General features: G+C 40.9%; 6 protein-coding genes and 2 long non-coding RNA genes across 17 annotated transcripts in view; 3 read left to right on the top strand and 5 right to left on the bottom strand.

The window, feature by feature from the left end:
• LOC146507176 (histone-lysine N-methyltransferase EHMT1-like) overlaps window positions 1–19,365 on the bottom strand; it is a 46,776-nt gene extending 27,411 nt beyond the window's left edge. For 2 of the 4 annotated variants that reach the window (XM_085180271.1, XM_085180272.1), the window contains exons 1-11: window positions 17,753–19,247; window positions 17,194–17,329; window positions 6,402–6,488; window positions 6,049–6,273; window positions 5,762–5,907; window positions 4,632–4,775; window positions 2,919–3,223; window positions 2,706–2,789; window positions 2,527–2,615; window positions 2,321–2,427; window positions 539–661 (exon numbers count right to left, since the gene is read on the bottom strand). In XM_085180271.1, the coding sequence (XP_085036397.1) occupies window positions 539–661; window positions 2,321–2,427; window positions 2,527–2,615; window positions 2,706–2,789; window positions 2,919–3,223; window positions 4,632–4,775; window positions 5,762–5,907; window positions 6,049–6,273; window positions 6,402–6,488; window positions 17,194–17,329; window positions 17,753–18,154 (1,848 nt within the window). In that variant the 5' untranslated portion in view covers window positions 18,155–19,247. The other 2 variants (XM_085180269.1, XM_085180270.1) reach the window with 2 other exon arrangements.
• Window positions 19,366–50,650: 31,285 nt separating this feature from the next.
• LOC146507175 (uncharacterized) lies at window positions 50,651–53,196 on the top strand. Its single transcript, XR_014877243.1, has 2 exons — window positions 50,651–50,940; window positions 51,096–53,196. It is a non-coding gene; the product is annotated as an uncharacterized LOC146507175 (long non-coding RNA).
• On the bottom strand, window positions 50,911–56,114 carry LOC146507174 (uncharacterized). 2 transcript variants are annotated; one of them, XR_014877239.1, is made up of 3 exons: window positions 55,827–56,114; window positions 52,258–55,463; window positions 50,911–51,383 (listed from the first exon to the last, which is right to left on the bottom strand). It is a non-coding gene; the product is annotated as an uncharacterized LOC146507174 (long non-coding RNA). The 2 variants fall into 2 exon arrangements; XR_014877238.1 differs by having other exon boundaries at window positions 50,911–52,401; window positions 52,814–55,463.
• Window positions 56,115–62,656: 6,542 nt separating this feature from the next.
• Window positions 62,657–109,458, top strand: LOC146507171 (glutathione hydrolase 5 proenzyme-like). Of its 3 annotated transcripts, XR_014877236.1 has the most exons (13): window positions 62,816–63,017; window positions 63,400–63,527; window positions 63,617–63,712; window positions 64,456–64,642; window positions 64,725–64,885; window positions 65,114–65,260; window positions 65,495–65,625; window positions 67,165–67,349; window positions 67,549–67,640; window positions 69,304–69,410; window positions 69,557–69,667; window positions 69,760–70,290; window positions 71,027–73,121. XR_014877236.1 is itself a non-coding variant. In XM_085180596.1 (12 exons), exons 1-12 carry the CDS (start codon window positions 62,851–62,853, stop codon window positions 69,904–69,906), a joined length of 1,659 nt encoding a protein of 552 aa, XP_085036722.1. In that variant the 5' UTR covers window positions 62,816–62,850; the 3' UTR covers window positions 69,907–73,121. The 3 variants fall into 3 exon arrangements, 2 of the variants coding, with proteins under 2 accessions (XP_085036723.1, XP_085036722.1); XM_085180596.1 differs by having other exon boundaries at window positions 69,760–73,121; XM_085180597.1 differs by lacking the exons at window positions 69,557–69,667; window positions 69,760–70,290; window positions 71,027–73,121 and adding an exon at window positions 109,234–109,458 and having other exon boundaries at window positions 62,657–63,017.
• lrrc75ba (leucine rich repeat containing 75Ba) lies at window positions 73,680–88,210 on the bottom strand. Its single transcript, XM_085180607.1, has 4 exons — window positions 87,516–88,210; window positions 84,638–84,766; window positions 83,673–83,785; window positions 73,680–75,127 (listed from the first exon to the last, which is right to left on the bottom strand). The coding sequence occupies exons 1-4, from the start codon at window positions 87,795–87,797 to the stop codon at window positions 74,524–74,526; spliced, it is 1,128 nt and encodes a 375-aa protein (XP_085036733.1). The 5' UTR covers window positions 87,798–88,210; the 3' UTR covers window positions 73,680–74,523.
• On the top strand, window positions 92,692–103,767 carry ggt1a (gamma-glutamyltransferase 1a). 2 transcript variants are annotated; one of them, XM_085180595.1, is made up of 12 exons: window positions 92,692–93,223; window positions 93,298–93,428; window positions 93,514–93,603; window positions 93,941–94,133; window positions 94,910–95,070; window positions 95,166–95,315; window positions 95,727–95,863; window positions 96,026–96,213; window positions 96,345–96,472; window positions 96,829–96,941; window positions 97,035–97,148; window positions 100,239–100,434. In XM_085180595.1, exons 1-12 carry the CDS (start codon window positions 92,922–92,924, stop codon window positions 100,266–100,268), a joined length of 1,737 nt encoding a protein of 578 aa, XP_085036721.1. In that variant the 5' UTR covers window positions 92,692–92,921; the 3' UTR covers window positions 100,269–100,434. The 2 variants fall into 2 exon arrangements, with proteins under 2 accessions (XP_085036721.1, XP_085036720.1); XM_085180594.1 differs by lacking the exon at window positions 100,239–100,434 and adding an exon at window positions 101,306–103,767 and having other exon boundaries at window positions 92,693–93,223.
• A 1,389-nt stretch (window positions 109,459–110,847) lies between the features above and the next one.
• Window positions 110,848–119,694, bottom strand: anapc5 (anaphase promoting complex subunit 5). 2 transcript variants are annotated; one of them, XM_085180591.1, is made up of 17 exons: window positions 118,441–119,694; window positions 118,265–118,344; window positions 117,575–117,684; window positions 117,225–117,462; window positions 117,065–117,131; window positions 116,153–116,254; window positions 115,862–116,052; window positions 115,679–115,760; window positions 115,492–115,584; window positions 115,085–115,266; window positions 114,693–114,828; window positions 114,472–114,546; window positions 112,266–112,387; window positions 112,064–112,171; window positions 111,680–111,827; window positions 111,403–111,565; window positions 110,848–111,295 (listed from the first exon to the last, which is right to left on the bottom strand). In XM_085180591.1, the coding sequence occupies exons 1-17, from the start codon at window positions 118,636–118,638 to the stop codon at window positions 111,072–111,074; spliced, it is 2,319 nt and encodes a 772-aa protein (XP_085036717.1). In that variant the 5' UTR covers window positions 118,639–119,694; the 3' UTR covers window positions 110,848–111,071. The 2 variants fall into 2 exon arrangements, with proteins under 2 accessions (XP_085036717.1, XP_085036718.1); XM_085180592.1 differs by having other exon boundaries at window positions 110,848–111,292; window positions 118,441–119,692.
• Window positions 119,695–125,298: 5,604 nt separating this feature from the next.
• LOC146507169 (uncharacterized) lies at window positions 125,299–134,190 on the bottom strand. Of its 2 annotated transcripts, XM_085180618.1 has the most exons (3): window positions 127,129–134,190; window positions 126,845–126,895; window positions 125,299–126,648 (listed from the first exon to the last, which is right to left on the bottom strand). In XM_085180618.1, exons 2-3 carry the CDS (start codon window positions 126,879–126,881, stop codon window positions 126,098–126,100), a joined length of 588 nt encoding a protein of 195 aa, XP_085036744.1. In that variant the 5' UTR covers window positions 126,882–126,895; window positions 127,129–134,190; the 3' UTR covers window positions 125,299–126,097. The 2 variants fall into 2 exon arrangements, with proteins under 2 accessions (XP_085036744.1, XP_085036743.1); XM_085180617.1 differs by lacking the exon at window positions 127,129–134,190 and having other exon boundaries at window positions 126,845–127,069.
• Window positions 134,191–143,857: the final 9,667 nt, after the last annotated feature.

Raw genomic sequence — 143,857 nt, 5'->3', positions numbered from 1 at the left:
TAGGCAGATTTTCTGCAAAATTGTACCTGGGTTAGCTGCTGCCTGAACCTCTCAATGCTAGTTGTGACCAGTTTCCCGTGCAAGACAAAACTCACGTTCAAACCTCCCCATCAATAAACTGATCTTCTGAATTGTGTAAAGCTAGAAACTGTACAGCTACCAGGTTGCCCATGTGGTGAAAATAAAATATATTTTTTGCTTTACTGTATTGGTTGTTTTCAGGTCCCTGAATCTCTTAAACTGTACAATAATCTTAGATTCTTGTAATCTAATGCCTTTGTCATGTTTTAGGGGTTGTTTTCTTTTGTTCGCCTGGACCCCCCCCCCCCCCCTTTAACCTGACTTGTTAATAAGCAGGTGAAAAAAATGAATGTGACTCTAAAAACAGAACCTCAGGTTCTGAAGGTCCTAAGAAGTGGCAGCAGATGACAGAGAGTGGAATCAGACTGAGTGATGGATGACACAGAATCTGACTAAAGTATACACCAGGCTGATAGAAGACGCTAACGGTGCCTGAGATGGGGACCGACCCACCCACCTTGTGGCTGATGGACGCTCCGGCTCGAAGAAGATACTTCACCGTGTCCAGGTGGTTGTTTTCACAGGCTGCCATCAGTGGTGTTCTCTGGTCCTCATCAAACATGTCCAGGTTAGCTCCAGCCTGTGTGTGCACACAAACGCAACGTCACAAGTTTACACACTGACTTCAGCCAGTGCCTAGACTGTAAAATGATTGTTATTGAAAATGTGTTGGTATTTTTTTTAAATTTAATTTGTAAAGAATAATTTCCACCAGAGACTAAACTGAGAATCCTTGACTCACACATACTGTACTGTACAAAATTTAAGATCATACCTTATTTCTCAATTACTTTATATTTTGATAGGAAAATGGGACCTAGGTGAAGCAATGTGCACAAACATACATAAATAGAGTACATACTGAAAAAATAGAGTTTGCACAATTATAGTAAGCTTTAAAGTCAGTATTCAGTATGACTACACCTTCCACCTGTGAGCCAAGACGGGCATGTTAACTCATACAGAGAAACCATGAACAACAAACAGAGCAGACAAAAACAAATGACAATGCTTTCATATGATCATATGGGGAGGAAAAAAATGCAGCGATGTAGAAGTACTAGTGCATTATCGGAAATCTCCCAAAAGTGAACGCCAAACTAATGGATGGTTCAAGGTCACCTCAATCAGTCCCAACTAAAAGCAGAGAGGGAGTCTCACTTCTGAATCTAAACTGGGAGTTGGTCCAGCCTTGAAGTAATAAATGCATGAACCAGTTTTTTCAGTACAACTCTGAGAAAGGATGTTGGAATTTTAATAATACTGGACAGATAAACAAATGCACTTTGGCATATTAGTTCATGGTGCAAGCTGAATTAATTTATAGGATTACTTTAAAAAAAATTGTTTCTACTTATTGCAATGAGTAATTAACCATTCATTTTTAAACTACAGGCAGCACGGTGGCACGGTGGTTAGCACTGTTGCCGCACAGCAAGAAGGTCCTGAGTTCAATTCCACCATCAGGCCGGGGTCTTTCTGTGTGGAGTTTGCATGTTCTCCCCGTGTTTGCGTGGGTTCCCTCCGGGTACTCCGGCTTCCTCCCACTGTCCAAAGACATGCAGCTTGTGGGGATAGGTTAATTGGATAATCCAAATTGCCACTAGGTGTGACGGTGTGAGTGAATGTGAGTGCGAATGGTTGTCTGTCCTTGTGTGTTGGCCCTGCGACAGACTGGCGACATGTCCAGGGTGTACCCTGCCTCTCGCCCTATGACAGCTGGGATAGGCTCCAGCACCCCCCGCGACCCTGAAAAGGATAAGCGGATGCGAATGGATGGATGGATGGATTTTTAAACTATCTGATCAGGATTTATTTATCTATACTCACAAATTCTTTTCTTTTCAAAACTCTGTCATTTTTCAAGATTAGGGATCATTGATCTTAAAAATGTCTTCCCAGGATTTATTTGACACAATTCCAGCTTTCCTCCCACAGAATAGAAAAATACTGGTGACCGCCAGTGCTGCTCTTCACTCTGCTAATAGATTCACATACAGTATAAATGTGAAAATCCAACACTTCCTTCACTGACTTCCTTCTTGAGTTATAGTTGCAAGAAAACTTGACCTCTGACCTCAAGTTCAAGGTCACTTAGATTTAAACTCAAAGATTTCTAGTAGATGCACCTGTGGTATCACCTTGTCTTGAGTAATCGCATTTACAACTTGGGTGTCCAAAAAGCATGTCTCCAATACGTCTTATCAAACAGTCTGCAGTGAAGCTAGTATCGTCTCACCTGGACCAGCATGTGACAGATCTCCTGGTGACCCTCAGCAGCTGCTGCATAAAGGGGGGTGCATTTGTTTTGGCCCTCCATCAAAAAGTTGGGGTCCTTCCCATCAACTGTAACACACAAATTTTGGTCTTAAACAGCCGCCAAGAAGTAGATCCAGAGTTGATGTTGCTAAAGCCAATTTTCTTCTGAGAACATATGTGAGCTACCTAGAAGCTGGATGACCTTCTGGAGGTCTCCCTGCTTTGCAGAAATGTACAGCTGCCTTGTGGGGTACTTGACCTTCTTTGGTTTGAGGCTGAAAAGAATACAGGTTATTCATTTATCTCAAAGTGTAAACTTTGATACCCACACTGATGTCACTCTTATATTTCAAGGGTAACCTTACTTCTCATCATCCAGTGCCAACAGAATGCTCTCCAGTGACTCTTTGGGAAGTCTTTCTGCAGTGTTCACAGCCTCATCCTTTAACCTGCAGAGGAAAAAAAACAAGTAGTAAGCTTGATTTATCCTTTAATAGTTCCTTTCATCCAGGAAGTTGGTCTTTACTTTTCATCTGTGAGGAAAAGAGATGTCATGGCCACAAGCAGCACTATGTTACCTGCTTGGGCTCTCATCTCTGCCTCTCTGCGGCTCACTGCTCTTTTTAGCTCTGAGCCCCTGTATTCGTAACATGTTTGGGACTGAAGCCAGCATAGCCACCGCAGATACAGCTGGAAGCGATGACTCAGGATTCAATCTAGGGACAGAGGGTGACAGATCAGCCTTGGGGACTGTGACCTCCTTTGCCCCACAGGCATCCTCTCCACAGTGGGGGCAAAACTTTCGGTCCTTCAGGATGGAGGCGCAGTCACGGTGAAAGCGGTGGGAGATGCTGCCATAGGGCCTGCACTCCATGAAGGTGCCCTATGGGATAAAAGTTAAGAAGAACAGCAGTGAAACATTCAACATGTTTCAGATTGAAACATTTCTAAATGGCCTGTATTTGTATGAAGCGTTTTACACACTCAGTCATCCACCCATTCACACACACATTCATACACTGGTGATGGCAAGCTACATGTAGCACTGACAGAGGTGAGGCTGCCGAACACTGGCGCCACCGGGCCCTCTGACCATCACCAGTAGGCAACGGGTGAAGTGTCTTGCCCAAGGACACAACGACCGAGACTGTCCAAGCCGGGGCTCGAACCAGCAACCTTCCAATTACAAGGCAAACTCCCAACTCTTGAGCCACGATCGCCACATCTTTTACTTGTCAAGCCACATATACACTCAAAGCGATTACTAATATTTTGTGTTAATTTGTGTTGATTTGAAGACAGGAACCTTCCTGGAAGAGAGGTCAGACACCTGTAAATGAGTCTCCTGGAGGAATGCGACATCCCCTTTAAATGTGTAAAGTAAATACACAGTATATCCGGAAAGTATTCCGAGAGCATCACTGTTCCACATGCTGTCATGTTAGAGTCTTATTCCAAAATGGATTAAAGTCAATTTTTCTACATACAATAATGACAAAATGAAAAACGGTGATACTGTGCAAATGTCCTTTGCACAGTATCACCTTAAAGCACTTGTTGCAGGCTGCTGAGTTTGCATCTTTTGCTGTGAAGTACAGCCAGACTTTTGACCGCTTCGCCTTGGGCATTTTTAATCTGTAGCTCTGCTCTAAAAGAATGTACGTGCCTGGGCCCGCCTACTATCCTTGTGAAGGTTAAATGATTGGCTAGAATCCAAAGTATATGACATCTCAGGGGGAAAAAAAGCACTGAAATAAAGCACCGAAATGTGCGCTGCTTTTCGGTCTGGTTACTACCGTTTATGTCAGAACCGGTGCCACAATGGCACCGGATACCGGTACCCATCCCTACTTGGCACATGTACAGGTGAAGGCAAAGGGAAGATATGCTTCACCATATTTTCTAGTCTTTGGCTTAGAATGAAGTTGGTTTGGAAACATATTCAGCTATGCTTCATCTCCTGCTGTGCGTTTGTGTGGGGGCGCCCTGTGCTAGCAGTGTCCAAGCATTTTTTGTTTTTTTCCCCCCTTTTCATACCGTGCCCCCTTGAAATGGCTCTACGCCCCCCCTGGGGGGCAGGCCCCACACTTTGGGAAGCTCTGGTATATAGTATGTATAGTAAATATACTATATACTAACAGAGTATGTGAAAATGAAAAATGTTTTTAAAAGTGAAATATAGAGGTAAAATCAAAAGTAGTCAAAAACAGCCAAAAATGTGCTGAAGTATATTTGAACATGTACTGCAGTAAATTAATAATCTCAGGACTTTGTGTGCTTTGTCTGCTCACCGTCCTACAGAAGAGTCCACATCCAGGGCAGCACTGGTGCTTGACCATACCGGCTCGGTGATCCTCGCACAACACCAGCAGATGGACAGTGTTGGAGGGGCGCATCATTTCCTGTTTCATCACTCGCCTGTGACAGCGATTTAGCTGAGCGGAGACACACAGACACAAAAAATGAATACCACACTGGTGCAGCATTAATGCAAACAAGGTTATTGTCACGCTGAATGACAGGACAAGTTCAGCCAAGCTTTAGCTCTCACGCTGATGGTCTTGCTTTTAATTTTAGAATACTTTGGTATACAAAAGTGGCTTCAGAACAAGCTCAAATCATCACCTCTCCATTACTGTGCTAGGTTTTTGACGAATGTGGCACTGTGTATTAAGGCTAAACATCTGCACTTTGATCTCAACACTCCAAAAGACATTGATTCAGAAATTGTGTATTTTGTTCAGATGCATCTTAGCAAAGCCAAGCTGGGATGTCATGACCTTTTAAGAGAAAATAGCATTTAGAAACCTTTCCTATCAAGCCATTTTTAAAATTTTACTGTGATGAACTTTAACATTTAACATGCTGAGGCCTATAGAGTCTGAGATGTAACTTGTGGACTTTCTGTTTTAGCTGTCAGACAGATTTCTCTGACCGGGGCAGTCTTCCATTGTGGTGAATTTACTGGGAGATTCACTCATGGAAAGACATTCTCTCGGTTGAATGATACGAGTTTATATTATTTGGAAATGGCCTTAAAACTCGTTGCAGACTGATGGGCAGCAGCAATTGCTTCTTTAAGACCATTACTAATTTTTCTGATAACACAGCTGAATGCTCCAGCCCTACCAAAACCCCTGCTTTTATAGAGGTGCCCACACTTACTAATGGTCATGTAATCAAGTATATTTGATTAGCAGCACTACTTAATCTCTTAATTCCTATTGAAGCAGAAAGGCTGTACTTAGTTTTGCCATACACTACTTGGCTAACCCTAAATTTTAGCTAAATAAAAAGTCATGTATTGTTTATCTGAAGATGTGTTTACAAATAAAATTAATTTCATATAGTTTACTGTGAAGCTTTTTTCTCCAGGGGCAGTGAGACCATGAATGTCTTTGTTATTCTAGTTTATCTTTACCGTTCCATCTGCACTCTCCATGGCCATGCAGGTCTGATCCAACGCAGAGAGGCCTCCTCTGCTATTAGGTGTCTCCATGCGACAGCAGCATAGCGGCAATTCCTCAGCCAAGTCTGTTTCTGCCACTTCAGAATATGCTGCCAGACCTACACACAAAATCCTGTTATTCTAATACAGATCACAGCAAGCCTGTGAACTCTAAAACTGAGCATTGTAGAAAGAAAAGAGGAGCTGTGATGACTTCAGGTTAGAGGTAATCCAGTTATCATTCAGTAAGTTCATCTCACCTGCTGATACGGATGGTGAGAGAAGCTCCTGCTGAGCTTTCAGGTCCAGGCAGTCCAAAGCCAGCTCTGTGTATTCTACATGGCTCCCTTGTCCTGACTCCATCTCCTCCACGTGCGATTCCCTCCTGACAGCTGTCGTTGCTCCAGCCTGTACAGTTACAGGAGGACTCACTGGTTTCTCAACAACTGCAGTTTGGTTCTTCTCCATTCTGACTTTAGGCTCCTCTTTCTAAAATACAGAAAAATAATAAAAAGTTGATAAATTAACAACTGCGTAATATCTTAGTAGAGTGCCTCTTTTCAACCAAACCCCCAGTCAACGTTTGTGTCAGTGAGCAAATATATTAATAGACCTGCCTTCTCTGGCTGTTTAACTGCCTTGGCCTTCTTTTTAGGGACCAGGTTGTACATTCCCATCTTCCGCTTCTTCCTCTTCAGACCTAGGAAAGGGACAAAAAGACCAAAAACATTTGACCATAAACATTTTTATTCTGCGAATGTCAAAACTGTGAAATTTTATACTGCCAACTGTATTCGCTTGTCTGCCTTGACACGCACATGAACTTCAGCGACATCTCATTGTTAACAGAGATGGGCAGTTACTGTAATCTGATAACTTTTTTTAAAGTAATGAGTAAAGTAAGGGATTACTATCGCAAAAACGGTAATTAGATTACCGTTACTTTCCTGTAGGAACGCTGCGTTACTAAAACCGTGATTTTTTTGCGAGAATGTCTTATGACAATGACGTAAGCGAGTGCGACGTTCATGACAACAGCTGTGTGCAGATCAACAATGGATAATATATCGAGTACGGGAGAGAGTATGAGCGTGCAGCGTTTAAAGCATGGAAGTACTGACCTTACTTTGAGTTTGATTCCATAAAAAGTGACAAAAACATTAGTGTCCGTTGTGCGTGGGAAGAAAACTTATTTTTACAGCGAAAAAAAACCCTAAACAAGCACCGAGTGCGCAACGACGTAATGGGAAATTCACAGAGAAACTCTCGAATTCTTCAACTGACCGCTGCGGCACACCTCCGCCTACCCCACTCCTGCTTTACAGGTGAAAATAGAGCAACAGGACCGCTAGTCTTTGATTTTATTTATTTTCTGCTGTGTTTTACTTGCATCTATTTGAAAGACTGGGTGTAAACACAAAAGATATTTTTATTTTATGTGCTGGAATGTGCCGAAAATAGGTTTGATTACATTTTGTATGATGGATTATGCAGAAAAAGTAGAATTGGGCTGAAAGGTCTATCGCTTTATCACCTATTCACGTTGTAAATCGTGTTTTTAAAAAGTAACTAAGTAACTAAGCAATTAATCACTTTTGAAACTAAGTAATCAGTAAAGTAACGGGATTACTTTTTTGGGGAAGTAATCAGTAATTAGTTACTGATTACTTTTTTCAAGTAATTTGACCAACACTGTTGTTAAATATGATGGTCAATTCAGTCCATTCAAGTTAGAACTACAAAAAACTTTGGAGAAAATATTTGTATACAAATTGCTGATGTGAAACTCAAAAATATAGTGGATTAAACTCTCACCGTGAGAACGGTTTTGATTAATGGTGTAAAACCATGCAAATTCCAAACATTTTTAACTTAATATCAGATTATAAATAAAACGTAAGCTCTAAAAATTTGATGTCTTCTGTAAACAGTGACCTACGTTAGCAGGTCAGGAAAAGAATGTTAACTTGTTATTTTCTGTTATATCGCGAGAGTACTGTTTCCCGCGAAGTGTTGTTGTATGTATGTAAAATAGGGCTACCACAAACGATTATTTTGATAGTCGACTAGTCAGATTATTTTTGTGATTAGTCGACTAATCAGATCATGCATCCATTGGACGTAAAACGTACAGCTTATTGCACCAGCATGCATTTGCTCTTATATAACTATCATTAGTTTACAGGTTTAAGTGTTTAAGATATGTGCTAACTAAAAATAAAGACAAGATGATAGTTTATTACATTTTAATGAAATTTGCAGATTGTTTCGGTGAAGTTTAATAAACTCCTTGCTATCTAAAATATAACAGGACACTGGAGTATATTCTCGAGCATCTCACACTTTTGATAATCAGTTGTCTGCTTGACGTTATTCAGCTGTGTAAAAACTATAACTTTAATCTCAGCCAAACCGATTTACTCAGGAACAAATAAAATACTAAAAAAAAAAAAAAACAATAAGATTTTTAACTTATCTAAGTGACTTATATATCATGTTTAACCTGAGTAGCGAAAGACAGCGGTCGGTTTGAAAACGATTTGCCCACCGGCTCTAGTGAGCCTTGCCCGCGGCTAGCTATCGAGCTAGTGGGTAACAGATGTCTCTGAAAACGTCAGAGCGCTTTTGAAAATATGTGGTGTCTTGATAAACTGAGCAGATATTTGAGGTTTACACAGCTACATTTTCGTCTGAAAATATGTTAAACGTTTATTTTGTGACCCAGAAAGAATAATAAGAGTAATATTAAAACTAACTAGCTGCCGCCATTGTTGGAAACTGAGCAGGGCCGTGCTATGAATTCTGGGATAGGTTGGGCCACAAAGTATACACCCGACCCATCCTTCAAATCTGGGGAAACGAAGGGCACATTGTCGGAGTCTTCAAATTTGGACAATGTTCGTTCTGTAACGTAATTAGCCTACTAATGCGGGCACAGGAGGATGCGGTTCCTGAATTTGGACACCGCTTCTTCTTCTTCGGGGTTTAACGGCAGCTGGCATCCTTGTACATGCAGTGCTGCCATCTTCTGTTTTAGTCCGTTATTACACTCTTAAAACCTACTACTTATTCCTGCGTCTTTTGGGATCTTGCAAAGCTTCAAATGACGCATCGACTATTAAATTAGTCATCGACGATTTTGATAGTCGACGTAATCGTGACTAGTCGACTAATAGTGGCAGCCCTAATGGAAAATGGCGTAACGAATAAAGCGCTGGGAATGAGAGTACAACGTCGTGTCTTTTGAGTTAACATTGGTAGCAGAGGATGGTTTCCAGTTACAAAGTACCACCAAAGCTTGATGAAGCCAGGCCATACGAGTGCTGGAAGAATAAAGTCAATATTTAGAGACGAGTTACGGAGCTGGATAAAAAGAAACAGGCACTCGCGGTGGCGCTGGGGCTCGAGGGAAGAGCCAGAGAAACGGCCATGGAGATACCCGCGGAAGATTTGAACAAAGATGACGGTATGGAAATACTACTGGGGTGGCTGTAGCTCAGGTGGCAGAGCAGGTCAGCCACTAATCAGAAGGTTGGTGGTTCGATCCCAGGCTGCCTCCTGGCTGCATGCCAAATATCCTTGGGCAAGATACTAACCCCATGTTTGCCTACTGGTGGTGGTCAGAGGGCCCGGTGGCGCCTGTGTCCGGTCAGTGCGCCCCAGGGCAGCTGTGGCTACAATGTAGCTTGCCATCGCCAGTGTGTGAATGTGTGTGTGAATGGGTGAATGACTGAATGTAGTGTAAAGCGCTTTGGGGTCCTTAAGGACTAGAAAAGCGCTATACAAATGCAGGCCATTTACCATTTACCATATGGAAATACTACTTGCAAAACTTGACGCGGTGTTTCAGAAAGAAGAGAAAGGCCGTGCTTATGAAGCCTACTCGTGTTTTGACTCCATTGCAAAGAACCACAGCGTGTCCATGGCAGAATACATTATAGACTTTGAACAGCGTTATAACCGGATGAAAAAGTACAACATGACGCTGCCTGATGCTGTGCTAGCATTTAAGCTTCTAGATACAGCTTGTCTTGATGAGAAAAGTCGACGGACTTAACGTTTGCGTCTATGAAGTCTGCACTGAAACGGATTTTCGGAGGGAAAGTAACCGGAGTTTTCAGCGGAATTCAACTGAACCAAGATGCAGTTTTCCTTACGGAACAAAAAGGTCCCAAATACAAACGAAACAACGGTACTTCGTCGTGGAGTGAACAGCGACAACCACTACAAGGTACCAATCCACTTGACAAGTTTGGCAAGCGAACAAGATGTGCTATTTGTCAGAGCACTTACCACTGGGCGAAAGACTGTCCTCATCGTAATGGTGACCAAGTAAAGCTAACTGAAGATGGGAAAGTGGAGGAGTGTAACATTACTTTGTACACTAAAGCCTCAATGGCAGACTCTGAAATCTTCCTGACTGAGGCACTGGGGTCAGCCATTATTGATACTGCATGTACACGTACAGTTTGTGGTCAGAAGTGGCTAGATAGTTACATGCGTGACCTCAGCCAAGGCCAAGTAAACAAGTTGTTGCAATCAGAAACCCCCAGCTCCAGACCATTTTGCTTTGGGGATGGTATTGTAGTGTATTCCAGCAGAAAAGTGAAACTTCCAGCCAAAATTGGACAAACAAAATGTGACATTGAAAGTGAAGTAGTTCCTGTTGACATTCCACTACTACTGAGCAAAACGTCTCTCAAGAAAGCAGGGACTGTTCTAGACATGGAGAATGACAGTGTTTTCATGTTCAAGCAGCCTGTTCCCCTAGAGCTCACTAGTTCGGGACACTATTGTGTGGACATTAGTGATGAAAATACTACAGAAAGCTGCAATGAAAATGAAGCTCTCATGGTAACTGCTGAAATGTCTACAAAAGAGAAACAAAGTCCTTGTGAAGCTTCATAAGCAGCTTGGTCATGCATCTGCAGAGAGGTTATTGAGGCTCATCCAAAGCTCTGGCAATACAGATAAACAATGTGCAGTTATTCTACAAGAGATAGTTTGTGACTGTGACATTTGTCAGAAATATTGCAAAACCAAGCCGAGACCTGCTGTTGGTCTACCCCTGGCTTGTGAGTATAATGAGACAGTAGCGATGGATCCACATGACCTGGAGCCCAATGTGTGGTACCTTCACATCATCGACCACTTCACACGCTTCAGTGCCGGCAGCATCGTAAAGACAAAGAAAGCTGCAGAGATCGTCAACTCCTTCATTCACACCTGGATAAGCATTCACGGTGCCCCCAGACGGCTCTACACAGACAACGGCGGAGAGTTCAACAACACAGAGATTCGGGACATGGCTGAAAACTTCAACATTGAGGTAAAAACAAAAGCGGGGTATAGTCCCAGGAGCAACGGACTACTGGAGAGACATAACATGACACTTACAGAAATCCTCCTGAAGGTAAAAAAGGAACGAGGATGTGACTGGCACACTGCGCTAGACTGGGCCCTTATGGCCAAAAACAGTATGCTTAATGTACATGGTTATAGTCCACATCAACTTGTGTTTGGCCAAAACCCCAACATTCCTTCTGTGTTGATGGATAAGCCACCTGCCTTAGAGGGCACAACTGTAAGTGCAAGAGTAGCTGAACATATATCAGCATTACATGCTTCCAGGAAAGCATTTACTGAGGCAGAGTGTTCAGAAAGGATCAGGAGAGCACTACACAAGCAACTTAGGCCTACAGATGACAAATATGAGGCAGGAGATAAAGTATACTACAAACGAAGCGACTGTACAGAGTGGAAGGGTCCAGGTGTAGTTATTGGGCAGGATGGAACTGTTGTATTTGTAAGACATGGGGGGACTCTTGTAAGAGTACACCAGTCAAGGTTGAGTAAAGTGGATGCACAGAGTGGAGATAAACAAATACCACACAGTACTACTGATGATGACAACAAAGACGCAGTTGAAAAAGATGACACTGACACACCCGATGGTTAACAGAGTATTAGTAAGGAAGAAGACATCACTTTTGACAGAGAAACTAACACTACAGAAAACATGTCTGTCACACAAACTGCAAATGAGCCCTCTACACCCACTGATCATGTCTCTGCAAATGTAAAGTTAAGGGCAGGACAGCTGATCACTTTTACCAACAGAGACAACAGTGTTCAACACACCGTTGTCTCTGTTGGTAAAAGTGCCTAGCCAGAGTGCTAGGCAGAGCAGGAAAAGCAAAAGGGCAATACAAAAACTGGTACAATGTGCAATATCTTGAGCATGAGCATGAGCATGATGGTAGTGAAGGTGAAAAGAAAGCTGTAGACATGTCACTTGTTGATGGTCTTTGCACTGAAGCTGAAAACAGAGATGCAGATGTACTCATAACAAAAGATATTTCCTTTGATTCTGCTAAGCAGCAGGAGATTGAGAGCTGGCGAAGTAACGGTGTGTTTGATGAAGTGAAAGACCTGGGTCAAAAATGTGTCTCTACTAGATGGGTCTGTACACTCAAAGAAACTACTAAAGGTGTTGTCCCAAAGGCTCGACTTGTGGCACGGGGGTTTGAAGAGGTAAATACTAAAGAACTACAGAAAGACTCTCCAACATGTGCGTCTGAGTCCCTCAGACTGGTGCTAGCTGTGATATGTCAAAACAAGTGGAGAGTAAATTCAATGGACATTAAATCTGCCTTCTTGCAGGGAATGGAACTGTCAAGAGACATATCTTCATTCCCCACCTGAAGCCGGCAAGGACAATGTTCTATGGAAACTGAAAAAGTGTGTTTATGGACTTGCAGATGCTTCACTTTATTGGTACAATAAGGTCAAAGACATTATGCCCAAAACTGGTGGTAAAATATCACAGGTTGATCCTGCAGTGTTCTATTGGCAGAATGAACAATCTGAGATTACAGGAGTGCTTGCATGTCACGTTGATGATTTCCTTTGGGCTGGTTCAAGTCACTTTGCAACTCATATCATTCCTGTACTGAAATCTACCTGCCTTGTGGGCCGTGAAGAACGTGACAACTTTTCTTATGTTGGTATGGACATTTGTACAGTTAATGATGTAATAGAGGTGCATCAACAACTTTACATTGACAACCTACAACTGGTACAGTTACAAGCAGCACGGGCTGTACAGAGGGGTGCTTCCTTAATTGAAACAGAATGTGAGCAACTCGGGTCAAAAATAGGATAGATTTTGTGGGTTGCCAAACAAACGAGGCCTGATGTTATGTTTGACACATGTAGCCTCGGATCTAATATCAAAGATGCAACTGTACAGTCTATTCATGAAGTGACAGGGCTCGCAAAATTTCAAAATCCCTGGTCGCCCTTCGGGCAGGGACTTCAGTTTTTGGTAGCCCAAAATAAATTTAAGTAGCCCGAATAAAAAAAGAGAGAAATTTTTCGATTGATGTTTTGTTTCCTTTACAATATTATACATTAAAGTATAATATTGTATTGTATTGTAATATTATACATTAAAGTATAATATTGTAACGGAAACAAAACATTAATCAAAAAATTGTTGAAACACAAATTACAACATTGTATAAAAATTGCAATCATCAACTCAAATACTTGGTTCTAATTGAACAGAAATTTCTATGAACTTGTAAGAACTGTGTAGAACATGAATCCGTCTGTGTCAGATCCTGAATTTGAAATTTCCACTGAAGTCACAGGTAAGAGGCAAGTGGAACCAAGATCTAGGCCATTTGCTTTTTGAAGTTTGCAAAGACTGCTAAATTTTGCCAGTGGTAGTTCACTCTTTGCAACATAGTACGCTGTTCTAAACAGAATTTTCAGGTTTATTTTTAGTATGTTATTTGCAATTGGTGTTTGTTCTGGGAAAGATATTGCAGACTGCGCAATAATGCATTTCTTGCATTTCTCATGGGTTCTAATGGGGGCCTTTCTTAAAATTACTGGTCCCAGTAACAAAGGCGCTTGTTGACTCAGAAATCGAGGGAAAACCAACAACACACCCGGCAGAACATTATGTTGTTTACACGGGTGCACATAAGTGGTCCGCATTGCGCATTCGCTGTCAAAATAAAAGACGCGCACCAGATAAGAAGTTGCAACGCGCGTTTGCGTTCATATAAAAAGGCACTGTTTTTGTCCGCTAGAGTGGCATTTTCACGGCAGATTCTGCACCACATCTCTGTGCATTCATCATTTGTTTGAAGCCAGCTCACCTCCTGCAACCACATTTCCGAGAATACGCGCTTCTTTTGTGGTTCGGACTCCTTCTGACATTTCTTTTGTGGTGGAGGAACACCAAAGTAATTGCTTAAAGGAGCTTGCTTCTTCAACATCTTTAAGAGTTCTAAACAAATGTCTGTCCTCCTCCAGAAAATTCTATGTACGCAAAAACACGCGTTGCAACTTCTTATCTTGTGCGCATTTTTTATTTTGACAGCGAATGCGCACCTGCGGACCACTTATGTGCACCCCTGGTTATTATTTAGCTCGTCATAATGCAGCCACAGAAATTCTTTTGTCCATGAAACCATAAAGCTGCACTTTCTTTTTGCCTTATAGTCTGATTTGTCATAACTTTTCCGTTTTGTGGTAAGCTTTTCTTTGGCTGTCACTTCTTCACCCTGACCTGTCTTATTTGGCTCAGCAGAACTAAAATATATATCCTGCTGCTTTTACACACGCACTCACATAACGCTCAGCAATTCTCTGCGCAATCAAGCTCTCACATGTTTAAGCTTGCTGCGGGAGATTTCACTTGTTATGTTTGCATAGTAAGCTAACGATTGATAAGACGATGTCAGAGGAATTGCTGTGCAAATTATCGTGACTCACCAATCAGTACTGTCGCTCTCTATACACAGTTCGCGCGATTGCAAAGTGAAAGCAAAAAACATGCGCAAATTCAAACGCAATTTCAATATGTCACATATTTACAGTGGCTCACCGATGCCAATGACATAATTACCCAGCTACATTTCCGAAAGAATGCAAAAGCATTGACATATATTTTTCCTTCCTATGATAGCCCGACGGGCAGGGCAGAGATAGATTTTGGTAGCCCGACTGGAAAAATCGCTAGGACTTCGGGCTAGCGATTTTGCGAGCCCTGAGTGAACAAAGTTATCCGTAAACTTAAGGCAGAGAAAGTGACTCTTAAGTTTCAGCACTTGGGTAACAGTGAGGATCTGGCATTGGTTGTTTTCAGTGATGCTTCATTTGGCAACCTTCCTGATGGCGGTACTCAAGGAGGGGCATTAATCGTCCTTATGGGTAAAGGAGGAAAGTTTTGTCCTCTCTTCTGGCAGTTTAAAAAAATCAGGCGTGTGGTTAGAAGTACACTGGCAGGACAAACTCTTGCCATGTCAGATGGAATAGACAGTGCTGTCTTCCTGGCAACACTTTTTTCTGAGCTTACAACTGGTAACACTGGTCTGAATGCTCTTCCTTTGGTCTGTGTGACTGACAATCATTCCATGTTTGATGCACTCAAGTCTACTAAGCAGGTTACAGAGAAGAGACTGAGGCTAGAAATGAGCAGCATTAAAGAGCTCATACAAGCCAAGAAAATCAGACAGGTTTGTTGGCCAGATTCAAAATCCCAACTTGCTGATTGTCTGACAAAAAAGGGAGTTTCACCTTTAACCCTTCTAAAGGCGCTAGATGAAGGACTCTGGATACTGTAATCCTTTGTTTACAAAGTTGTCTTTGCATTAAAATGCACCATTGTTTATTGTGTGCAATGATAGTATGCTTTAAGTAAAGCAAAGCACTTTTGAAATGTTTTTTTTGTTTATATAAATATATACATATATGTATACAAATGTTTACAGCGGTGTGTTTATACTTTTATTTTTTTAAAAGAAAGAGGGAGATTGTTAACTTGTTATTTTCTGTTATATCGCGAGAGTACTGTTGCCCGCGAAGTGTTGTTGCTGTATGTATGTAAAATGGTGTAACGAATAAAGCGCTGGGAATGAGAGTACAACGTCGTGTCTTTTGAGTTAACAAAGAAATTCTATCAATACGGGTAGGGCTGCTCAATTAACCGAATTGTAATCACAATCACGATCTGGGCTTTCAACGATCATTAAAAATGACTGAGCCGATTATTAGCCCTTCCCTCGTGCTTTACTCTCGCGCTGCTCCGTGTGGCAAATCGAGCGCACCTCTCTGCATTTCGAACATGTGTCACAACAATTAAGAGCAGCGGTCCCCAACCTTTTTTGCGCCACGACCGGTTTATGCCCGACAATATTTTCATGGACCGGCCTTTAAGGTGTCGTGGATAAATACAACAAAATAAAACTAGTACCGGTACCAAAAAAAAGAAAATTTATTCATAACACATGTGAAAAGACCAAGGAAAACCGAGTAAACGATAAAAACGATAACAAAATAACGCTGAAAACTGATAAAAACCCTGAAAACTATACATTTCACACCTGAGCCTCAACTCTCGCGGCCCGGTACCAAACGACTCATGGACCGGTACCAGTCCGAGGCCCGGGGGTTGGGGACCGCTGATTAAGAGGGCCCGAGGGAAGCTCGGAAAGCTAAGCAGAAGTTATTTGGAGAGGAGAGTGACTGCTGTTGGTTGAAAAGAGAGGTAAAAAAAACTTCAGTGGTGTGGAAACATTATGGGTTCGTGGAGTCAGACGTGGATCAAGTAGACATAGTGTGTAAACTTTGCTACAGTGTCGTAGCTGCACCACAGAGCAACACTGCAAAGTTCACTAAACACAGATGTTTACATTTTTCATTTATTTTTTATATTGCAAACATTTGCACTGTTATCAGCATTTGCACACTATTTTATATTATTTTTTGACAATCTTTAAAGTCATTATTCAATACATTGTTATTGTTAAATAAATATCGTCAAATAATTGAGATTTCAATTTTTCAGTGAAAATAATCGTGATTATCATTTTTGCCATAATCGAGCAGCCCTAAATACGGGTATATAGGGTTAAATGATTTGCCTTTTTAAAAATATTTGGAGCATGATTACTGACTGCACAGTATCAATTTACACCTGTTTACTAAATGCCTCACACAGGCAACTGCAAAACAAGAACAGAAAACAATTTTTAGTTAAAATTTAAGAACTACCTATCTTAAAGCCTTTATCATTATTTGTCTTTTCCACTTGTTCCCAGCAAAAAATCTGTTAAGTAGTTCAGATGAAGTAAAGGTAAGGAACGGACACAGATATAGAGAATTCCTCTATTCTTACTCATATGCAAACTGCTGTTTGGACACATTTCTAAACATAGCTCCTTTGATATATATGCACAGATTTCTTCTTCACCTACTCCTTTAAACAGTAAACGTGGCATGCACTTTGGTGCATACTTGTTACTTATGATGCCATCTGTCTGCAGCAAACTGGAATCAATAAAAGATTTCATAAAAATTTCAATTTCCAAAGGAATGGATGGACTAACCAGCCTGAGGTTTGACTGAAGTGGAGACGGTCTTCTTTCCTTTGCCTTTGGGGCTGTGATGAAGCTCCATGTTGAACAGCGGTCCAGACTTCACTGAGTCTCTCACAGCCAACTTTGACATCTTCAAGCTGGCACCCTTTGAAGACAATGAGAATGTTTATATGTTCAGTGATGTTTATATGTGCATTATATAAACACAGCATATTCTAAATACTGCCTGATAAATGGTAAATGCCCTGCATTTGTATAGCGCTTTACTTAGTCCCCAAGGACCCCAAAGCGCTTCACACTACAGTCATTCACCCATTCACACACCCATTCACACAAGGCAAGCTACATTTTAACCACAGCTGCCCTGGGGCGCACTGACAAAGGCGAGGATGCCGGACACTGGCGCCACCGGGCCCTCTGACCACCACCAGTAGGCAAACATGGGAGCCCAAGGATATTTGGCATGCAAATATGGGATCGAACCACCGACCTTCTGGTTAGTGGCTGACCTGCTCTGCCACCTGAGCTACAGCCACCCCATTGAACATTTCAAAGTAAATCTGTTTACCTTGTCAGTAGACGGACTTGCTTGCACTTTTTTTCCTGGTGTCACCTGTGATGAGCCTGAACTGTGAGCCTGTCTTTCTGAGTTCCCAACAGCAGTATGTCTTTCTCTGAAGAGTGGAGTGGTCACACATCCAGCAGTGCCCAGAAAAAAGCTGACAGGAGATCCCAGAGGGTTCCCAGTTGCTGTCCGTTTGCTGTGAAAAGCTGCATTGGCTATGGGTGAGCTGTGAAAGGGAGTTATCAATACTTTGGGCCTTTGTCTGCTCAGTGACACTTGTCCTTTGACACCCACAGGTGTTCTAGAAGCAGGACTTGAAGGTTGTCTGCTGGGAGAAGGACTCTCATCGGCTGCGCTGTGATCCATTGCTGTGCTGTGCAAAATAATCACATGTAGTACTATCATCTGGTTAGACTTTATTCATCAACAGACTACATGAAAGGTTCCTTATGCATGTAGTGACCTTACCAAAAGGCCTTCTGAGCTTGTTGTAAACTCGCTACATAAATAAAGCTAAAGAGAATTAAATTTTACTGTTGTTTTTAGCGCTCCTTTTCGAGGTTACATTGCTATGCAGTTTGAGACATCTGATCTTAAGACGAACTAAAAGCAGTGCAAATACCCTTCAACAGAGAGGGTAATGGAGAGTGCAGCAAAAACACAATTATCACATGTTTGCATGTCAATGAACTTTGACCCAAAGGGGTCTGGGCATTCATTTTTGTCATGTCACGTGACACACCATGCAGTATACATATTTCACGTCGCCTATTTGTGTGTTTCGCTTAGGACTGAATTTTAACAACTTTTATATACATAGAAGTTCGAAAGCAGCAGTAAAGAAAGAATACGAATATTTGTTGTCACTTTGTGCCCCTTTTTTAGTTTCCAATAGCAGCTCAGCGGTAACCGAGCTAACCACCGTTTATCCTAAAAGTAAAATTAGCGGGTACTTTCGAAAACTACTGAATGTTATTCAAAGCCACTTTCTATCGTACCGGGGTTGTTTGGAGACTCCCGAAAGACCTTTCCAAACAATCCTATCCATGCAAAATACGTTTTTGAAATGCCATTTCCCATGTTATTCTTGCAGCAGATGGGCTGCCATCTTTATTTTCATTCGGAAGCAAAAGCCTAAGTTAGGAAACGAAATCAAATATTTGTAATCCTTTCGTGGACGAATTCTTTTTAGTCGTGATCGCTACAGGAGTCTTTGAGGAATCTCCAGATACCACAAAACAACTCGGAGTGTCTGAAAAATCACCTTTCACGCTTTTCAACTATTACATGTTCTTTAGCGCCTTTAGAGAAGTCAACCGTTAGCTCTGTGACCAGAAAGTATGCTAATACATTAGAAACACAAACTGGGTTAAAGATGCAAGAAAGGCCGTGCAAAGCTCGCTTCCGTAGAGAAGCATTGCAAGCCACGAGTGATAACGGCCAACCGGAGGTTGTAGCGCTAAAAGCCAAAACAAAAAGTTACACCAGCAGAGTTTCATCCTACCTACACTCATCAGCATAGCCGTCCAAACTAAGGTGGGACCAATGGAACAGGAAGACTACGGTCCTCACTTCCGCCCCACCCGCATGCTCACGTGACGCATTGGGAGCGCTTGCAACTTGCATTCTTGGTGAAATCTTTTTCAAGTGTTGTAGAGTCTCTGCTTTCATTAGCCGAAGACCTCAACTCATTCAGCAGCACTAACCAGACGTATGTATATATTTCAGCTAAGACGAGCCAGTCTTTAAACTGGCAATACTGCCACTACCCCTGTTAAGTCGGTGTTTTCCTGGATAATTACAAAACAATCCCATACTTTATTTCAAATAAAGATTCTGTGTTTTAAACACTGCCTGAAGTTACTTTTTTGTTAGGAAGGATTTGTTCCTTGTTGAGTGCAATCTTAAATTAAGTTCTTTAAAAAGCAAAATAAAAGAAAAGAAAAGCTTATTATAAGATGTCCAACCGTCCTCCTTTTTTGCACTAGTTGACTTGTAAAAGCCTATATGACATTTTTTTTATTTCACCATTCATTAACCGCAGAGAGAAGGCATCGTTTGAATATGTTAAAATTTTCTTTAAACAAACAGTATCATTAAATTTCTTCCTGATTGGGTCAAGTGTCCTCTTTTTTTGGACTATGGCCACCCTAGTTTATTATGAAGGCAATATGAGCAGAGATTACAAACATGTTGAGGGATTAGCTGTGTTAGTTCAATGAGAGAATCAAACACTAATGTCTGTATTTTTATTTTGTTAAATACAAAATGCACTACTAGGGATGGGTACCAGTATCCGGTGCCATGATGGCACCGGTTCTGACATAAACGGTAGTAACCAGAACGAAAAGCAGCGCACATGTCGGTGCTTTATTTCGGTGCTTTTTTTTCCTGAGATGTGATACACTTTGAATTCTAGCCAATCATTTTACATAGTAGGATAGTAGGCGGGTCCAGGTACGTACGTTCTTTTAGAGCAGAGCTACAGATTAAAAATGCCCAAGGCGAAGCGGTCAAAAGTCTTGCTGTACTTCACAGCAAAAGATGCAAACTCAGCAGCCTGCAACAAGTGCTTTAAGGTGATACTGTGGAAAGGAGGTAACACCTGAAATCCGATGAAACACCTGGCGACGCATAGCGTTTTTTTTAAAAGCCGAAAAATGTGCCGTATTTGATAGCTTGCTGCGAGACCTCACACCGAGCGCATCTAATGCAGGTGTGGTGCCTGTTATGGACGAAGAGTTAGCAACATCCCCCAAAAACCCAAAGAGTAGAGTCCTGGCCCCTATCCTGCCAGTGTAGCAGAAATGATGAGGATGATGATGGCAGCAGCAGCCGTTCTTCTCTGCGTGAGTAGCTTAATGTTGTTCGTGTATAATTTACGTTGAGTAGGCTAACCGCTTATTACATTAATGCATGTAAGGTGAACTAGCAAACATCATCATAGTTACATGCGGCTGTCTTCTTGTTTGATGGCAAATACTCCCTTCACCCTGGCCAAAAAGGCTAAAATGACCAAAGAAAAAGTGGAAAACAGTTAAACATGAGAGGTTTTTGGACAAAGTTTTTGTTTTTTCCATTGTTTAAGCACTGCTTCCAGCCAAGAGTGATACCATATATGCCCTATAGCTGCAGAAAAGGCTAACATTGTTATCTTTTTACAAAAAAAACAGCTGAACATGAGAGGTTTTTGGACCAATTTTGTGTTCTCCATTCTTTAAGCACCGGTTCGAGCACCGTTTAAGCACCGGCACCGTTTCAAAAGTACCGGTTTGGCACCAGTATCAGATAAAACCTAAACGATACCCATCCCTATGCACTACTGTACTACTTGAACATAAAGTGGCCCTCCAATGAGATGACAGTGCCAGCATTGGCCCAGAGCTCATTTAAGTTTGAGACCCCTGCTTTAGAGTAATTATTCTCAGCTTTTCTGATACATTGTCATCACATGCTGAGTCAAGACACATAGGCATGATTTACATTTCTTTCCTCTTTTGTGCTACCCTGTAACACTTATATCTGATATCAGGCTGCTTTTATGCCTTGTATAATCAGCCTCAGTTGAGCAACTAACCAAAGTGACACACATTGCTCTAAATAAGACTCCCCAATCCAAGTAGTCACCAAAACCTGGACGTGGATATAGAGGCCTGAAGGCCATCTCACACATTTATTCAGAATATTCAGGACTAGTTAGATACCTTTGAGTTACTTATAAGTGTGAAAGATAATTAAGCATGCATAAAGTGGACTAGTTAGATACCTATGAGCCACTGATAAGTGTGACAGATAAGGAAACATGAATAAAGTGGACTAGCAAGATACCTATGAGTTACTGATAAGTGTGACAGATTAGGAAACATGCTTAAAGTGGACTAGTTAGGCAGCTATGAGCCACTGATAAGTGTGAAAATTGGTTGAGGCCATCTACATCACAAGAGGGCCTGTGCTGCTCACTGAGGCCAACTACAACACACCAGGGTTTGTTCTTCCAGGGCCTTTGCTTCTATCCTAGGCCATCTACATCACAACAGGGCCTTTGCTGCTGGCTGAGGCCATCTAGACCACAAGAGGGCCTGTGTTGCTGACTGAGGCCATGTACACCACACCAGGCCCGGTGCTGCTGACTGAGACCATCTAGACCACACCAGGATTTGTGCCGTAGGTCTAAGCTATTTACACCTCACCAGGGCTGAGGCCATCTACAACACATCAGGGCGTTTGCATCTATCTGAGGCCATCTACACCAGCGGTCCCCAACCTTTTTTGCGCCACGGACCGGTTTATGCCCAACATTATTTTCACGGACCGGCCTTTAAGGTGTCGCGGATAAATACAACAAAATAAAACTAGTACCGGTACTGAAAAAAAGAAGATTTATTCATAACACACATGAAAAGACCCAGGAAAACCGAGTTAACGATAAAAACGATAACAAAATAACGCTGAAAACCGATAAAACCCCTGAAAACCACACATTCCACACCTGAGCCTCAACTCTCGCGGCCCGGTACCAAACGACTCACGGACCGGTACCGGTCCGAGGCCCGGGGGTTGGGGACCGCTGATCTACATCACAACAGGGCCTTTGCTGCTGGCTGAGGCCATCTAGACCACAAGAGGGCCTGTGCTGCTGACTGAGGCAAAGGACATCACACAAGGGACTGTGATGCTGGCTGAGGCCATCCAGGCCACAATAGGGCCTGTGCTGCTGGCTGAGGCCAACTACACCACAAGAGGGCCTGTGCTGCTGGCTGAGGCCATTTCCACCACTTTCCACTATGGGCTTGTTCCATAGGTCTAAGCTATTTAAAACCTCACCAGGGCCATCCGCACCACACTGGGTTCTCCATCCATCCATCCATCTTCATCCGCTTTATCCGGGGCCGGGTCGCGGGGGCAGCAGCCTAAGCAAAGAGGCCCAGACCTCCCTCTCCCCAGCCACCTCCTCCAGCTTATCCGGGGGAACACCAAGGCGTTCCCAGGCCAGCCGAGAGATATAATCTCTCCAGCGTGTCCTGGGTCTGCCCCGGGGCCTCCTCCCGGTGGGACATGCCTGGAACACCTCACCCAGGAGGCGCCCAGGGGGCATCCTTGTCAGATGCCCAAACCACCTCAGCTGGCACCTTTCGATGTGGAGCAGCAGCGGCTCTACTCTGAGCCCCTCCCGGATGGCCGAACTTCTCACCCTATCTCTAAGGGAGAGGCCAGCCACCATTCGGAGGAAGCTCATTTCCGCCGCTTGTATCCGCGATCTCGTTCTTTCGGTCACTACCCACAGCTCGTGGCCATAGGTGAGGGTAGGGACGTAGATCGACCGATAAATTGAGAGCTTCGCTTTTACACTCAGCTCCCTCTTCACCACGATGGACCGGTGCAGCGTCCGCATTACTGCAGCTGCAGCCCCAATCCGTCTGTCGATCTCCGGCTCCCTTCTCCCATCACTCGCGAACAAGACCCCGAGATACTTGAACTCCTCCACTTGGGGCAGGAACTCATCCCGACCCAGAGTGGGCACTCCACCCTTTTCCGGCTGAGAACCATGGCCACAGATTTGGAGGTGCTGATCCTCATTCCCGCTGCTTCACACTCGGCTGCGAACCGCTCCAGTGCGAGCTGGAGGCCCTCACCCGATGAAGCCAACAGAACCACATCATCCGCAAAAATCAGAAATGAGATTCTGAGGCCACCAAAGCGAAAGCCCTCCGCCACTTGGCAGCGCCTAGAAATCCTGTCCATAAAAATTATGAACAGAACCGGTGACAAAGGGCAGCCCTGGCGGAGCCCATCACCCACCGGGAACGAGTCTGACTTATTGCCGGCAATGCGAACCAAGCTCTTGCAACGGTTGTATAGGGATCGAATGGCCCGTAGCAATGGGCCAGACACCCCACACTCCCGCAACACCTCCCACAGGACACCCCGAGGGACACGGTCGGATGCCTTCTCCAAGTCCACAAAACACATGTAGACTGGTTGGGCAAACTCCCATGCACCCTCAAGTATCCTCGAGAGGATGAAGAGCTGGTCCAGTGTTCCGCGACCAGGACGAAAACCGCATTGTTCCTCCTGTATCTGAGGTTCGACTAGCGGACAAACTCTCCTTTCCAGCACCCTGGCATAGACTTTCCCGGGGAGGCTGAGGAGTGTGATCCCCCTGTAGTTGGAACACACCCTCCGGTCCCCCTTCTTAAAGATGGGGACCACCACCCCGGTCTGCCAGTCCATGGGTACTGCCCCTGATCTCCACGCAACATTGCAGAGGCGTGTCAACCAGGACAGCCCTACAACGTCCAGAGCCTTCAGGAACTCGGGGCGGACCTCATCAACACCAGGGGCTCTGCCACCAAGGAGTTGTTTAACTGCCTCAGTGACCTCGCCCCCGGAAATTGGCGGGTCATTCCCCTCATCCCCAGACTCTGCTTCCTCCTCGGAAGACGCGTCAGTGGGATTAAGGAGGTCCTCGAAGTATTCCTTCCACCGCCTGACAATTTTCTCAGTCGACGTCAGCAGCGCTCCGCCAGCACTATACACAGTGCAGGTAGAGCACCGCTTTCCCCTCCTGAGACGCCTGACGGTTTGCCAGAATCTCTTCGAGGCAGTCCGAAAGTCTTTTTCCATGGCCTCTCCAAACTCCTCCCACACCCGAGTTTTTGCTTCAGCCACTGCCCGAGCCGCATTCCGCTTGGCTTGTCGATACCTGTCGGCTGCCTCCGGAGTCCCGCAGGCTAACCAAGCCCGATAGGACTCCTTCTTCAGCCTGGTGGCTCCCTTCACCTCTGGTGTCCACCATTTGGTTCGGGGATTACCACCACGGCAGGCACCAACCACCTTGTGGCCGCAGCTCAATGCAGCAGCTTCGGCAATGGAGACGCTGAACATGGTCCATTCGGACTCAATGTCCCCCGCCTCCCTCGGAATGCTGTTGAAGCTCTGCCGGAGGTGTGCGTTGAAGATCTCGTGGACTGGGGCCTCTGCTAGTCGTTCCCAGCACACCCTCACTACGCGTTTAGGTGCACCAGGTCTGTCCAGCGTCCTCCCCCGCCACCTGATCCAACTCACCACCAGGTGGTGATCAGTTGACAGCTCAGCCCCTCTCTTTACCCGAGTGTCCAGAACATATGGTCGCAGGTCTGGTGATACGATTACAAAATCGATCATCGATCTATGGCCTAGAGCGTCCTGGTGCCACGTGCACTTATGGACACTCTTATGTTCGAACAAGGTGTTCGTTATGGCCAAACTGTGATTAGCACAGAAGTCCAATAACAAAGCACCGCTCGGGTTCAGATCAGGGAGGCCGTTCCTCCCAATCACGCCCCTCCAGGTCTCGCTGTCGTTACCCACGTGAGCATTGAAGTCTCCCAGCAGGACAACAGAGTCTCCAGGTGGAGCACCTTCCAGCACCCCCCCCCCCCCCCCCCCCCCCAGGGACTCTAAGAAGGCTGGGTACTCCGAACTGCCACTCGGCGCATAAGCGCAGATGACAGTCAGGACCCGTTCCCCGACCCTAAGGCGCAGGGAACAAACCCTCTCGTCCACCGGGAAAAACCCCAACGTACCAGCAGCAAGCCGAGGGGATATTAGAATACCCACCCCAGCCCGCCGCCTCTCACCAAGGGCAACTCCAGACTGAGACAGAGTCCAGCCCCTCTCCAGGAGACTGGTTCCAGAGCCCAAGCCATGCGTAGAGGTGAGCCCGACTATATCTAGCCGGTACCTCTCAGCCTCACGCACTAACTCAGGCTCCTTCCCCACCAGAGAGGTGACATTCCATGTCCCTATTGCCAGTCTTGGCAGCCGGGGGTCAGTCCGCCAGGGCCTCCGCTCCTGGCCGCCACCCGGCACACAATGCACCCGACCCCTATGGCGCCTCCTGCGGGTGGTGGGCCTGCGGGAGGATGGGCCCATGTCTCCTCTTCGGGCTGTGCCCAGCCGGGCCCCATGGACTAAGGCCCGGCCACCAGACGCTCGCCCTCGGGCACCCTCCCCGGGCCTGGCTCCAGGGCGGGGCCCCGGTAACCCTATCCCGGGCAGGGTAAACTGTTCCCTCTGTGTTCTTTTCATAAGGATCTTCTGAATCGCTCTTAGTCTGGTCCCTCACCCAGGACCAATTTGCCATGGGAGACCCTACCAGGGGGCAAAAGCCCCCAGACAACATAGCCCCTGGGATCCCTGGGACACACAAACCCCTCCACCACGATAAGGTTGCAATTCACGGAGGAGCACACTGGATTCTGTGCTGCTGAAATAGGTCATCTAAATTACACCAGGGCCTTTGCCACTGGCTGAGAACATCCAAACCACAAGAGGGCCTGTGCTGCTGGCTAAAGGCCATCTACAACACACCAGGGCTTGTCCTGCTGGCTGAGAACATCCAAACCACAAGAGGGCCTGTGCTGCTGGCTGAGGCCATCTACACCACATAAGGGCAAGTGCCTCTGGGTAAGGCCATGTATACGACACCAGGGTCTGTGCTGCTGACTGATTCCATGGACATCACACAAGGGCCTGTGCTGCTGGCTGAGGTCATCCACACCACAAGAGGGCCTGTGCTGCTGGCTGAGGTCATCCACACCACAAGAGGGCCTGTGCTGCTGGCTGACATTGTGTAAAAACACAAGTCAATGTAGTGTAAGCAGCTTGAATTGAAAGTGATTGGAAATGTTTACGTTTGATCAGCCACCCATCCATTCTCTGCTGTGTTTATTTTTCCAGTGTCACAGGGTAGCTCGAGCCTATCCCAGCTATCTTAGGGCGAGAGGCAGGGTACACCCTCGACAGGTCACGAGTCTGTTTCAGGGCTAACACATAGACCTAGAAAACCATTCGCACCTATGGGCAATTTAGACTCTTCAATTGACCTATTGCCACTAACTGCAGCTCGTTGGACTGTGACAGGAAGCCGGAGTACAAGGAAAGAACCCAGGCAAAAACAGGAAGAACATACAAACTCCACACAGAGTGATGGTAGAGCTGAACTCAAGACCTTCTTCCTGTGTGGTAACGGTGCTAACCACTGTGTTGTCCCCGTGTGAGCAACCGTCTCCCAGAAATTTGAGCAAGTTCAATTACTTTCTTTTCAAGCTGCTTACACTACATTGACTTATGTTTTTACACAATCTCAGAAGAAGAGAGCCACTGAGGGAACGCCTTCCACCCTGGAACGCCTTCCACCCTCCAACGCCTGCACCGTGACCTCCACTTCTGAGAGGAATTGCCTACAGATCAAGCATGGAGTGTGCCTGAATTGACATACAGAACTCCAAAGTTCGGCCCTGTGTTGAGGGTTTTCCCAAAGGGGAGGGCCTGGCGGGCGGTGCCTCACAGCCCTCCGCCTCTGGGAGTGGCCCCTTTCTACTAAGGAGGCAAGAGGTGGCCAGGGGTCTGTCAGCGAGTTCCGCATGTCCTGGTGACCCTCCACCTGTTTCACAGGTGGGTGCAGCCTGATCTATCTAGTGAAAGTCTAGACCAAGGGCGTAGATTTGGTTTTGGCATTGGTGGAGACGGATGATTCAACCACTGAACCCTGTCCTGTTTCTTTTTTTTCCTTTTTGTCTTTGCTTCTTGATAAAAAAGGAGAAATATACTTGCCTACATATGCTATTCTACATGCTTTTAAACCATTTAAAATTACAATTCATAGTTTTACATTTGAATTATATAATGTTAAATTACTATTAAACAAATGACTGACTAAGTATTTTAGAGTGGAGTTTACTTCAGCCATATTTCAAATACAGCTTCAAATACAGTAATGAACCAACAAGTCATCATCCATTTTCACCTGTGATCTTGTGTCACCATTGTTGGTTGGAATATTTGCAAAATCATGACTACCTCATGATATTTTGTCTCAAAAATTAACCCTATGAATATGTCAGTGCCATTAGGATGAAATTATTGTGTCACCAACATTTTAACGTTAGACATATAATTTTAACAGCCTCTGTAAACTATTATCCTGGCTCGCTCGAGGCTGACGTTTTCTGACAGTTTCAATCAAAATTAGAAATGCTGCTCTGAGACTGAGAGAACTAATAGTGCTGCCTGCTGTGCAGTTAGTTTCCAAAACATGTTATTCATGGTTACATACAGTTTTAGACTGATGTGGGCCAAAGCCTAGCATAGCCTGTAACATTATTATGACGGACACATTTTATGAGTGAACTTGGCTTTAAGCAGTGTTGGGACTAACGCGTTACTTAATAACGCGTTACAGTAACTACGTTAGTTCATGTGGTGACTATCGTGGAGCTTCCACAGATTCTGTAACATTAGCAAGTGGTGAAGGCCAGCAGGTGGATGAGGGAAAGGGGACGTAGAAGGAAAAGAGACCCGAGGCGGCCGCCGGTCCAAGTGTGAACTGAACTTCAGGTAAGAAGTTATGACCTGCAGTCTATCTGGGTCAGATATAAACCAAGTTTAGGTAGAGTTTATTTTCATTGTGCTGACTTTTTCCGTACTGCGTACTAGCTAGCATGACGGAGTTTCTATACAGCTGGGTGGGTGCTATGAAGTTAATGATGTTGAACTTTATTTTGTTCATAAGTTATTAGAGTTGCCAATCGTCCCGTCTGGTATTCAGAGAAAATATTACGCGTTTCTTATTGAGGTGAAAAGGAACAGTTTGTCCCGTAATTCAGCTACAATGAAAAGGGCACAAAGCTGGAGTTATTCTGTGTTTGCTGCACAGCTGCCTCTTCTTCTTTCATTCTCCCCCTCCCTCTCCCGTTTCTATTTCAATCATGAAAACTGATCAATGATCAGCTGATCGGCTCTCTTGTTTGTTTATTGCCCACTTTGCGCCAGAAAGAGGAAACCAGCGGATGTCACGCTAAACAACAGCAGCACGTTTAAGCTTGATCAGCTGTTGTTAGAATTTATTTAATATTAATTTCTAGTATCAGCTGATGTTTGCTGGAGCCACAGCTGCAAAAAAGCTGCTGGTCATGATATCGGTTTGGTTATCTGGTGAGAGGGAAACATGAAGATAAAACCAGGAGATGTCCTTACTGAGTCATCAGAGCTGAACAGGTGATGGAGAAACAGGTTTACCTTTTAGGTGACATGAATGAGTTGAAGGGAAGTTATGAACTGTTTCTGAGAGACAGATAACCCCAGGATCCTTTTTTAGGTAGCTGACAGGTGGTAATTGTGCAGGTGCAGATCTAGCAAAGTTTTGCCAGGGGTCCAGGTAGGGCATTAACAGGGAAAGGTGGGCACAAAGAAATACTTTTCTTTCTTATTCTAATTTAAAATGTCTAACTTTTAAAAAATAATTATCTGAATCTTGCGAACAAACGATTCATAGATTGATGCAAATATACCATCAAAACAGTGTACATCACTGTCACAACAGTGTTTGTTTTCATTCAAAGGCTTTATGATTTTTCCTATAATGGTGGGCCAGTCTCTAGTCAAAATGCCCGAGCCGATTTTTTGTCCCAGTCCAGCCCTGTATGCAGCTCATCTGCAGTCTGGTGTTACCTACATCTTCCTATTCAGAAGGCAGAATTTCCGAGTTCTGAGTACAATCAAAAGTACCACGACTGCAGTTTTTGTGTTGGATGTAAAAGGCGCACATGATGCTGTGACGTAGGCTAGAATCATGGCAGCAGTCAATGATGGTCCGGGTGTGGGATTTCTCTCGTGGAAATATGCACATTATCTTTTCCTTTCTATTGGTAGGTGGCACAGTGCACTTGTGGCAAGTAAGCAAGCTAGAAGACTGGCAAAGTTATGGAAGCAACACATTAACAAGAGAATTCTGAGTAAAACCAAAGTTACTTTCCCTAGTAACTAGTTACTTTGAAAGTAACGAGTAACTTGAAGTAACTGGGTTACTTTTGATAGAAGTAACTAGTAATGTAACTAAGTTACTATTTTAAAGTAACTTACCCAACACTGGCTTTAAGTGACTGACAGGTTTCTTAGAAAAATACTTTCTTATATCCAGGTTCTTCCTCTTTGCTGCCGTCCTCCTCTCCTCCTGGCAGCGCAGGCTTGCCGCTAGTGATGGGTCGTTCGCGAATGAAATGGCTCTTAGAGCCGGCTCTTTGACGTGAACGACGCGAGCCGGCTCCTTATCGCGAGCCGTCACGTGGGTTTTTTTTTTTCTTTCTCTCAGCCTCTCTCTCGCACTTTTTTTTTCGCTTCACTCCGCACGCGAGCCGTGTGCTTTACGCTTGGAAGAGGGGGGAGGGGCGGTAGTTACACTCAGTAGCACAAGAACAGAGCCAGAGGGAGAGAAAGAGAGCCAGGGACAAACAACGTCACATTAGAAAGGTATAGTAATCATCCACAACTAATTTCAGTTGCAGATGATAAAGGATTCAGAAAGTTTATTCATGCAGGTCCATATGGCAGAGAATATGCATGTTCTTTTTGTTTTCATATTTTAATTTATATTTAATTGTGTTGTTTCACTTTAAATTTGTAAAAGGAAAAAGCTGAAAATTTAAATAGTTAAAAGTTGAAATGTGAATAGTTGATTTTTGTATTATATGATTTATTTATTACATTTTATGTGGAGTGAATAAATAAAAGTATATTTACGGTGGCCCCTAGAGACAAAGCACGTACAAACTTCAAATCACATACAAACTCTGAAGCACGTACAAACTCCGAAGCACGTAAAAACTCAGAAGCACATAAAAACTCAAAACACGTACAAAAGACAACAGAAGTGCTCCAGGATGCTAGGTGCAGTGTTGAGCTTTTCTTACCTAGTGGCTACACAAGCCAGCAAGTACCAACGACCGGATTTGGTGTGTGGTAGTAACAGGTAATTGAACGTTGTTTTTAAATTATTTGAATATATATGAGTGCCTGTGTATAAATACACAAACAATACACACATGCTTTCATGCTTTCAATTGTGTAATTTAAGTGATCTATGTAGCTCTGCTTTGGAAGTTCAGTTCATGCTAGAAATGTGTTTTGGAGTTTGTACGTGTTTTGTCTCTAGGGGCCACCGCATATATTTATATATAAACATATATAAATAAAACTACTTTTTTTTACGTTAGTAATTCCTTTTGTGCATAATTTTATATTATTGTTAATAATAAATTAATTAAAGCAACAAAACAACCTGAATAGCCAGTTCGGAGCCGAAAGAGCCGGTTCTTTTTAGTGAGCCGAACCGAAAGAGCCGGATCTCTAAAAAGAGCCGGAAATCCCATCACTACTTGCCGCTGCTAAAACTGAACAGAGCTCCCTGAAAGGCACAGCCAATCACATTGGCCATATTTGTCACATGACGTAGGACTCCAGTAGAGAACGTAATTTAACTCTTTCTGCACCACTGGGTGAATGAGACGTTGACCGATCGTTTTTTTCTTTCTATCGGGTTTTTTTTCTTTACTCGAAGAGATCAAATTATTGGTGGGGACAATTCAATAATCACTGGATATTGGTGGGGACATGTCCCTTCCGTCCATGCCAAATCTACGCCCTTGGTCTAGACCAGGGGTCGGCAACCTGCGGCTCTTTTGTCCTTATACTGCGGCTCTGGGTGGTTTGGGAAAATAAATGAGAAGTATTTAGCTGAAGTGTATTTTATTTGTGTTTAGTTCTTTTTTAACTTGTAGTTCTAAATTGGAAGATTATTGTGATTTTGAAATATAAAAATAAAATTATATCTTTCACCGCTCAAAATAAGCGCCACACTCGCGGAAGCCGGTATACCCGCCGAAACGCCGTGCATTTATCGAGACTTTCGACCCCAGGTAGGCCAGTTATGGATCTTTGGATCCACATTATGTCAGCAGCTCCACCATGAACTATGTTAAAACAAACACCGCTCACGCCTCACAGATGACAGCTTACAGTCCTGCATAAAGATGAAAGCCCCGAATTGCAGATGCTGTGCGCAGAGGTTCAGGACGATAGGTCTTATTGTAAACATATAACGGCAGACCCGACGATGTTTGCATGAACATGCTTTTCAGCATCTCTTTACTGACCACTTTTCACACACGGTTGCTGTACGCATACAGCCGGCTGTAGCTTTTCAGCTCACAGCCCGACAACACAACAGCAGAGAGAGCACATACTTTAAGGTGGCGAGGCGTGATTGCGGGTGCCGCTCAGGTGCGTCCGACTCCCATGCAGCGGCGCTGCAGACCACGCCTCGCCACACACATTAACCAGGTAAAATACATATTTAGGCAGAATTTTGCAAATATCTATTTTTTAGCAGCATAGTGCTTTTTTTCCAATGACTTTTTAAAAGTCAGGTCAAGGCTCCAAAAGCCCAAAGGCGATATAAGGGTGGCGGCTCACAGCAGTTTTTGTTTGCTACATGGATCATTTTAGTTCAGCTGGGTGTCTTTCCTTTTGTTATATTTCTTTAAGAGTTCAAAATGTATTAATTATACATTTTGAAAATAAATAAAATGTAATTTTCTCCGTAGCACTTAATGGAGTTCATAAGCAACACACCTTAGTTGCTCTGTGGATTCTTTTAAAAAGCAGTTAAAACTTTTGTGTTCAAACAAGCCTTTTGTTGATCTATGTATTTTATATTCTTTACATTATTTACATTTGATCTTTTACATTGTGTATAATGTCTATTGATTGTATTGTTTATTTTAATATTTGTGTACAGCGCTTTGTGACTGCCTGTCTGTGAAAAGCGCTTAATAAATAAACTTTACTTACTTACTTTAGTTGTTCACACAAAGCATAAAGGTAAAAAACAATATATACAGTGTTATTTTCATTTTAGATTTCAAAGAGTATTTGCGGCTCCCAGTGTTTTCTTTTGCGTAGAAACCGGGTCCAAGTGGCTCTTTGAGTGTTAAAGGTTGCAGACCCCTGCACTACAAGCACTAATAATAATAATGATAATGACAAAAACAACAACAAAAACAACAACAATAATAATAATAACTAATTGCACCAAACCTTATCACTGGATTAAATCAACATTGCAATGCTTAACATCGTGCTACGTCTCTGCTAAAACCTCGCTGTTTAAATAAGGGCTTCACTGTCCTCATCTAAACGCATCTTATAGCAAAAAAAAAAAAAAAGTATTTCACTCCATTCATTAAAACTATGTGATGGATGTCAGTAAAACTCGGCAGCTGTGAGATCCCTCTATATTTTTACCTGTGACCTGTTTTGCATACGGCACCGGTTTTGCCAATACAAAGAAAGAAAGAAAAATAAATTGAGCATGCCCTTTTGCTGTTTCTGTGCTGTGATGAGCTCTGAAACCTGACTGAAACTCTTCCAATAAGCCATTCCTCTGCAGATGACCTGTTAGCTGTTTGACAACTACTCTTTCAAGGATTTTTGATATAAAAGGAAGGTTGTAGATTGGCCTATAATTAGCTAAGACTGCTGGGTCTAGAGATGGCTTTTTGAGTAAAGGTTTAACTACAGCCAGCTTGAAGGCCTGTGGTACATAGCCGATTATTAGAGATAGGTTGATCATATTTAAGATCGAAGAATTAATTAATGGCAGGACTTCTTTGAGCATTTTTGTAGGAATGGGGTCTAAAAGACACTTTTCAAAGGTGAAGTCAAAATGATCAACTCCAGAGAGACTGTCTCCACAACCACGAGCCCTGGCCTGCTTCAGACATGTTACTGATGCCACAAAAATACCATAGTAACACTGCCTCCTTATTCCTTATTGTGTTGTTATTAGCACAGCAGTGCTTGTGTGCACTCAAGCAAGCATTTTCATATTACAGCAGCAGTCTCTAAACAGGCTCTTTGTCATTTTTATGTCACGATGATCCAGATGTTTCCAGTTTGTCAAAGCACCCAGCCTCACCCAGCACCCAATTATGACCCCTTCTTGCATGACAGAGCTTTAACCTGTAGTTATAGATGGCATGTGCAAAAATTAATTACACCCTCACTGCTTATGTAGTGTTTGAGCCATAGAGAAATTCAAGTCAGACTTTAACGTGAACATACTGAAACACAAATATACTGAAGTATTTTGTTATTTTTACTAATATAACATTTCCTTTAATATAACATTTCCTTTATTTTGTAGCATTTTGTAATATTTAATCTTGATTTTTATTTGTTTATTTTGTGCTTAATTAATGATTTATTATTCCTTCTGCTGTCACAAATCAATTCTGCTGTCATAAATTTCAGGTAATTTCAGTTCATTCTGCTGATGTGTGCTCACAACAACAACAACAACAACAACAATAATAATACTAATAATAATATTTATTATGTGTTTTGGGACTACGTGTAATAACATGTCTTGTCAGATGGGATTCATCCTGCTCTCTTTTCTGACAGTTTTCTATGTCTGCCAGGCACAATGATCTAATTACAAATAAACACATCAGTTGGCTCTTTAAAGCCCTGCCATGATCCTACATTGTCCACTGTCTGAATCAATTTAAAGTCTAGATTATGAAATATGTTGCTCTGCAGAACTATGTTTCGATCTATTTCAGATAGAACACGCACACCTGAGGATTTGGCATCTATAAAGTTACAGTGGCTGATGTGTGGGATGTTCCTTTGGGTGAGTACAAGATGTACTTCCCTCCACCCCTCCATTCAACATCATGAAAGGTTCCTGTTAGACATGGACTGCAGTGCGTCTACTCTTTGAAATCACAAAATGATGCTTGTTAGATAATTTTGTTTTGAGCTGAGCTGTTCACATTAATGCAGCTATTGATTGTTGAATACAATGAATACAATGTCTATTACTTGGAAAAAATGATCCTTCCCAAAAGGGATTGCATTTTTGCAGAAAATGTATTTTCAAAAAACATTGTGGAAAAATTTAAAATGACATCAAGTGATGATCAGCTCGTCCTGATGTTTTTAAACAGGAAAAGGAATAAATAGTTTACCTAGTCCTCACAAGAAGGCAACAGAAGGGAGAATTTTATGATGTGACCCAGGATGCTGGATGTATTACGATCACTTTTGTACATGTTTCAGGATTTAAGTAGGAGCACATCTGAGGAGGCAGACAAATAATATTAATCAGAATCAGAATACTTTATTAATCCCGAAGGAAATTAGGGTTCGAGCATCGAAGGCGTTTGGAAAGGGAAGGGGGATCAGTGTGTGCATATCAGTGTATGTGTGTGTGTGTGTGTCCAGAGTTCAGCTGATACAGTGTCCAGGCTAAGTAAACAGTCTTCCAGCCAACCCAGGTGGCCTTGCATGGAATGGGGGGAACAGTCTAAACACAGTCGTTATCAGGGTGTTTTGTTCAACTCCAGCCTTGAGGCCGCAGCTGGCGCCGAAGGGGTCTCCGCATGAAGTGATGATGGTTTTTACTTTAGTGCGAACAACTCATATGAATTTCAAAGCTGTTCTAACAGTCCAACACTGGTCTCTCAATCTCCCGTTGGAGAGCCGTGAGCTTTCTATGATGTTATCCAAACTTACGTTCTGTGATGTTGTCATTCTTTTTGCTCAAAGAGCAGGTTCTGAGAACTCACGACCGCAGTGCACTTCCCCAAGATGTGATCGAATTTGCGCTCAAAGGTCTTGTTCTGAGTGTTCACGGCAGCCGTGCGTTCTCCAAGATCTTCTCCGTGCTGCACTCAATGAGCCCATTTTGAGAAACTCACGCCTCGTCCCATCATTTCAATCCCAGCGGGCAGCCTTGTGGGGGTTTGAACAGCCGGTTCCGCTTCCTTAATTCTTCGATAAGCCAGGGCCAAGCCAGCTCCGATCAGCAAGAACCCTGTTATCATGGTTCCGAATAGGTAGATATCTTCAGCAGTCAGGCTCACCCGAGCCCAGACTTCTTGTTGAGCAGGGGTGTCAATTGCATTCAGAGACCAGTTGATCAAATCCATAATTCCTCTTTTAGGTTTTAGAGAACAGACTGTGAGAGAGTGTTCCAGGGAAAAGTAAGTAAAATCACAAGACAAGACAAGGACATAAGAAGCTAAGCAGGGAAGATAAGGGCAGGAGAGGAGAAAAGTGCAACCGCCTTCGCTGAGAGCCAAAAGAGAAAAAAAAAATTAGACAAGCGACTTAGCCAGAGAAGCATCCAGCTGTGTGCCTGAGATAAAACTGTTTTATTTTACTCTTTCCATATTGTTGTATTTTCAGTACCAGTGTCTGTTTTGAGTCAAGAGCTCAACTGTTGCCAAATGCAGTGTTCTGACTGGTCGGATCAGTTTATTTAGATGAAGAAAATCAAGCTTGGTTCAAAAAATAAATGATGCCAGAGAAATTATGCGGTCGGTGTAAACATGTGAACAATTGCAAAAGTTAAAAAATAGCTCAGTCCGAAAAATATTTTGAATGCACAAAATATTGTTATGAATTTTGCATGTGTGATGTGTAAAGTACGGTGGCCCCTAGAGACAAAGCACGTACAAACTCCAAAACACTTGCAAACTCCAAAACACTTGCAAACTCTAAAACACATGCAATCTCCAAAACGCTTGCAAACTCCAAAACATTTGCAAACTCCAAAACACATGCAAACTCCAAAACACTTGCAAACTCCAAAACACTTGCAAACTCCAAAACACACGCAAACCCCAAAGCACATGCAAATTCCAAAACACAATGGAAGTGCTCCAGGACGCTAGGGGCAGTGTTGAGCTTTTGTTACCTAGTAACTACACAAGCCAGGAAGTACCAATGACCGGATTTGGGGTCTGCAGCCTTAAAGGCCGTATAGGGCTTTGGAGCGTGATGTCACGGGGGTGGGCGTGGAAAGGATTTTGGCCTGATCCGCCATGTTCGGGGTCTAAGCGCAAGCGACGAAGGAGCAAAAGCACAGCCATGGTTTGTACTTGCTGTGTGGTCGGCTGCAATGTTCGATCTTACGATCGGCACGGGAATAAGCTTGGGTTGTCTTTTTATGCTTTCCCAAGCTGGAAGCAACATCAAGGAGCTCGGGTATCGGATGTTACCAAACGAAGGCGTCGAGCCTGGATAGCAGCCGTGAGACGAGCTGATATCAAGTTCGTACAGAACGACCATCTAATTTAAAGGCTCTTGCTCAAACGTACTCGCACTGCAAGGGTACACACACCATGAAATACCTGATCGGGATTACTCCACAAGGTGCAATTTCGTTCATTTCTAAGGGGTGGGGGGCCGTGCATCAGCTAAACACATCACAGAGCAATGTGGCATACTTAACAAGCTGTTACCAGGGGATGTAGTTTTGGCTGACAGAGGCTTTGACATCAGAAATGCGGTGGGAATGATGTGTGCGGAGGTTAAGATCCCAGCATGTTGTGTTTTGGTTAACATGTGCCCCAGTGTGGTAGTGAAACCAGACACACATGAGACTTGTTCTTGTTAATTAATGATTGTGAAAACTTTGAGTATGTCTCTGAAGAAATAGTACTAGGAAAACCTTTTTTGTTATGTGTAATTGTATGAACACACTGACATTACATTGTGTAACCATTTCTGTATCTGTATACTATAATTGACAGTTTATCATCGCTTTGAACTCTGTTTCACTAAAATGACATTATAATAAAAGCCAGGTAATGACAAAGATCTGCATTTGACGCTTTATTTTACACTTTGACAATTGTTACAAAATAGCCAAATCTTGCACCCACCCGTTTGTAAATTGTATGTGCGCCTCCAGTGACTTGTAATTACGAAACTGGTTCGCTGTGTAGGCGCTTACTCCACGAACAAGATACGTGAAGATATTGGGTTAGGACAGTGGCGGTAAGTCGTCTGGGTCTTTACTCCACTGCCGTATTTCATATGGGTCCAGATTTGCGATGCACTCTATTTTTTTCAAGTACCGCTGCTTCGCCTCTGGACGCAATCGGTCTCTATATCGTCCGTTTTCTTTGGAGCTGCTTTTAAGCATGATTCTTGTCGTCGTCGTTCCAACACAGTGTCTGTTTTGATTCGTAGACCCCGAACATGGCGCCGCGCTCCCACAATGCATTGCGGCGTGACGTCAACTCCAAAGCCCTATTTTAAGGCCGATTACGTCACAGCGACACGACGAAGGCTGTCCCAATTCAAAGGCTGCTCGAAATGCGGCCCTCAAATGCGTCCTTAATTTCCCTGAATTTTAAGGATGGGTCGGTGTAGCCTTCATGGCCCAACATATCCCAGATTTCATAGCGCGGCTGTGGTGTGGATAATTTTGCCGAAAAAAACGGCGGAAGCGGAGCCTCTGAAGAGTAAACTTTCAGAAGTAAGTACTGAATATTATGTCACTTATTTATGCGCAAATGTTTTTATAATGAAGAACATTAAAACATTACTGTTGGCCACATGTCGGGAAAGTTATGTGACATTAGCGATGTTTGTACTAACTTGGTTTTAAAGCCTTTACTTCAAAATATACGCCGTTCAATAGTTGACTTTAATCTTACAGAGAATGTGATGATTTTATGGATAATTAAAGTAAGTCATATATCCACAAACACAACAAGCTGAAAGTCAGTGATGCTGCTCGGTTTGCAGTCCTGAATATCACGGCACAAGCAGGATTCACTGCACTGTTAATGTTAGCTATGTTATATTGCTGCCTCTAAATGGACTTTAACGTGTGTTTGAACGAGCTGACGGTTCACTCGTTAAGCTGAAAGAAAGATGCTTTAATCACAGGAGTCACACATGTGTCCACTGTACCATCTGGGAACTCTTCTCGTTTCGTAATAACACAATCCTCCTTCTTTTGTGCTGTTTTGTAGCAGTGTATACACCTGAGACTGTCACCTGTCTGTCTGTCCTGCACTCTCTCTCTTTTTCTTTCTCTCTGATTGTGTAATAAAAGTATGAACATGTATTTATAAGTTACACTTGTGTTTGAATCCTGCAGCTTATCACACATTTGATTTCCATGTGTGACAACTGCAAGTGTCCAGAGTGAGGACAGACTGAGGGACCCACTGCTGCACATCATCTGTGAGGCTTTACACCCCTGATGATTCACCAGGACAAACTCAGCAGTGTGTGAGGAAGAGGAGGAGGAAGAGCCAGCAGCAGCTGACAGATGGAGAGAATAGACAGACTGATCCCTGTTTGTGAAGGACTGCTAGGAAAGTTTAACATAACTAATTGTCTGTCCTGAATCAGTCTTATTAGGTAATGTTCAAATAATTTTATCATTCCAGTGTTTGCAGTGTGGGAGAAAGTACTCAGGGCCTTCAAGTTACACACTATGAAAGGCAGCAACAAGTTTAATATTCAGAAACCTAAAGTATGTATCAGCAGCTGAATGGACCTAAAAATAAATGTTTGTTTCAGTTCTATGAAGCTTTGAGTATTTTGGATTAGTAGCAGTGCTGTGTTTGTTGCATCATATTGCTGTAATTTTTTATATGCTTTCTATATTCTGAGGTAAGTTGATCTATAGTGTTACATCATATTCTATAAGGATGTTATGTGTTTGTATACTTTCTGCCCAGTTTGACCCATTTAGCAGAAGTCAGCCTGTTTAAGGCTCTGATATCTATTCTGTATGACTTAAAGCAGTTATGACATGGTCTGATTTTCTCACCCAATAAAGGAATATTTAATATATCAGTCTACTCTTCATTCTATCAGACACAGTTATCACAGCTCATACAATTTCTTTTTACACATATATGTAAGCAATGAGCCAAATTTAGTAATGCCAACATACTGAAGGAACAACATTTCTCTCTTATATATGATACACCTATATATGCACTGTCAAAGTGCATATATAGGTGTTGTATAGGTATTGTCTTTGAGTGAAGATTTAAGGTGATAAGACATATAAATAACTGCAACTTGAATCTGTACTGAGGCTCAGTATTTGACACAGAGTTGTTCACTGCTGTAATAGCTAATAATGATTAATATAATAACTATAATATTGGCCATATTATATTTACATTACCAAAGTGATATGACTTTAGTCTCATGAACAACATTAGCTAATTGTTATTTACTAACTAATCTTAAATGACTGTTCAGTACAAAAATGAAGCCCAAAAATCATGTTTTGCTGTCCTGTGGTCTCAGCCTCAGATACTTATCAAATCACACAAAGCTCTTGCAGAACAAACAAACAAATGAACAAAATATGTTTTATGCAACCTGGGAAGCATGTGGTCCATGTGGGGCTGAAGGGAGCTCAGGAAGAGCTTTGGAAAAATAGTCAGCCATAGTGAGTATGGTGTATTACCTGCTAATGGAGGTAGGCAGGTAGACAAAATCCATTATGATGTGGAACCATGAATGCCCTGGGACGGGCTACAAAAGACCCACAGGTGGTGAATTAGAACACTTGTTCCAGAAACAACACCGTGGAAGAAGAAACGTAGGGAAGGTCTGAGAAACACTGGTATACATGGTATACAAGGACACTATGAAACAAATTCAGGTGTTATAATGCTGAATCACTGAGTTGTGTGAATGTTTCACAGAGTTTCATTTTGTTCTTTTTTTTTCTAATAGTGACAAGTCTCAATTTTAGCTTGGTCCAGTCATTCAAGGGTTTTATTGTATTTCTCAGGGGAGCGGTCTCCCTCCAATATGGCCCCAGCTGTGCAGAAGACCCAGTCAAGGATACTGGTGATTGGATTGTTTGGTGGGAGTTGGTTTACAACTGGAATGGCCTCAGTACGCTCCATGGTCATCACATAAAGTGTCATTAAGATAAATTGATGCAGACTAGTGCCCTTCTCTGTCCTCATAGCAATAATCATAGTCTTAAGTGTCTTCACCCTAATTCATCCTGCGAGCATTCCCTTGCCATTTGGAAGATTAATATGTATTCTTGCTTTTCTCTGCAAGGCACTCGTGAATCACCTTTGGTTTGGAAAGAGCCTTAAGGATGCAATTGATACTCGAGTTGTTTTTGTCAACTCTCAAAGTGACGTAAAGCTTGAACCCAAGGCTGAAAAGGTAACATTCAGTGTATTTATATGATAAAATAAGAAATACTGCTGCTTTTGTCTGAGTCTCTCTCCTCTTTGCCCTGCAGGGTGTAGTGGATGGTCTTGAAGCTCTGGGACATAAAATATCAAAATTCTACAGTTAATGCTGTGGGGAAGGGGGATTGTGGCTGCACCTCTGCATGGTCTGATGAAAGGAAAAAGGGCAAAGCAGCTGGTTACTGAGTGCAAGAGTAATGTTAGTTAAAAAGCATGCCCTTTTGTTATAGAGTTCAAGGTGGGATTGAGAGTCCCCTTGTCCCAGTTCTTGGACATATGAGAGAGGGTAAAGACATCCAGCCTTTTATATTTAAAATGATGCAGAGCACTATAACAGATCTTATCTATATTTGGTTATAGTTAATCATCTTTAGTCTTAAAAATATAATTAAAATCTAAGTTTGATCAGTATGTTGAATGAGAAATGCAGTTTGAGAAAATTATTTTAATGTCCAGATTTTGTATGCATAGACATGATCCAGCTTTGACCTTTGACACATTAGTGTCTGTGTGTGGCAACTCAACATTAGACATGATTCTGATTAAAAGAAAGAGGTATTAACTGTTGAACACAGAACCATAATTCATATGTGATTTTAATGATAGTTAATTATACTTAATTGCTTAATGCAGATCAGGGTATAATCAGGTGTAAGTTTAACCAATATAATCAATAAGAAACTGCCTTTGAATATGTGAGTGTGTGTATGTTTGAGGAAGTAAAGAAGAGGGCAGTGACTGAGCGACACCAAGAAGCCACTAATCTGAAAGAATGTCTCACTTTTAAAAAACGAAATTGTATTGGGTTTACTGTGATCAACAAGTAGAGTTTTAAAGAGAAAACATATTTATATGTATTTGAATCAAAAGAGCATGAAAGAGGCTGCCTAAGAACATTTGGGGTGTTTTTTCTTAGTCCTTGCAATGAGTAGAAGACATGAGCTGTATCCACATGAAAGAGATAAGTGCTTCTTCAGGCCTGGATGTGCCTGTTCTTCTGTCCAATCTCTCTCCAGCCAAAGATGAAAATCACAAAATCAGCATTAGCTCAACGTAAGTTAATTAGGTGCACCACTTACAAACACAGCACAAGAAATAACAATTTAGAAACTTTAATATACATCATAATAAACATAGACTGTTATGTTGCACTAACCCAGCAAACTCCACAATGCAAGCTGCTGCTCAGAACATTAAATTAATTTAAACTAACAGTTTAGATCTCTGTATCCTCTTCCAGAAGGGAACAGTGCATATTGTGAATACATGATATGAGTTGCGTCACACAATATGCCCCCAGCTTGTTGTATCACTCACTTTTCACAAATAGCCTATGATGAACTTTCTAGACTGGGTTCATGACTATCTTCATCACTTTAAGAAACCTCAGTTTCATTAACAATGAGATTTCCATTCCACTTTACTTGTAATCATGCAGTTGAAGGTCTGTTGTTTAGGGAGCGAAAAAAAGTTGAGTTGTACGTGTTCCTAGATCCAGGAAGCACTGGAACCTTCTGTACAAATGCACCGATGAGATATTTCAAGGTTACAGGGCAAAAGGCCTGGTGTTCTGCTCTGCACCATGGGAAATGAAGGAACAGTCAGCGTGAGAGCTTTGGATTAAGGAAGGAAGTGCCCTCAGAAACTGTCTATGTATAATGCCAAGAAATCCATGCTACACCCCTTCTTGGCCTGCCTAAATAGAAATGAAGTTAATTATCTGATATCCTGAAAACACTGTTGGTCCTGAAAAAGAGTAAACATAATTTAACATAATATAAAGTGCAAAGGTAGGTAAAACATGCAAACTGTTAACTCTAACATAATTAGTTATAAATAGACCCCCACCCCACCCCCACTATTGTCCTCTGAAATGTAGTTAATTAGAATTTAGTTGTTGTTAGTTGGTGCTATATCATTAAAATTCAATGTCATCTCAGGGAATATCGATCTCTTACAGCATCCCTGAAACATGAGCAAAGGTTATTATTGTAAAGCTCAGCACAGATCATTGTCCATGTACAGTGGTGTGAAAAAGTGTTCCTTCCTGATTTCCTATTTTTTGTGTTTGTCACACTTACATGTTTTAGTTTATCAAACAAATGTAAATATTACACAAATATAACACAAGTTCAATTCAACTTGCTCGTCAGGGTCTCCACCAGAGTTTCGCTCTGCTCAGGCATAGTTCACCATCTTTCAGGTCCTACCGTCCTATATAGAAACTGTATTTCTGTATGTCCTGTTTACTTTTCAGAAAATCCAGTTTCTAAATGAAGGCGTTTATTATCAAGGGGAAAACATCCAAACCTACATGGCCCTGTGTGAAAAAGTGATTGCCCCATTAACCACACTCAACTTCTAATATACAGTATATCTGTAACACACAATCACAGCTAATTTCCCTGAGTCCAAAAACGCTGGTGCAGTTATTGTCACGGGCATGTCAGTTTTAGCAAAGCTACATCTTATAAACACTAGAGATTTATTTATAATATCATATTAAATATCAATCATATGATCATCAAGTTGTAGGACATCATCCGTGAATTAAGCAAATTTAAAATTTATATTTTGCATATATTAAAAAAAATAATAAAACAAGTTTCAGCATCTGATATGTTGCCCTCGTGCTTTCAAAGGGGATTTTAATGTCCTTATACTTTTTTTATAAATTAACCTTTTGTTAAAGTTTATTGTATATACATATATTCAATTAAATATGAATATTCATACAAAAAATGTCCCTTTTGTTCAGATGCTTTATATAATGAAAACATCCTCAAAGGAGCTTTTAAGCAGTGAAATTCTCTGCAGTCAAATTTTTCAGGTTTCTTTCTTTATACTTCGATATTTTACATGATTCCTGCACAGTTTTGAATTCATGACTAGTTGTTCATAACATTCATGATCGTGGCCAGTGTAGGAGGGACCGTTCCGCATGATTGCACTGCAATTACCAGGCCTCTGGATAACTTCAAGACATGTTGAGGAGATAATTTAGCCATTAAAACCAGCTGCGTTAGATCAAGGACACATCCAACACCTGCAGGACACCAGCCCTTGAGGCCTGGCGTACCCCCACCTGTGCTAGATTATGTCGCTTCCGTGACTATTCCTTCATTTGCTGCTATATTTGCTGTAAATAAAATAAACAACAACAAAAAATTAATCAATAAATTTAAATATATATATATATATATATATATATATATATATATATATATATACTATTTTGACACAACACAGAAGACGTCCAGATATCCCAGTTTTCCAGTAGCACTTGAACGCAGCTTACCTTTGTGGATCTGTGGGGAGCTGACGGCGTGAAGAATCTAGAAAATCCAAAAAGCCAAAATGTAACGTGATCAGTTCCTGTCAGGGGAAATCGTGCCTTTTAGGGACATAACGATCTGTAAGTGACCGGAAAGGAAACCACAGATATTTTAAATATGTGTATGCACAGGGAACATTTTGAATGCGATGCTAGATTTGTGAAGCTGAAATTTAAAAATTATCTTAATCTACAGGGTGACACAGACCTTTTTACGTGGATGTAAGGCACACCCTGCACGATTACAGCCAAAATACCAATCACGGTCATTTCTAGTCAATACTGAGATCATGATTAGAAAATATTTGTCACGTTATTCACTGATTTATTTATTTTTTAGTAGCAAAACAGTTTTTTTTTTTCACTTGGATGAAAATACAAACTGCTTTTACGTCCATGCTGTGCTATTTCTGGTAATGTACAAAACTTTGCATCAAATTGATGTTGTTTGCCTCGTTTACCTACCTGCATCTCTTGGAAGAAAAATATACATACTACTACCTAGGGCTGCACAATTTTGCATAACATGAGAATCACGATTTTTTTGCTTAGAATTGAGATCACGATTCTCTCACGATTTTCTTTTCCAATATAAATATTTCTTGCACTTATTAACTGCACATCAACTTCGTAACAGTTGAGACTGAACATAAAAACAATAAATAAACTTAAAAACAATAAATGTCTCACATTTTGTCGTTGCCGCAAAATGTTGTACTGCTTGTAATTCCGTCTCCACGGTTGCTCGACACTGTGTGTATAGAGCAGGTAGTGCAACATTTTTTAAATAGTTGCGGGACGGCACTGTGTAGCGTTTGTCTAGGATGTTAATCATTCTCCTAAATCCCTCGTTTTGCACAGTGTTGATGGGAGCCATATCTTTGGTCAGGTGATAAGTGATGGCCTCCGTAATTTCTTTGTGCCTGCGGGAGGTCGACGGGTATAGGGAAGCGCTGTATAAGGTTCCCGTTATTAATGTTTGGGTGGTTGATGGGGACGGATTTTCTCCTGTCACTTTCTTGGCCTTTACAGCTTCGTCATATTGCACTTTATGGTAACGTTTGAGGTGGTTATACAGATTTGTAGTGTTACCTTGCGGTGCTGCTACTATGGCAAAACACAGCTTGCAAATGAAATTGTTTTGACTCTCATCGTCTTCTTTGAAGGCAAAAAAACTTCCACACGGAGGAATGAGAACCTTTTCTTGGAAGTAATTTTACAGTGGGCTTGTCATTCTCACCGCCATCAGGAAACGTTTTCTCCCCTCGGGCAGTTTCACGTGCTCTCCGTTGTTTTTTCCCTGCCAGATGGCTTCTGTATCACGTGGTATAAGGCTCCGCCCTTGTCATTTTTTGAGCAGGAAGCGTGAGCGCTTGTTTTCATGCAGATTATGTCCCGGATCAAAATGCGGTACAATTGTCATCTTTTTTTTTTTTTTTTTTTCAAATCGTTGTCATTTGGAAATGATATCGCACATAAGTATGAATCGAGATCGCGATTTTCTAACGATTAATTGTGCAGCCCTACTACTACCACTAATAATGATAACAAACTGCACAAAACACAGGGTTAAGTCAACGTGGCAGTGCTTTCACTTTTACATCGTGCTACATCTCTGCTAATTAAAACCTGACTGTTAAAGCGCATATTACAGGAAAATACGTCTTCCGCTCCATTCATTAAAACTGCATGATGGATGTCAGTAAAACTCGATAACTTTGAGATCGGTCTATATTTTTACCTGTTACGTTTTGCATAGAGTTCAGGTTTTGCCAATAAAAAAGAGAGAAAAATAACTTAAGATTTGTTTATTTGTTTTTTGAGCCTCAGTTGATGTGAGAGGGCTTTCTGGGGGTTAAAGATGTTGCTTTGGTCCACAGACACACCTCTTTAACTTTTATTTCTTCTTCTGCTTTCAGAACAAGCACTTCGCCTTCTGCTTTGCCAGACAGGTGGATTTAGTTGTAAATGTCTTTAAAATAGTGTTACTCATACAGGAACTTTCAAGCAGCACGGTCCAAGGAACAGCTGTGACTGGCTAATGGGGCACGTGGTCAGGCGCTGATTATGGATTATTTGCTCTGCTTTTCCTTTTGCAGGGCATGCTTCCTACCGGCTCTGCAGTAGATGGCGCCTTTGCTGCGCTGCTGTGCAGCCACATCATTAACCAACAGAGTGCGGGCATCGGAGGCAGCGTCATATTCACTGTGATGGACAGCTATGGTAACAAGATAGCCTTTTTCTGATGCAGCACTTCAGCCGTGCCGCGGGATAAAGTAACAATAACCCCCTTTTTTTTTCAAAGGTAAAGTGAAAATTATCAACTCCAGAGAGACTGTCCCCACAACCACGAGCCCTGACCTGCAGACATGTCCCAAAGACTATCTGGTCGTTAAGTGATGACGTGACGAATCCTACTTCCGGGCCTAAAGTAGTCTGCGTTTAATATGGCTTTTGTGTTGTTAACATGTTTAATATTATGTATTTTCTTCTATTTAATCTCAAAAAACTCCTAAAACAGTCAGTGATCATTGTTGACCTCCCCCGGCTTTTATTACCGGTTATCATTTATTTAAGCTCAGTTTTAAAACCTTAGGATGTAACTACAGCCCAGCCCATGCAGCAGTATATGAATGACTAACCTCGTATTGTGGATGGATTATCTCAGTTGTTCTCCTGGCTGAAGTTTGGTCCTTTTACAGCATCCTGCCATGCGATTACATTTGTTCCTGACCACCGAGAACACTCACGTTAACTTTTATCGAGTGGGAAAAAAGTTAGCTTGTTTATAATATGCTAACATAGCTGTGTCGCCTGCGGTCACGTAGCACATCATTATATACCAGCTAGCCAAACTTCAGTAACCCTACAAACGTCACTGCTGTTTAGTTTTCTGTCTTCATTTATGTTGGAAGTGATAACAACGTTTTAATTTGTTTCCAAAACCCCGCATGCAGGACATGCTATATTGTATTTAGATAGAAGCTAGCGAGCTAACTTCCTGCTAACTTCTAACTCCGTTAAATGTCATAAATTCCGTTTTCATGGATGGCTGGATGTTAAACTCAGTTGTTACACCTGGTAGAGCAGAACACTGATCATTTTATTAAAGATGAAAGACTTTAGACAGTTTTTCAACTCTCAGTAATGCCATAGTGATTGTTTGATATATGGACCTGCAGCGGAGTTTAGGCCCAGACACGGCTAGTGACGTCAGACTTAACGACCGGATAGCTGGAAAGAAGGTGGGCTGCTTATCTGCCATAAGACCTGCAATCTGTTTATATGTTTATAAACAATCTGTTTATTGTATGTAGGTCTAGTGAATTTGTGAGGTAAGAGAGGCATTTTGAGGATGCCACTGTGTTTCAGGCTCATGAAATGGGATCTTACCATAGTAACACTGCCTCCTTATTCCTTATTGTGTTGTCATTAGCACAGCAACATACCTGTGTGCACTCAAGCAAACATTTTCATATTTCAGCAGCAGTCTCTAAACAGTCCTGGCTCTTCGTCATTTTCATGTCATGATGCTCCAAATGTTTCCAGTTTGTCAAAGCACCCAGACTCACCCAGCACCCAACTACATATGACTCCTTTTTGCATGACAGAGCTTTAACCTGCTTTAACTTTGTGCTTTATTAGTTCCTCCTGCTGTTACAAATCTATTCTGCTGTCATAAATTTCAGGTAATCCTGCTCCTGTGTGCTCACATTAGAATTTATGCTTAATTTGTGTTACTGCAGTTTTGTCTGTTTGTAAAAGTATTTAGCCACTGAAAGCTCTCCCTTTTTTGCACTTGATCTGGCTCTGGTCTCATCATACATTCCACCCAGTCAGCTATCTCCCTGTGAAGAGAAAAAACTCCTCCCTACTTACACCAGAATCTATGCCCTATCCATCGTGTCCAGTAATTTTCCGCTACAGGCTTGTGATATATGGGTGTGGCATTTTCTTTTAACACTCTTCTTTATATGATCCTACAGAACATGAATGTGTAATAAAAGATAAAACATAAATGAACTATTCAAAAATAAAACATAAATGAGGTATTCCTAACAGTTCACACACGTCTCTGTGGCTGGCTGATGGACCAACAACAGATTAGCCCACAGACTGGTTGTATCACATATTTTTCCACATTGCTTCCTTCAGAGAACATTTGATAACAGATGGTCTCTGAAAGGGTTAGGGTTGTTGTCATAAGCAAATGCTTCAGCCAATACCTTTTGACTAGCCTTGTCTCATGCTTTCTTGCTTTGTGGTAATCTTTATTCTGTCTTCACTGAGATATTTGAATGCTAATCAATCAAATCAAATCAAGAAAGAAGATGGACAATTTAGAGTTAGAAGTAAAGCAATGGCAATTGCTATCACCACAGGTCTGTACCTTTTATAAAGCACAGCTTGTACCAGAAGATATGCAGTTACTTTTGTAGCATGGCGCCATTTGCCAGAGTGAGAGCAGAGATCATAAATAAGATTTTAGTCAGGTAAGCAGGATAAGGAACAACAGTTGAAGGAATACTGACAAGGATTGTTGAGGGTACGTGGGAGTTTGCCTAACCAGTCTGTTGAAGGATAAAAATAATCTCTTAATTTTGTATTGAATGGAATTTTTTGTGATTGAATTGGATATTTGAAGATCTCTCGTGGATGCTGTTGCTACTCAATAATATTCTAAACATATAAACACATTAGAATACCAGTATTATGAGCTTCCTCTCTTTTGGTAATTAAGCAAACTTGAACTCATCTGCATTAGAAATGTTGCTTCACTGCAAGAAGTCCTGAGTTCAATTCCACCATCAGGCCGAGGTCTTTCTGTGTGGAGTTTGCATGTTCTCCCTGTGTTTGCGTGGGTTCTCTCCGGGTACTCCAGCTTCCTCCCACAGTCCATAGTCATGCAATTAGTGGGAATGGGTTAATTGGAAACTCTAAATTGCCCATAGGTGTGATTGTGAGTGCGTGTGTGAATGGTTGTTTGTGTCTATGTGTTAGCTGTGCGACAGATTTGTCGAGGTTGTATGCTGTGTCTCGCCCTAAGACAGCTGGGATAGGCTCCATCTCCCCTGGCATTGCAGCTCACAGCTTTGAGCTTTAACCATCCACTTGTTCCAATTACACACTCGTTCTGGTAACTTCACCCCTTCATATTATAATGAATAATAAATAAACACTCAAAGAAGCAACACAACCACAACAAACATGACATGCTTTTTTATTTTATATACCGTATTTCCCGGACTACAAAGCGCACCTGAATATTAGCCGCACAAGCTAAAATCAGGGGAAAATCCTGTTTTGTACATACATTAGCCGCACCTGACTAAAAGCCGCAGGTGTTTCAATGTTGACTTATCATATGTAAGAGAATATGCACAAAGGGAATTGTCAGGAAAGAGATGGCTGTTTGGAGACATCACTTTTTGAAAAACAAGTTATGGGTACATATTTGCATAACTTTTTAGGTATATGTACAAGTAGCGGTAATTACAAGTACTAAACATGTACTGTGCTTCATAAATGAGTAACAAATGTAGTACATAACAATAACCTACAGCACACCAGAAAAATAGATTCGGCCTACCTTTTAGGCTCAGGTGCAGTGACACGGCTTTAACAAGAAGAAAGGTCAGTCATTCACCACCATCTTCCTGCGCACTACAACCACCAAAGTCCTCTTCTCCAGTGTAGGATGCGAACAGGCTCAGGATGGCTTCGTCATCCACTCTCAGCTTCTTTCCTTCGTTGTCACTTTCAAAACCAAACAAACCATCAGTGTCAGAGTCGAACACCCTCAGAAGGGCCGTGGCGGTGTCCTCCTCTCCATCATGCAGCAGTCCAGCCCTTCGAAATCCGTTGGTGATCATGGATGCTTTCACACTTTTCCACGCTGTCAGATTCCACCGGTGGAGTTGAGCATAACTTGTTTTTCGCAAGTTTATCGCCGCTCGTCATCCACGCCTCCCGCTGAACGCGTAGCGCTACTTTGAAGTTTGTTTTTCGCGCTACTTGTACGGCACTATGTTGCCTGGCGGATGGACATGTGACCAACATACCACTCTTGAACCCCGATACTGTGTGTCTGATCACATGCCCTTCCACCAGGCAACGTAGTGCCGTACAACAGCGGAACAAACAAAACAAATCGTCTTACGATATCACAAAAATCATGGACAATCCATAGAAAAGCCGCACCTGACTAAAAGCCGCAGGGTTCAAAGCTTGTTCAAAAAGTAGCGGCTTATAGCCCGACAATTACGGTAATATGCTCCTTCTCTTTTAAAATTCCAGCCTTTGTATTAACAGGTAAAGAACACCTTGTAGTCAAGTAAGGTTCTGGTTTTGTAGTCCATCCTCTGCACATTGTAGTTTTGTTTTTTTTCACAGCAGACATGGTGTCTGCTGTGAAAACACGGTGTCATATTGTCAAAGACACTAATGTCAGCATCAGTGTGGTCGGATTCTTGGTGCACCACTGTGCTCTAAGTCCTTGTGAATTCTCCTACACACCTTTCTTTGACCTCTTTAATAGAAGTCAAGTTTATTCAGTTTTAAGACATCTTAAAATTTTTGAAGACAGCCAGACCTTCATCATTTGTATAAACAAATGATGAAGGTCTGGCTGTCTTTTGCATTGGGAGAAGCACTTCTAAATTTGTTTATGGAGTATGAAAAATGCAGGTATGGAAACAATGATGGATCACTGATCTGCGTGTGAAACATTTGTATGGATGATTCAAGCACAACTTTGTGCATCCACACTGTTTTCTGTTTTCTTCTGGGTTTTCTCATCATTCACAGAGATTCATGGAGACTTTATAGACTGTTGTTTTTTTTCATGCCACTGAAAGCCTTTGTTGTATTCCTCAGGGGAGTGGCCTCCCTCCAATATGGCTCCATCTGTGCTGAAGTGTAAGTCAAGGACACTGGTGATTGGAGGGTCTGGTGGGAGCATGATCACACCGCAGGCAGTGGCCTCGGTAAACATAGTGCCATCGAGACAAATTAATTTAGACTGATGCCCCTCTTTGTTATAGCTTGCATCATGATCAAGAGCGTCTTCACCCTAATCCATCCTATAATCACCACTTTGTCATCTCAAAGATTGACATTTACTTTTCTATTTCTCTCCAAGGTGATCATGAACCACCTTTGGTTTGGAAAGAGCCTTAAGGAGGCAATTGATTGTTTATGTTAACTCTAAAGGTGAAGTAAAGTTTGAATCCAAGACTAAAAGGTAAAGTCAGTAATTTATATGATAAAATGTTAAATTCTGCAGCTTTTGTTCCATCTGAGTCTTTTTTCCTCTTTGCCTTGTAGGATGTAGTTGATGCACTTGAAGCTAAGGGACATCAAATATTACAATTTTACAATGCCGTTCACTCTGTGGCGAAGGAGAGCGGTGGCTGTATCTCTGCGTGGTCTGGTGAAAGGGAAAAAAAGGCAAAGCAGCTGGTTACTGAGACCAAGAGTCAGTGATGTTACATATACAGCACGGCTTTAAGGTTATAGGCACTCCTGCAGCCAAGAAACCACAAAGTAAAACAGTTTTCTGATTCTCAGTAAATATGATCAAGAAGAAACAGCTCATCTGTGACTGCATCTGATCTCTTTTCACTGTTCTGTTCAGATAAATTGTGCACATTCTGACTCTTTGCTGCCATTTCTCACAGGTTAATGGTGAGCTCAGTAAAGATCACTGTCCACGTTTATTTTTCCAGCTATATACATCTGTGACTTAATCGTACACTTATGTTTTACTTGTGTGTCTGAAATAGATTTTTATACTGAAAACATAATGTGGCCATCAGATTATTTAAATCCCAAATTTCATTAAAAGCAGTGCAAAGACAGTGTTGTAAAAACCATGCAGTGTTATTACACCAATGCATTGGCTGTTGTTGTTATCTTAAACATTAATATCTGCATCAAATTTCACAATCAAGATTCCTTATTTAAATCTTAACATTGTTTTCCAGAAAGTTATTTGTTTATGTAAAGCTGAAAAACAAAAACACATATAGAATAGATTCTTAAACAGCTTTCATGTTAGAAAGCTTTTTAAGAATTTACCAGCAGGAGGCAACTCTGACCGTTAAAATATTCATTTGTAAAAAGTCTATTAGAAAAACGGTTAGACTTCCTGCTCCATTCCACCAGTAAACACATTGCTTAATTTGTAAAATTTGCCCTCATGACTCCCAATAAAGTAGGGTACACTTTAGGCAGCCTTAAGTTATTTACCAGTTGATTTGTGGTTTTTTAAAAAAAACAGTTAACCTCGATGTCAGACCAACCTTTTTAACATATCTGAGAGCCTCTCTTTCCTCCCTCTCAGTTCGCATCTGTTTCACACCTTGCGATTGCATATTTCAGTAACAGCATCCCGATGACCGATGATCCCGATCCTCGTTGTCTCAAAGTTTGTCTCCCACCCATTTCTGAGGCAAAAGAGAAAAGTGAATTCATAGTGGTAAACTTTGTTTTCTTTGAAAGCAAAAGACTGGCCCTTTTTTTTTCTTGACTGAGGAATAATGACCAAAAGTTTGCTTAAGACAATGAGAACAGTTTATATCTGTTTGACACTTTATGACTTCCAGCTGTGCCAATCAAGGTTTCTTAAGCTTTGCCCTCGTTACAACCTAGATGTTATTGTGAATCAAACTAAAACAACTTAATGCACTTGAGTGCAATTTTGAATATTTAACGATATCAATCTTTGTAATATATAAAGTCAAATCATAACAAAGAATTAACAAGATGTAACAGTCAAAATGCTCAGTTTCAGACTTGATAAATAAAACTTCAAAGTGTCTATGTTCATCTTTTATATACAGTATAAGTGAAACTCACAATTATAGAGTCCAACATCACTGGTGCAGTTGTTGTTACAGGTGTGTCAGCATCAGCAAAGCGAGATCTCACACACTGTGAGAGCCAAACAGAAAGATCAGCTCATTTTTTTTGTCTGAAAATACTGAGCCAAATACTGATCTTTTTTATTTTAGTTATTAACTCAAATTAATTGGTTAATTTTAATTCTAAATTGCCCATTGGTGTGAATGGTTGTCTGTCTCTCTGTGTTAGCCATGCATCGGATTGGCAAGTTTCTTGTCCAGGATGTACCCTGCCTCTCTCCAAATAAACATAAACAGAAGGATGGATATTAAGATTTTGTGCTCCATTAGTTTTTCCTGCTATTGTGTATATATTTTTGTATTATGTATGTATATAATTGTCATAAATCAGTGTGTAATTCTACTGCTGCGCTCAGCTTAAAAATTTGTAGGGCAAGCAGGTCAGGGAGGAACAGTTTCCTGACTGTACTTTATAGTTGCTTTGCATGTTATAGTGAAAGGAAGTGATAACCTGGACTCCAGCTGGATATGTTTGTTTTGTAACTGTTGATGTTGTATAAAATACATTTTAAACATTTTTGTACATCTTCCTTGTTTTATTATGGGACTATATCCAAGCTGCCTTTTATGAAGTACAAGAGCCAAACGGGTTACTTCAGATTCATAATATTTCTCTGCTCATGTCACAAAAACGTACACAGTTTTTTTTGTGCACAGCCACATATCAAAGCACTTCCCTGATTTCACAGCTGTGACAGGGAAAGACCTAACTAACTCCCTCATTGAAGGAACATCTCATCAAGTCCTGTAGAAGCAACAGCATGCTTAGATTTTTGTGATAGCTACAGAGAGATCTATCAAGAACTGAAAGAATACAAGTTGCTTGTTAGCTTATTTTGTGCAACTGCATCACCGAGCTGCACAAGCTACATGCTGCAAAACTGTGCTGAGGACTGCCAGACACAGATCACCTCACAGGCAACAAAACATGTAAAGTGTAAAGTAGGCAGTGGAGATAAGTCAACACAGAATCGCAAAACTAGAATCTGAGTGGTCATAGAAGCTGGACAATGTGATTATCAAGAAGTATAGGAAACTAGTAAGTGTATATTCATAATTTGAATGACCTGTTGTTGATTTAAATTCTCAGATTAAAATTGCATACTCATGCCATAAAAGGAAGAAAGTCAAGAGTTTAAGAATGCAAGAAATCAATTAGACTTCAAGGCTTCACTTCCTGTTCTGCCACTTTAGGTGACATGGCAGAGGCAGAGATATAGATCATGCTCTTCAGTTAAGGGAAGCAGTTCTGTGGAAAAAATGCTGGAAGGAATGTGGTTATCAAGAGGTAGCCTTCTATATCAGTTGTTGCCAGTCATGCATGCAGTCAGATATGCAAAGAGAAGGCAAAACACACTCCATTCTTAGACAAAAATTTCTCTAATTTTCATATCTGCACACGAGGAGCTTGGCAAGATTCACCTCTTATCAAAGGTATGACAGCAGTGCTGGACATATGCTGCTGTCAGGAAAGTTCTGTTACAATCTAAACCATGTGGACATCATAATGGAAACATTGAAAGTCAGATTGTGGTGAGCTATGGGATGGAAGGATTCATACCTGATGAGGCACCATTCACCAAAAAGGGAGGAGCAGGTTGCAGTGCAGGCTTTGGATAATGTAGAGATCTGAGTTATCTTGGTGTCAAAAGGCATCACATGGTTACTCAAAGCCCCAGCTGCTTTGCAGAGTAGTATGAAAGCTAAAGATACTGTAATCACACAAAGTGCTCAGTTTCACTGTGAAAGAGCAAACGATTGATGAGGAGGTCCTGCACACACTGATGTGTGAAGTTAAGCGATTATCAACAGCCAACCCATCTCAAGAGGCCTTAAACCCAAACTATGTGCTGCTAATGAAGGCCAAAACTCTGCTTCCCCCTGGATTATTTGACAAGAATGATATTTATAACCCAGATGTAGCTTGCTCTAAGTCCAGTACTTGGCACACTTGTTTTGAAGACCCAGGATTAAGGATAATCTAGCAGATATTTCATTGATATGACAGATATTGGATATTTCACAACCAGAATCAGTAATGTAGAAACAGAAATATTAGTGGCTAATTATCAAGATAAATATAGAGATATAGGTAAAGATGTGACCATAAATATACATATAAAAATAAAAGGACAAGTATGTGTACAAATATATATCATGGCGTACAAAAGTGACAGAGTGCAGTGCTGTGTGAATAATCCTGTTCCACGTGTGTCGACCTGACCCAAGTGGAAGGAAGGAAGGACCTCCTGTAACGTTCCCTCAGACAGCGAGGTTGAAGGAACCTGTTGCTCAAACTGCTCTTCAGTTTGCCCAGTGTGTTATGGAGGCAAATGAAAAATTGGTTCCTATAGCTTGTTTTCAAAAAATCGAAGGAAACACCTTGGTGCTGAAGAAACTTGTGGAAAAAGAGGTGAGTCAGATTGTTGAGGAGTACTTGGTGAGGGCTAGTTCTTTTAGGTTCAGCAGCTAACAAGATGCTGTATCGGTCAGGATACAGGAAGGAGGACAACAGGCTTCCACTTTGCTGGATTGTCACCGCCAGCTGTTTTATTGCCACCTAGATGCTCAGTGTTGCCAGCAGTCTGTAGTAACAAACAAGTTGCCATGAGTATATAAATATATACGTCAGCAACAGCTTCACTAAGATAAACATAAAGAATGAAATGAAATAAACCAACACATCCTTCTGAATATACACATAACACAACATATATGATTTGGACTATGCTAATCTTACATCTCTTGCTACAAACACAGAAAGGACACAATTAAAAACAGTGAGAACGTCAACATAGCCGAAACGTCCACTCTAACTGTAAACAAAGGGACTTTGGCGCCATCGTGTGGCCGAATAAAATTACTACATAAAAAAACACGCTGCTATAAGTAACTAAAGCCGCGGCAAACATCAGGATTGGAAAATAAACATATTTAAGGAAACTTACTTCCAGTCATGAACTTAACACTCGGAGCATCACCGTGAAGGATGGAAACCAGGAACACAGCTTACGGGGTAAACAGAACTAACACAGAAAACAATCTCCCCTTCTGGATCACTGACTGTAGAAAACATGGACGACGCGACCCCGCCTCCTACCATTGTGCAAAAATGAAGCCAAAATACCCCGCTTGTGGAGGCTGCCATCTTGCAAATTTGGAGCCAGAGTCTGCGCAGTAGTGACTTGAGGTGGAGCGACTGTGTAACGCTCCCGCAAACACGCCCCCCACACTTTTGACGTAGCCCGGCTGTTCGAGTTGTTTTTGCTGGTTTACCGCGACTGACGACTCGTTTAATTAAGGTAAATACAACCATGTCACTGTTATAAAAAAGACACACATCTTATCATCTTATAGTTCTAAAATCACTCTGTTGTTAATTCGTTAGTTAGATTAGCCGCTAGCATACACACTGTGTTGGAGGCTTGTTGCTAGCTAGTTAGCGATGCTACACACCTGCTACTTTTAATAGTCTTCAACACTTATGTTTTTTTTTTTAAATCCATTTTTAGACAGCGATGAGATCAGCTGCACACTCTACAGAAGCCCAGAGTTACTGTTAATATCAAAAATATAATGCTGTCCTTTGAGATTTTAACATAAGACTGAGTGTAATGGATCTAAAACTGTTTAAATCTTCAGAGCCCTCTACAGCCTGGTAACATGGAGACTTTAAAAACATCAGCAGAACGTTTCCGTAGTGTAGTCTAATTTGTTCTTTTCATTTAATAATAGAGTCCATATTATTTCAACAGCTACATTCATCCTGGAGATAAACTAGTGAGGGAGACCATCAGGACCAAGCTGGGTTTCCTGGGTCCAGAGGTTTGGAGAAACTTCTTCCCTTTCTTTCATCACAGCTGTCCTGTGCCATAAGTTCTGTTGACCCGCTGTAAGAGGCATCATTTAAGAAACACCAGGAAGACTGAAGCTCATGGCATTGATCAAGCAGGACTCATGACCTTCACCAGCATCTCCCTCACAGGGAAATCTTCAGCACTCCTCCGTAGGCCCGCCCCAGGAGATGGATAAACCCAGCATTTCATCAACACTGTGATGAGACCTTTGGTTTGTGTAATGTTATAAATACTCAGATACTCCCCAGAGGCTCCGAACTTTTACATAAAGATATTATATTCAGTCCTGTAGAAAGTTATATATTTAAAAATATGTGATCCTCTCTGGTTACTCTGGTATGAATAACTCTGAATCACTTTATGGTAAATAACACACTATGTGTAAAAAAAACTGAAAAAATTCCAGATGACAAGTTTGTAGTTTAACATACAAGTGACGACCTTTGACCTCCATCAGGTTTTATTTAATTGTGTTAGAGAAAATCTCACGTGCTCTTCATGCAACTTAGTACATCAAGTGTTTAAAACGGAAGCTGTGCAGGTCTGAGATCAGCAGCTTTGTGAAACACAAAACTGAGGTCCTGTTAATGCTGATATATAGTGACACAGTTACATGAGTGATTAATCCTTTTGTTTTTTGTCTTTAACTTTATCAATAAAACAGCTGCAGCTTTCACTACAGCACGTGTGGTACTTTAACCTTTGCACTGTTTTCATCAGTTCATTTTGCAGTTAACATGTGAACATGTTGGATGATCTGTCTGCTGTCACTCGATGGGGCTGAGGTCTGAATCTGAGGGCAGCTCCTGTAATCACAAAGACAACAGAACCATCAAATTCAGATATAAATTTTATCCCTCAATATTGAAATAAAGCTGATTCTTCTGTCCTCACACACTCAGGATCTGAAGTTCTTTTACATTTTTTTCAGTATTACAGTACACTACAGTACTTTAATCCATAGTTCCTGATTAATGAGGAGTTACTGAAGTACAAGCTTTTAAAAAAATTGTTACTGTCTTTACAGATGTGGCAAGAGACTGAAAACATGCTGTTGTTTGCACATATTTAATATTCAGCTCTGCACAGGAGCTGAAGCAGAGTGCAGCCTGTTGCTTTTACAGTATAATACTTGTAATAAAAGTACAGTAACAGTAATTAGTGACTGAGCGGCCCGGGGCGTTTCTCTTGATTTCTTTAGTAAATTCATTCACCTGCACAGCTAAACGAACCCTGACAGCCGAGTGCTCATTTTAGCTAGCTAGGTCTCAGGAGCTAGCTAAGGACGGTAGTTACGGATTAGCTTACAAACACGTTTAACTTACCGAAAAAGTGCAGCGGGGCCTCGGGTCCTTCTGTCGGGTAGTCCAGTTTACTGAAGAACACATCAGGCTGTCAGGTTAAAACACTCGGTCGTGTTTTCGTAGCGTAAACGCTGGGCGTCCTCTCAGAGCCTACGCTCTATCTGCTATTCGCGAACAGAGATACGCAAGTTTCTCCGTGACTGCAGCTGTCAGTCAAAGCTCTTATGATGACGTTTAGCCCCAATTTAACATCACCGCGGTAGGAATTAGAATCGAACCTATGGGAAAGGAGACCCCTTGAACATCAATCAGCGTGATGAGAACTATTGAAAACAAAAGAAAGAATCTTTGGAAAAAAATTATCTAAGGAGAATTAATTTATTTTAGTCTGACCCCAGTCCCATCCGCTAACATGGAGGAGGCGGGGTTTATGACCTATACTGCAGCCAGACACCAGGGGGCGATAGAGACGTTTTGGCTTCATTTTTGGGGAGCTGTCGCGTCGTCCATGTTTTCTACAATCAATCGCTCGCTGTGTCCCATTTCAGGGTCTGCACGCTTGAAGTACGCATTTTAAGTGCGGTTACGTCACCGCCACGCGACGACGGCTGTCCCAATTCGAAGTGTACTTCAAATGCATACTCTAGATGCGCCGTCGATTTCCCCAAATATCAAGCGTGGTCCGGTGCACGCTTCGTGGTCCCATATATCCCACAATTCATAGCGCGGCGGTGGGTGTGGATAATTTTGCCGCAAAATACAGCAGAAGGGAGCGAGTGAACTGTCAAAAGTAAGTACTGAATATGACGTCACTTATTCATGTGCGAATGTTTAATAATGAAGAACATTAAAACATTGCTGTTGGCCACATGTCGGCAAAGTTATGTGACACTAGTGATGTTTGTACTTTCAGCATTAACTTGGTTTTAAAGCCTCTACTTCTAAATATACATATAGTCGACCTTAATCTTACAGAGAATCTGATGATTTTATGGATAATTACAGTCAGTCATATATCCAGAAACACAACAAGCTGAAAGTTAGTGATATAGAATATATATATATATCATAATAATCTGACAATACTATAATATTGGCCATATTATATTTACATTACCATAGTGAGATGACTTTAGTCTCATGAACAACATTAACTAATTATTATTTACTAGCTAATCTTAAATGACTGTTCAGTACAGAAATGAAGCCCTTGAATCATGTTTTACAGTCCTGTGGTCTCAGCCTCAGATACTCAACTAATCAAAGTGATGTCATGACAAAAATGATTGACCAACAAAACAATTTTCTCCTTCATTTCTGTCAAACAAAGCTGTATGTAACGTGTCTCGCGGTTAGTATCATGGTTGCTAGGCAACCTGAACAGCGCGACGAAGCATATACCGTCCCATTTCACAAGCCTCTCACTTCCGCACTTCTCGTACTTATAGTACGCACCGTACGTAGTACGCGTAGTGCGCGTACTTCAAGCGTGCAGACCCTGAAATGGGACACAGCCAATGTTCTGGATTAGCAGCGCGGTACCCTAAACTTCTACCTACGTCATTTCCTATGGCTCCACCCCACACACACCCCATTCTCTTGCCGGTCGTGCGATCGAACATTGCAGCAGACCACACAGCAAGAACGAACCATGGCTGTTGTGTGTGCCTTCGCTCCTTTTTCGCTTGCGCTTTGTTTAGACCCCAAAATGGCGGATCGGGCCAAAATCCTTTCCACGCCCACCCCCGTGACATCACGCTCCAAAGCCCTATTGCAGAACATAGACATAAAATCCCAGAGCCTTTTATACACAGATAGTGAATGAGTCAGGTATTTTCCGTGTGAATTAAAACTTAATTTCAATGCCTGAGCACTTTACTCAGATGTAAATGGTCCGTATTTGTATAGCGCTTTACTAGTCCCTAAGGACCCCAAAGCGCTTTACACATCCAGTCATGCACCCATTCACACACTGGTGATGGCAAGCTACATTGTAGCCACACCCACCCTGGGGCGCACTGACAGAGACGAGGTTGCCAAACACTGGCGCCACCGGGCCCTCTGACCACCACCAGTAGGCAACGGGTGAAGTGTTTTGCCCAAGAACACAAGGAATGAGACTGTCCAAGCCGGGGCTCGAACCGGCATCCTTCCGATTAAAAGGCAAACTTCCAACTCTTGAGCCACGATCGCCCCATCTACTCAGATGTGTCAGAGTAGACAAAAAAGGATCTTTAATAGATTCTTGTTTGGCATAGGAGAAACAAAAACCTAAGGAAGGTAAGTGATGGAAAGAAAACCACTCTTCTGGTCCATGTGGGGCTTCTATTGAGGTTCTGAAACTGCAGAAATGTGACACGGTACAGGAAGGCCACCACTTTGTTTACTGCATTGTATTTACAATATTCTTTGGTGGTGATGGTGGGAGGGAGATGCATGTTTAATGAACCACAAGGTCTTTCAATGAGGCATTGAGGAGTCATCTGCTCCCACTGATCACACATATCATAAAGATGTAACATCAAATGGAGTTATTGCGTGTAACATAACTGAATGCTTTTCATCTTTCATCAGTTCAAATAAATCGATACATTTTTCTTATTACTTTTTTTTTAAATGCTTGTGTTTCGACTCATTTCAGTCAAAGTTGGCAGACTTGATTTTTAAGGAAGAGGTGGTCTCATTTAATGAGCGTGCATCAATGAACTCTGAATGGCCCACTGATTCCAGAAAGAAACTTACTGGCCTAAAATGCTCTTCAGTTGTCAAATGCAAGTTTGCTTTAGAAAACAACATAATTATCTGTTATCAACAGATCTGTCTGAATAGTCTCAGGTGTGTGGCCAACATGAGAGATAGGTAAGGGAAATAGGGAATGCTCACAGTTGATGTGTTAATTATAGAAGAGTCATGTAACTTATGCTTCAGTTTCTACTAGACTGGTGCACACTCTGTGGGAGATGGTTCCTCTGTATCTGTGTCGGTGAACTACCGACTGTGTGTTTTTTCCTCCCTTTCACTGTGTGTGTGCTACAGTGCTACAGTCATACAGGAACCAAGACTGGGGCTAATAAATGTACAGAGCTGACTGGAACCAAGAACCATCAAATAAATTCATTAAAAGATCCAACTGGTGGATTCACTGTCTATGATGGACAGGCTTTAGATAACACTGATGTAAATACTGCCAACTTTACTAGAAGCCCACCGGGCCTGTAGCAAAGAAAGGAATGTCCAATACTATTTCTATGTGTACCTTTCAAAGTAAAAGACGAGGAATGTTAACAGTAAAGTTAATTTACATTAAAGTCAGTAACAAGCAGGACTCTCTTTAATCTTGATAAAAGTATATTTCACATACTTAAGTTCAAGTTGGAGGGTGTAGAAGAGACAAAATACAGATTGGTCCAGATCACAGTGGAAGAGGTCGTCAGGATGGGACAAGTTTTGTAATTATGTCCTAAACTGTCCCTAAACTTTTTTTTAAGAAAAGCTTTCTTCATAGCCACACTCCAACCTTTATGTATAAAATTATGTCCACTGATACACACACACACACAGCTGAATTCCACTGATACACTGTGGGTGTAAGTCAAACTGAACTGTACCAGAAATCATGGTAACCAGCGTGACTGAGGAGGACACTGAGCAGATGGGCCTATGCAGACTTTGGGAAGTACTTTGAGCCACTTTAAAACTAAGAGCTTGCACAGGTAGTTTTAACACATGAGCCTACTTGAAAATTGCAAAACAAATGCAGATGTTTTGAAGATAGTCAACTGCCAACAGTTTCCAAATTTGCCATGGGTGATTACTTTACCTTGAAGGTAATATTGACTTATATCCATTTTTTGTCTCATAATCTCTTCACTGAGCTGGGAGGTCCTTCTCATGGTTCGCCCATCGCCTGTGGTTTGAGAGTTTGGTAGTGCTGTGCAATGCAATACATTTTGGTATTGATCTGAAACCAAGTAAATACCGGGCCACTATTGCCAATACCAATACTAATAGGGATACTTTTAACTTATAAAGGAGTTTGATTCAGTGTTTCGTGATGAATCAGCATGACTTTGCAAATTCTTTTGCAAACACATTTTAGTGATGATGAAATCATTTTTACTTTCCAGAGCACATCTGTCAGCTTTATCATATTTTTGAAGCTTGCAATGAGGTCCAAAAGAAGGTTATTTTGGAGATCTGGAGTATCTGGAGTATGTCTATAATATATGTTCCTATTGTTAAAACAAAAGCTGGACACCGTACAATCATTCTGGGCTCCACCACAGGGAAATCTACAGCCGTGCACTCTCCTTTCTAAACGAGCCTCACTTGTAGAACAAGCACAACAACATCTAGGAACATGATATGACACTGTTACCTGCGACTTCTTCCTGAATATCATTGTGACAGGCCCTGGCTGGTTTATGTAAAAGGCAGACATTTGCTTAAACACTTGTGAAGATATCACACAAAAAGCAGCTTCCAGACTAAAAGAAGAACCCCTCCTCCCATGAAACCTCACATTCTTGACGATTTAAGCTGTAATGTTTTTGTGCATCTCCAGCAAATCCCAAAATGCTGCACTATTTTTTTAATAAGCACGTTTTATCGAGCTACTCGACTCTATCAACTCTGTGATTCCTCTGCGCAAAGTTCTGAGACTGGATCAGCAGCTTGTTTCTTTCCTGTCCTCCACTCCGCGCGCTTATCGCGGTGGGTGGAGCCAGGCACGTCCCAATTTATTCATCAGGTTGTAAAATCTTAGAGAAGTAGTCGGTCAGATGAAGTGGTGACACAGAGAAACAACAGCCATGGCGAGGTCTAAGGCAAGAGTGTACACTTGTTGCGCACTGATACTACTCTGCTTGGTTGCTATAATTGTGTGTATTGCTGTACTTGCGAGACGCAAATGCCCAACTGGCACTTTCTCGAAAGCTGCAGTGGCCGCAGACTCAGGGAGATGTTCAGAGATCGGACGGTGAGTGACATTTGAAACTTTTCAACCAAATTGCTCTCTTTACTATGTTCCAACTAATGCAAAATATGCTGTTTTTTTTTAACCAAAGTTTGGCAAACACTAAAACATTTTGGGGATCTTAACCTGGATAATCATCATCACGGAAGTGGAGGATTATGGTATTTCTCTATTTACGAGGCAGCTCCTCACCCAAGTAATGAGTTCATTTTAAATGATAAAAAAGCTTCCTTAGCACGCTTCAGTATGCGATTACATAACCATGTAACATTTCATAAGAGAGGAAATTGGAGGTGATTTGCAAAACATTTCCCTACTTTTAAGGCGCACTCGACAACGAAAATAGGAACGCAAAGTGATGAAGGACATTCTTCTGTTCATTTAGGGACATTCTTCAGAAAGGCGGCTCGCCAGTAGATGGCGCCATTGCTGCGCTTCTGTGCACCTCAATCACGAATCCACAGAGTGCTGGTATCGGAGGGGGGTCCATATTCACAATTATGGACGTCTCTGGTAACAAGACACCCTCACTCCCCTTATTCTAATGCAGCGCTTCAGGCCTGCCGGGAAGAATCAAGTTATAATGTCTCATCTTTTCAAAGGTAAAGTGAAAATCATCAATTCCAGAGAGACCGCCCCTGCAAACTTGAACCCTGACCTGCTTAAGTCATGTAACAGCACTATTCAAGTAAAAAAAGGTAGGCTGCTTTTCTTTTATAAGACTTCTGCATCAGTTTTTTATTCCCCTGCGTCTTTTGTAGGCTGTCTTTCTTGTTTTAATCTTTCCATGTGTCATGCCTAATTACCGGCTTGAGAAGCTCCACATTGAGTAATGAATTTACAAGCTCAGCGCTCAAAGTTTAAAGACTTATGTTTGGTGGTTTGTCATGACATAAGCAGCAGATCCTGTCAGACCATTCTGCAGATATATTTTCTTTGACAGGGATGACTTCAAGTAGCTGTGGTTACATACCCAAGGCACTGCAAGATCACAAGTGCTGGAACAGCAAAGTGATTAATCTTCTATTCAGTTTAGTGTAAATGTAGGCGGACATAAATGAAAAGTAAAGTATGTAAATGATATTGTGTAAACATTATTAAACCAGGAAAACTGTAGACATGTAAAAACAAATAGTCAAATAGAAATATGGGGTGGCTGTAGCTCAGGTAGTAGAGCGGGTCACTTACTAACCGGAAGGTTGTTTCCATCCCAGTCTGCTCCAGTCTGCATGCCAAATATGCTCTGATGCATCCATCGAGAAGCTCGACGGATGCATGTTAGTTAGATAGCACTAAAAACCTAGCAAAGTGATTGGGTGAATGAACAAGTTGTATAAAGCGCTTTGAGTGCTCAGATAGAGTAGAGAAGCACTACATATGGATGATAAAGGAGTTACAGTAAACTCAAAACATGAGTAAATGTATGTGTTACTGTGATCAGATAGCAGATGGATTGGGGTTCCTGGGGAAATTCGAGGTTATGCAGAGGCACACCGGCTTTATGGGAAGTTGCCGTGGGCCGACCTCTTTCAGCCGACCATCAAACTGGCCAGGGAAGGATTCCCTCTTCCTTACGTCCAAAGTCTATACCTCCCAACCATCAATACAAGCAGCACCCACTCACTGCGGTATGAAATATGTCGACAATGTGAGTTCAAAAATATGAGGAGCAAGCAATTAATGTTTTATCTCCCTGTCTTTGTCTTTTAGGAAACTATATTCAGACGAGAACGGAAACCTTCTTAAAGCCGGTGATACTGTGAAATTTGAGAAACTGGCTGACACTTTGGAGATGATCGCAAACGAGGGACCAGATGTGTTTTACAGCGGAACAATAGCAAAGGATTTAATCAGTGACATACAGAAAGAAGGTATTGTCAGACAGGTTTTATCCTGCTCTCTTTTCTGACCATTTTCTATGTCTGCCAGGCACAATGATCTAATTACAAACGAACAAATCAATTAGCTCTGTGAATCTCTGCCATTATCCCTCATAGGCTACACTGTGGGCTGTCTGGATCCATTAAAAGTTTTGATTATGAGATGCACTGTGTTCAGTTGTGCTTAGCAGAACCATTTGTTTCAATGTTTTTGCTCAGGAGGAACACTCACACTGCGGGACTTGGCCTCATATAAAGTTACGGTGACTGATGCGTGGGCTGTTCCTTTGGGAGAGTACCAGATGTACTTCCCTCCACCCCCTGCCGGAGGAATCATTCTCAGCCTCATCCTTAACATCATGAAAGGTTCCTGTTAGACACTGACTGCAGAGATTCTGATCATCTATACTTTGAAATCACGAAGTGATGCTTTTGGATCATTTTATTTTTTGAGCTGAGCTGTTCAATTTATTGCATTTATTGGTTGTTGCATATGGTGTTTTTTGCATGGAAGAAACAGGTCCTATTAAATCTTTACAAGTGTGATACAGTGAGAATATATTTTTAAATAAAATAAATAACAATTGTTTATATTTTCAGGATATAAAATGAACTCAGAACTTAAGACGACTGATGAAAAAATATTATATTATCATCGTTATATTGAAGCTTTCAAATTTTCCAATGGATTAAAGAAACATATCCGAGATCCAAAGTTCCACTCAGATAAAGTAAGTATCTGAAAATACCACCAAGAAGATTCAGGCATTAGGTTTCTCCAACAAGTAGAAATTCATGTTTTACCAAAACTAATTTCACTCAATAACAGGCAAATCAGTTTATAACTTTTATGTAATGTGTGGTTTTTTTTTTTCTGGATGTTTGGTTGATATTCTGTTAAAACAAAAGTACCATAAATTAGAGACATTTCTTTGTAAACTTACAAATTAATCAGGGGATCAAGTAATTATTCCCCCTTCACTGTACAGTAATGTGAAAAAGAACTTGCAGGACCTTTGCTGTACAGTCTTGTAGAAAACTAAGTACACCCCATGATTCAGTGGTGTGTTGAACCACTTTTAGCAACACTATCTTAAAACAATCATTTTCTATACGGCTTTATCAGTCTCTCACATTACTGTGGAGGAATCTGGCCCTCTCTAGGGTCTGGATCATGACTGAACATTTGCGAAACTGAACGTTTGCAAAAAAATGTCTGCCTTTTACATGCTTCACAAGGTGCCAAAGCCCAAACCGTCCCTCCTCCACTACTGTGCTTGACAGTTCGTTATGAGGTGTTTGTGATGATATGCTGTGTTTGGTTTTGGTCAGTTCTGGTGTTGGTGATGTTCCATGAACCCAAAGTCAGTTTCAGTAACTGAGGAACACACCAACAAAGCCTCTGCCTTTGACTGTCGTCCAATTCATGCTGAACCAAACGCCTACATACAGCCTCACCTCTGGAAGCAGAAAATGTAGCGGTCTGTTGTGGTGAAGAGAGATCTGAGTGTGAAAGCAAAACTGTCTATTTACTGCTCAGTCTATAGATTCCTACTCTCACCTATGATCACAAGCTCTGGGTAGTGAGAAAGGAAGAGATACAGGCAGTGAAAATGAGCTTCCTCTGAAGGGTGACTGTGCTTAGCCTCTGAGTTAGGATGAGGAGCTCAGGAGGGGCTCAGAGTACAGCCACTACTCCTCAAGTTGAGGTGGTTTGGAGAAGAGGCCTTCTTCTGTCAACCCTTCTAAACAAGCTATTAGTGTTAGTCTTTCCTCGCTGTACTGTGAGTTTAGAGGTTTTCTCTAGTTTATATCAATTTCCTTGAGCAATGCACAATTTGACTTTAGGGTAAATTTACAGCAATTTCCAGTCGTGGCAAGATTGTAGCATTGTGTTAACGCAATGGAACACTCTAGACTAGCAAACGTCTTCTTTTATACATGTATGTGTGCTCACTCTTACATCTGATCAAGTGCATTTGATTAACAGCATCTGGCTGCTACTTACCCTCTTAATTCTTATGGAAGCAGTAAGGGTGTACTTAGTTTTTCACATTACTGCATAGAGTGCTTTCCCCCGTAAATCTGCATTTTCATTTCAACATGATAATTCTGACAGGCGGTGTAATGTTTGAAATAAGTAAAAAATAAGAGTTCTAAAAGCAGATGAGCTCAAATCCCTTTTAGATTTGTTCTAATTTGTTGTTTGTCTTGATATTCCTGTATTTTCTCTAATGCGTTTGTTTTTTTGCCATCTGTACTTCTAACAGATGGCAAAGAATTTCACAGAGGGTAGCTTTGCAGACAACATACGGATCTTGATCAGCAGCGACAAGACTCACGATCTCCAGTATTACGGCATCACTCCGTATCTGGAGAGCATGGGTACCACACATGTGTCTGTGCTGACCGAAGATGGATCCGCTGTGTCTGTCACCAGCAGCATCAACCACATGTCAGTGTCTGGATGAATCTGTTTCACTGTTAGGAAGCAGCTATCAAAAATGTGTCTTCCTTTGAAACTGAAAGATTAAAAAGGTTTAAGAGATTATTTTTAGAAGCTGCTTTGTACAATGGCTGTACTGCAGAATGAGTTTGTGTTGTCTGCGTCACAGGGTGTAGATCTAGTTGATTTAATGTTGTTTTCTTTACAGATTTGGCTCCAAAGTCTTCTCTCCAAGTACTGGAATCATCCTCAACAACCAGTTGCATGACTTCTGTAGAAGAGCTGAAAGTATCTCTACAGGTAAAGGATCAGCACGATCCATTTTACATTTAATATTTATGAAACTCAAGCAATCACGGGAGAGCATTGGGCAGAAGAGGTGGCACAGTGAGGATTCTTTCAATGGCTTTTTACTAATGGCACAAAGAGTTTATTTTTTAGTGGTAACTGTTATTTTCCCTTTCAGCAGTGGGATTAATGAAACACTGCCTCATTGTTAGACAAATCTTGTGAGACCAGTTTTAAACTGGAGCAACGGGTGACTCAGGAGCTTGATACAAAAAACCCTCCAAAACGTTATCCTACCTTACGTCAAGATAAACAAGATAAACTATGTGTAAACACATCTTGTTGTGACCTATTATTATCTCACAGTTCTGAAATCATTTTCCTGACACAACATATTTTTCTTTTATGTAATTATGTCAAAGATTCAGATGAGGCTGCCGTAACTTTAAGACACATATTCCTCAAAATCAGGTAATGTCAGTGCCAGCCAGCTGCTCATCTAGGTCACTGGGACAGTTTGGGGCCCAAAGGAGAGACTTCACACTTGTAGTTACATAAATACAGAGAAATTTCCACAGTTCCAAAACAATTAGGAAGGTTGCAACTTACTATAATGATTATAGCATATTTATGTATATATGTCTGTATGTACCCTATCACCTCCTTAACCGGTGGACTAATCTGAACAAAACTTTGCACAAACATCGTCACACATACAGCGATTATTAATATTATTAATACAGTAATTTTTATGTTTCTTTTTTCAATCATCCCTCTGCAAATGCGACGTTACGTTCTCCGTTTTTTTTGTTTCACATGTCATGTTCAGTGTACCCCACCTATACCTAACTTAAAGGTGACCAACATTTGCATCTGTGTATTGATTAAGTCACCACTAAAATACACAATGGTGTTTTTGCTAGTAATTGTAATAGAGATATGTTGATGTAATTGAGGTATTTATATACATGATAAAAATGCATATTTAATATTAGCATGTTAGGTTGTGAGCATGTTGGCATTTTAGCATTTAGCTAAAATTAGCATGCTATTGTTAGCTAAATGCTAAAAGCTCTTCTGTACCAAAGCAGGGGTTCATGGCTACGGCTGTACTGCACTTCATCTACAACCTCCCTCAATAAAATGCAGCAGCGCTTACAGGCACTTACAAAAGATAGCTTGAATCTATGTGATGGAGGGACAAAATCCCGTGTAACTACAAATTCCTTGCAAAAATTCTAGACCTAGTTAATATGAAGCTTTAGCACCTTTTACACCTTTAGGAGCTGTGGATATCTTTCAGTTTTTCAAATTAGAAGAAATTTCTCATTTCCAGACAGTGTTTTTTATTGAGTCTCAATATGGAGAGTGTCCTTTGTACTAAGAGAGACTAACTATTTATAGATATCCACTTAATTAGTGTTGCCTGCTGAAGTATTAGGCTGAACTTTAGAATATTTTTTGCACAGAAATAGTTCTGTGAACATTTCCATCAGTGTCTGATGTCAGATGCGGAACAAAAGTAAATGGCACATGTCAGGGTTGAATAAATGCCCTTCACCCTCTGCTTCACATCATTCAGAAGCAATCATTTTGTGATCATTTTTCTCCTAACAGTGATGAGTGTGGATTGTAGTTTTGTGCTGTCACTCAAGGCTTTTGTTGTATTTCTCAGGAGAGCAGCCTCCCTCCTCTATGGCTCCAGTTCTGCTGAAGTCTCAGTCGAAGACACTGGTGATTGGATCGACTGGTGGGAATATGATCACTACTGGAATGGCCTCGGTATGTGTCCAGGAGATAAAATGATGCAAACCCTCTTTGGTGTTAGAGTAAACATTGTAGTCAGAGGCATTTCCACCCTAATCCATTCATTAATCATTACTTTCCCATCTGAAAGACTGCAATGTATTCTACTATTTCTCTTCAAGGCACTCATAAACCACCTTTGGTTTGGAAAGAGCCTTAAGGACGCAATTAATACTCCAGTTGTTTATGTCGACTCTGAAAATGCAGTAAAGTTTGAACCCAACTTTGAAAAGGTACGTGTAAATATTCAGTGTATTTAAATGATAGCACAATAAGAAATTCTGCTTTTGTTCTATCGGAATCTCTTCTCCTCTTTGTACTTCAGGATGTAATTGAGGCTCTTAAGAAAAAGGGACACAATCATCAACCAGCAACACGTTTCTACAATGTAGTTAATGCTGTGGAAAAGGAGGACAGCTGTATCTCTGCATGGTCTGATGAAAGGAAAAAAGGCAAAGCAGCTGGTTACTGAGGCCAAAAACCAGGGATGTTAGTTTAATAGCATAGCTTTAAGGTTATACCAATTCGTGCAGCCACAAAACCACAAAATCACAAAATCTGTAGCAGATGGTGTCTGTCCTGCTGGAATATCATTGAACAAGATGCTGATTATCTGTCTTCTTCAGCTGAGTACCTACAGGAGCATGTAGCAGTTGAACTCGTGGCCTCTAGACACAACTGACTCTAACAGTAACATGATGGATTTTGCTGCACAAGAAGAAGCAACAGCCTTATCTGTGACTGTGCCTGACCCCCCCCCCCCCCCCCCCTTTCACTCTTCTGCTTATTTGTACACATTTTACCATCTGGTACTTCTGCCATTTCTCTCTTTTCTGGCATTTCTTTCAGGTTTTCTGTTGTAAAAGCAACAGATACATATGTAAGGTACATGATACTACACTCGTGTTTCAGGCATGTGCATAACAAAACTGAGTCTAATGATAAAATAATTCAATGTTCAAATCATAAAGCCAAAAGAGTACAAAGAAAACAAATACATCATAAAAACTGAAAAAATGTTATTATATTTTATAAATTATTGGGGATATATTGATATTGAATTTCATTATCTAAATTTTTATCAGCCAATTTAGGATAATAGTTGGTCTGATATTTAACAGCCAAATCTTTCTCTTAAATGTTGATGTAAGTCCAGAATTTCACAATCATGCAGATATTCAAAAAATATTCTTTGTTTGATGCCAAAATTTGGACATGGCACCAAAAGACTGAATAAAAAAAAACCCAATCATCCACATAGACTGCTGATAAAAGAAGTGAAAGAAGCACATAATTACTTAAACCTGCGTTCTTTCTAAGCATCGGGCCAGCTAGAGACAGTTGTATAGAAATCTGTGGGAAAACGGCTCGATTGTGGTGGATTTATAGGCTCAGTTCTTGCTTTTAAGTCTTATAGATTACATGTTTTGTAAACTATGCTTCACATGATTGTTCAGATGGATGAAACAAAAAAATGGTGACAGGCATAAAACATTAGAAATAGAACACTACAAAGTAGTGGGTAACTTCACAGTGCCCGTGTCCCTCTTGTATATTCAGGCTTTGTAAAACTCACAATTACAACTAAATAGGCTAAACCACCAACACTGGTGTGATTGTCATTGTCAGCTTCACAAAATCTAGATGTAACAGACTATAGAGATTAATTCATAATGTTGTCTTAAATTGAGATATTCGTCCATTTGGTCGCAGGGTTTGTGGCATCATTTGTGAAGTCATTCAATTTAACCTACTAGGACATGGCGTCCACATCAGTGGACATCACATTTTGGTTTGTCTAGACCAAAATACTAAATTTTGCTCTACAAGGGCCTGATATCCACTTACGAGGACATTATACTGCCACTGTTCTATCGAAATTTAAATAGAATGTCCTCTTATGTGGATCTCATTTTTCTCAGAAACAAAAATCAGGAAAAAAAAAATCAGGTACTTTTTTTACATTCATCAGGTCCCAAAAAGCCCAAATAGGAAAGAGAAATTAAAAATGCATGCCATGAAAGAGTTTAGGTTTTAGGAGGTTAAAATTCTTTTAAAAAAAAATGAAATACTAAATATTTTTTGCTTCTTTGGACTTTAGTTTTTTTTTCTTTTGGATCAGAGGTTCTTATGTCTGACATATAAATAGCTGTTCATGCATAGCATTTTTACCTTTTGCACATGAGCTGCTTTGTCACTGTTTATTTTATGTACATATATCAAATGAAAATTTTGCATTTGTGCAAAACATATTCCCTGTGTGTATAATAGTAATGGATACATCTTCAAAGTTGCTCATTTTTATAATAAATGGTTGAATGGTCAGTACTTGAAATTTTACCTTAAAATGTTATAGATGCATTGAAAATCTGGTTTCTATTTTTTTTTATAAAACCAAAATGATTAAAAAATGAATACACAGTTGAAAATAAAGTAAACAAAAGGAAAAAATAAATTCTGGTCGCAGTCGATGTTTGACAGCTGGGCAGTAATGGCTTTTTTGTGGATGTACCAATGTGCCCTTCTGCTGTTGGGCTCTCCCTCCAACCTGAGGTCACTGTTATTGATGTGTGCTCTGTAAATCCATTCCCCTGCACCGTAATGTAGTCTGTGCAGCCTGTCTATATTGTTTCTCATTGATCAGTTTGAAATTTTTTGTGGGGGACATTGTAGCAGTTGGAACAAGATAATCTGATCAAACGTTGACTCATACATTCAGCAGAGACGTTTGCTGAGCGAAAGTTTGACGCACTTTCCAGTGAACACCTACAGCACGCAATCAATTCTCACAGCAACACAGATAAAATGTTATTTTACTCCTAATACAGGAAAATAAATCAATCCTGAAGGGAAAAGGTCAGATGATAAGATCCTGGTGATTTTTAGGGTGGGCTGCTTTGCCCCGTCACATGGTATTTGGACCTCGGGGGGTGTGACAGTCACACTGTGCCCTGACCTTATAGGAGCCACCTGCTGCAAATGTCACATTACCATGTCTGGCAGCAGGAACAAAAGGTTGCCAGGAGAGGATCATGGGTAGGGCCTCATGCGATGACCACCCTGCTTTTCCCTGGCAAACAGTGGCAGTTCAGGCATTTCCCTGACAGTTCACAGCAGCGCAGATGATCCGCTGGCTGGGAAACAAGCACGACATTCCAATAACCAATCCCAAACAGCACGGGCTGAGCTGATTTCTTTGATTGCCCTATTTGCAGTCTAATCTGCATAAATAAATAAATCTTCCTTTTGGGGGTCAGGTGCAGGCTCTTCTGGTGACCCAGATGTTCCAGCTTTTTGGTGTGTACTTTGACTGTTAAAATAAAACCCAACATCTGCTCTTAGTTTGAATTGGTTCATTTATTGGCAGTCAGTGTTGGGCATGAGACAGATACACAAAGGCTACAACAAGGAAGAGTTTGACATTGACACATGAAAACAAACTACAAACCAGGTGGACAGCCTTCTCCATTACTCCCAGTAAACATTCGACATGGAAAGAGGTGTCCGCTCTGACTGTGAACTACATTCACTGATCTATTTTCTGTTTTATTGCGTTGTCCCATCGGCCGCTTCCCTTTTTTCTCTATTGCTCAAGCTAACAGCGGGTCGCAGGGCTCAGTTTCATAGTCGTTATTGTAACTACTGAGTTGGACAAGTGACAAAACACCGAAACAATAACACAAATCATTACAGCAACAATCGGACAAATTACGGATACACACATATAACACACAGCAAACATTTATTATATATCTAGTGATGATTTTTTAATGATTGCTTCAACAATCAGGAGCCGTCATTTCCCCATCTGCAGGTATACTTTCAGCAGTCTGCTTCACTGCTTATAATCGATGTACACAGAGGCTATGCTATGGTGAAACTGAAATATATTAAAAAAAAACATGCCTTAAAGTGCATCGCAGTGTTTCGGTCAGTCTAACTTAAACATCATGTGCTACTACAAGCAGACTAGAACCAATAGATAACAGTCATGGCTGCGTCTGATTAGAAAACACAGGACCACTAAAGTACAGCATCAATAAATGGGAACGACAACATATCTGTAGAGACACACGGCAGTAGGAAAGGGCAGCTTGGACACTGCTCTGACTTAGTGGCCCGCATGAACAGCTGGCTGTGGTGTCACAAATGCACTGAAACACACAGTGGGGATGAGCACAACATCTCAATAATCACACAGAGAAGGGAATAAGAGCATTCGGGCGAGTACAAAAACAATCAGTGACAGCTATCCATTGTTTGGTCCTACCTGTTGTCTTCTAAGATTGCTTTGTTCACCGAAAAGTGCACAAAAATAGCCTGTGGAAACACAACAGAGCCATGTTTTGTGTCCTCATTTACAACTACACAAGGGTGTGCGTGGGTATTCACAAGTGGACATTTGGAAAGGGGGGGAAAACGCAAAAAGTCGACCTAGCAGTTTTGCCGGGCGTCACGTGATGGGTTGTCGGCTGTATAGTCTGTTGAACTTGTGTCATAGCTTTTGTTGAGAGATTAACAGAGAACACACAATGTGGAGCTAGGCCCTGCCTGCCAGAGATAGACTCAGTCCTGGTAGAGAAACCCGGAGGGACCCACTGTTTCCAAACTGGCTCGAGTTCCTCTTCAGCTACCGCCGGGATGCTGCTCCTCCATCTGAGCAACTGATCTCAAACCTCCTCAAGATTGGCTTCTCAGCTGCCACTGTCACAGAGAGAAAGAGAGAGAGAGAAAGAGAGACAGCAAGCAAGAAAGAGAGAGAGCACTGGTTTGTTAATCCTTCCAGCCCCCCCTCCAATGAAACCGCACCTCGTTCCCAAGAGCACCATCCACCAACACAGTAAGTCATAGCCGCTGTGGCCTGTCGCTTCATTGTCACTATCTTGTGTGGGTTAACTCAGAGATGGTTAGGAATAGCTTGGTAGCTGTGTCGGGACAAGAAGTTCACAATGTGGGCACTGGTCTCCCTCATGTCTTGAGGGGTAACTGGGCTCGTGGTGTGAGGGCAAGAAGGCGAAGGAAGTAGCGGAGTGCTGTGGGACGACGTTTCAACCACAGTTGAAAGAACCTCGGAGACAAAACGACCCCATCACCTCTCACAGTAGTGAAGGGTAAAGTCTTTGGAGAGCTGCTTCTCCCCTAACCCCCAGGGCTCCAGCTCAAATTTGTCCCCCACATCATCCTCATCTTCTTCCCCATCTTCATCTTCCTCCTCGTCCTCATAGTGGCTGGGCTCTTCAATGGATGTCTCCAGGTGGTAGGAGTAGGGCTGACCCTCGGTGTACTCGTAGATAGTCGGCAGGCTGCTCTTTAGGCTGCAGCGCCGGCGCAATGCGACTAGCAGAGGCTGAGGCATGGTGAAAATGTCCATGTTGTTCCCTAGGTCGATCCAGGCCAGGCTGGCGAATTTCTTGGGGTCTTTGAGCATTTCGGTGAGGTCTTTGAGTATAGCCAGGGTGAGGCGGTTGCCATTGAGGGCTAAGGTGCTGAGTTTGGGCAGCGAGGCGAGGAAAGGCAAGAGAAACCTCAAATTTTCGTCAACAAGTTCGGTGAAGCTGATATCTACAGCCACCACACTGTCTCTGTTGTTTTGGAGGTAGAAGGCGACTTGACGGACGTCCCGGGTCGAGAGGGGAATACCAGACAAGTCGACGGAGTCGCTGGACATTTTTTTCTGTAGGGTTGTCTTGAGACTGTTGGGAATATGAAGAGAAGAGAGTGGTATTACTTAGATGTCTCTTGCACATACACAGATAGAAATTGCTTTTGGCTGGAGGATGAAATGATCTTTGAATGATTCCCCGATTGATGAAAAAAACAAAGCAGTAGTTTTATGCTGTGTTTCCTGAGCTGTATAAAGGAGGGGGGTAACTGGTCCAGCTTGAGCGGAAGGCTGGTACAGAGACTCCAGCATGGGGATTTGCTAGTGTAAACAGAAGAGTCAAAACATCCGAGCGAACCAGCAGCTTGAGCTTAAAGCTCTGTGGGCCAGAAGCACGGGGCTCCTTATAGTGCAAGGTCACAACCGTTTCCCCCTGCAGAGATAAATTATGAAGTGCTTTGGAGGAACTAACCTAAATAAATCTGGCCATTTCAGTTATGGGGAGGCTAAAGAAAGACATGACTTTGCCTCTTTTCTTTTGTTGGTCAGCAACGTGCCACCTGATAACAGATTTTGGTGCAATTGAGCAAAGGAGTATGGAATCACACAAAACGTCCCCAGTTTGCTACACATAACAGAATCTTCTCATGAGCCGTGGCTGACATGTTGTGTATGTATGTCTGTAACACATCATGATTAGGCCACAAAACATATGCCGCAGGAATGCAGCAATGAATAATGCGTCATTAATTCACACTGCTTGCCATTAATAAATTATCACGTCAGAATGACTATTCATGCAAATAGCTAACACTTAATAAATTACAAGCTAAATATGATCTCACCCATTAAGTAACCTGTATCATAATAACTGTGATTCTATTACAGAAAAGTGCTTTTTTGTTTGTTTGTTGTAGACAGCAGCTTTTGACAAGCCTCTTTGAGAGGGAAGAACATGCAATGTGAGTTTGAAGTAGCCAAAAACATTTAGCAGGTGATGAATAATGTCACAGATAAACGATCATGAACTCATAAAGGAAAACTTGATATCAATCTTGTTTTTGGCTTCTGACTGTGGCTTGTCAGCATTACTCAGTACTGTATCTGTGGATCAGTGGTTCATGCAGCAACATGTAGATGTACACCTACCAGCCAGGTTTCTCAAAGCACCTTATGTATGAGGACTTTCATAAAGGTCGACTGAGCGCAGTGGAAAACTGCAGTGAGTTTGGTGGCATAGAAATTAGTGCATTAACTCTGATACTGACAGACATTAATTGTTGGCAGATTGGTTTAATTTGCTCACATGAACATACACTGATCTGACTACAGTGACTTTACAACACCTGCTAAAAACAAGGCAGGCAAACATTGTTTAAGCTCAGCAGATGCTTTAACACGATTATAGCATGTTTGAAAAGTTCAGTCCCTCTGCTTGATTTTTCTGTCTCTAAAGGGAATTTCTGAGTTGAAATTAAATCAGAGAAGCTTTAAATGATTACTTTTCTGCCCAGGATTTCTATCTGTTTCAGTGCATACTCGGTATAACCCCTGGAATATCTTCAAAATCCTTTCAGGACATTGCATAATGAAAGCACGATTTGAAGCAGAATCTAAATATAGGCGATATTATGATCCCTTTCTGCAGCTAGCATTCGTTCCGAAAACATTTCTGAATTACTTGCACGCTCCTTTGCCCCTTTGTTTGCAGTCGCTTACATTTACAAGCTCCCAACTCCTCACTCACCTCCTCACCCCAGCCCTAGAGGAGGCAGTGTGTTTAACTTGAGCTGTTACTGAAGTGGCCTCCAAGCTGATTTGGTGTCAGAGTGAATTAAAGCATTCCCAGCGCCCTTGCGACTTACTGTGACATGCACCTGTCACTTGTTATGCACCCAAGTGGGGTTTTTTTGTGGTGCTGAAAATGGATGTGCCCTCAGCAGCATGCACAGCTCCTTTTTTTTTAAAGCAGGTGATGGGCTGATGATCAAATAACTTGTGAAAACCCCCCAAAAATCTGCAGATATCACCAGTATTTAAAAAGAAGTTTTAATCAGGTGCAGAGGACAAGAAATATGCCAAGCATGCTGCACTTCTATCAGACTCTTGTGAGCCAGAGTTCTTTCTCTCTCTTCTGTCTCTCGCAGCCTTTTTTACATGACAGAAACCTCATTTTAACCAGAGGCACAAAGGTCCTAATGGCCGTGGCAGAGGCTTCGCTCCAGGTGTGAATAGGTTTTGATCACACAGCTCCTTCCTTTTCAGACAGGCTTTTGAGCCCAGTCTGCACAAAAAAAGTATGTCTGAGGCATACACACTGGAAGCTTCTTTCATCCTGCGTCAAGATCTGATACCAGAAAACATGAGCGCTACTAATAACTTTGAGTAGATGGTTTTTCTTGTGGATTTTACATCCTCAAAAACATAAATATCAGGGCTCAGTTTAAATTAAGAAACAGTGCAGAGGTATGATGCTGGATATCTGTGGCTAAGTAGATGCCCAAAGAAATAATAATGGACACTGAATCCAGTAAGGACTTACAGTAATGACATCAGCCTTTAATAACAATGCATATTCACAAACAAGCAACCTAATAAACACCCTTTACATAGTTAAGAAATCAATTAACTTTACATTGTGGTGCCATATATTAAGTATTCCCACCAAGAGTGCACCGCTTCTCTCTATGTGTGGCTCATCAGTCTCCAAGTGTCAGCAATTTAATGCAACGAGGCCCCTAATTCAGTAAGCAGAAATTGCCAAGAAATTGCTGTTGGGATTTAATAAAGTAAATATTCATTCTAAAGCTTGCTGAGTAGAAGTGAGATTATATATATATATATTTTAAAATTAAGAAACAGTTTTTTCTAAACGTGCAGTTCAGTTTCCTCCTCATCTCCCCTCTGGGCTGTTATTGCATTACTCACGCCATTTTGTCTTTTTTGTCGAGTCATTTACGTTCAAACTTTTCTCTATTATTCCTCTCAGTCCTCTGGTGGGTAAAGCCCATCTGCACGAGATGAGCAGTCTCGTCACATCTGCTCCCTGATGTCACGTATATTTTCCACTGCACGCTCATCATAAAGACGTACAGATGAGGTCGACGTGCACTACAGATAGAAATCACACGCACATAATCCCTCTCAGCACTGCATTGTCCTTCATGCTGCAGGGTATTCAACCTCACACTTCACAATCCGTATCACTAAAGGCAGTTCCCTCCCATGCACCAATCAGCCGCAACATTAAAGCCACTGACAGGGAAAGTGGATAACTCTGAATAGCTTGTTGCAGTGTAATGGACTGCTGTGAAATCCTGGATCCTGGTGTTTATGTGGACATTATTTTGACATATACCGCCTACCTAACATCCCTGCAGACTTGGCTGACATCCGTCCGTACAAGCCCCAAGCAAGTACTTGAGGGAACTTGTGGTGCTTTTGAGGATCCTTTAATGACCATACAACACAGATTAAGCCTAAAAACTATATGATAGTTATTCTGTTTCTGAGTGTTAGGTGAGAAAACAAAAGCAAATTATTAAGTCACGTAAAGCTTATGGGAAAGAAAAACACTTCTGTAAAAGTCAAAAAAGAGAAAAGGTCACAAAAAGTGTCTGCAAATTTTATACTGACATGAATTTAGCCTTAAGGTGAGAGCACTTCAGTAGCGTATCTGGGTCACTGCATCCATCAAGCCCATTTTTTTTCATTGCACTTGGAAAAAAAAACAAGGAAAGTTTTCTAGCCAATCCTAAATAAACTAATTAGATTAGATTGAGATTAATGGGATTACTGAGTTTCAGATATTAATTCAGTGTGGCATTTCAGTCACACAAGTGTGTACAGTACTTAGAGGACTGCGTGTGCCGCACTAATGCTAGATAATGAAGGGATGAACAGTCCCGTGGCATTAAAAAGGACTGAGCTGTTTCTGTTTCCTCTGAGTGGAGAGAAACCCCACAGAAGTGGATTTGTTGCTTTTTTTTAAATTTTATTTCTTGCACAGAGGAGCCAGGCTGTCTGCAGCTGAACAAAGATGGAAGAGAAAGGGAATATAAATCCACTCTAAATTTGTATTTGTGACACACTTTCTTTGGTTTATTTGCTCTGTAAATGTAAAACAATAAAACCTTATTTGACAAAGGATAGACTTGGAATTTCTACAAAAATGCTCTTATGGTTGTGTGATAGTTATAAAGTTACAGCCAAGAACACAAGCAGCGGCCTAGCTGCACCTCTGAAGTTCACTTTTTTAAAAACAAAATATGATGTTTTTGTTTAATTATTGACAAAAAACACGGTTCTAATGTTTTATTACACTCAAAGTTGATAGACTGTTTATAAAAGATGGACATAGTAACAAGTTTGTCTCCTACTGGTTTCTGTTGGCTTAGGTTTAGCACTCGACTTCGGACAAGAGAGTGATATTGTAGAGGTGCCAGCTTAAGCCACGGACTGTATATGAAAGATGGTGTCGGATTATGATATTACTTTATGTCATGTTAGACCCCTAATTAAAGAATGTGAATTATTATGTAGTTTTAGTTTGCATTATGCTCCTGAATTAGAAGAAGGTGATAACTATTACATTTGGTAAATTGATTTGCATTACATTAGACTGCTGATTTATTGTGAATGGATGATATTGTTTTATGATGCATTATACTGCTGAGTTATAAGAAATATTGTTCACAGAAAGTCATCACCTTATTTGTCTGATTAGAAGAGAACAGAGCATACTGCCCCATCTCATCAGGAGCAGATAAACAGGGAGCCAAGGTCGTAGCTTAGGCGCTGTGTGAGAAAGAATGTGAATGTTTAGGCTTTTATGATTAGGTGGGGGCCACTAGAGGCTATAAGAGTTTGATCAAGGCTCCACCATTTTGAGATCTGATGCTGTCTGCTGTATGGTGTCCATCTCCCACGCGTGTGTTCATTAAATCATCGTTTGACTTGACCCGGCCGGACCAGTGTGGTTATTTTGGTTTTCCTCTTGTATCCATCCCCAATATTTGAATCCGTAACAATGGACATAGCTACTGTGAAAAAGCCGAGGGTTTTTCGCCTACGTCATCTGTGTGTTTAAAATCAGATGTAAGCAAGCGGCAGATTTGACTGAGAAGCCAAGAGACACTGGATAGTTATAGGCTAGCAACTTAATAATCACACATATCCTGCTTTAACCTTCTTTTTGACTCTAATGTGGAACATGATTTACATGATAAACATTAGATTATAATTATAATCAAGAAGACTTATAACTAGTAAGAAACAGGGAGTCAAAGGGTAATTTTTTCTTAGACATCTCTACAGCTGCACTCAAAAAAATCCGTTGTTGAATGAACACAATTTAATCATGGCATCTTTTTCACGTGACTTAACCAAGTACAATAACCCATTTTTGACCATGTCAAACCAACACAATTGGCATTTGGTGGTTTAATGTAATCAGATTACGTTGGATCAACGTAGTATACTTGCATTGACTTGAAGTGATTTAAATAAGTATGTAGAGTGAAATTTGTTTTAATTCATTCTACACAAGTTAAAAACTTGTGTAAAAACACAATGAAATCACAATGAAATCTTGTTGTTTGAACAACTACTTTGTTAATCAAGGCAATTACTGCTAGTCTTGCTTAATGAACCAATATGGGGGTTGATGATTTCATAGAGACAAACAACCATTTGCTCTTACATTCATGGGTAACTTAGAATCACCAATTAACCTAACTCTAATAACACACTGCAAACCAGCCAGATGTGGATTTGAACCCAGGCCCTTCTTGCTGTGAGGCAACAGCACTAACCATCATGCCACAAAGATGTCAAGCGAGGCTTAACAAAACTAGGAAAGCTATGATTAGAAGGCTTGATACAGAATTCTCTGTACATTTTTGTCCTTGACAGGTTAAACCACAATAAATAGCAATAGCACATACATGGTGAGGGTATAGTTGTCTGGCTCTTAAAACTCCAGCGATTTTCCTGCAGTTTGACATCTAATGTGATCTTGTGAATTTTGTGAGTCCAGGCAACTAACCACTCTTACTAGATTGTATCATGTCATCTCAACAAGAACAATTTAAGTCCTACCTCAAAGCACACTGTGCGCTGTCGATCTTACGTGCTGCACAATAATGTTTAATATTTAGTATTTACTGTTATATTCCCATATATCATCATGATGTTGTTTATTCTATTGCTCTCGTTTTCTTCTGCGTGTTTTCTTTTTTCATTCTCAACAGGTGAAATTAATAAAAAAAACAAAAAAACAAAAAGAACAAATTAAGTTGCTGAATTTCATGATTTAATTACGTTCACCATAGAAACATGCAATTATTTAGTTCAAATTACAAGTTTGAATCTTGTACATGTAACAACCACCCAATTTCTTTTTTTTTTGAGTGTGGACTTCTTTTAGTAACAAGAGAAGTCGCCTCCTGCTGACCTTTAGAAAGAATGCAGGTTTAGCCAATGTTTTTGTATTGGCTAAACCTTGGCTAAATTTTTTTTGAGGGGGTGGTGGGGTTGGGGGGTTGGTTCTTTTTACAGTTTATAGCCAACGATGACTAGTCGGCTTGGATAGCATGGCACATATAATGACTGTAAATTATCTGTACTCAATGAACTGGACAAACCAAATTCGATTCTCTTGTGTGACTGAAACTCGGCGATACAGCACCCAGTTGTCACTCAAAGCTGCCATTCCCTAAAAACACTACTTTCTTCTTCTGGCCACAACAATAGTGTAATAATATATATTTTCTGTACCTACAAGGCAAGTAATTACAACACAAGCACAAAATTATGCCACACAGTATAATACATACTTTAGTTATTGTAAAAAAAATATTCACAAGCTTTAAGTTATATAAGAATTCATCATCTTATAGTTCTCAACAAAAGCAAATTAGCTACTGACGTTTTGTAGATATGTGACTGTTCCCGGTCACAAAGGCCTAGAGACTGGATTGCGACAATTTAGCAACCACTAGTAATGAGGGGAAAAATATTTATTCCCTGACCTGCCGGTGAGTGGTGCCTGACAGTTGATGGGAAATTGATTGGGTACATGAAGGGTTTTGGTACATGACCATCTTTACAACCGATCTTATCCAGCGACAGCCAGCAACCAGTTGCAATTTACTTGGGGAATACACATTTTTTCCTATTGATCAATGGTTGTATTACAGCTCAGTGTTGGACAGCTCTTGTTCAAAGTGCACATAATTTTTTTTTTAATGTACTAGGCTTTGTTTATGCAATAGTGTCATAAATGAAAAAGAGTGGCTATGGAGGCTAAGTCACTTTTTACTTTATATCTCAGAGAAAAAACTTAATTATATGGTTTAATTTTTGTGAGCTTCACAGATGCTAGCAGATGTCCTAAATATATCTAACAAAGTCAATCTTTGTTCCTAATTTTAGTAGTTATTCCAGGCTAAGCTAATTGCTAAGCTAAACTGCTAGCAGAGTTCCCAAGAGGCAATGCAAGTTACTCTAAATGACCTTATAAATATTTGAATCAGAAATAAAATGATGAGTTAAGCTCTTAACTGGGAAAAGTAGGCTATCTCCAAAAACTTAAGTTTCGGAGGTGAATTTTCTTTTCACAGTCAGCAGCAGACTGGACCTGTCTCATCTCTTTCTAGCCTTGACAGGTATTTGTTCATGAACACAACAGCAGGCGAAGCTGTCAGAGCTCACAACACCTGCTGTATTAATATTCTGTTTTAGGGTGGATTTCTTGTTTTAATGATTCATGTTGCTCCTGCTGTCTCAGCCAGTGTCACACCGTCTAACTGCAGGTTTATGAAGCCAACAACAAGACTAAGTGAAAAAGAGCATTTAGCTATCGGAATTTAGCGACTGTATGATTCCACACATTTTCAGAGAAGCTGTCAGTTTCAGTAAAGTCGTGTTTTTTTCCTCTTCCGAGCTGAAATAAATGTCCGTGAGGACAACAAAGCCCTGCCTGTGCAGCTGAACAGTGAAATGTCTGATCTACATAAGCTTTTCTTCCAGTTTTTGCGTGTCACCTCTGAATGACTCGCAATAAACCCGTCTGATCTCGCTGAGCTCACATCGTCTCGTTTTCAGCCCTCAGATTGTTTTCATCTCTTTAAAATTAATCCATTATTTGCAGTGTGTAGTCAGATGTAGAATAAGCAATTACACGAGATACAATTATGATAGGCTTTTTCTGTTCATGAATAGGATTACCAAGTAACACCTAGACACACAAAAAGCCTATTTGTGTGCAACCTAATTCTCTATTCATCATTTGCACATCAAAAGCAATGCACTTTTTCATGAAAATAGCTACAATTACATTTTAGCACAACCCTCCCAGCTTTTTTTGGCATACAGATGGACACGTTTGCTGCCACTTTTGAAGAGCGAAATGCCAGTAGCGATGCAAATCCACTGCACAGTCCTCTCAGATATGATTGACAGCTGTGGTTATTCTTAACGTTTCTATCAGGTCAGCCCGTGGCCAGCTCCGTCGTATTTCAGTGTTGGGTACAAAGATGAAAATCTCTACTGCTCGACATGGAGCCGAGCCCTGTTCTGTTGTGTGTGTGGCAGCTGACTTATTACAGACTGAATGTCTGGACAGAAGGGCTTACCAGGCCTGGGATTTCCGTCTGGACATGCTCTGCCTCAACCACTTTGAGTGTGGGGTCAGGTGATAGATCAGCTGTCTGCAAATCTTATCAGAAGACTTTATGGTGTCTGCATCCTGTAGACGAGGACAGAAAGAGTGCTGATAAAGGAACACAGAGCATGAGAATAATAGTACTAAGGCAGCAGCTTTTTCTACCTGTGGAAGTAAAAGAGAAAAACAGTTCTTTGCAGCTCTTTATATCTCTCAAGGTTTTAAATCCTGCCAAGTTTCCTCTTTCTTTTTTTTTTACACTTATCAACCTTTAGCTCCACCATATTTCACCTGAACAGAAAAAAATATGGTTTATTATTATTCTTGAAGCCTTGAGCTACTCCTGAACAATACACAATTTGCTGGAGCAAGAAAATCTAATCACATGCAGCATGCACTGGGAAGCAAAACACAGGAAGTAGTAAGCAGAGGTGAGATACAGCAGCTACTGATAAACCCAGATAATTTCAATGTATTAATCATGCTGTGGCTCCTGGTGACCACTGCCTAAATAATAATAATAATAATAATAATAATAATAATAATAATAATAATAATAATAATAATAATAATAATAATAATAATTCAGTTTTCATCTTTGATTTTTCAGACAGGCTGAATTACACATTCCCATCTGTATATAAAATTCAACCTTATTCTGTTTCGAGGTCCTATTTTAATTTATTCAATTTTGCTGGCACTGTCAGGTCACTCTGGCTTTATGAGTTTCAGGTATGAAAAATTTAACAAACTGCATTAAGCGGTTTTCCAGGATTCTTACTGAGCAGCTATTTCTATTTTCTTAAGAAGACAGCGATTCACAAAAGGAATTCATAAGGGAAATGTTCTTAGGAGAAAGCTTTCCTTTGCAGAGTGCTAACACCAAGCTTGTCAGGGAAACACAAAAACACACAGAAAAAAGGAAAGAAACCTGACCTTCTTAGGACACTGCATCTCTCGAGCCAGACTGAGCAGCAGCTCGTGTGAGATGGGATCCACTAGATTGAGGAAGGCAGCGTTTTTGTACAAGATGTCGTTGAGCGATGTGCCTTCTAAACCCAGATCCTACCAGAGAAGACAAGATAACAAAAAAGAATCACAAACCCAGCAAGATGCAGTTGCAGAAATACACAATTAGGGGTCTAAGAATATAGATTTAGACCGACAAACAGGTCCCTACTGTGTCAAGGGCATCGTGACTCCTAATGGAAAGATAAAAGTAGCGTTTTGTTTTAAATATTCATTAAAGAAGACGGGCTGCGTTTTCATCTACAGTAGCAAAGTGAAATGTAGGTGGGGGAGTCACTGGGGAGAGGCTATGTTTGGACATATCACCCCTCGGTGGCACTTATCCACAGGGCATATCTTGACATGCCATAGTGCTTACTGTTTGCATAAAGCAACCCATGCCTGACTCTCTCTGACCTCATGTTAATACCTCAGATCAAACCTCTGATTTCTACATGCTCTACTTTCATTGGTTGTTTAAAACTTGGGGAAAAAACAACTCAACCCAACAACTTTCAAATGCATTTAATATCTCAGTGCACATGCATCTATTTTTCCTGATTTATAATTCTCTTCTTGCCGTGGCACTGCAATATGTTAGAGTTTGAATACATTTCATTTGTGCTGCACGTAAATACATCTGCAAAGAAGTCAGAACTGACAGCTGTCGCGGCAGCTTGCACGCAGTTATGATGAATCCGAGAGGATCTGCAGTGAAAAAAAGAAATCAAACCAACTAAAAAGAGGAGACTTCAGATGACCTTTCAAGAGTGATGAGACAAGCAGAAGTCAGCGGTGCTGCTGTGCGCGCTGAACCATACCAACTCGCCTTCATCCACATGTCCATACTCAAGGTCCTAATGAGCCAATCTATGATGGTGAGCACTTGTGCAGCCCATGCAAGTTTAATGAGAAAAGAAAGCCTTTGAGACACTACATATGGTACGCACACACCTGCGCGCATGCACACACATTCAGACACATCCGCTTTTTTTCCTTCCTTAAACACAATCTGCATTGATTGTAAAAGACAGTTGGAGTGGGAGGCTTGCAGCTCCACATTCCCGGCAGTCCTTTTAACAAGGGTGGCAGTAAACACAGACTGAACCCAAAGCACGGGAGAAGCTGCTTTTGCTCTTCTAAGAAAGACTTCTAAGAAAGAGAAGGTGTAAAAATATCTCCCTTCAGTGTTCATGCCTGATCAACTGTCACGTGCGAGTTTGAAACCAAGCCATGGATCTGTCCTCATATCTGCAACGAAGCTCAGATCTCTTTCCTATCTGCGGCAGAGCTCGCTGTTACACACCAATTAAATCTGCAGCTAATTCTGAGAACAAAATCTCGCCAATATCTGCTGCAAACGCTGCAAGAAAAAAAAAAGATAAAGTGAGGATCATTTAATAAAAGTAGAGCTCATTTAGGGGAAAGTGAGCCTCCCGTCCCCTGTGATGTGGCTGTCATGGAGCCTGGCCAGGCCAGTTTGTCTCCTTGGCTTGATTAAGGAGGTTCCACTCTCTCCTGTGTCAAGGCTTCAGAGTAATTAACACCGGACTGGTCAACAGCTAAAAGACAGAGGAAAGCCCTAAGGGCAAGCAAACAAATTAGATCACTTAGGATATTGCTGTATCTTTGATGTGTCCACATATCCTTTCATGCATGTTTTACACATTTGCCAAAGCAGGCGAGAAGAGGCTTTAAAGAAGCCCTTTGATTAAGATCCTGTATGGTGGAGTGTAGGACATTTGAGGTCATGTGTACAAAACTCGTCCTACTTAATTTTGCAAAAACTACATCTTGATGATGATGCATTTTAGAGGTAATTGATTTAGTTTCCTCAATTCATTTTAAAATGACAAAAATACCAAATCTTCACATGACTATAGGCACACACACACACACACACACACTAGAATATTTACAAAAATAAATAAATAAGGAAAGCAATGACAGTGGCCTAGATTTTCATTTCTTTAGGTAAGAGTTAATAAAACCTTTTGAAGTGGAATAATATTTTGCATTGGTGAACACAAGACTTCAGGGCTCTCATTGTTGCCGCTGGAGCACAGGCCATTACAGTGAGAGAGAGAGACATTAAGAGTGGGGAGTGATGGAGGTGCTAGGTCGCTCTAATGGGCACATTAGAACAGCCTAAGGAAAAGGTGAAACTCTGGCTTTAGAAGGGAAGGGAAACAAGGACAAATGCAGACAGGGATGGAGATTTATTTGTGCTCTGCATTTCAGGAAATATCCAGAACCATCAGGAGAAAATCAAATTTGAGGTAATGCAATGACACAGTGTGGAGTTTGAACATTTCCTCATTCGGTGGGTAGGTAATCCTATCAAATCTAATGTCAACACTGAGCACGTTTAGCCACAGTGAGAGAGAGAGAGTGGTGAGTCACGTGCTGTGTCTGCCAATGAAACACTGTGTCACAGGTACAGTGCTCTGCCAGTGGCCTACTTTCCATAAAAAACAAATGCTTCAGGAGGAAGCGGCCAAAGGAGTGAGCCCACACACGCGTGTAGTAACCGCAAAGGGAAATGAACGAATAATGTGGGCTTAGGTCAGAGGTCAGAGGTCGTTACAGAAAATGCAGGAGAACACTACAGTGCACCTGTGCCACCGCTACATTTTGGATATGCATGCAAAAGACTCACTCACGCACGTACACAGTCCCTCATCGCTCTCTGTGAGATGGGAAAACAATGCATGCCCGCATCAGCACCACAGCAGGCTTTAGGGCAGCGCTGCTGTTGGCAAACAACGTCCGACTTCACCATGCCCTGTGCAGGTTCCTTCCTTACCTTCCTCAGTAATTTGAGCACGTCGGTCGCCTGGTCTATCCTGCGGTCACGGAGCAGCTTCTGGATCTCTTTGATCCACGCCACTCTCCTCGTGTACGGGCTGTGGTTAGTCCTTCGCAGCATTCCAGGCAGTTTGTCTGATTTGAGCATCAGCGCAAACAGAAAGTCCCCGCCGCCCCGACCTCCCCTCTCGCTCTCTCCGGCGCTGTTCAGGAGCTTGCGTCGCCTTTTGGAGAAATTCTCGTTGTCCAAGCTGCTCTGCCTGCTCAGTCTGGAGCCCATGGTGTTGTTGTTGTTTGTTGGCTTGTTTCTTTCTCTTTTTTTTGACACAGTCAGACAGCACCACTACCAAAAGGACAATCCCATGCTGAGCTCCAGTTGCCCGTTTCCAGCAGATGCTCCTAAGTGGATGGTAGAGAAAAAAAAAAACCCCAAAAAACAACAGCGTCGTGTTGTCTGGCTCTGCGACTGGCTGTCAGTTGGCTGGGGATCCGGTGCAGAGCCACATAATATCCAAGAACGCTCTAAACGATCATCGTTGCCTCGTGCACCCGTCACGCGTTAGTATATCTCGCTTTGTTTTTCTCCTCCGTCGCTGTCACCGTGCGCTACGTGCGCCAAGCTCAGATGATGATGATGATGATGCTTCGGCTGCTTCATCCTCCGGTCGTGTCTGCTTTTACGCTGCTGTTTAGATTTGTGCAACGTGGAGAGTCCGACCAATCGCAGCATCTGGTGCCTGCTGCGCGTCTCTCCTCCCAGCCATAAACCCCCCTCAGCCCTCTCCCTCTCCTCCCCGTGCAGCTGCAAAAAGGGGAATCAAATCATAAGAATATTCAGCACGTGAGACCAATGTAAGCAAAAGAATCGTTGAAAGAAAGGGATTTAAAAAAAAAAAAAAATGCCCTGAATGTGCCACTTTCAGTTTGATTTTTTTTTTTCTCTTAGGGGGGGTCTTCGGTTTATCCTCCAGAAGACCTGAAAGTTTGTCTTTTAGCTCCAGCTTCTCAAGTATGTGCTTCGCCATGGGCCCCGGTATAAATCTGAAATTTCTCTTTTGGCAGTCTTGTTGTTGTTCAGCCTTTGCATGAGCTGTCAGCTCCTGTTTGCATCAATCACAGCTTCACTAAGTCACAGAATTCACTGAAAAATATCCACATCCCGTCTTTTTGTCAAATTGCCATCTCTCTTTATTTATTTCCACGGAGGTCGGTGAATGGGGGGCCCCTGAGGTGCAGCCAGCGACATAATAGACAGCTCTCAGTTATTTCAGCCCCCATCCACACCTATTCTATTTGTAGCCCAGCTTCCATCATTGTGGCTTTAAGGACTTTGAGCCTGACTTGACCTTATTTGCTGGCATGATTCAGGCTCACTCTTGTTTAGTGATCTGTTCTCTAATAATTATTTTCCCCGGCTGTGGACCGGCCCAGCTGCATATTTTTTTAGGGGTTGTAATTATGATTGACCGGTGCCCTTAATTTAATGCAGCATCCTCACGGCACTGACTTGTTTTGTCAGATCCTTGACTCTCGGAGCAATGCTGGTAAAGCGACCCAATTGAACAGCTTGCTCTAAATGAACTGGTCATTCTGCTTTCCTGTTTCAGGTTTGCAAAGCTTTTGTGACAAGAGAATTAAATCTGCACCTAGAAACAGTTAATGAACATTAAAAAAAAAAGATTCTCAACCCAGTGGCCAACTTTTGGTGGGGTCTGGTGATGATTAAGGTGCACCGCTTTTACAGATTCTGTTTGATTTACATATCGCAGGGAGCACTACTCTGTCAGCTTTATTATATCCTGTGTGATTGCAGCTTCACAGTGGCAGCGGGGTTATCGCTCTTAGAGCTGAACAGAAAGGGTTTGAAAGAGACTCACATTTAACAGGCAGAGAGGGTCTAATGGGACAAATTTAGTGAGTACACATACATACATTTTTATTACTATTTTAAAGCTCTTCTAAGCTTTGCATCAACCCATTATCTACAATATAGGGAATTCTCTTATTGTAATATTCAGTATTTGTTGTCCTTTTCTGTCTTGACAAGCCAAAGCACGTTAATCTATAACTGTTCTAGCTGAAGATGTTTATGAACTGCAGGTTAATTGATATCAACATGATGTAGCACAACAAATGAAATAGTAAAAAAAAAACAAGAAACACAAAAAACAGGTCATGGTCAAAATAGCAAAGAAATCACACAGCCCAAGAGGATAACAGTGAAACAGTGATGTCATTTGTTTGCCCCCAAGCAGCTTAGTGGTTAGGATGCTGACTCTGAGTAGCAACCATTTTTCTGGGGTTGGCAAAACTGAGCTTTTGTTCTGCTGTTGAATCCGTGTAGGCTCAATAGTAATGTTCTATTGTGGCTGTTTACTACTGTCACATCTAATTATATTATAATGACTCATATATAATAAGCTATTTCTTCTTCTTCTGGCCTCTTCTCCTATAGATCACCACAGTGAACATTAGCCTTCATCACGCCCTATCCCCAGCATCGTCCTCTGTCACACCAACCCTCTGCATGTCCTTCATTTCTTAGTGGTCTCTCTCTTTTCCTCTTGCCTGACAGCTCCATCTCGGACACACTTTGTCCAATATATTCACTATCCCTCCTTTGCACAAGTCCAAGCCATCTCAGCCTTGCCTCTCTGACTTTATCTCCAAGCTGCTCAGCCTGAGCTCTCTCTGATATTCTAATCCCATCCATTTTCGTCACACCCCAAAAAATCTTCAGCATCTTCAGCTTTGCCTTCTCTCTTTTTGTCAGTGCCACTGTCTCCAAACCAAACATCATAGCACGTCTCACTACCATCTTGTATAGTTTCCCTTTCATGCTTGCTGCTGTTCCTCTGTCACATATCACCCCTGTCACTAATCTCCACCCTACCTCTACTCTCATCTTCCCCTCTCTTGTGCTTTGGATGGTTGAACCCAGGTATTTAAACTCATCCACCTTCATAACCCTTACTCCTTGCAGCTTCACTGTTACACTTGTCTCCCTCACATTCACACAAATGTATTGTTTCTTGCTTCTGCTGACCTTCGTTCCTCTTCTCTCCAGAGTATACCTCCACGTCTCCAGGCTCTCTTGCACCTGTTCCCTGCTCTCACTACAGATCACAAAGTTGTCTGCAAACATCACAGTCCATTTAGACTCCTGCCTGACCTCATCTGTCAGCCTGCCCATCAGCACTCCAAACAAGAAAGATCTTAGAGTCAATTCTTGATAAAGTCAAAGGACCTTGCAAAGAAAAGAGTCTGGACTTCTTTAAGTTGCTTGAAGACGTTTCACCTCTCATCTGAGAAGCTTCTTCAGTTCTAAGGTCAAATGGCGGGGAGTCCCAGATTTAAACCTAGTGGGAGCTTTCTTTGCAAGCTCCTTTGACTACAATGACCTGGATGACTGAGAACCTTCACAGACAATTCTTGATAAAATCTCACTCCCACCTTTCAGTCTTATTGCACACCTCACCCTACGATCCCTGTCCTCATACATATATCCAAAAACAGCTGCTGTAGAAAAAATGTAACTCAAGTTCTCTTAATTTGTGCACATACCACCGATCAGGTTTCACTGTTGTTGTGCGGGCCTATTAAAGTAGTGGCTGTGGCCTTCAGTTTTCCCACTCCACCTAGCAGCGATACCGTCACTTCAAATTGCACCCCTTGGCCTATAACTCACAAAATCAGTCAAAAATCCCCCCAACACTGCACACTGTGTTAAATTTGACCCGTTCATGTATAACCTACACTGTAAGAGGTTGCAAACAAAAAAAGACTGGGTGGCCTCTGTTCTCCCTCATTTGTACAGTGCTGCTATGACAGAAGCAGCTTTGCTACCAACTCCTAATTGCAGCACACATCCCAGAGCCTGTCTGTGGCGTCCCTATCATTAAAAGGAGCGCAGCCGGCCATAAAAACACATTACATCACCTTTCTGCTCTCCATGTTTCTGCAGGCTGCGTTTCACCTGTCGCCGAGGAACAACAGCAGCGTGTGATCAGATCTGCTGCTGCGTATACAGGAATAAACAAGCCTCCCTCTTTATTGTACGAAAAACAACTGGAGGGAAACATGGTGGGTAGTGTGAGTGCACCGCTCCCATCAAAGTCAAAACAAAACCTATAAGCCTCTAAGCTGACGGATAAAAATATGAAAAGAGCTCCAGCTGATATTTCACACAACAACTCCGGTGCAGTGACAGTGCTGTTCGCATTAAAACTGAAGGAAGCAAGGCCTCTGTGATCTGTAACTAAACAGAAATATAATTGCTCTCTTCTGCTATAAATCAGCTCTGCCTGCTGAACAAACTCCCCTCTCTTGGGGTGGCTCTGAACATGGGAGATCCAGAACAGGATATAGTAATTAGATTTAGAGACAATCATAGCAGCAGCAGCAGCAGCAGCAGACCACAGGCTCCTTTGACAGCACTTTATCAGTGTGGCCCAGCAACAGGAGTGCACGCTGGATTAGCCGAGGTACCACAGAAGGGTATTTGCTGTTCTGCAGCTACCGTCACCGACGCTGCCAGCTTGGACTTGTGCTCCCGGGCGAAGGCGAAGGCATCTTAATCGGTCTGAGGACGCCTGCAGAAAAAGCCAAATAGAATGTGACACGGTTACTGAGCATGGCAACGCTGCTGGCCGAGCCAATCACACAGAGCCCCGAGTCAGAGCTGAATGCTGCTTGCATCTGTAAACAGATCACTCTCACCTTCACTTTGGCAAACCTGGCAGATTGATATCCGAGTGAAATGGAAGGTTATAGAGCACCAGAAAGACAAACTTGAGAGCTTCACTCCAAAGTGATCAATGATGCGAAGAGCAGTTGTTGTTTGGAGAGAGAAATATGATGGAAATAATAGATTGCAGCACCCAAATTCAGATTTTTTTTAAAGAATTGAATGTGGATGTCTGCAAATGTGTTTTTTTTCTGTCAGAATTTTGAACCTTATTGTTTTTCTTCCAACATCCCCAAGAGCTAACACACACACAGTAGGCACTCCAGAAAGCTTTGATGGTGATTGCTTTCCACCTCTCATCTTCCTCTATGCTTTTTTTCTCTCTCTCTATATATATACACATTTCTTTTTCTTCTTCTTACTTAAAAAAACAAAAAAAAACCCAGCATTGCTCATATGAAAGGACTGCTCATCAGAATCACACTGTGACACCCGAGCGAAGTCACACCTTCAAACCAAGATGACACAGCACACATCAGCGGAGACTTTAGTTAGTTATATAAAACACACTGTCATTACTGCTAAGGCTCAGTAAGAGTCAGGTCATTCCTTCTGTTCTGTCCAGCATTTCCAATGAGTCTGTGAAACAAACAAACCAAAGGTGAGTGAAATAAAAATGTGGTGTTCTTTTTGCTTCAGATTGTTAAACATATGTAAATGTTTGGTTCCCAATTAAAAAATAATGATAGGCGATGTCTGGAGGAGAAGACTGTTGCTTCTGAGCTGAAGAATCCGGTGTCTTTCCGAGGTGTGCTGATTTCCCCGTGCCCCCCCCCCGGCAGAGAAATGGTTGGGAAGTCCCTGATTGCTGGTCTGGTGGTCCTTCTGGTGGCTGCAGTGAGCCTGTTCCTGGGGGTGTTCATGGGTTTGGGGAAGAAAAACACACCTCCCACTTCAGACCACTTCTACTCAAAGGCCGCCGTGGCTGCTGATGCTGGAAAGTGCTCGGAAGTGGGGAGGTAAGACGACATATAGCAGATGCCGTGCTCTTCTGTGCGCGTCTTAGCTGTTAAGTGTATTCTCTTGTTTCCAGGGACATTCTGAGGAAAAACGGCTCTGCTGTGGATGCTTCCATCGCTGCCTTGCTGTGTGTTGGCCTTTTGAACGCTCACAGCATGGGCATCGGAGGAGGGCTCTTCTTTGTCATCTATAACGCTTCCACAGGTGAGCGTGCCTCATTAGTTAGAAATTGCCAGCACAGACAATTGAGGAGACACTGATCAATCAGTCCTCGTTTTCTGCTCAACAGGAAAGGTGGAAACCATCGATGCGAGGGAGACTGCACCCATGAACGCCACTGAAGACATGTTTGGCAACAACACTAAGCTTTCTCGCACAGGTAGCACCTTGCTGTGCTCTGCTGGAGTATTTCCTGGGTGCTGATTGGCCAAATGTAGACCAGATTTCATTTAATTCTCTAAGGTTGTTGATGCTACCCAAGATCAAATAGGGATTTAGAGTCCATCGACCTCTTGTCAGATGTTCACACATTCTTAACAACCTTATTACACCTTCCTTTGCCCCCATTTAAAAGCTCTGGGACGAGAACACTTTATCGATAGATATCTCACACTATCTTGATGTCTCTTAGCACGGTGGTCCCTCACTCAGAGAAGGGGTAGAAAGAGAGAGCTTGTGAAATTCAAATCAGTGGTACTGCTGTTTCTGCGTGACAGGTGGACTGTCCATAGCCATTCCGGGAGAGATCCGCGGTTATGAGATGGCACACAAAAGGCATGGCCGGCTGCCATGGAAGGAGCTGTTTGAGCCCAGCATTGCCTTGGCTCGTGACGGATTTCCGATTGGAAAAGCCCTGGCTCATGCAATCTTAAAAAGCAAGGATTCCATTCAAGGAGATGCCAACATGTGGTGAGGGTGATATTCTCATATCTGAATACTTAATAATACACTGTAAACCGAAAGAAATAGATATTTGGGGAAATGTGTTCACTTTAACTACGAGTTAGAGGAGAAAATACTATGCTTATGCCAGCATGTATTAAGCTACAGCCAGTAGCCTAATACATGTTGTAGTAGATATTCTTGGCTTATTAGACTATTCTTAGCTTAGTTCAGCATCAAACCAGAAACAGGGGAAAACAGTTGTCTGAATCTGCTGCTGCTGGAGGTAAAGCAACCCACCCAGCAGCACATCTAATGATAAATGCCTCATAATTACCCCAGACTCTGAGCTAAATAAATGGCTGACCCTGTTTATTTCACTGAAATAAAAACAGTCTTCCTAGGGTCTACTATTTATATACTATATACTATTCTCTACTTTAGAGAATACAAGAATAAGAAGATGGAAATGAGCATAGCAGGTGTGCTTTAGCAGAAATGACAGAGGTACCAAAATCTAAATGAATCAAAATGTTAGATGGAAATAAAATATCTATAATAACTGTGCTCCATGTCAAACTGTGGCTTTATATATATATATATATATATATAAAAAAAAACAATTGTGAAAATTATTCAGATATTACTCAGTGGCATCTGTGTTTCATTTCTACACCCTTATCCTGCTCTGATAATTGGGTGCATTGCTGTTTAACACAGTGGTTCTTTTTAAAGGTTTCAATTTCTACTTACAATGGCTTTAATATTCTTTAATACATGTTTTCTTTTCTTCCCTCTCTCAGCGAGGTCTTTTGTGATTCTCAGAAAAACATTCTGAAGGAGAATGATATTGTTAGATTCCCAAAGCTGGCTGAAACATACCAAAGAATAGCAGAAGAGGGGCCTGATGTGTTTTATAACGGGACGATGGCACAGAACATTGTTGAGGACATCCAGGCGGCAGGTGCTCTGCTGTATCCTCATCCGCTGTTGTCTTCAGATGCTTCAGTTGTTACTCCTCCTATTGAATTCACAACAACACTTCTGTACTGGTTCCAGGTGGTATCATCACCCTGGAAGATTTGTTGGAGTACCAGCCCGTGCTGAACGAGAACCCTCTGAAGCTGAACGTCGGGGAATACACCATACATGTCCCAGATGCCCCCTCCAGTGGCCCTGTGCTGGCACTCATACTCAACATAGTGGATGGTGAGCAGCCTGGTTGAGTGTTTGTGCAGCCATGCAGAAGAGAGGATGTCAGGTTTCCCCAGGTCGTCTCTAGAATGTTTCTCTCCCTTCTTTGGAAGCAGAAAACTGAGCTGCTGCTTAGTTCTGCCTGCCAAATTTAATTTACCATCAACACTCCATCTGTTCAGGCAGAGAATCATTAAGCCATGCTTCATAATAAAAGTGGCATCATTCATTTAAATTGAGCACTGAATGTGTTCATATATGAAGTTGGAGGGGTGCGTGCCTGCACATTTATTCTATTTGTATTGCAGTTTTTAATAACATGCCATTGACTTTTAGCACAATAACAGAGAAGATCAGATCAGGCCAGTAAATTGTCATCTAACTGTCATTTGCTCCAGATGTATTTATCCTGTGGATATATTGCAGGGTTCAACTTCTCAGACACGAGCGTCTCTACAGCAGAGAAGAAAACTCTGACGTACCATCGCATTGTAGAGGCTTTTCGTTTTGCTTACGCCAAGAGGAGCAGATTGGGGGACCCTCGGTATCTCAACATTACTGATGTAAGGGCTCCAGCTATAATCCTCTTCATTCTTTTTTTGAGCATTTACGGCATAATTTTTCTCACTGTGGCCATAAAATTGTCTCCTGGAAACTCTTTAACTCTTAAACAGTCTGAGATGCCTGTTTTCTCCTCTTTAACTGAGTTGTTTTGCTCCTTTCAGCTAATCCAAAACATGACCTCAGACTACTTTGCTGATGGCATAAGGAGCAAAATTACAGATGACACGACCCACCCAGACAGCTACTATGAGCCCGAGTATTTTGTTCCAGACAACCACGGGACAGCTCATCTGTCAGTCATTGCTGAGGATGGCAGTGCTGTGGCAGCAACGAGCACCATCAATCTATAGTGAGTTTCTCTGACAAGGCTGACATCAAGTCAGTAAATGTGCCTCTCAAAAGCCATGCATGTAAATGAACTGTCTTCCCTACAATGTAGCGCACTGAGTGAAGGTTTAAAAAATGGCTTTATTTCCCCAGCTTTGGTTCAAAAGTCATGTCTCGATCTACTGGGATCATTTTTAATGATGAAATGGATGACTTCAGCTCTCCATACATGACCAATGGGTTTGGAATCCCCCCTTCACCCAACAACTTCATTCAACCAGGTGTGACTGAATTGAGTTATCACACTAGTACTTCTCTAATCCCCCTGTGGGCAGTGACCTTTAGTCAGTGTGATGGATATCAGTGTTTGCTAAATTAAGCCTCATGTTTTTCAAAGATAGATGGTGTTACTAGATTCTTCCTCTGGTTAGGATGATTCAGAGGAGGGCCTTTTACTCATCCTCAGTTTTGCTGCCATACAATAAGCTAATCGCCTCTCTCATTCTGTGGGTCACCGGCTCGTTGTAGTGTCTCAAATAGACTATGATGTGATTGAGCTGAGTTGTTGACATTCAGCATGACTTTGCTAAAACTATCAGGCAGTCAAATCCACCTTCTTTTTACAATCTATTTCTAGGCAAAAGGCCACTGTCTTCCATGTGTCCTACTATCATATTTGACAAAGAAAACCAAGTGAAGATGGTTGTAGGAGCATCCGGGGGCACAAAAATCACCACAGCCACAGCATTAGTAAGTCTAATTCATTCAAATGCATCACCCTCATGTTGACTTGGGAATGTGAAACCTCACATACATGTTGTCATTTTTCTTACCTAAAAACAGGTCATCCTCAACTCCTTGTTTTTCAACTATGACCTAAAGAAAGCCGTGACAGAGCCACGACTTCACAATCAGCTTAATCCAAATATGACAGTAGTGGAGCAGGGCTTTGAAAAGGTGGGTCACACAGACAGCAACATAGCTTAGCAGTATTACAGTTGTATCATAAGCAAAGAATGTGCATGTATGAATGTACTATGCATGTGACCATTAGTGTACTATGACTATAAAAATTGCTGTGAAAACAGGATCAAGCACAAAAGTACAAAAATATGTGTGACAACGAGGATCCAACGACAGCAGAGTTGCAGTTTTTAAACCTCTTTTATTGACCACTTTTCCAAGGAGCAGCTTTCCAGCTGTCCTGCTTCTGTAGCACACACAGCCTCCTGAACAACATCTTTAACAGGGGACGCATGATTAGGTGATGAGGTCAGGTGTGTGAGTCAGCCTCCCTGAACCCACTGCTCCACTGCAGCTGAGCCACAAACCACACCCCGCCGCAATGTTTATGCATATTTTGGAGAATGAATTTGCTGTGCTCATACTTAGATTGTATATTGTTTACAATAGTTGTTTATTGTTTTAGAGTGCAGCATTTTGCTACTTAGCTGAGTGTAGTGGAAAAGAATGTAGTATAATATAAGTATATAGTATGTAGTAAAAGTATAGTATAAAAGAATGAATCTTTGACTTGAAAAACAAAGTTCAAAACAAAAGGGTCACTAGAGCTATAACAAATCCTCCTCATGCTAGAACGTGTGTACTGATTTTCACGACACTTCTTTAAAAAGTTTTTTTTAGCCTTAAAAGAGTGAAAACAATTCATTTCAATTACATTTATCGAATCCTTTTTAAATAAAGAACCAACAAACAAAAACAGCCTCCTCAAGGTGCTTTATATTGTAAGGTAAAGATCCCACAATGATACAGAAAAACTCCCAATAATCTGACAACCCTCTATGACCAATCACGTGGCGACAGCTGGATGAAAAATCTGCCTTTTAACAGGAAGAAACATGCAGGAGAGCCAGACTCAGGGAGGAACAACCATCTGCTATGACCGGTTTGGGGTGAGGGGAGCAAGGCTGGGCAAAAGACACACTATGAAAGAGAGCCAGTAGATTAATAACAACTAATGATTAGAAGTGAGTGAACAAGAAACCCTCCATTCATTGTGGGAAGCCCTCAGCAGCCTAGGCCTATTACAGCATAACTATAAGCTTTATCAAAATGGAAAGTTTTAAGCCTAATCTTAGAAGTACAGAAGTTTTCTGTTTCATGAATCCAAACTCAGAGCTGGTTCCACTGAAGCTCACCCTGAGACAGGATGTTATGATATCACAAATGTTGCTGAAATGCAATAAAGCAGCCCTACGCTAAACTGCCAATAGTATTTACTCCCCCATCCCAAATAATTAAATTCCAGTTCCAATCATTTTCATGGTCACAGGTATATAAAACGGAGCTCTTAGGCATGTAGACTTCTTCAACAAGCATTTGTGAAAGAATGGGAGGCTCTCAGGAAGTCACTGAATTTCAGTGTGGTACCATTATAAGATGTTTCCTGTGCAACAAGTCCAGTTGTAAAATTTCCTTGCTACTAAATATTCCACAGTTAATTGTTAGTGGTATTATAACACAGTGAAGTGACTGGGAGCAACAGCAGCTCAGCCACAAAGAAGTAGGTCACATAAAACCACAGAGCAGGATCACCGGATGCACAAAGTGCATAGAGGTTGCGAACTTTCTGCAGAGTCAGTTGCTACAGACCTCTAGACTTCATGTGACCTTTAGATTAGCTCAAGAACAGTGTGTAGAGAGCTTCATGAAATGGGTTAACATGGCCGAGCAGCTGCATCCAAGCCTTACATCACCAAATGCAAGGCAAAGTGTTGAATGCAGTGATATAAAGCATGCCAACACTGGACTCTAGAGCAGTGAAGAAGTGTTCTCTGGAGTGACGAATCATGCTTCTCTTTTTGGCAAGCTGATGGATGAGTATGGGTTTGACTTTTGCCAGGAGAACAGTACTTCCTGGAAACAGTTTAGGGATAGCCCCTTCCTGATCCTGCATGACTGTACACCAGTGCATGGGTCCATAAAGACATGCATGCACAAGTTTGATATGGAAGAACTTAACTGACCTGCACAGAGTCCTGACATTGATGTATTTGTTTAATATATGCCCTGAAGGACTCCTGCTCAAAAATTATTCCAAAATTCCTCCCAGTGTAATTAGAGGCTAAAATAATACCACTCATTGTATCTGGTTAGAGACCACGTTTCTAAGATTTTTAGGGCCAAGTAACAATACAATACAATACAGCTTTATTTGTATAGCACATTTAAAAGACCAGTGGTACACCAAAGTGCTTTACAATAAAAACAGGAAAATTAAGACAATAAATAAAAGACTATTAACAAAGTACCACATATGTCATCAGGTTAAGGGCACAATTAGTAACAAGTAACAACAGTTTTATCTGAATTTAGCACCAGAGGTCATCCAGACCTTTAGGTCTCTATGATATTCCTTCAATGTGGTGTGTCGCATTTGCCTTCATGGATAGATAAAGCTGGGTATCATGTGCATAGCAAGGATAATGTATGCAATGCCTTCTCATAATGTTACAAAATGGAAGCCTATATGATGTAAACAGAATTGATCCCAGCACAGAACCTTGTGGAACACCAAAATGAACATTGGTGTCTAAGGAGGAATCCCTCCCTACCTACAGCACACTATAATCTCTGTAATAAAATATTATGGTAATCAGTATCAAATGCTGCATTGAAGTCAAGCAGGACAAGAGTCCACTGTCACAGGCAATAAAAGGATCCTTTGTACAGAAGCTAGCACTCTTTGTGTACTGTGACGAGCAGGTGACACTTGCCAGCACATGCAGCCCATTAACAGAGACAGACTGATCATATCTGAGATTGAAGCATTAATTAACGGTAAGACTTCTTTGAGCAGTCTTAATGGGTCCTAATAGACAGGTCGATGATTTTTAGGAAGTAATTATTGAAATTAACTCAGAAAGATCAGAGTCCTTTTTAAAAAAACAAGAACAAATAGAGCAACAAACTTGTTGTTAATCAGATGCCATTTCTCTGCCAGTTACGTGCTTTAAATTGTGCATTTGTGAGTTACACCAGGGAGTCAAGCGCTTGTGATTTGATGCTTTCCTTTTTTTTTTTTAGAGGAACGCTGTGAGGATGTTACACTTATAAGAAAATAATCAACCACTGTGGGAGCAAAGTTTGGGTAGCTGCTCTGTACTGTGTTGGCACACGGTGTTGAAGATATTAAACTTAGTTAAGGCAGTTTTAGAAAGACATCTACTGTAATGAAATGTTTTCCCCACTGTGTAATTCCACATTGTAAATTTACATGTATTAAGAAATGCTCAGACAAAAGAGGGCTTTCAGGGAATACAGTCAAATGTCCAGTTTCTGTGCCACATGTCAGAGTAAGATCAAAAGTATGGTTAAAGAGTGAGTGGTCTCATTAACATTTTGAGAGAATAGATTAAATGCCGTGTTGAGGCAGTCATTTTTACAGTCTACATGGATGTTAAAATCACCCACTACAATTGAACTGACAAAACCAAACAATTGAACCAAAACAGATAAAAACACTGGCAAATCGGGTAGAATGGATGGGGAGATGGATGAAATTTAACAAAAAATAAAAATGTTTTTTTTATTTTTTTTATTAGAGTGTAGGTTAGGAGTCAGGTTTTCAAATGAATTAAAACTCTGTCTCCATTTTTGGTTGATTAAGAAGCTAGAGTGAAAGATTGTTGCTACTCCTCTGTTCCCACCTCAGAGGATTCTGACCGTTAAGATGACTCGGGCATGAAAGTGTTTGATTTTTTATTTCCTTCTTTCTGTGAGGCCTTCAGTCTCCCTAAATTGGCAATTGGTCATCAGACCTTGCACTGAAAGAAAAGCCATAGCATCACCAGAGTCACAAGGATTCATCCTCTGGACACATTGGAGCTCTACACATTTTTAGACATCCCTTTAGCAGGGTTAAAAACACATAGCAATGAGATTTGATAATAAGGAAAGGGAATCAAGTGTTTCTTTATATATTACTTATCTCATTTTAAGTTTTAGATTTATGCACATTGACTTTTACACATGTGCCAACAGCCAGGAAGGTAAAAAAAATAATTCCACATGTGTGCTATGCATTACAAAGCCAAAACTCCTGCACAAGACTATTTCTCTATGTTTTTGTATGTGTGGTGGAACTATGCCAGAGTGTCCTGGAGGGTCTGGTCCAGAAGAACCATGTAACGCAGCTGCTAAGGACTCCAGACTCGGTGGTCCAGGCTGTGGTGCGGCAGGGAGAGCGTCTCTGTGCAGAGTCTGACCCCAGGAAAGGAGGCTATCCTGCGGGATACTGAGCATTGCTGCAATTTCTTCTCAGCTCCCCTCAGCGGGACAGTCTCCTCAAAGACACTCGGACAGAATCACAATGAGACTGTGTCTGCACTGAAGACTTAAGCATTATTTAAGCTACGGAGACACAGCCACTGCGCCTTCTCTGAGATTAATTTAATCAAACATGGAAATTAACTCCACTTCAATACCTCTTTTACTCAATTATTTAACATCACTTCATTTCTTTTTTTTGGCATTAATTTTGTGTTCTGAAGTAAAATGAGAGGTTGTATCTAGTTTGACTCTTGTATCATCACTACTGGATACTGGTCAGGGTTGTATTTGAGAACTGAAGCAGAAACCATTTGAACATTCATTTCAGTTCATGTATGACACATCATTATTATAAACATCCAAATATAAACCAACGCTGGGAATGTCATATTAAGAAATGTTCATAGGTTTCAACAACAAGTTGGAGGTTGTCTGCGAGGTAATATCATTTCTTTTGTAAGGAAAAACCCTTGTTAATACCTGGACAGTTTGTTTGGAAAAGGAGGTTGGTTTATGTGAAACTGGTAAGGGAAAATAAAGAAGCATGAGTTAAAAAAAAAAACAAAAAAAAAAAACAGCTGCAAGCAGGTATACCATGAAGACATCTCAGGTTGTTTGCCTGTTTTACTCAAATGTCTGCCTACATCTTTCTCCTGACGTAAGCTGATGCTGAAATGGACACTATTCAAAAGGAAACTGGCCGTGTTGTTTTCTACCGTGACACTATCACTTCTGAATTGTAAATGTTTAATATCGAGTAGAGGTTAAGTCGATGTATAGTGTATTCTGAAAAATACATTTGCAGATATATTTTTCTAAACATGCATTGTTCATATGCCATGTTTGTTGCCATGCTTGTTATTAAACATTTTGAACAAAGATGTTATATTTTACCACAGAAGCTGTGCTATTTCTGAACCGGGATATTTGGCAAGAAATCTGAGGTTAGTGAGAGTTTGTTTTCCAGAGCTTGGATTCAATGTCGGAATGACCCAAAATTCAATGTTACTCAGATTATGTCTGTCTGCATACCAGCGCTATCATCAATTCTTTTTCATTTTTAACCTCCTAAGACCCGAACTCAGTATAATGTCCTCGTAAGTGGATATCAGGCCCTTGCAGAGAAAATTTAAGTATTTTGTGGACATCACCCAAAATGTGATGTCCACATATGTGGATGGATGGATGGAGGTTAATAAATCAATTTAAAAAAACAAACAACAACAACCATCAATATCCAGACCTGAAGAAAACTACTATAAGCACACAGAGCTATAATGTTGTTTTTTAGCTAAATACCAATCATACTGACCTGTTAATGTGAGCGAGATAGAATGTTTACGCTTCTCTTGGTGCATTATACTAATATAATAACATCTGCCTGTGAAGTAGTCAGACTCGAACGTCAAGGAAGGTGGTAGGGAAGCAGACTATGGAGACATTTCAGGTTTCCAAGGTGAGCAATTTATTTACAGTGAACTTAATTTAATGTAACTTAACAAAACTCCCCCCCCCCCCAAAATAAACTCTATTAACAAACCTCAACACAACACGGCTCTGGTAACACAGTTCACCTCTCCTCTCTCCTGCATCTGGTAGAGACTGGCTTTAAATAGGGCCATCAATTTCCCTCCAATTGCCCAGCCAGTACCACTCACTCAACTGAGGGATCTAAAACTCTACACAGATTATCTAAAAACACAAAACCTCTACACACTTCTAATATGCACATTTACACAACTAAATGGCAGTATTAACGAAAGGAAAAACATTAAACAAATCCCTTTAAACCTTAACACAAACAAAAGGAAGCATCTCTATGGAAAAAGAAACCCCTCCACCTGGTTTGACCAGATGTCATATGTGACATCATCAGGACTGTAAAATGAGGAAATGCCAGGCGGGCGTTTCCCCACACCTGACCCTCATGAAGACTGAAAAGACAAACAAAGTAAGTATGAACAAATGACTTAATCTGTAACATAATAAAATATAAAGAAACATGTAACTGAGTATTTGTCTTAATTTGCAGAATGTTTGATTTGCTGGCAACAGAACGCTTACACAAACAAACCTGGGATAGTGAGTGAAGCAATGTTACTTGACAAATAGCAAATCATAGCAAATACATAGAAACAGAATAATGTGTACAATGTGCAAAAAAAAAAAAAAAGGTAAACACATATGGGACAAATGGAGAACATTGCAACTGCTCCTCCACTTTGTCACACTGCCAAAAACAAACAACAATTACAGCTGAGCCTCGTGGAAATGTCAGTAGTTACAGAGGTTACAAACAAATTCAAGTAGGAGAGACTGGGGATAGTTGTAACATTTTTCACATTTCTGTCTGTAAATTGGAGCTCTTTTAAGGTAGTGGATTCAAAATGTAATGCAAAGTATTTACATATCTCGGCTATTAAATAGTGCAGCTATTTTCTCTGCAGCACAATTACCCATTGCATGGTATGGTCTCAAACACAAAGAGTGAAATGTTACAATTAACCCCATAGTCTGGGTTAGTTGTAACATATCCTGGGGTGAAATGTAACACAATGAAATAAGGGTACTGACAAAACATTAACATGTAATCTTTGTTTATTCAACACATGAATGCACTTAGAGCCATTTATGTAGCTATGCGTGTGTGTGACAGAATGCAGAAATCTAGCTTTTGAACATATGCCAACCCCCTAAAAAAGACAAATTATGGAATTTTCTGCAACTGAATATTTCATTAATTTTGGTTGGTCTTCCTTGAGTTTGGCCTCATTGGCTCAGTGGGCATTATAACCTACAACTCTTGCACCAATTTTGAACATAACAATGAAGCTGAAAAAATGTAGTTGTTCACCAGCATCGCAATTCCATTACTTTTTATCATGGCTTACCTTGGTGTGGTTTGCAAAGTGCTTCAGAAAGATGAGGAAATCTGTTTCTTTCACCCATCCTGATTTATTTCCACTACCAATACTTCCTACTGGTCCATCTCTGACACAGTGGTCTGCATAATGTATGTGTGGGAACACAAACAGTGGAGGAATTGTGTTGCCAATGGCATTAACCGCATATACAAAAGCAACCAGTGAACCTCTCTCTGCTGATGTCGTTGCCCCAACTTGTTTAATATAAGTTAAAGTAATAGTGTGGTAAGTTGTAACATCTGCATTATTGTTACAACTGACCCAGACTCCTATAGCCATGAACTAGCTAACATTACAGCCAACGGCTAAAACATTAGCACTAAAGACCTACACAGAATATATCCCCATAGACATACAAATAACATAATTTAAGTTTGATGAGTTTAACTGCAAAGCAGATAATGCTATTAGAAATTGAAATAAAGTAGAAAAACTTACTTTTTGGCATACAAATTACTTTTTTTCGTGTTAAATTGTCTGTGTTTGACAAAATGTGCTGATTTTTCACATGTGATAGCAGAACTGAATTGGGAATGTACAGGATGAGTCACATCATTTGAAACTTAGCCCTGATTGGAGAAATTGGAAGTGTTACAACTGACCCACGTTACAACTATCCCCGGTCTCCCCTACTTTGCCTAAGTTAAGAGGATCTCTGGAGTTACGGAACCATCGTAATTAGAAAAATTTGTTTTAATGCCAAATGTTGGAAAGATTATTAGTAGTTGTTGACAAATTTTACTATGAAGCTCACGGTGAAACAAGAATGACTGTGATGGCAACAAATATCTGCACCAAACTTCCAGCTGCTCAGACTTTTCAGTCTGAAATTCTGGACTAACTGAACAGCCGTTTTTAAAGTCATTCGATTACAGCAACCTAATAAACCATAGACTCAATATAAAAGACTGACAATATGTTGTCACCCATTCATTTTGGAGAGAGCCTCAGTGTTGGTGTTGTTAGCGCAATTTGGTGGGGCAGAATTTACCATATGAGCACAAATGGGTGTATGTTATTAGCTAGCGCTAGCAAACTTGGCTAGCAAGCTGCATCCACAGATTCTAATGGTGCATTCAAACCAAATGTGAAGCAACATTATTTCAAAATGCAAACTCTGTGTAACAAGATGTTTTGATGTGAGATTGTGTGCAAGTGAAAATATTTCCGCTACAGCAAAAAGTTTGCTTAACACTGTGTTGCAACAATCCATCAGTTGGGATCCATCAGAGTCACGAAGAGTCTTCTGATGTTATTGATAATAAGAAAAGCAGGTAGAACTATAAGGTTCAATTTCTCTTTCAGATGGACAAAAAAACAAAACAAAACACAAATAGCTAGGAGAATTTGCTCAGGCTCCTAGCAAATGCAGTTATGGTATAATTTGAAAAGCCTATGTGGCTTCATTGCCCAGTTATTGCATATTCAGGCCACACACCTGCCTGGTAAGCAGACAACAATACCCCAGCCTTATATGGCTGAGGAGTAAAAGAAAAGGACTTGGAGAAAAGTGAGTGAAATAACAGGACGGTAACAGTAAGGATAACAATTTGTGAAAAGAGGTTTCAGTAGCTTGATTCCAATTATCAGCTGTACTCTGTCTCACCCTGTGTCCTGTGAGTAGGGATGAGTATTGATAAGATTTTCACGATTCCGATTCCATTTTCGATTCTGTTTAACGATTCGATTCTCTTATCGATTCTTTTTTTAAAAAAAAGGAGAACACTAAGGTTGATTAGCTTAGAACTTTGTTTTATATCTTCTCTTTGAACAAGATAGAAATTTAGGAGTAACATGGCCTTACAAACCCAACAGTGAGATCTTAAGAGATCCACAGCCTACAGCTCTTCAATGGGGTGTCACTGGGTCCCCAGGAAAAAAAAATTGTAAATGTAAAATAATAAAATAAATATTCTTCTGTAGCAATAACAAAGTATAACATAAATTATTCTGTAGCAATTACACAAGAATATCCAGTAATGTCCCTGCCTACAATTAAACACATTCACTTACTGAAAATCATCTGCTGTGGCAAATGGGTGCAAGCCTTTGACCACAAACTTAGTCACTGCTCGGTGACATTCGTCTATCCTGGCCTGAAAGGAGACGCTACCGGTAGACTGCAGCGAGAACTGCCAGCATCTGAGCCAGACTCTGTCTCTCTCATCATGGTCACCTAAACGCACAGTAATGGCAGGTTTTGTAATAAGGCAGATCGCGCTAACATAATATGCACTGTTAGTTGATTATTTACCTGCCGCATTAACGGGAGAGGACGTGCAAACGTTACCGCTGCTGCTGGGTTGAGATTCACGAGTCCGGAGCGGAATTAAAAACACGACATTCATTTAAGGTTATCGCGTGTTTTGTGAGCAAATGCTTTTGCATATTCGTAGTGTTTCCTTCCTTAAATGAAATATCTACTTTGCAAGTATTGCAAGTAGTGATGTGTCCTGTGTGTCGAAGCGTCGAATCGTGTGTCGGGTAATCTCGGGGGCGTGTCTGTGAAGCGCGTATCGAGGCTTGCTTTGATTACGTATGTAGTGACGTTCGAGGCCTCGCGGGCAGTCCGTACCACGTGACTGATTCAGGGACTGGTTCACCGGTTCGCGCCAGATTCGAAATAAAATGGACAGAAAAACAGCTGATTTCCCATCACACTGTGTTATGGAATTGGATTACGTACGTGTTACATAGTTACTTGAGCATTTCTTCTTCGATGGAACCAGGAAGGAAGAGATTTTTTATTTTATTTTATTTCTCCTAATAAAGTATGCACACAGTAATAAATATCACAAATGATAAGCACCATAATATAAATAAACAACACTACAGATCCTATAATCTGATTTCTGTCTTTTAGTTTATTAAAAAGTGAAGCGCCAAATACTAGTTTGTGTCACTATCCAGATGCACATAAGCATGATTACACAGGTACTAGCGGGTTTTGATTATCGATTAAAATCGATTCTAGCTTGGATAACGTGATATCGATTCATTAAAATCCTGAATCGATTTTTAATATAAATATTACTACATTTCAACCACCACCAAACAGCTAAAACAGTAAATGAGAGCAGGTACACCAATTCTGCACAAAGACGTGCAGACGTGCAAAAACACGAAGCGCTGACGAGTCAGAATCAGTGAAATGTCGCCTTTCTCACCAGACAGCACGGACACGGTCGGGGCTGAAAGCCGACAGCTCACTGATTCTAATCTAAGACATCTGCTGTGATGCTTACACATTAGATAAAGTCTCGAAAGTGTCAGCTTTCTTTTTATAGTTATAAAAATATGCAAATGTACTGATCTATGATCTGAATTATACTATTGACTGACTGTCTGAGGCTAACAGTTACACAATCATACCAAAACTCTGTCCTGATAGTTTCCACTTTCTCTTTTGTATCACACATACTGAGACAATATTCAGGATAAATAACCAAGAAAACAATTTATTTATTCAGTTTAGAGGTTTACACATCATTATAATCACAGAGCCTTCACTTGAATTGTCCACTTGATGGCGCAGTAGAGCAAATGAATCATCACAATGCTTCGAACCATGAGTCGACCAATTGGGTGGAAAGCTTCAGTTCATCATGAGGCTTCATCTCACCATCACTAATTGCAAGTTGCCCTGTTGTCATCCGTTCTCGTAAAGTATAACCAAAGTTTTGAGCGTTTGAGCCGCTTACACGCCATGTTTCCTGCGAGGTAAATGACGCTCCGCAACGTGGTGACGTCATTCGGGGCGACTGGAATCGATAAGGGAATCGTCTGCAAAAATGGCAAACAATTCCAAGGAATTGAAACAGTGGGAACCGGTTCTCAACAAGAACCGGTTTTCGATACCCATCCCTACCTGTGAGGGGTGAATATTTGAGGGTTTCCAACATGATGAAATACTAGTAGACAATGGGAAATTTCACTTTGCATCTGGTGTGATTAACAGCACAAGAGACCTGGTAAAATTTGGAATATCCTTCACAAACTTCTTGTATTGGTCTTTATATAGAAGCGGGAAGCAATGAAGTGAAAATACATTGTTACTGTACTTAAGTACAATCTTCAGGGATTTGTACTTTACTTGAGTTATTTTTTCTATATATTTTTTTTTATTTCCACACTTCTTTGACTTGCTAGAAACCAACTAAAAACCGATGGGACAGTTGTGCTAAGACATTAAATGTCAATTGCATTATGGCTGTAGACTAATGACAACATCAGCCTTCAGATTTTGACTCCCTTTTGTCCTGACTTTAGCAATGAAATTTTGTCTCCCACTGGGAATAATGTCTCCCAAGGTAATGGTGCAATCTTGAAAACAAGAAAAAAAAAAGAAGCATTTTTGTTTTCGAGATAGCTTTCCATAATGGGTGCTGGACCTGGAGTAACCTTGCAACCTGTATCAGCTACTCTGCATCTGCCTTCTTTAACGGCAGATGCAGAGTGGCTGTTTTCCACAGAGAGACTCAATGGCTGTTTCCTAGAGTATTTAAAAGTAGAATGGGAGGGAGAGCCTTCAGTTTTCAGGCCCCTCTTCTGTGGAACCAGCTTCCAGTTTGGATTCGGGAGACAGACACTATCTCTACTTTTAAGATTAGGCTTAAAACTTTCCTTTTTGCTAAAGCATATAGTTAGGGCTGGACCAGGTGACCCTGAATCCTCCCTTAGTTATGCTGCAATAGATGTAGGCTGCCGGGGGATTCCCATGATGCATTGAGTTTTTCCTTTCCAGTCACCTTTCTCACTCACTATGTGTTAACAGACCTCTCTGTATTGAATCGTATCTGTTATTAATCTCTGTCTCTCTTCCACAGCATGTCTTTTATCCTGTCTTCCTTCTCTCACCCCAACCGGTCGCAGCAGATGGCCGCCCCTCCCTGAGCCTGGTTCTGCCGGAGGTTTCTTCCTGTTAAAAGGGAGTTTTTCCTTCCCACTGTCGCCAAAGTGCTTGCTCATAGGGGGTCATATAATTGTTGGGCTTTTCTCTGTATCTATGAAGCGCCTTGAGGCGACATTTGTTGTGATTTGGCGCTATATAAATAAAATTGAATTGAATTGAATTGAATTTAACGCCCTTCTTGGGGAGGCAAACAAGTCAAAGCAAGAGAGTCACGGAAACTGCAAGTAAGACACGTATGAACCTTAGACAGGCATTCACAAGATGGAAAGCACTCAGGGACTTGACAGGGCTCAAAAGCAACATTCAGTTAGATTATTTCCACTAGATCAGTAAGAAGCAAAACCTGCCAACTTATTAGCCTTATACAGAGTGGGGGGAGGGGTGCAGGGACTGCTTCTATTGCCGTTTTATATATAGCAGCTACACAAACTATGAATAGATACATTTTATACAATACACTATTAACTTGTTTACTTTAATCAGTGGAACACACACAATGAACAAAGACTAAAGGCTTATTGGATCGGTCAGACACTTATTTCTTCCCTGTGTGGCTTTTAAGGCAAAGGACTGAAAATAACTCAAGGAGAAATGGCATCATTTTCTTATAAACAAGTTTTTTTTAGGGTCTATTAGCGTTACTTTTGTGAAATTTACCTTTAATCTTGGAGACAGCTCCGCTCTGACCGGGTAAAAAAAAGCATGCACTGAAATCCACATGCTACAAATCTCTATGATAACACAAACTGTCACTTTTTAAATTGAGGAACTGCTCCATGAAGTCTACTCGGTGACACTTGCAATTATGCTAAACATGTAAATACATGTATTTTATGGCTCTGTGCCAATTACCACAGCACTGTGGGATTTGCATAGACAACAAGGCTGCCTCTACTAGAAATCTGTTTATCAACAGAAGTACAGGAAGACAAACACGCCACTTAAACTCTTTCAACCGGAATTTTTGGGGTTCGAGCACAACGACTGAGAACTTTAGCGTGAGCATATTCCTCCTGCAGGTGTTTCCTATGACTACTTTTGCCAGACCAAATGTAAATTAACCAAGATGAAGCCAATTATTTTCCTTAAGGAAGCACATGACATAATGAATGTATTACGCATCAGGCAGAACACATTAAATCAACTGCTGCAAACAATTCAGAAAAATGTGGCATTTATATACACAGTATCTGTGTTGATATGATTTCCTAATAGGCTATGGCCTTTGGCTTCATCAGTATTCCTCCTGCAAAATCGGGATCATCCACACTAGTGAATGCATTAATCTCGTCGCCAACTCTGATATTACCCTCATTCATCAAAACGCAGCGGGTGCATCAGGACGCCACGAGTCGGCTTTTGATCTAAACTTTTGACTTTTCTTTTTTTTTTTTTAAACCTACACAGGTGCGTGACATGTACTTCTGTCAGACTAACTTGCTATGGTGGAAGGCATTAGAGCACATGTTATATTTAGGACCATCATTCAAATTCGCATATATCTGTAAGTAAAGACACAATGGATACATTCTTCTTGTACTGGAAACTCATTTTAATTCATGGCTGCATGGCTGCTCATGTTACATTTTTAGTTATCATCCTGTTACTCCGTGCAAAAGGTTTCACAAACACCTCTCTTTCAACACAGCCACAAATAAAATGTTTTAGTCTAGAAAACAGGACAGAGCCTCGGCACCATCTAGTGGTGCAGTGATTCAGTTCAGTTTTTGTTGATGGGGCAGTGGGAGCAGTTTAGAGCCGCATGGAGACTGGCGGTGCTGGCGATTGCAGCTCCTGGTCCAACAGCCGGAAGAGCATGGCACTTTTGTTGCTCTCCAAGATTTGTCCCAGAGAGCGGTGGAGTTGAGCCTGCAGATAATGCACGTCCCGCAGCCGCTCCTTACAGTTCAGCTGGGAGAAATAGGCGACGGCCTCGTTTAGCGTGTCGAGAGCCGAAGCTGCTAAACGCAAATCTGCTGGGACATAAACAGCAGTATGCAAATGTAGATGAAAACCGTGCAGCATTATGAGCAGAGGACCAATATATGTGGTGAGGTGGTGTGTCAGGGGAGCAAACTGTTACCTGCTTGCCCTTGTCTGTTTGGCTTGAACCCAGCCACTGCCATCTGACAGCGGGCTGCCAGCAGCATGGCACGACCTTTGTCCATGACTGCTCTGTGGGCCAGAATAGGCTCAATGGCTTCATGCAGCACATTCAGAGCTTGCTCAGGAACCCCCAACATCAGCTGCAGAAACGAGAGACAACAAATGCAATAAATAAACCATGTGGGGGATTTTTGCATAAATGCAAGCTGGTATTTGCACAGCTAAGTGAAGTCTCTTTTAATGCTGCAGCTGACCTGAGTGAAGGCCAGGTGAAGGATGGTTTCCGAGGCCAGTGACTGGAGGTGGTGCTGTCTAGCCAGAGCCAAGGCCTGCAGGAGGACAGGAAGAGCTGTGGAGAAGCCAGATGACTCCCAGTGGAGCTCAGCAGTGGACAGCATCACTCTGAAAGAGACAAAATGACTTTGTGTGATCTCTGAAGCATAAAGGCCAAATTACATTTATGTTGGGATCTTTATATCTTGCAGGAGAACAGTTAAGACTTGCAAGGGTGATGTATAGTTTGAACTTAATTCCTTTTAAACAAGTTTGATTGGACAAATAAAAATAAATGATAGTAGAATAAGTGCATTTACTCAAATTGAGTGGAGCCGTAACGGTATGAGAAAACCGGGTCCTACCTGATAACCATCTCTGTACACTTAGTCTTCTCACAGCGAGCCTGCAGCTGCTGTAAGATGTGGTATGCTTCAGTGCTGCGGTTGAGAGCCTTCAGAACTTGAGCTTTCCTGTCACAGAGCACACAGTTATTGTGCAGCTCAAATAAAAAGTGTATAGGGCAGCAAATGTTATAAGAAGGCCTGCAGATTCACTTTGAGTTACCTGTAAAGACCCTCTGTCTGATTTAACGCAGCGATAGCTGTGACTAGAGGCTCTGCCAAGTGATATTTCCCTTCGTTCATATGTCTCTCAAACTGGATTTTCAGATCACACAGCATCCAGAGCTGCATTTGGGACACAGAAAAGTAATTTCATTACAGTGAAATTATACCATGAATTACAGAATAAATGAACTCTGTAATGTTTGTTTTACTAATTCTACACGGCTCAAGAAAGATTAAGTAAAACACTTGATCATTCGACTACAACATATAGTTAAACTTTGGGATCAATCTGTCCAGTTAGGAAGCACACACCTTTGTGAATTCATTTCACCTGCTTTGGTGCAAATGAAAGAGGACTAGAGAGGAAACAATAAGATAACCTCCAAAAAGTGAATGATGGGCAAACACCAATGAATGGGAATTGGCAGGTCTGCTACTGGCACCCAGTTCTGTTCACAGATGAGATGAGGTTCACACTGAGTAATGTGTCAGACATGGAAAAGTCTGAAACACTGTGGTAAATGTTTCGATGCCTACAACATAATCTGAGAAGATAACAGGATAACAGTAACAGACAAGTCAGTTCCTGTTTACTCCGGCAAATACCAACTGAGCTGCATCGTTCTGGGCTGTGAGCACAAAGGACGTCAGGCCCTTAATCTACCCTCATGAAGTCCATTTGTGTCTGGTTAGAAACATGTGTGATAGCCCATGGAAGATCATTCTGTAGGGCTTCTTTTGTTCCACCTTGCTTTAAGAAATGGACATTGGTCCTGCTGCTGGGCTCATGCCTTTCTACCGCCCTGATCTCCACTGCACTCCTAAACTCTGCAAATTGGGTTGTACCATCCTGGAGGAGCTAGACTACTTTTGCAACCTGAATGGACTGTGGGTATTGTGCCATGCTACTAACAGTGACAAGAAAAACAAAGCAAAACTATGGTGGGAAAAAAAAAAAAAAAAAAAAAAAAAAAAAAAAAATCACACAAGAATGAGAAAGAGAAAGCAATGGCCTGGGGCCACAACCGGCTAAACCATTCCCTTTTTGGGAATTGCCTTTCCACTGCACCTGTTGCCACTTTCATTTTTACCAAAGCAGGTAAAGTGGGTTTGCACTGCTTTATTCTTCTTAACTGGACACACTGAAACCCCTGACGTATAAATAATTTTGTGTTATACTGATGATTATTAGGTGTTACTTTAATATTTTGGTAGTGTATTACATTTAAGTCAAAACAACGTGTACAATTATAACTACAGCATATTCTGTTTTCCACAGAGAGACAGCCAACTGTTGTTACAGCAGGAGAACTACATCAGTAAACACGACCAGAGCTTATTTCCCAACTGTTTTAATTAACAATTCTGAAAGTGACACACATGGTAATTAGTTTGCTATTTGACACAAGGAAGCAAAATATAATTATCACGGGGAAAACAATCCTCCACATGAACTACTGCTAAAAATCAGAGTAACTACATCTGCCTCTCCGCTTTAGGCTAGACTCAAATTATTAATGCGGGTTGGTGAAGTTCATCCAACTTTAAATCTCATATTTAATGGTAAAGCTGAGAAGCTGAAAGAACATAATCATTTCCCTTTTTTGTTTCCAAAGCACAGACTACATAAAATAAGATGGAGGTAGTCACCATAACACCATCATAAACCAGACGTGACAAGTGACTGAGAAATCAAAGAACACTGCAGGCACCTAACATGAGGAAGCCCACCCTAAAGCATACTCAGCTTTATCACCCTCTCTTACACTAAAGGGGATAAACTGCAAGGAAATCTCATTATATTCAGAAAGACTTGAAACTGGCATTCTATAAACAAACCACGATAGTGTTTACTGAAGTCACAGATCAAGTGAGCCAAAGAGATATTTTCCCCACAAATATAAATACAATCACCCCCCCCCCCCCCCCCCCCCCGAAGTCGCCACCTCCTGTGGGCTCATTTGAAAGAATACAGGCATTTTTCTGCCCACGTCAACCTTTCACGTACAACCTTTTGTGTACAAAGTAGCGAGTAAACTCTGTGATACGTGTCAGTTATTTTCGAGAATATAAAAATATCTAACAAGGCTTTGGAACAAGTTTTTCTGGGTCTGAAAACTTAAAACTCTTATTTTTCAACTTTGTCCTCTTTGTAGTTACTGCGCTGATACGCTGAGAAGCACAGTGTGTTTCAGAAAATGTACCTTGGCATACTGTGTGTGAGGAGGAAACTGTTCTTTCAGATGCTGAATAATTTCTGAAACGACACCGTACACGCCCTGCAACACAAGCAGAGTTAGATGGGATCATGAGTTGAACTACAGCCAAGAACACGAAAGCAGACCAGGTCAATTTTTCTTTAATGTCTAAGATACGCAACAGCAGGGCAGACAGCAGGCAAACTAGATGAAATCAAACGCGTTACCTGCTCAGCGTGTAGCTCGGCCAGGTGACAGAGGACTACAGCGAAGCCCTCTGTGTTGTTCTGCTGGACCCCGAAGTTAACTGGCTCAAGACTGCTCATGTTGAGAAGCAGCTGGGCCTGCTGCAGAGACATCGTGCTGCAGGAGACACAGGAGGCCGCGTTAATTACTTACAAAAAAAACAAAACATGTTTTTCTGCACTTGAAAAGTCGAACTTGTGTGGGAGATGTCTGGCTGTCCAAAATATTAATCCATGCATACAACATCAGGCATTTCAGCCACTTCACTGATTTGATTTCATATGAATGGTTAAGAAGCTGCAGTGTTAGTATGCAGTCAAAAGTGAGCAGAAGTGGCAACTGTGTGTTACGGTGGCAGAGTGAAGAGCCTGACCTCTTTCCATACATCCTCCATATGGAAGTCGTCTGAGCCAGGCTGATCTCGATCAGCTCCGACAGACTGTGCTTCCAGTGAAGGATGTCTGTGTCCTTCAGGGCATCCATCAGCTTGTGTGCCGTTTTACCCTGTGTCGCCCCCTGCTGGACCAATGACTGAATGCCCAGAGATGCCAAATACTGTAAATGGAGAGGATTAATAACATTTTAAAATCTAATAATAAGTCAATTTCAGTGAGTAAATATAATATTTTGCTGCTCGTACGTTATCCTATTATTTTCTGCATAGCATTCTCTAAGAAATTTACATGCTTATGAAAATTGGGCCAAAGAAATTTACAAATAATAAAGATCCAAACCACTTTAATAGAGGAATTCATATGTGACACCTCATGTTGCACTCACTGGCAGGCAGAAATGGGCAGCCATTTTTACTGAATCCTCGGTTAGCACAGTGCTGTCAGAACCTTTCATCTGTTCCAGTGTGTAGAGCCAACTCTGATGGAGGAGAGCGTGTTAGATTCAGACGTAATTAACAATCCATCATGGCACAACCACTGAAGTGAAGATAATGAAGTGGGAACTGTTGTACCAGACAGTGCTGCAAGCACACATGATCATTGGACTCCTGGGCAATCCGGATAGCCTCCTGTAGAGCCAGATCAGCCTGTTGACTAACAGGAGAGAAAAAGGAAAACATCTTTGTTTTTTTTATTCTTTTCTATGGAACTTGTCCACGTACTTGGACTCCTCCAACTCCTCCATTAGTACTCACTAATGGCCAAAGCGACAGTGCAAGCTTGCCAAGTTAAGAGCAGCGTAGCGGAGACTTCGACCATAGCCCTCGTCCCCATTGCTCTTTCCGTCATTTCCAGACAAGATGAGTCGATCAAAATAATGCAAGAGACTGTGGGCTGACAGGAAGATGTCCTGGACTCTCATGCTGTTCAAGTAGTTCAGATAATGCTGAGGAGCAAGACAGAGAAAAGAGAGCTAATGAAGGAGACACCGACCCGCTGACTGATCTGTTTATATAGTAAGGAAAAGTTAAGGAGATGAACTTTACCGCTTCAGCAAAGTCAGGATTAAACTTCAGCATGTTGTTGAGCTCTTCCTGCAGAGCAGCAGGCTTTAGAGCTTTATTCTCATCATTCTTGAGTAGGTATGCCTGCAGAAAGAAGTTTAAACATGGTGTCTGTAAATACTATAACTGAATTTTTAAAATGTATTTATTGCATTAAATTTGTTGATATGAAGACTCTAAAGCTGTATACACATTGGTAGCAGATTGCAGCGATGATGAGACCACAGAAAGTGAACGATGCTTGACGACTTAAAGTAATCGTGGTTGAAAAATATGCTGGTAACGTGAAGTGGGTGGGGCCCACAATAAACTCTTCTCACCTACCAGACGACTACCTATGACAGTGAAGAATACTGTTGATTGATATATGACCTGCTAGCAAATACATTAAAGCGTCACCTATGCAACTGGAACTTGGACTGTGTGCAAGTAACCAGCAATCATCTTCAAGGAGATGTGCAAATAGCTTCCAGTATGTACACAGGTTTAGAGTCCCACCTTAAAGTGGACATGAAACACTGCATGTTTTAACTAATTTACACCATGGAGCCCTGCTCTAAAAAAACTATCATAGCTTTAACTTTGTTTTTAAGAGCATGCTTAACACCATCTAGTGCCAGTGCAGAACATGACATCACTGGCTTGGTTGGTTGCTGCTAAGAGATTTAGATTAGTTTATGCTAGCTACAAACATAAATCAGCAAATCAACACATCCGAGCATGACTAACAGGTGGATTTTCCTGTTTCAGCCAAACAAAAAAAAGTAACTTTCAACAGTTATTTCTCAAATTTGGCTTCACAGACAGAGCTAAATCTAATGCAGTTTTTAGAGTAGGGCTTAATTTAGTGTTAATACATGTAGTGTTTCATGTCCACTTATAATCAACACTCACCTGTCTAGCAAGAAAGTACTCTGCTTGTTTTTGTGAGAGGGGACCTCTGCTTGGAGTATTGTCACTTCTGCAACACAAATTAGGAGGTGACGCCAATCAAAAACAACAATGCCAAAATATTTCAGGGCACAGCTGAAACACTGGTGCATATTTCACTCACCGAAGCTCTGACTCGTGCAGTGGAGTGTCCAGCTCCTCCTTGTCCACTCTGTCACCTACAGTATCCTCAATGCTGGTCAGGTCCATCTCCGAGTCGTCTGCGACCAAGGCCGGCACCTGGCCGTCCATAGGCTTGGCATAGTGACTGTGGTAGTAGTGCTGCAGGGATTTGTACAGCTTGTAAACCTGACTGAAAGAAAGCTTGTTGTAGGCCAGAAGCATGTGTCGCATAAAAAGACCTGAAAAGGGGTGAAAATATTGTTTAATACAATACTTTTCAATTTTAACAATTCTCAAATCAGACTTCCACTGAGTTATAATCAGGACTGCAATAAGGTGCAAATTACTCACCTACTACACTGGTTTTGTAAGCTTCGGTATCAAAAGCTGTGAATGGAGTAGGAAGAGTAGAAAAGAAGTACTCCATGTCTTTCAGCTCTCCATCTGCCATTTCGTGGAGCCTTTAAAGGAGAAAAAACACAGTGATCGACTACAACATCAACATTTAAACTTTATTGTGTTTTAATATTACACCAAGGGAAGTGAAATCTAAGGCCTAGGGACCAGAATTTAAATGGCAAAGACTCCAGTCCAGCCCAATGGATGGCTTTGGAATATGTGAAAGAGGGCACAAATTTGGGACTTTTAACTGTATTTTTCTAATTTTTATAGCTTTTCCTACTGATAAAAAACCTCAGCAATGGCCTTTCATATTAAACCAAAAGTAATGATATAACAGATAAAGAGAAAAAAATAGAATTTAATATCTTTTAATTTAATAGAACATTCCTAAATCATGTAGAAAAATTGAGCGCTACTGCTAAAATTGCTCTTCTTTCCTTATAGTGAGATATATCGGGGATAAAAATTCCGTTAAACTTCTTTACACTGCCCACTTAGATCAAATTAGCTAATATATGGCCAAGACTACAAACTGAGTTGGACACTGGCGTGTAGATTTTTCCATGTGAACTTAAAGCATCGTCATTTTTCTTTCACAAATGGTAGAATGAAATCAAATGGGATAAGATCGATTTCTACCTCAGTTTGACAGCATATGCAGTCTGTGGACAACACTCCTCCACAGTCTTGAGGAACTGGCCGAGAGTCAGGTCTGGACCCTGGTAGATCAGAGTGAGCCAAGGTAAACAATGCTTCAACAACAAGGTGGATAGGTTCTAGGGTAGTTTTAGTTTCCGACATTCATAAAAACCAACCTGCTGTAGAGGGAGGATGAGCTTGTTAAGTCGCCTTCTCTCTGGCAGTGTTATCTTGGAGGCAGTCATTTCATACAGCAACGCTAACACGGAGATTTTATACGGAGTCACCCAGTCTTTAATGCCAAACACGTTAGCATGGACGACCCCGTTCGTCATCATGGGATTAAAATACAAACTTTCGTGCACACTCGCCATCTTCAAAGCGTTCACATCGATTCTGACGTGCGCTCGGTCAGCATTTAACAGAGGAATTTTAAGGACAGTCGGCAGCTGCACATCACAGCGGCGGTGACTAGCTAGTTAGCCAGCAACCGGGCGTACTGAGTTAATGTAACGCTAGCTAAGTCGTTTGAAAAGTAAAAATACATCAGAGCCTATGCACGGCTAGCCTGCAGATGTACTCTTTTAAATGGCAACACGCAGATGTTTTAACTTACGAGTAAATTTGGCGTATTTTAAACGTGTTAAAAATATTTTCCCTCTCTGCTTTCAAACCGCCCTCCTTCTGTCGCCTTAAAAATACGTCATAGAAACATTTTTTTTTTTACATAAAACTTTATTTTCATGTTTCAAGGAAGGCTATGGCGGCAGTGACAAAACGGGAAATAATGGCGTTAAAGGAACAACTCTAAGCACAAACAACAATACGCATACGTGCCGTTTGATTTTTGTAGCTATTCTCGTAACTGTAGCCTGAAGGACATCTTCGCTTTCACAGTCGTCACCTGAAGGGATCATTATGACACATTCGCTGTGTCCCATTTCAGGGTCTGCACGCTTGAAGTACGCATTTTAAGTGCGGTTACGTCACCGCCACGCGACGACGGCTGTCCCAATTCAAAGTGTACTTGAAATGCATACTCCAAATGCGCCGTCGATTTCCCCAAATATCAAGCGTGGTCCGGTGCACGCTTCGTGGTCCCATATATCCCACAATTCATAGCGCGGCGGTGGGTGTGGATAATTTTGCCGCAAAATACGGCAGAAGGGAGCGGCCGAAAAGTGAACTGTCAAAAGTAAGTACTGAATATGACGTCACTTATTCATGTGCGAATGTTTAATAATGAAGAACATTAAAACATTGCTGTTGGCCACATGTCGGCAAAGTTATGTGACACTAGTGATGTTTGTACTTTCAGCATTAACTTGGTTTTAAAGCCTCTACTTCTAAATATACATATAGTCGACCTTAATCTTACAGAGAATCTGATGATTTTATGGATAATTAAAGTCAGTCATATATCCACAAACACAACAAGCTGAAAGTCAGTGATATATATATATATATATATATATATATATATATATATATATATATATATCATAATAATCTGACAATACTATAATATTGGCCATATTATATTGAGATTACTTTAGTCTCATGAACAACATTAACTAATTATTATTTACTAGCTAATCTTAAATAACTGTTCAGTACAGAAATGAAGCCCAACAATCATGTTTTACAGTCCTGTGGTCTCAGCCTCAGATACTCAACTAATCAAAGTGATGTCATGACAAAAATGATTGACCAACAAAACAATTTTCTCCTTCATTTATGTCACACAAAGCTGTATGTAACGTGTCTCGCGGTTAGTATCATGGTTGCTAGGCAACCTGAACAGCGCGACGAAGCATATACCGTCCCATTTCACTAGCCTCTCACTTCCGCACTTCTCGTACTTATAGTAGCACCGTATGTAGTACGCGTAGTGCGTGTACTTCAAGCGTGCAGACCCTGAAATGGGACACAGCCCTCGACTGTAGAAAACATGGACGACGCGACAGGTCCCCAAAAATGAAGCCAAAACGTCTCTATCGCCCCCTGGTGTCTGGCTGCAGTATAGGTCATAAACCCTGCCTCCTCCATGTTAGCGGATGGGACTGGGGTCAGACTAAAATAAATTATTTCTCCTCAGATAAATTTTTTCAAGGGATGCAATCTGCCAATTTATGTAGTTCTTATCACATTGAGTTGGGTCCAAGGGGTCACTTTTCTCATAAATCTATTATGATTATTAACTAGAGCCTTAAAAATTGGGGTGAAACGTCATGATGAAAGCTTTGATTGACAGCTGCAGTTACGGAGAAACTTGCGCTTCTTGCGTAGAGCAGGTGTATTCGGGAGAGAAGCCAAGAGAAGAAGCTAACATCAAAATATCGACTGGGTTTGAAATTATCAAGATGAGTTGTTCAGCAGTAAACTGTACTAACCGACCACAGGGCTCTGATGGATCGTTGCAGTTTTTTCGGTAAGTCTAAATTGTGTTTCATAAGCTAATACATGATATGGTTTGCTAGTTAGCATCGGTATTGCATTGAATATGTATATAAAGAAGTGTTAGCTACCAGTTCTTTGTTCAATTTAAATAAATAGCATTTAAGAAACTGCTAATAAATTTTATTTTAGTCAAGAAATTGTTTGAACCGTGTTAATAGGTTGTGGTCATCTACCCACCACTGTCACACCACAGCCATTTTGCTGCACTGGCTTGCATAAACTGTAATATATTTGCTTGATGTTTTAAAAAATTACAACTTGAGCATTCCTGCTGCATACAAAATACAGTTTGCTAATCATCTTTAGATAATCTTCAGATGAGGCTGTTCTGGCATTTACTTACTACCTGTGATATCACTTCAGCTAATTATCTTGCCCTGTTTTTGTAATGCAAAAGAGTAAAAAAAAAAAAGCTTCTAAATATGAACGCATGGCTTGCCCACATAATAAACGATGCATGTGAGAGGCTTTTTAGTCTGATTTTGCTACGCTGTCATTATGACCATCCAATCAGATTAACCTGACACAGCTGCACCTGGATTCAGTCTGCTAAACAGTCATCTTAGGTGCATGTCTTTTTTTGGTGGTGGGGGTGGTCAGTTTTCCTTTAGGTGATGCAGCAAGACTGAACCAGTGGCTGGCTAACATGAGAAGGAAGGACTGGACACCTGGGCCATCATCTCGTCTTTGCAGTGCTCATTTTGAAGAAAATGACATCATCACAGACTCAAAGGTTAATAAAATCTATAACTATTTCTATGTAATATTATAAGAAAAAAAAACATTAAATATAAAGTTTCTCTTTCTCTTTTTTTTGTGCTGCTTTAGGGAATCTGTCGACTCAGCAGAACAGCAGTTCCAACTATTTTCAGTTTTCCATGTATTCAGGTGAGGTCAACTGGGAGAGGATCAAGACGTAACATTTTGATAAGTACTGGCACAGAGGTAAGTGGCTCTCCAGGTTTATCAAGCGATGTGTCAGGGAACAGTAATCTTGGTCAAACACATACAAAATTCGACCACAACATGACACCAGGAGACCATAGTTATGCGTTATTACCAACCACATTAGCAGAACCAGGCTGTATTCAAGAAGATCACTGCTACAACCTTGAGTCTCCAAAGTCGTTAAAGCGTAAAAATCAGGCTTCAGAAGAGATGCTAACAAAATACAGGAAAAAGCTGAGATTGCAATGCCAAAAGTCTAGGCATTTAAAGACAAAAGTTTGTACCTTAAAGGATGTCACCAAAGAACTCAAGAACAAGCTCATGATCTCAAATCAGTGTGCATCTTTGCTTGAGTCAATCAATGAAGTTCCAAAACACATCTTGCGTAAAATCCTTGATGGGAAAAAGTCAGCTAAATATTCTGAGGAACTGAAACAGTTCGCCACCACACTTCATTTTTACTCCCCAAAAGCATATGAGTACGTGCGTGAGAATTTTAACAAAGCGTTGCCACACAGTCACACCATTTGCACTTGGTACAGTAGTGTCTCAGCTGATCCTGGATTTACCGTAGCATCTTTCAGAGCACTAACAAGTCACGTGGAGGCAAACAGAGAACAGGGAAAGGAGACGGTGTGTGCTCTAATGATGGATGAAATGTACATCCACAAAATGACTGAGTTTGCAGGTGACCAGTTCCATGGCTATGTAGATATAGGCACTGGTGAAATTGACAACACACTTGCCACCCAGGCCTTTGTCCTCATGGTTGTGGCTGTCAATGAGTCATGGAAAATTCCCATTGCGTACTTCCTCATCGATGGTATGGATGGATCAGAGAAGGCCAATGTCATTCAGGAAAGCCTTAGCAGGCTTCATGAAGTTGGTGTTAAAGTTGTCTCCCTTACATGTGATGCCCCTACGAGTAACCTTGCCATGATAAAGGAACTTGGCGCAGAGTTAAATATCAACAACATGAAGCCCTACTTCTTTCATCCAGAGAATTCCACACAAAAAGTGCATGTGATCCTGGATGCATGTCATATGCTAAAGCTTCTTCGTAATGCCTTTGCATCTTCAATGGAATTTGAGACAGAAGATGGGAGGAAGATTAAGTGGAAGTACTTTGAAGCCCTTAATAAACTCCAAGATGAAGAGGGTCTCCGACTAGGTAACAGGCTAAAAATGGCTCATTTACAGTGGAGAAAACAAAAAATGAAAGTCCACCTAGCAGCACAGCTCTTCAGCAGAAGTGTAGCGGATGCAATGGAGTTCTGTGAACAAGGCTTGAAATTGGAGGAGTTTAAAGGTTGTTCTGCAACTGTGGAGTTTGTGCGCACTGTAGATGCAGCCTTTGATGTGCTCAACAGCCGTAATCCTCTTGGAAAAGGTTACAAAGCTCCAATTAAGCCATCAACTAAACAGGGCTGAGACAATCTTGAAGGATGCAGAAACCTTGCTTCGTGGGTTGAAGGTCCAAAAGTATGACAAGATGGTGCCACTTCACACCACAAAAAAGAAGACTGCCATATATGGCTTCATTGCTAATGGCATAAGTGCACTAAACATTTATAATGAACTTGTTGAGAGGACCGATGCCCCATGCAGGTATCTTCTGACCTACAAACTTAGTCAGGACCACTTAGAGCTCTTCTTCTCTGCCATAAGAGCAAGAGGGGGGCACAATGACAATCCTAATGCCAGACAGTTCAGGGGAGCCTACAAACGTTTACTTGTTAGGCACCAAGTTAAAACGGGTACAGGCAATTGTTTACTTCGAGACAACACATACATTCTTGATTCAACATCTGCAGCTGTAAATGTTGCTCGCAGAATGGAAGTGCACCTTGTGCAAGTAAATGACCCTGATGATCACTCGATTCCTGACCTCCCAGATGTATGCAACCTGTCTGAATACAAGGAGGCAGTGATCAGCTACATTGCAGGTTTTGTAGTAAAGAGAAAATCACCTGCTTGCCTTGTTCACAGGCCTTGACAACTGAAGGTGCTGAAATGGCAAAAACGGGCAAGTTGGTTCGCCGACAGATGACCAAACTGATCCATTTTTATGGAGAGTAATGTGCGATACCTGATGCCTTTTAGGGCAGAATGATTTATTGACATTATTTCAGATTGTTCGAACATATATTGTATTTCAGATTAGAATTGAAATACATATAATATATACTTACTAACTAAACATATGGTCAAAGAATATAACAAATTTTGATTTAAATTACAATAAATCACTAGTTGTTCAGTCCTAGCTGTCATTATCAGTTACTGCCAGTTATTCCTCTGCTGCCCATGGTTTACAGTCCGCATAAACAGGACTGAATCATCATCAGCAGAAGAAACATGGACTCCACTGGTCTCCATTATGTTCTGTTGCTGCTGCCCATGGTTTACAGTCCGCATAAACAGGACTGAATCATCAGCAGAAGAAACAGAAAAAAATTCTCTTGCCACTGTTTGCTACTTTTGTAATTGTTGAAATGAATTTGTGACAGGTTGGAGGCACGACATGACTACGACTCACCATTCAGTGGCATATCCCTTTTATTCGCATTTGCTGTACACACACTCACAGCACAGCTTTCCAGCCAAACACATACCACCACCAACAACAAACACACAACACGCCCTAGTTCATTTATATGGAGTGGAGGAGTGATGCACTGATTGACCTCAGGTGCGCCAGCCTCCCCCACAGCCACGGCACGGATTACGCCCCACAACAGGATAGTTTTATTGCACTTTTCTATAAATAACACCACTGTTTTTTCAATTTGAAATTTCACATAGTTCCTTAGAAGTGTTATTGTTTATTTCTTTGTGGGAATTAAAACTGAGAGTACGTTTTGCTCTAATGATTTTGCATTCAGTATTTAAAATTCAAAAAGTTAACATATAATGATATTGTTAATAAATTGTTATTGTTTAAATTTTTTTTATTGTATTGCTGATGTGTATGAAGTATATGTATATCTTTACCTTGTCCTGTCTTAGTTTGTCTTGTTTGCCAAGTATGTCTTGTCCCGTGTTCCCACTCATGGCCTGCATCTTGTCGTGGTGAGTGGGCTTTCAACTAAGATGGGCTGTCATTCTGTTGTCGGATGTTGAAAAGAAAACAAAATGCTACTTTTTACTACTGAGATTAAATGTATTCATGTTTAAATACTGTGGATAATGTAATCTAAAGAAGTAGTCAGGGAGTGGTCCTTCTCACATTTCCTTCATCCAAGTTTTTGCGCTTGTCTGTCTGCCTCTGTTCTAGGTTCAGTGGACATGCAGATGAGATGCTTCTGGGACGAGATGTGAAACATCTTCAAGACACTTAAAGAAGTCCAGATGCTTTTCTTTCCAAGTTCCTTAGACTACAATGACCTGGTGGACTGAGAAACTTCACAGACACACTAATTAATCCTTGCCAAATATCAGCTTAGTAGAATTGTATAATAAAATGTGCTAAACGTCATACATACAATTTAATTATTCTCTCCTCTGTCTGTGTTTTTTTTTTTTTTTCCTTCATTAGGAGCCGTCTTCAGATTGAGACCTCAGTGGCAGTTAATGATGATGGACGTGCCATCTATCTGAAATACTGACTTTTTAAAAAAAAAAAAAAATTATATTTGTCATGCAGACTGGGGGGAGCCAGGATCAAACCACCAACCTTCCAATCAGAAGATGACCAGCTGTACTTCCTAAACTACAGCCACCCCAAACTAACAGTATAAGTCTTTCTTTAGTAATTAATAGAATAACAATGAATTTGGAAAATACAAAGGCTAATACACCACATTATGTTTCTTAAGAGAAACATGCAACCTCATGGAACAGTAATATGTCGAGGACAACAGTCACTGTCTTAATATACATATAATTGGCTTCTCTTAAAATTGTTATCCTGCTAGTGATAGAACTTACAAGCAGCTTTTACTGTTATTTCACTGTCCTAGCATAAGTGCTATGTATTTAAGTTCTAAAGTTGTTAATCGTAAACTGCAGCTTCTCTTTTATTTTATGAAAGGTTTAGATGGAATTTTCTTGCATGTTGTCTTTAACAGGATTCAATAAAACAGTGTCATGAAAAGCAATGGTGTTTCTAAACAGTCTGAAAATTTGCTGAATGTAAAATGCAATATTAAATCAAAATCATGCATGTCAGAGATGATTTAAAAATATTTATTACAAGAACATTCAGCAATAACAAATTTAGAAGAGAATGACAGCAAAAGAAAGAACAGGGGGAATAATTGTGAAATCACTGAAAAGTGTGATCGCTCCTCTGGCATTTAAAGAAAAATTAACAAATGAGTTTAAAGCCGAAAAAAAAACAAAACAAAACAGCATAAAGAATAAAATTCCTGATTCAGATTTTGCTGCCAAAATGTTAGTGGAAAGTCCAAAGCCAGCATCACACTACTGGATTTGGTCTTTCAGACACAAGGCAATATTATTTAAAAATACATCATTTCCCAAAGGGGTGAAATGAACTCCATCATGCAAAAACTGGTCAGGATTTCTATGCATTATCTGTGGATGATGTACAATACAACCACAAACCGACAGAATAAAAGTAGTCATCACACTGTTTACAAAGCGTCGAGCCTTGTCCACCTTCTTTGGATTAACACGCCTCCACTGGCATGGCTGGGTGATGGCAGAGAAAATGATTTTCATCTGCGGGAACTGGTGGTGGAGATCACGCAAGTCCTGCTTGATTGCTGCCACAAGCCTGACGCTTTTGACATTGCCAAGGTCATTTCCACCACAGTGGATCAACAGGACATCAGGTATCACTCTTCCTCGAAGGCATTGGAAGAGAAAAGGGATCAGGTTTTGCCAAACCATCCCACCCCTTCCAAACCACTGGACCTGCGCATCCAGACCTAGGTTGGTCCCGATGGTCTCCCTCGCTCGTGCTTCCCCACGGCGGATGTAGCTGTCCCCAATGATGAAGATAATAGTTTCTGTTGATTGTGAAATTAATAAACAATTTTGTATAAAATGAGTTGCTGTTTTTTTTTACATTTCTTTTTGGTAAAAGTAATATTCACTGTTTTTGAATTAACAAAGCTGTAGTGTCACTTTATAATAGATTTTTTTTATTTAAACACACTTAGATCTTTAAGAAGTTGAAATAACAAGCCATAATATTGCACTTACTCTTTGCTTGGGCAGAAGACGCTGACGTTGTCTCCATTTTTGATTCCTGGTCTAACAGCAGAATAAAAGAATTCAATATACATTTGAAAAAGCAGCTGTGTATTAATTGCCAATTGCTAGCATGTTGAGACACGATGGTCCTAACCATAAAATATACTGATAATGTAGCTATTTACCATGGTATTCACCAACAGGTATGTTGTTACTGATTTTAAAAAATTTACTTGGGGGGGGGGGGGGGGGGGGGGGGGGGGGGGGTCAAAGTATGAATTTGTTGTAATTACCTTGTTTTAACGGGTCCTTCACTTTCGGAAAAATTTGCGGAGCGCAAGCAGCGGGGAAAAGGACATGCTACGTAAAAGTTAAAGAGGGGGGTGTAACGACGTATGCCCGTGGGCGGGAGTTCCATGCCACGGCTCCACCCGTAGTTACTACTGCGCAGACTGGCTCCAAATTTGCAAGATGGCAGCCTCCACAAGCGGGGTATTTTGGCTTCATTTTTGCACAATGGTAGGAGGCGGAGTCGCGTCGTCCATCTTTTCTACAGTCATTGTTATGACACTACACTGCCCCCTGTGGTAACAATATGCATCTTTTCCCATATGTTATAGGGTCTTGGTAGTTGAATTCGGATCCCCGGGGCTAAGAAAAACTTTTCAAAGTGAAATCTGGAATATTATAGTATTTTAAATTTTAATAAGTCTTGGGAATTCTGCCAAAGGCGACAGGAGTGACTACACACAAAAACACAAAGAAGTCAAAATTCAAATAGGGGAGGTGTGTGACATATACTGCTTTACCGCTAAAGAGGATACATTATGTCAGATACTTTCTCTGTACATTAAAAAAAAACATATTAAATTTAGTCACTGATTTCCAGTCTGACTATAGTACTGTGCAAAAATGAGTCAGCCCTCATTTGTTTATATTTGGCTAGCAAGGAGCCAGACTTTTGTGTAATTCTTTAAAGCTTTTTCTTTGGACATTGGTTGGTTTTTCACTCATTTTCAGTTCAGTTCAGTAACCATTTCCAGAGGAATATGTGTTTGTTTTTCTATGTTGTTTTGTTTGCTTGGTAAGCCACTGAACTATAAAGCATTCAAGCATAAAAATGGCATCTAAATTAAGGGATGAACCTGTGTTGTGTCTACACTGGGGTGACGATATTTGAGTTCCAAAAAAGAGGACACTTGGCCCAGTCATGAAGAACTTTGATAATACTGTTTGCCTAAAGAAAACGTTAACATATTTAAACGATGCCTTCTTTGTGCAGTTAATGAATGGTGAAATAAAAAATGTCATATAGGCTTTTATAAGTCAACAAGTGCATAAAAAGAGACAGTTGGTTGCCCTAGTCTACACTTAACGGACATCTTAGCAAATAACAAATTTTAAATTGTATCTTTAAGCACTTTGTTACTCGCAGCCTGTCGCAAAAACACATCATTGTTTCCATTTCTTTAGTTTATGAAAAATGCCAAAGTTTGCACAAAAGAGAATTTTTGCACCAACTAGGTGATTTCCAATGTTCTATTAGCTGAAAACTAGGCATATCTCAGCGTGCTTTGCAGTGTGTGTCTTGTAAGTGGAGGAAAAAAAGTGGCAGGCTTAAATACCTATACAACAGAAGAACAATATTTTAAAGTCATGTCCTTAAGAAATAGGAAAAAATCCAGCATAGACCCGACACAAGAACCAAGCTTCACAAAAGCTGGACACACTGCAAGCACAGTAAAAAAGGTTTATATAGAAAAACACAGAATGAAATGCTGTCAGTCATGGATTGGCCTCCCCAGAGACCAAAGCTCAACTAAAGCTATGTGAGATCGTCTTGACAGGGAACCGAACAGAAGGGCAGCCAACATTCAAAGAAGAGCTTTGAATGTCCTTTAAGAAGCTTGGAGAACTATTCTTGAAGACTACTTAAAGAAATGGTAAGAAAGCTTTCCTTAGAGAGTCCAGACTGTGTTGAAGAATAAAGGTGATACTGACTTTCAGTCTTGTAAGAATTAAACTTTGTGTTTGCCTCGTATACTGTATTTGTATTTACATGTTGCAAATAAATTGTATTTACCATTTCCCTTCCAAAATATAAAAACAATGAGGACTGTCTTTTACATAGTACTATATGTCAGATTTATAATTCTATGCCTTTATGAAATAGGATGAAATCAGATAACACAGCTGTCCTGATATGTACGCAAAATGCAGCACAATTTGGTTCTGATTAGCTGAGAAGCAGCAGGTGGCACTTGTCAGCACATTTAACCATTTGGTGTCAGTGGTGGTACAATGTCATTATTTGCATATAGTAGCATATGTGTATCTAAAATTCACTATAACTATTACAGCGCCTAATGTAAGCGGATTTAAAATGCAGCAGAGTAACCTGTTCTCAAATAATTACATTACATGTCTTATTTGGCAGATGGCTATGACAGTCCTGGGAACACTGGAGCAGGCTCTTGGCCCCAGAGCTGTGCTAAAGAGGGCTTTGTCTGTTTCTTCACACATCCTCCAGCAATATGTTGGTCATCTGGTGTTGGAGTGAACCTTAGCTCGAATATAACCAATTTTTCAGCTAAGTGGTGAGTGAAAGTTTAAAAAATGACTTTCCTGATTTTGTTACTGGGCCACGTTTATGTCGGTAAATCCCAAAGTGCCATTTAACTTTGCTGTTTTTAACATTATGCATCAAACTCTGGAGTTCTTACTGGCTATGAAAATCCTATTCTTTTACGAACTGCGTATTTTAGTCGAGAGATTTAAGCATTTATAATTTACATTGATCAGCAGTAAAAGAAATAGCATCTTTGTCACTGTCTAGCTAATGAAAGATTAATATGACAGGCAGCGCTGACTGAATGGAAGCTGTACAAATCCAGACCTGCAGCAGAAACACTGCTGTTAAATCTGTTTTATTTGTTTAATTTAGGGCAAAGGAAGCACATTTGGTAGAGCTGTGAACAGGCTGTGTGAGAAAAGAAAACTGGGAGGGAAAGAAGATTAACATGAATAATGAAAATACAAGAGAAAAAGAAGACACATATCTATATATTGGGCTACCTCTTCCAGAAGAGGGCACTAATGGTCTACCAGTTTATGCAGACTGGTTCAAAAATTCTTTTCATCAGGAACTACCATGAGAAGGATAGAAAGACAGTAGAGGGAATGTGCCCCTTTTTTTACACTCCACCCCACCCTCCCATGTCTCAGTGTCACGATCCCGTTGAGACGAAGTCAGTAGAAAGACAATAACACCTGTCAGAGTTGATATTATTGAAAAGCTTAAATAAATTTGCTATGAATGCCTGTGTCAATACATGAGTCATTGTAAGCAAACCTCACCAACTGCATGACTGCACATTTTGTGGGATTTGATATTCAGGAAGAGCGCAAACAAACTTGTGTCGTGTCTTCTCTCTTCTGGGCTGGAGAATCCGCCATTAACTTTTGGGTTTTCTGAGCAATAGCTGAAAAATCTGTGAGGTATTGGAAAAGCTTATATTAAAAGAGCAATACAGTCAGAACAATTACCTGGAGCAAAACACACCTCCTGTCAGTGAGTATTATTGATCTGAATTCATGGTAGTTCATTTGAAAGTTTATCTATAAAGTTTGTTGTACTAACCTTAGGAAACCAACAGATCTAATTAAAACACCTTTTAAAGTGGCAAAACTTTCTTCATATGATAAATCTAAAGCTAAGTAGTCAGTTAGCGCAAATACAAAGAAAAACAAGTAAATAAAATTCTCTGCACACAACACACACGAGTCATTTGACTAAAACTGAAGCCTTGAGAGAAAGTTTAATAAGGTAGAAATTTTATTCATTTTCAAGAACATCATGTTCTCTCATCAAGTGGCATACACAGCTACATGTGCTGAGTACACATTACAGTAGAGCAACTGGTGTCTTCGCAGCCAGTTTCTAACTAGTTTGTGAGATATTATGATGTAAACGACACCAATCCAGAAAATTACAGGCATAACTGGTCCATATGCTTGGGATGCCTCACTAGAAAAATATAACTAAAAAGATAACTAACCTTCAATTTCTTTTTCAAAATAGCCAAAATAGTCAAAGAATCCAAGATACCTGTGGAGTTAGTCCATTTTCGAGACTCACTAGTCCGTGGGTCACAAGAGTTGTAGTTTCCTTGTTAGGCCATTAAGCAGACACTAAGCACATGTTGCTTCAGATGTTTTCCAGGAATAAAATTCTAAGAATTTCCTGCAGTTCTTTTAGCTTTACTAAAAGGGTTTGTTTTTTTCTGACAGAGCTTCCTTTTTATTGCGACGAAATGATTCCTTCTCCCCAGCTTTAAAAACAGCTCTTACCTTTTCCATGTTGGGTACTGAACTTAAATGCTTGCATTAGGCTGGATTTATTCAGCCGGAGCACATTCAGTGTTGTTATAGTGTTCCTCAAATCTTTATGGCACGCTGACTATATTTAAAAGCCTTACATAACAGCAAGTGATTAAAATGTAGCAATACTAGACAGAGATTCAATTGGGGTGGAATCAACATGGCGTGGCTTTATTAACAAAAAATCCTGGAACTCAGACAGATTACATTACACTATTTCATTAGAATCTGGTTTATGTCACTAAACTGGTATGCAAATGTAATTTATAGAAGAATCTTGATGATCAGATAACTGTTCGTTTCATTTCATTGTATAAACCCTTATCAGAAGGATGGGATGCTGGTGATTGCAGCTGTGTTTCTTCAGTCTGCTGTGAGAGTGGTATTAAGGTTTCACAGTAAACAATCTTCCCAGAATGTCAAACTATACCACCAAAATCTTTATTTAACCTCATGAAAGAAAGCCATTAATCGACAGCCCGCCGTCAGTATTATAGACAAGCTCGGCAGCATGCAAAGCTAATCTGATGAAAAACTTGATATTAGCTCGCAAATACTATCAGACAAAAGATCTCTTTAATGTTACATACAGCTATGCTCTGAGCCGTTCGTTGCCTTTATGTAGAAATTCTATGGCAGAAGCTATACTGAGATGCTTTGAGTATAAAGTTAGTTTTATGCTATCTCTCGTGGCTGAAAAACATCTTTTAAATCACAACAACACAGAGCAGGATGTTACTTTGGCTGTCATTCTTTCCCCCTCTTCATTAATGCAAGTCATTTCTGATGACATGTCATCTATAACAGAGCCACTGCACTGTATTCCATTTTCACCTTCCTCCATTTTCCTCAGGATGCTAAAAAGAAAGTCACCAAGACTGCCGTGCCCCACGGGCAATCTGGTGCTAGCTTTGAACATGGCCTTAATTAACATATTGAACTGCTCTGTTTTCAAAAGGTCATATCGTGTCTGCTCTTCACCATTCAAGGATTTTGCATAACATATTCTCACATGAAGTTGCTCGTTGTCTCTGTTTGTTTTTTTTTTGATGGCATGCTGTGGCTTTTCCTCCTTGTGAGAACCTGTGTAACCTCGAGCCTTGGCAGGCTTTCATGCCATAACACCTTTAAATCGCTTTGCTATCAAAACAAGCCGCTGCTTTTGTGCAATTGGTAAGCGTGTGGAATAGATTAGCAAGCTAAACTTATTGTGCCGTATGTGAGAAATGACAGACCTCTGTGTACACTGACCCTGACTCAGCTTCCTGCTGCTTACTCAGTGTCTCTAAATGGATTAAGTTGTCAGTTGGACAGCCCATCTGAGATTTTTAATATCCAGCCTGAGGTATATCAAGCAACCGTCTGCCAAATGGCATCAGAGGGATTTACTTCGATTTTATTGCAAGTTTTTCTCTCTCCCTTTTCTCATCTAAGACGTGGTCATGCCCTCTATGATTTCTTGAGGGTGTTTGACTTGTACATTAATAACACACTGAGGAGACTGAATAAAAATATATTCCACGAACACTCAGTGAATATTAGGTTTTATCACTTCTACTTATAGCATATGGGAAATCTCAGAAATTAAAACCATTGGTGTATCTATTACTTTCTTTCCTCATTTTTACACCTTTGCAGATTTCCTTTAGATTGTGTCATTTCCACACAAAAAAAATCTGATATGAATGAAAGAAAAAATATGGGAGAAACTTGATGGTTTAATGGATCTGGGAAGAGACACAAAACTTACCTGAATCTTACTGACCTACAGTGAGAGGGCACTCGGCTCACTGGACCGTAAGTGACACCCAGCTCTCCATGTATGCAATAACCACCTATTTCAGCCTCTTTGCAGGGATTTACTTTCTTTGAATGGACCTTGAGCGCTTCCTTGACTTCCTTTGTCCGTGGTACTAAAGTACTGTCCATAGTGCTGAAATATAGGCTTGAAAGGCAGAGTGAAGTCTGCAGCAGTGCATTTGGTCCTGTTTCATCACGTCAGGTATCCACAGGGAGAGACATGTCAGTTATTTGTGTGTGTTTGTGGATTTCCTTCTCCGGAAAATGTGTTTGGTTTTCTGAGCCTGTTTTGTTTGTCCTCGTTTGTGTATCTGTGTGTGTTTGTGTGTATGTGTGTGTGTGTGTGTGGGGGTGCTTTCATACCACGAAAATATCTTGTAACAGTTGCCACTGTTCGTGACTGAGCTATAAACTTAGATGGCTGACTGAAATCTACTGAAAGTTCAGACATTTTTAAGCAGGAAAAAAAACTAATTGCTTTGCATTGACCAGTTAGTTGTGACTTGATTTTTTTTTCAGACCTTTCAAATCAAGATAAAACATCCACACCTCGTTAAACCCTATTTGATCAGGACAGCGGGGTTTTGAGTATTGACTTTTGAAGCATAAATATATAAACCTATTTACAGCTGGGATGTTCTCATTTTTACAGGGATTCTGCTGTGGTTTACTTAGAAGACTCAGTTGGATGAGCTGGAGAAAAGTTCAAAAAACGATTTCAGTGAAGATCTGCATGATTACACAACAGGTAAGTATTTGCAGTTAGTTCATGTATTTGGTTTAGGGAATGTTAAATTCAAAAATTCCAATAAAGGGAAGTCAAGATTTCTTCAAATCCACCTTCCTGTATGTTTGAATGCGACTTCCACAGGCTTGAGCACAAGTGAGCTTTCTTTAGCAAGCTGACACACTGAGAGGGAATTTGCATCAAATGAGGACAGAGGAGGTAAGTAGGCAGGTAAGGTTAGCAGACGTGCTGCAAACCATTTATGAGCTAAGAGGCTTGTGCAATACTACTGCACTGTGTAGTTCAACAGTCTAGCAATGAGTGGAGAGGAGAGCGAGGTTTAAATACTGCAGGTGAATGACAAATGAGACACAGGTGTGGCAGCAGGCATCCTGGACAGTGACGCCCACTTCTGGGAGCGCAGTCAACCACACTCATGATAGAGAGAGGAAAATAGAACAAGTAGAGGAGAGAAACAGAGATGGTGGATTCACCATGTCATTTTTTTGTCACTGGTGTTTGCTAAATCTTTATAAATTCTATTAGTTTCTCACAGTTACCTTGAAAGAACAAAAAAGTGATTTTTGGCTGCTCCTTTATTCACATGGGGTTGCCACAGCGGGTAGCTCTGCATGTCTGATTTGGCAGATTTTTACACAGGGTGACACCCCAAAGGGATTTGTGTCTCCTCCTAGCATCGAACTGGGGATGTTTCACTTGTTAGGCAAACGTGTAAACCACAGCATATGCAATTTGGCACCGATTATACTGGAAAAATGACAGTTGATGAGGTTTTTCCTGTTTTCAATGCAATACTATAAACTCTGATTGACAAAAATATAACAGAAGGAATATGAACTGCAAATACTGTCTTTTCACATAGCATAAAATATACTAATTAAAGTTCAGTAAGTGCAAAACAAAAATAAATGAAAAGAAAATCTCACCCAGAGACACACTCCGGGGCCTGATCAACCATGGCAGGGCCTCCTTGGTTGAGGGTGTCTAGTGATAATGGCCGAAACACCCGATGAATCCAAGGTCAACTACTGACAATGTGTCCCAAATTTTAATATGATAATCTAGATCAGATCTCTAATCGCTAAACCTGACCAAGGAAGGAAAAAAAATGGCGCATTAGCTTGGGGAAAAGACCAAAAGTCTGGGCTGCCTTTCCTCATTACAGCCATCCCTCAAGACTTTCTAAATTTGAAGCAATGGTCTAAGGAGCTTGGAAAGAAAAGCGTCTGGACTTCTTTAAGTAGCTCAAAGACGTTTCACCTCTCATCCGAGGACGTTTCTTCAGTTCTAGGGTTTTCTTGGATAAGTGGTGAAACGCCTTCAAGCTACTTAAAGAAGTCCAGACACTTTTCTTTCCAGGCTCCTTAGAATACGATGACCTGGATGACTGAGAACCTTCACAGACATTTGAAGCAATGCATTATCAGGGATTGTAACATCTAGTTCTTTTACTGAATCACGTAGTTAGTTTATAACAAAGGTAGAACAGACACAACAAAGGTAAACAAGACCAAGAGGGTATTAATGATAAACATGAGCATATTATGGTAAATCATAATACATCAGGCAGGGTAAATAAATAGACATTTAAAATAGCCTTTTAACGACTTTCTATAAATTTACAGCCTATATTATTTGTTTTACTTTCTTTCACCATTTACCATTTAAGAAGTTACAAAGAAAAGAGAAAAAGTTTATCAAGGACGAGTTAAAAAGTGTGGTAGCTGGTTGATATGTAGTATGTAGAAACGAGAGAGTTATCCCTACCCATTAAAAATAATCAAAACCACAGTTTAAACCAGTTTGAGTTGAAATTCATGACTTGTCACAGTTGCCTACTATATATACGTGTGTGTGTGTGTGTGTGTGTTTTCTGAAGGTTACCAAGTAACTGGATTTAGATAAATGGACTAATGACCAGAGTGGGGACTGGGTAGGTGGGTAAAGACTGGGCATACTGGTGTAGTGTGGGGAAAAGAATAATTAAAAAGAATGAGCAGATGTTAGGCGAGATATACATTGGTGTGAAAAAGTGTTTGTGTACTACGGTACTGTTACTAGGTTACATCAAGGGTAGAAGACATCATCATTCAGGGCTTCATTCATGCTGATTAGATTCACTCATACAAGTCTACCTTTTATACGAGCTTTATAATATCCAGGGTGTGGAAATTAGAAATACAGTGGTGTGAAGAAGTGTTTGCCCCTTCCTGATTTTTTTTTATTCTTTTGTATGTTTGTCACACTTAAATGTTTCAGATCATTAAACAAATTTTAAATATTAGACAAAGATAACACAAGTAAACAAAAATTCAGTTAAAGGTGTTTATTATTAAGGGGAAAAAAAGTTGTAGCATAAAATAACTGTGTTGTATCACATCTTTGGAAAGCTGAGTTCAATTTCGCCCAGGCCTGATTACTGTCACTGCAAACTTTGCCACACTACTGCAAACTAAATCTAGTTTGAAATTTACATCTGCACCATGAACACATCACAGGTGTGAGGAAAAAAAGTATGTAATGATGGCGTAAGCAGGCTGCGGGGTGTCTTATTTTCTTATTTTTAACAAGTATCTCCGTGTGGATACTGGAAGCAATACCAGGCTCAGAACAGGAAAAATTAACTCATTCAGCAGTAATATGCCTTAACCTGCTTATCAAATTTAATTACACATTAACTGAAAGTGCCAGATCGCTGCTCCAGGAGGATTCTGGCCCTCTTTAACCCCCGATGATAACACATTTTTATCATAGTGCAAAGCCAAATATTTTCCAGGGACTTTCTTTCATAAAGTTCATAAAGTACGAATATGTTGAGTTTTGATTGTTCTTAGCTTCTAATGATGGTTAAAGACCAAGGCAAGACCTTTTTCATATTTATCTGCTCTTTCAAAGGATAGAAGCCTACAAAACAGCCTATTTCTACATTTCAAGTATTCGTAGAAGTTTCTGGAAATGAGTCATGAGACAAAATGCGGGAAAATCATTGGAAGCATAACTGCTATTTGGAGTAGTCTACTTTGTTTTAATTCACTGTGAATCTTTCTTGCATGAAATACCTCAAGGACACCTTTATCCAGCTCCCACCCACAGATCTGCTCTCTCCCTGTCTCACAATACTCAAGGTAATTTATATAATACATTGCAAAACCATTTATCATTTTTAAGAGGAGACAGGAACAAGGCAGCAACATCAAAGGGCTACAAGATGCTTCGTGGTAATAAAATAACTTTGAGTCAGATTAGTATCTCCTGTCTTGCAATTTTAAAAGCAGTAGGAGAAGTAAACACAAGGCATTCTTATATGCAACCATAGCAGCTCAGGCACTGATGCTAATCTCTTTCAGGAATGTGAAAGTCAAGCGATTCGAGCTTTGTCAAGATTCTCACAGCTGGACTTCAGCTCAGTCTTTATTTTGATTTGAAATGACAGAATGACACTCATAGCATTCATGTACTTTGCTTTACATTTAAAATTGAAGCTTTTTTTCCTAAACAAGCATTTAACCAGATAAACACTGTACTCCACTGAAGCATCTAAAAAACAGAAACAGGCAAATAAAAAACAGCCTACATTAGTAAATCATAAGAAACATATACAAAATTATGATCTTGAGTGGGCTTTTAATACAGTTAACTGCAAAGCGACTTTTATTATTTGCAAGATACCTTTAATAAAATGCTCTAAAAAAGAGCAACACCACATCTTGTTCAATTCATGGTTCAATTCAATTCACAAGGGGCCCCTCTAACCAGTTCATCACCATTATGTTATAAGAATAAATTAAAATATAAGAATAAATTAAATTAAAAATCAGAAGTTCAGATAATCTGAATATTGTACTGTCTACTGTCACTGCAAACCTTGCCCATTTCCACTGCTGCTTTTTGAAGTCTGTCAACCCTCTGGGGCTCCCCACTGGTCTGGGCCCCAAGCAATTGCCTGGTGGCAAGTGGCACCTCTGGGTACAACACATCTTTGATAAAAAGTCTTTCTGTCAATAAGAAAACCATAAAAGGTAAGGCAGGGTTATATAAAGGGTAATAAAAAACATAAAAAGCTTTTTATCTATCTGTGTGTTTGTCTGTATGTATGACTGGCAAGACAGTAGTTTATGTAAGGTCAGGCTGTCAGAAGAAAAATAAATAAATAAAAACACTGAGTAATGCTCTATGAAATTTTGTAAGGATGATCTCCTTGCTGGTGAAAAAAAACATGATGGAAAAACTGTAGCTATCAACAATGTTTATCTCATCTTCATACACATTTTCACACATTACTGCCATCCTAGACTAACACTGTCTGATTTTGTAAGAATGCAGATGTCCACGCAGCTGAATCAAACATTAAATGATCTTCAAACTCTTCAAACTGCCAGCTTCCGAATGCAAGTTTTTGTTATGCTCAACAGCACCCATGTATGAATAGCGTAGGTAATTTTTCAGTGAATTCACAGCGTGCGAACGGGCATTATTTGCACTGCCACCTGCACACTCTAGCCAGGCGACACACTAAACCAAACAGATTATTTCCAGCGGTGAAAAGTGTCGTGTGCTACAGATAAAAACTTTGGAGTATTTCCCGGCTTGAGTCTTCCGACATCATCGTGTTCATCTGTGAAATGACTTATGTCAAGATAACATACTGTCTCACCTGTCCAGTCTCCAGGATGACCCGCTGGATTTCATTAAGGATTGTCCAACAACCGTGAAAGTGTCAACGAATAATTGATGTCATGGGATGGGGGTTACTGAAGCCATATATCATCTGATCTCAACCAACTTCCCTTTTTTATTACAGTGCATAATGGGCTGTTAAGCAGCAGCACATGAATTAAGACTGTCTGCAGAAATGCTTACTGTATTTGTAATCGATGTTCTTAAATACACTTAAAGATTAGGAGTCATTTTTAAATGGCATATTACCACAATTTTTATGAATTAAGAAGTAGATACATTGTCCTTTTAGATAATCACTATGGTTCAGTTTTTTCCTACATCAGTTTTTTCTGCGACTCCTTAGGTAAATTGCCTACTCAGTCACAACATATATGTAAAGCAGCTGTTTATACTTCGAAATGCCATCCACGGTTGCGGTCCTCCAGTGCAAGGTCTTTTTCTGCTGTGCCAGCATCCCTGAGACTGCCATTAAATGGAGCTGAGCTGCTGGAAATTATCTCCTCCTTCTGCTGATGAACTAATTGTACTCTTATTCTGTAATAACACCATTAAAATGTAATACACTTGGGATCATTACTTCACATTTGATATAGTTGGCTGTTGCAGGACAATGGAACAAAACAAGTGCTTCAGTTACAACAGTGTTTACGCTGCAGATGAAATCCACTTCTGAATTTAGGAAAACTGCCAGTGCAACGAGGGACTATAAAGGGAGCTGCGTTTTTCTTCCTTCATTGTTAAAAATTGTTCTCCATGGGCGCTCTAAATAATGAGATTAAATAAATGGAGAAAACTCAAGCATTTCAGTGTAGACCTGCAGATAAGCATTAGTCTGGGGTTCCTGCAGGGAAAAAAAGGCACACCCAGAAGTGAATGATACAGCGCTGTCATCTCAGGCTTTGATGAAAGATCTTTAATTTTCTTGTCTTCTAATGGGAATTCTCAGTGTCAGTGAAGCCCTCTTTTTAATTCCTGTTTTTTGATTCAACATTTCATCTGTTCAGGCCCAGAATAATGAAATGTTTCCCTTTTTATCTTAATTCAAATTTGCACTCATCGATTTAGCTTGTTCTGTATATATAACTGGCTATTTTGGCTAGCAGAGCCTATCATTGCACACCTACTCATCTCTCCAAGGACTTACGCTTATACAGCTAGAGACAAGTATATGTGTTAACGTGGCTAACTGGTAGCTATTCTGTAAAAGTTGAAAAATAAAAGAGGAACTCAGCAAAAGTAACTGAGCAAACTTTATTTTCTTTCCAAAGCTGGCCAGATACCATGCCATCAAGGGCATTCACTGACTTCCAAGGTCTTTGAACAAAGCTCAGCAAGACAAGACTACAGGGATTGTAGTTGTTATACAGTCCCGGAATTTTTATAGTGTCACTTTACCGACAATAGGAACGGGGAAGGGTCCTTGTCAACCCTAATGAATTCAGAAGTGAAAAGACTTTGGTTTTGACTTTACATAATTAGGCAAGATGCAATAATGCACCAACCTTGGAGCAATGCACCTGGATAACAAGTGATCAAACAGCCCGAGCCCTCCATCCTCACTTAAAGGGCCTCAGCTGCTCGACAGCTCGCCATTGAAACAGGCAGCTACCTTAAAGCTCAAACTAATTAACTCTTTCAGACATTGTTATGTACTTCCTCTTTGACACTTTGCAAGAGTGTGCGTGCTGATTAATGCCGTGCATCAACTTGGATCTATTTTGCGAGATTGGAACCCCGTTCACATACGTAATGTTACTGTGAGGTGAGGTTTTCTAACATTTTGGATTTAAAGTGGATAGAATTACAGATTTTTAACAGAGCTCAGCTCAGCTATCCTGAGCATTCAGCAGTTTATTCATTATCAGTTTTTCAATACTTTTTTAGTTGTCTAAATCTTTATATATTTGTTTCAACTATTTATCTAGGGATTCTATTAATTTGACTATTTCACTAATTTATCCATTATCTTTGCTGGGATTTTTTTGTTTTGTTTTTTTACTAAATCATCTAGAGCCAAATATTTGTTCTTTAAAGCTTAGTGTTTCAACATTTGCACATTTTATTTTGGGGGTGGGGGATACTCGTCTGTATTTTGTAAGGTTTAGCGCTGTGTGGCCCCTTAGATTAACAGATGTGCTGGTACAAACAGTTATGTTAAAAATAAAGTTTCTACAAGACTGTCACATCATTGTGGAGGAATTTTGGCCAACTCTTCTTTACTTTTACGATGTTACTTAACTGGATTGAGATTTGCTGACATTTGTTTATGAACAACATGATGGACTCTGCAGGCCTAATTGAAACACCTAGATTCTTTTCTTTTTTAGCTATTCTGCTGTAGATTTGCTGCTGTGCTTGGGATCATTGGCCTGTCACATGACTGGCTGACAGACAAATCACATTTCATATTTGACTCAAATATCTTTTGCATGCAGAGCAGTTCATGGTCAACCCAATGACTGCAAGGTGCTCAGGTCCCGTGTCGTCACCCCTCCATCAGTTGGTATGAAGTGTTTTTGTTGATATGCTGAAGTGTTTTTGTTGATATGCTTCTGACAAATAATGTGCACAGACTGTCCGAGAAGTCTGTGTTACAGTTTTGTTGAGCAAAGTTCTAGTATTTACTTAGTCAGTTTCTTGATGCTAAGTAGTTGTCACAATCCTGGGTCATTTGACCCACCCAGCATTTTAAATTTTAATATATTTTGATGTTTATGGTTTATGTTGAAGTTCATTAGGTGATCTAAGTTCATTTTTATTATGCCTAGGTTGCCGTTATAGTTCATTGTTTGTTAGATTCCCTTCTGTCTTCAACCCCTGTGTTTAAGTCTCTCTCCCCCTTCATGTGTTTCAAGTCTGCATGTCCTATGTTGTCAAGCTTGTGGTGTTTCTGCGTCTCATTATGTGTCCTGTTTTATTTTGAAAAGGTCTGGTGTCCAATGTTCATTCCAGTCAGCTGTTTCCCCATGTGTTTCCACTTGCCCTGATCACCTCCTGTGTCCATTTAGTTTGTGTTTTTCATTCATTCCTCATCCGATCATCTGCTGTCCTGCCATGTCATGTTCTCAGGTATTCGTGCCAACTTGTCACGTTTAATGGTTTTCATGCCAGATCTTTATGTTTGTGTTCAGAGTTTCTTATGTTTATCCTTAGTTCACCCAGTTTAGATTAGTTTTGCCTTTGCCCCTTGTTTGGCATGTTCAAAACCAGCCTTTAATAAACTGCTCGCTTTCAGTTAATATGAAGTATTGCTTTCACGCTTTGTTTGTCTGCACTTGGGTCCACCTCCTCACTTCACACAGTCTGCTTCAGCCAGACTGTGACAGTAGCAGGTTTCTGCGTCTGCATTTCAGCCAGAAAGGTTACAAATGCAGCTTGGTAAGCAGCTGGTAGTTTAGAAGGCTACCTTTAAGTTTAAATCTGGTCGCTTCTGGCTACTGAAAATCTAGATGGCAACAGCCAAAGAGGTAAAGTCACAAACCAATGGGTGATAGTGCTGTGGCAGCATACATGTTTTATGTACCGTCTGGTGAGTTTTAAAATTTTTCTAGTTAGATTAGAAGAACTTGCTCAGTATAGGTTAGATTTAAGTGATGCATAGCCTCTAAATCTGAAAATGCAGACATGCCAGTGGGGTTCTTAACTCCACTGATGACAAAAGGAAGTCAGATTGTGCAGAAGAAAATAACTCCACAGCTCATTTGATTTATGACTGAATAAATAGTTTCCTAAAGAGTTTATGGTGTGCTCGTTTCATACATATCAAATTCTGTGTCGTGTTCATTTGGTAAACTTTGCTTCCATTTAGAATAAAATCAAGAATAAAAGAAGGTTTGTTTGTTTGTTTTTTTAACTGTGACTGGCAACATATAGACACTACAGTATGAGTGTGCAGTGTCCATCTGTTTCTCGGTCAGTTCCAGCCTCACACTATACATCACATCTGGTTTCAATAAACTAAGACGGCAACAGACAAACTGTCAAAGCTTTAGAACAGGACTTCACAACCCACTGAATGATGTTTCATGTACATTCTGTGGATTTTGGCCTCAAGGGTATTTGTTCTGGAGCAAAATACCCCTTTTCAATAATTAGTGCTTCAAACAAAGTTAAGTGCTCTGCTCAGAGCTGTCTGTCGCTTGTGTATGTTCAAGTAATGTTGCAGCAAATCCTGAGGCTACTTGGAGTAATTGCAGCTCAAAATGTATAAATTTTCATGATTAATTTTAAAGAACATCTTTCTCTGAATTACTTTCTGCATACAATAAATAGAACATTGCAAAGTTTAAAGGGACAAAACATAAAGACCCTTCTGATTCAAATATAATTTGGGTGCAATTTATTTAGAGGCCCTTATCAGTTAAATTATGCTGTTTTCTGTTTAGGGAATCCAGGTGCAATCACTGAAGGGGGTGGAAGTGAATCTGTTTCCTAATTTATTTATGTAAACTTGGCCTCCCTCCAGTTGCAGCAGATGATTTCATTTGTCTGAGCAGAGTGCCTGATATAATAGGATTACAATCTGGCTGTTGGAAAATTGTCTGTGGACCTCTATGTTTCTGAAGTTTTAAGCAAGTCTATTAGCCCACGATGGCATCCTCCTGTTTTTTTTATTTTTTTATTAATTTATTCATCAGCTTTATCTGGCATTAAAGAACACAATAAATCATGCAAGTTAAGCTATTAGTATGAGTCACGGGCGAGTGTAAGGTCAGGGATGATCCTGATCAGCGCCTGCTGTTTGGAGCCGGCCAGTTGGCATAGGTCAGAAAAAAGCAGCTGACTGCTGTGTCAGGAAATTAGACTAATGAAGCTAATAAAACTGAAAACAGTACATTTGCAGGACCATAAGCCCAAGTGGCGACCTTAAAAACTTTTCTTATTATACACAGCCTCATTCACATTCTGCACAGTCAACTGACACGTAATCAATATCAAATACTAAATACTGGATGTGTAAGAAGGTAAAGACTACATTCACAATGTTTTCCTTTTTAAATCAGTTGAACTCTAGTGTAACTGATGCCTGCAAGCACAAAACATGCTGGATCTTTAGCATAAATAAAAACAGAGTTACGAAGGAGATATTAATCCTTTCTCTGAAGCTAAGAAGGGTCAGGCTTGGTTAGTACTTGCACTGGAGATCATCTGGGAATACCAAGTGTTCCAAGTGTATGCCCCATCTTGATTTAAAGACCTCATAGTATCACCCCAATAGACCACTTCAGTCTCAGACCACTGGCTTACCTGCGGTAGGTAGGTTACTTAAAAGTAGATGAGGGGACAGAGCCTTCAGCTTTCAGGCCCTCTCCTGTGGAACCAGCCTTCAGTTTGGATTCAGGAGTCAGACGCCATCTCTAATATTAAGATTAGGCTTAAAACTTTCCTTTTTGATCAAGCTTATAGTCAGGTCT

Source organism: Neolamprologus multifasciatus, chromosome 12 (genome assembly GCF_963576455.1).
Source record: "Neolamprologus multifasciatus chromosome 12, fNeoMul1.2, whole genome shotgun sequence".
Taxonomy (NCBI): domain Eukaryota; kingdom Metazoa; phylum Chordata; class Actinopteri; order Cichliformes; family Cichlidae; genus Neolamprologus; species Neolamprologus multifasciatus.
Note: the sequence above shows the minus strand (reverse complement) of the source record. Positions and strands in the feature narration are given on the sequence as shown.

Excerpts from the sequence above, each read along its gene's own strand:
- LOC146507171 (XM_085180596.1), top strand. The coding sequence starts at position 62,851 with ATGGCGAGGTCTAAGGCAAGAGTGTACACTTGTTGCGCACTGATACTA. Across the intron at positions 63,018-63,399 it reads AGATGTTCAGAGATCGGACG|GGACATTCTTCAGAAAGGCG; the intron begins GTGAGTGACATT and ends CTGTTCATTTAG. Across the intron at positions 69,668-69,759 it reads TTGAACCCAACTTTGAAAAG|GATGTAATTGAGGCTCTTAA; the intron begins GTACGTGTAAAT and ends TTTGTACTTCAG.
- lrrc75ba (XM_085180607.1), bottom strand. The coding sequence starts at position 87,797 with ATGGGCTCCAGACTGAGCAGGCAGAGCAGCTTGGACAACGAGAATTTC. Across the intron at positions 84,767-87,515 it reads TGCTCAAATTACTGAGGAAG|GATCTGGGTTTAGAAGGCAC; the intron begins GTAAGGAAGGAA and ends CTTCTCTGGTAG. Across the intron at positions 83,786-84,637 it reads AGATGCAGTGTCCTAAGAAG|GATGCAGACACCATAAAGTC; the intron begins GTCAGGTTTCTT and ends CCTCGTCTACAG.
- ggt1a (XM_085180594.1), top strand. The coding sequence starts at position 92,922 with ATGTTTGGTTCCCAATTAAAAAATAATGATAGGCGATGTCTGGAGGAG. Across the intron at positions 93,604-93,940 it reads CACTAAGCTTTCTCGCACAG|GTGGACTGTCCATAGCCATT; the intron begins GTAGCACCTTGC and ends TCTGCGTGACAG. Across the intron at positions 96,942-97,034 it reads TCACCACAGCCACAGCATTA|GTCATCCTCAACTCCTTGTT; the intron begins GTAAGTCTAATT and ends ACCTAAAAACAG.
- anapc5 (XM_085180591.1), bottom strand. The coding sequence starts at position 118,638 with ATGGCGAGTGTGCACGAAAGTTTGTATTTTAATCCCATGATGACGAAC. Across the intron at positions 115,585-115,678 it reads TGTGCTTGCAGCACTGTCTG|AGTTGGCTCTACACACTGGA; the intron begins GTACAACAGTTC and ends CTCCTCCATCAG. Across the intron at positions 114,547-114,692 it reads CCGAGCTACACGCTGAGCAG|GGCGTGTACGGTGTCGTTTC; the intron begins GTAACGCGTTTG and ends CTTGTGTTGCAG.
- LOC146507169 (XM_085180617.1), bottom strand. The coding sequence starts at position 126,992 with ATGGTTAGGACCATCGTGTCTCAACATGCTAGCAATTGGCAATTAATA. Across the intron at positions 126,649-126,844 it reads GTCTTCTGCCCAAGCAAAGA|AAACTATTATCTTCATCATT; the intron begins GTAAGTGCAATA and ends CACAATCAACAG.